This window comes from Ictalurus punctatus, chromosome 1 (assembly GCF_001660625.3).
Source record: "Ictalurus punctatus breed USDA103 chromosome 1, Coco_2.0, whole genome shotgun sequence".
Classification (NCBI taxonomy): Eukaryota; Metazoa; Chordata; class Actinopteri; order Siluriformes; family Ictaluridae; genus Ictalurus; species Ictalurus punctatus.
In genome coordinates, this window is record NC_030416.2 from 11,228,746 (window position 1) to 11,364,301 (window position 135,556).

Below are 135,556 nucleotides of genomic sequence, written 5' to 3' on the forward strand. Positions count from 1 at the left end.
GTCTCAGAAGTCAAAAGCCCCTACTTAGACCTAGACTCAGTGGCTATCATGGTTAGATATTACACAGTTAGAACAAACGCAAAACAGAGCAATACCCAAAGTCTCCTCTTGTGAAGCTACACAGCTGTCATATCATGTGAATTCTGTTTTCTCCTTAATTTTGTCATCAGTGCAAGCCCAAATGCCTGAATTGTGATTTAGCTGGTGACTAATGACCAATTTACAGTAAAGCCGACACACCTTGCAGTCCCAAACTGTCTGTGTGTGTGTGTGTGTGTGTGCATGTGCGCACGTTTATGTACAAGCGTGTGTGTGTGCATGTGGGGGGGCATAAGGTATTGCAGTTCCTTTGTAACAAATATATAAATATTTGCTGATGTACTGTCCGTATACACACAGGTAGCAGTTAATTTTAATACCACAAAAACCCTGAACACATTCTTCTTATGGACTGTAAGGAAGCTTTTCTAAATCAGAGTTCCACAATGGAGTCTAAATGTTTCTGTTGCTTCTCCATTATCAAAACTATCTACATAACAGGTATTTCTAACATTAATATTCTAATGTGTATTAGTTCTATTCTAGTCATTGTGTATTATTTCAAAATTGTTGTTGCTTATATATTGGGGCTATTTTATCATGTCCCTTCAGACCCATTTTTTTTTTTTTTTACTTACTTTATCTTTATTATTCTTAAACTCTTAACAAATAAGACTAAAAACAAATGTTTATGTAAAACGTTATGTTTTTTTGTTTGTTTGTTTTGCTTTAACAGAATTATAATGCTCTTTGTATCACAGGAAGTTAAATCTTTAAGTTGTTTCTTAGTCTATTAGTAGTTTTGAAATAATTTTGTGCAGGTACAAATCTCATATATGTGGAAGGAAAGGAAGAATATGAGTTTTTTGTGTGCATCTTGTAAACTTTTAAACTTTTTTTTTTTTTCATCCACCAAACCTAATGTGGCATATCAGTGACCTTATTAAACTGTAATTCTGGTAAAGGCCTACTTTCCCTACCTTGTTTTATCAGTGGCTGTTCTTCATCAGGTTTCAGAAGGTGGCTTGGGCTTGGGCTTCCTCTTTAACTTTTTTAATCACAGAAAGTAGGCACTAAATGTAGGCACTAAATGTAAATGTAATAGGATAATTCTTTCTCTTTTTTAAATATTGGATGTTGTATTTGCCTATAGTTCTATAGTGCCATTTTTTAGTCCTGACAAGATATCACCCTCATTACAAGGCAACAATTAGAAACAATACAGGGAACAAAAGAAAAAAAAACAACTGAACATAATAGGAAACGCAAATAATGTGAATTCATCACTTTCTGCACACCATTACAGAAAGATTTGTCATTACACAGCTGCTATAGTTAGTTTTTTGAAGATGGGGCAACAGCATGAAAATCCATGTAGAAAGTATTTTTTTATATTCTGCAAGCAACAAATCACACTGAAAAGTAGAATTATGCTCTGAAAATGATCTGAAATAAATACAGATTTTCAGTTAAATGCCGTGTTTAGTTTTATTTATATGCCAAATGTCGTGATGTCCACAGTGATGTATGCTTACTTATTTTTCATTTGTTTTTACAAGATGTATTTTGTATTTTTAAATATACTGTGCATGTGTTGAAATATATGTGAATTTCGAAATAAATACAAAATAGTGGGTATGAAACCACAGATTCTACACAAATCTGTAGCCCTAATATTCTAATTACAATGCATTCTAAACTTATCTATTATACGTAGATTATCCAAAATCTACATTTGTCATTTGAATGAGGAATACTGAATCAAATATGTTAAAATCAGTGAAAGTTTACAATCACTGTTTAACAAAGATGCTGTAGACTGAATGGTGACAGTTTTATGTTCTAGTCTAGTAATCTATTGTTGTAGACAGATAGCACAGCTATCCAATACTTTTATGATGGGGGGATAACAATTTTTGCAGTACTTCTGTCATGCCAGCCAAGTGTAGTCATTATTTAATATAGTGTGTAGGATTTTTTTGTTAAAGAAATCATTTAATTTAATCATTTATGCATATAACACATTTACATTGTGAGCAAAACTCTATGCCATACATTGAAAATGCAGTAACATCCTTTATTTACATTGCTATCTCCAAAATACCTTATCCTTTTAGTCACTGCTTTAATCAAGACAGTCAAAACTTAACAAATTTTGTGAAAGACACGGAAGTCTAAATTTGTGTCTTTATTTAATTATTTTTCCTCTCAATCCTTTAGAAGTACCCAATACAATAAGGTCCAATATAATCTGTAGACAACTGAGCGGAATTTGTTTTAAAAATCACCAAATCGTACTATAACAGAGTATTTTTTCAACAGTTTTCTTCAATACATTTACCTCTGGCTGTACTGCACATTTTCCACATTACATGCATGTGAGATACAGCATCTATAGTATAATGTAGTACAAAAATACCACAATAAAATGAAGCTCAGAATATCGTTATTGTTAGGAAAGCTTCTGGACAAAAAAGAAGAAAAACCCCAAAGATTTGGATTTGATTCCACACACCAAATATGATTCGCCTCACACAAGAGAAATTAATTTTGCAATGGAGTTTTTCAGTTAGTGAGACAGGGTTCAGCTATTTATTTTACCTTTAGTTTGAATTTCTTTGGTCAGAATTGAACTTTGAAATTAGAGCCTGAAATGCATGTAAAACATGTAGTTGGGGGAAAAAAGTCATTAAAAAATACTAGAATACCTTCCCTCTTTGTGAGTTTGGATGCCACATTTGGTTGACAATACTTTCATGCTTTGAAGAATTACCTGTAAGATGTCAGTAAGTCAATAAGTGAAGAGTTCTGTACTAGTTTTAATTGATTTGAAATGCTATCAAGATTTCAATATTTATCTTTTTTTAGTAATCAATAGACTAATCAATTATCGACTGATGTGGTTCATGCTGTTAAAGTGGTAATCAACATATCCTACTGTAAACTTATAATAATTATTTTTTTTAAAGCACTAATGTTGTTTGGGTTTTCTGGTCTTTGGCTTCCTCTTTGCCGGAGACACATGAGGACTTTCTAACAATTTGGTACTATTTATTTATGTCCTAATTGCTTAATGTTATTTTAATTGTTTATGTTCACTTTTAAGTGTATTTATGTGTAGAGGCATTAAGGTGTGCAAGCTTCTGTATCTTAGTGACCTTTGGTCTTCTCTACTTTCTTGTCAGTCATGTTTACGGTCTTTTCAGAAAAGGCCGCTTCCTCCTGCATTAGCATTCAGCTCTTCTAGTCTAGGCTGCATGCCTGTGTGTGTTTTGTGGACACAGATTGAATTCTGTATATCAGAACACCTAACTTCTTCAGCTAACTTCATATAAAAGTTGTAGCTAAGCAGCACTGACTATACACTCCATAACCATTATGTGGTTATGTTTATATAAACCCAGTTTAGGAACAAAGAAATGTCTGTGTGAATAATCAGTGGACTCACTATATTGCCGCTTTATCTGTCACTTCATAGGAATTAAAGTTTTCCAGAGGACGGACGTCACCCGCTCTGAGAAGAGGACGAGGAAGTGAATATTTACTTAAACATGGACTGAAGTGCAATGATTAGGGCACATGATAAGAAGAGTGTGCACAATTCCACATTTCTGACTGACAGCTGTGAAGAAGAGAAAGATATTTTCTCTATATATTTCTTTAAATATTTCTGCATGAATGATTAAAACATGAATAGGAGGTGTCAAAATCTGTGGATCAGAATGCAATAGTTATATAATTTTCCCTGTACATATCAGATACCGGGGCTCATATCAGATACCTGGGCTCATCCGGGATACAATGGAATTTGACCTTTAAAAATGAGGGAGCCAGGAATAACAACATAACAAAGTCAACCCCCAGGCAAGAGTCAAAAACCCAGAACAGCTGTCAGAATATCGAGGTGTGGATATCGAATATAGAATAGTGAATATAGAATATATCTTCTTCCTCTTCAGATATGGCCGCCGCTCAGTGATGTCATCCTGGGAGGTGGGAGCAAGGCAGGCTAGGGCAGGCTGGAAACTCCGGTTCACTTATGTAGTGATTTGTGGGAACAATAATTAATTAATTTCATGTAAAATGACTGATTTTTACTTTTCACCTCAAGTTTAGTCTTGCAAGTTATTCTATACTCTATATAGTGTTGTTGAGCTGAAAGGAGCTTCATATTTCTATTCACACTGATGAGCAATGTCCATTAGTCTGAAGAATATTGTTTGAAAGGCCACTGATCCGCTTTCACCTGCTTTCTGACAGATCTGATGCATCTGCATTTAATGCTTTGATTATTTTCCCTGTACTTCATATGAGATACAGATCAATAAAAATACAAAATAAAAGTTTTTTAAAAATTGTATATATATATATATATATATATATATATATATATATATATATATATATATATATATATTATATATACACACATGCAATATATATATATATATATATATATATATATATATATATATATATATATATATATATATATATATATATATATATATATATGTATGTAGTGTTTTGTGTAAATGTGGAAATAATTATAAAAATAGTTATTAATCTGCCAGGCTGTTCTATACTCTGTATAGTGATATTGAACTGAAAGTGCATACATGGCCAGATAATGGGCAGTATCCATTAATGTGACTAATATTATTTAAAAAGATCACTTCCTCTGCTTTCTGCGGACCCTTGCTGATGACATGCCCACTTAAAAAAAAATCCATACTCACGACTTATTAATGTGTGGGAGCAAGATCCTAATGAGTGAGAATGAGAGCATTACTTTGAGGGAGTGATCAAATTAAGTGCAGCCACATATTAATAAGGTGTGATCATTGTGTTGTGCCTAATAAATGTATACATGAGTGAACAACATGGCACATTTGCCTCCCATTGTGTGTTTTTTTTTTACACCATCTTTGAATTTGTACAGTAGGTGAAAATTGAAGCCAGAGTCTGTGCAGTAGCTACAGCTTGCACACATTGGTTGTGGACACTCCAGTTCTTCATGTTGGAAGTGCACACAGTAACAGGGATATTCCAAGTGCCAAAATGTCATGTGAACCATGCTAGCTCGTAGTTATAACATTATATCATACATTATATGAAATGATAGTTATATCATTATTAAATCATATGTAGAACATTTTGCTAAATTGTAGTTGTATAAATTCTTAAGTATAAATATTTTACTGTTGACAGTAAAAGATTTTAGAGCATTAATAGCTGCTAGCTACTGTAGTGTACCAACTAAATATATACTGGTAAGCAGCAGGCATAATTTACACTCAATACAATAGGCTATATTTTTTTAGGGGGAAAAAATCTGCTCTCAGTGTTTCATCTAGATCTGACACTTGAAGTGCACTCTTTTATGCTCCACTTATTCTGTTGGTGGTGTATGTTTAAAAATGAGTGACTGGATAACCTAAATGAACAGGATGTTCACGTAATTTTTCAATGTGACATGACTTGGGCAATTTTGATATCCAAACCTCATCTAACTAGTAAGCTAATTTTATTCTCTTCCCTTTAAGGTGCTTCAGTTCGCCAGTGTTATCTAGCAGCTACAGTGGGGCCCAAAAGTCACATTGAAAATTCAGGATTTGCTTTTATTTCAAATTGGAAATAAAAAGAAGGTTTTAGATTTTTTAAACATTTAAAACAACATTTAATATTCAGGATTCTGCACTGTTTCTAGGTCCCTATTTAAATGTAAGCAAATTTGTGATATTGACCATGCTTTGTACAAAAGGTCAGATTTTCCTCATGTCCAATCTCTTCTATTGAATCACTTGTTCAGATGACACTCTGATGGATTTGATCGAAAATGGATCATTAGATTGTGGAGTCTGTGCCAGCGCGAGTTCACACTGTGATTAAAGCAAAAAGGAACATACCAAATATTAAGAAACTCTGAAATTCATGTCAATATTTCAAAGATTCTATTTTTCACTCAGGTTGTTGTCAGTAATATAATTTTGATGAAAATGGTTGTATTAAATTAGAACAGATTGCAAGATAGAAGCATTTTCACTAGTGCTCTCAGACTTTAGTACCCCACTGGATCTAACTAGTTTACAAGCTAGTCTAGTCATCAAAATGAGCCACACACACCAAAAATCTACAAAACCTCACTGCCCAGCATCCCACATGTACCCATGATTGATAATACTGGGCTCTTATATCTCTTATCTGATTAGGAAAATATGTGTCTTCTCATCCTCTGTGTCTTGCTCTTCCTCTTTCTCTCTGTAGTCATGCTCCATTGTCTTTTGTTTCCCTGAGGAAATGAGTTACTCTATATAACTGACACAATACAAAGAACTGGTTGGATAATTCCTCGGATGTGTTTTTTTATTATTATTATTACCACGCCGAGTGTGGACTCAAACATTCATGATATGTCGGTTTACAGTGAAAACTCTCTTTCTCTCTCTCTGTGTGTGTATGTGTGTGTGTGTGTGTGTGTGTGTGTGTGTGTGTGTGTGTGTGTGTGTGTGTGTGTGTGTGTGTGTGTGTGTGTGTGTAAGAGGCCGCGCTTCACCTCCAGGAACCAACAGAGGGAAGCAGCAGCAGACAGTGAGATCAGTGAAGCAGACAGTGAGACAATGAAACCTCAACTGCCCAGAATCTTCCAGGTTGGTTAAACTGTTACTTAAGGCCAGTCCATGACTCAGCCCTTCGTCACAAGTATAGTAGTGCGTCCCAAATGGCACACTTGTGTACTATTCTATGCCATTTTGTAATATAAATAGTGTGATTAGTGTGTTCACACAGAAAAATCCGCAAAAACAAAGTCCACTTTAAGTTCCCGGATTTAACCGAAAAAATCAAAGTGTGGAATGATGGACACTTCATGCACTAAACGGTTACAGCTTTCCGTAGGTAGCGGATGGGGAGGGGTTATATCAAGCTCAGATGCTTAACGAAAAAAAAAAATGCTTACATTGCCAGCAGCCATAGCCACAACCACAACTTACTAAGTTGATTTTAAATTGTGCAAGCAAAATTCACCTTCAGAGACTATTACACCTCCATCTGATGGTGATGACCAGTCAATCTATCAAAAGCAAGCAGTGATTTTCATTTGGTTTGCAGCTGGGTCCATACTGATCTGTCCCATAACAGTGTGTTGACAGATGTGTAGGTCTCTTCTCTCAAAGGTCAAAGGTTGATGAATTATCCTGTGTTTGTATCCTCAGACTGGCTACTGTATATGATTTCAATTGAGCTGTCAACTGTAGTGCTACCATACAAGATCCATTAACTGAGTTCCAGAAGAAGCAAAGTGCACAGAATAGAGGTGTAAGTGCAATTTTTATTTATTTATTTTATTTATTTATTTATTTTTATTTTATTTTTTCTGAGTTGGTTAGGTGTTCACGGAAGAGGTGGGTCTTTAGCTGTTTTTTGAAGATGGTGAGAGATTCTGCAGTCCAGATTGAGATTGGATGTTCATTCCACCACTGAGGAACAGTTAGCGTGAAGGTTCTGGAAAGGGACCTTGCTTACATTGAATATTCTCCATATATTATTATACGTGATAATAACGTGATATTGTGATTGGGTAAAACTGTCTTTGACCAGTAAAAAACACTGTCTGATCAGTGACTGTAACTGGCAAATACACAATTTTGAGCAAAAGTATTCTACATATTGTTTCTAGATGAGCAATGCAGTTAATTTCACAACTATAAAAAACCACAAATAAATTAAAATTCCAAGATGTTAATTAAATGTGAGTGTATTCTTCAACAATCCAACATGTATAGTGACAATCAGAAGCCTCTAGACCTGATCTGAGAGACTTGTATGACATCTATGAGTATAATGTTGTCTTATTGTATACGATGTTGAATACAATTAGAATGAGCGATTTTTTTAGTTGAATGAATGAATGAAACTCATCATCTGACAACTGAATGTGACAATGTGGGACACACCAGTGCAGGATTACTGTACTCTGATAGTTTTCCCTGTAGCAGCGCCGGTCCTAGCCCATTTGGTGCTCTAACACACATTTCTCGTGCTCAATAATATTTTATCTACTTCAATAATAAAGATAATAAAGTAAAACAAAATAAAAAAAATAAGTAGTCATCATGGATAGGCACTGTCACAATTTCCCCTCGCGCTAAGCATGCAGCACGCTCTGAAGAGCAAGCATGCGCTTCCAGGTTTTCAGTGACACTGACTTTGTTTACTTTCTACATGTGCATTTGTTGTGATTTTTGTCCTGTCTCTGCCCCTGTATTGTCATTGGTTGTTTCCCTTATGTGTCATCCTTAGTCTCAGCTGTTTTGTGTTCACCCTTGATTACGTTTGTCATTTAAAACCCTCCTGTCTCTGTGTACTTCGCAAAGTATTCATGAGTTTTCAGTATACCAAGCGTTTGTTCCTTGTTTCATGTGTTATAGTTATGATCTTGTTCTCGCCCTCGTTCTTTGATTCTGTTTTGCCTTGTTTATGCCCTTTTGCCATTCGCCTGACCCATTGCCTGTTTTTGACCACGCTATTGTCTCAGGTTTTGGATTTGTCTGCTACTCTAATAAAGCTCTTATTTGCGTGAAAGACAAAACCACAAAAAATTATATGAACACAAATTATTATCCCTTATTATATGTTCAATACAAAGCAAGTGCTAAGATTTTTAAATGACAAAAAAGAACCTTTATAATAAACATAAATAACAATACAAAAACAATAAATATTAGTAATAATCATTTTTATTATCTAAATATATTAGGGGATATAATTGTACGCCTGGGGTGGGGTTTGTTGTTGGCATAAATTATCAGGGTGTGTGACTTCATCAACTGAACAGGTTTGAACTTTTTAGTAACGCAAGTCAAACATTCAGATACTGCACATCTATAACAGCATCTTATTATTAAAGCAAAAATCAGTCCGTGGTGTGCTTAACCATTAGTTTTTTTTAAGAGTTTGACAAAAGTCAACTAATCCCGGTCTTCATCGTAAATCCATTACCTAAATAATTTAACACCAAAAAAATGGCAAATGATATAGAAATTGTAAAAATCGTATTTTTTTCACGCTTTGCCCCTTCTTCTTTTTTTCGTTTTTTCGAAAATGATCTCCTAATGGTTTTTGTTGCTTCATTTTGCATCTCAACTAACAATCTTGATTGCTACTGCCGGTAATAAATCAGCAGCATTGGCCTAAAATTTACGCCACGATCGATACTGTCCATAATGCCATAAATCACTGACACTCATACACAGTTCACAATCACACAGACACACCAGCGGTGGTGATGTACTTTTTAATTTTGTTAAAAGATTTTTTTTTTTTTTTAACATCAGTGACGAGTGTCCTGTTGCACTTAATAGAGTGGTACAGGGATGATGGCATTTTTTTTTACCGGAACCTGAATGTTAGCATCGTACTGGTTCCCTCAACATAGGCATTTGGACTGTCGCAAAAAATAAGCTTACAATAGCCTACTAACACATTTTTTCCATCAAGATAATTTTCACAAATGAACACAACTTTTATGAAGTTTGAAGCCTACAGTATTTATTTTGCAAACTGATTTTTAAGTATGTATATTTACATTTTGGCATGCATACTTAAAATTCTAGTATGCATACTTATTTTTCAAGTATGCATATAAACTTTGTGCGCTTAGTGGTTAGCACGTTCGCCTCACACCTCCGGGGTTCGAGTCCCACCGGGGCCATGTGTGTGCGGAGTTTGCATGTTCTCCCCGTGCTGCGGGGGTTTCCCCCAGTCCAAAGACATGCATGGTAGGCTGATTGGTGTGTCTAAAGTGTCCGTAGTGTATGAATGGGTGTGTGAGTGTGTATGTGATTGTGCCCTGTGATGGATTGGCACCCTGTCCAGAGTGACACTTTTGGCCCAATTTGGACATTTTCACTTAGGGGTGTACTCACTTTTGTTGCCAGAAGTTTAGACATTAATGGCTGTGTGTTGAGTTATTTTGAGGGGACAGCAAATTTACAGTTACACAAGCTGTACACTCACTACTTTACATTATAGCACAGTGTCATTTCTTCAATGTTGTCACATGAAAAGTTATAATCAAATATTTACAAAAACGTGAGGGGGTGTACTCATTTTTGTGAGATACTGTAGATAATCATTATACCTGGTCTCCTCCAATAAGGTGGGGTTGGAGTTGGGGAGCGTGCCACATGATAGGGGAGGCTTGGGGGGCTTTAGTTAGAAAAGGTTGAGAACCGCTGTGTTAATCGGATTCAGTGGGCGGCGGCGCCCCAAATATGCTGATTAAAGGCGGAACTTGAATGTGACGATCTGAGATAAACCGGTGCAGGATTACTCTGATAGTTTCCCCTGTAGGCTGTTCACTCCTGCATGTGTGCTTTAATGACGCTGTTTACAGACCTGCTGTCTCGTCTGCTTACTTAGTTATCTTCTCCAGTCGTTTGCTTTCTAGCTCGACTCTAATCGGCACTATTCGGTTTCACATCGGGTGATTAATCAGCACAGATCTTTCTGTAGAGACGCTTATTGAGAAGCAGTGGTGGAGCTCCGGATCTCTCCTGATGGATTTACACGCTGTGTGCTGCTCTCTGCTTCTGCTGTCATGTACAGGTGAACACTATATTCTTCCTATATCTGTGAAGATGAATACAGTGAGTAACTGCAGCGTGGCTTCCTGCAGCATAATAGAAGAAATAAACATTACAGCGCAGTGCAGTTTACACAGTTTCCCTTCCTATAGCCACAAAGGGACTTGGTCTGAAACGTCCTGTATCTCTGGAAACTTTGCGTTTTTTATGCGCTCTCTCTCTCTCTCTCTCTCTCTCTCTCTCTCTCTCTCTCTCTCTCTCTCTCTCTCTCTCTCTCTCATGTATATACATGCTTTCTTACTTTATTATTATTATTATTATTATTATTATTATTATTATTATTATTATTATTATTATTAAAGTGTTTTTATTACAGAGTGTTTTGTTTTATTTTTGTTTTTGTGTTTGTCTTATTTATTTATTCACACAGGAGTATGTTTTGGCCAAGAGGTGTTATTACCCGAGAGAATAAATAGAGCAGTTGGGGAGAATGTGGTGATTACTCCAATCCGTATTCCGGATCCCCCACATCACATCATCAGATGGAGGTTTAATGAGATCTCCATTCTTTCTGGACCTCCAAGTGGAATTATAATACAGCCACCGTACACTGACAGAGTCATTCTGGATCCCACCACTTTAGCTCTGGAGCTCAGGAGCCTGACTGAGAATGATACTGGACTATATTTTCTGACTATAGACACTCCTACAAATCCTTTCACAGGTGTAACCTCACTGCAGGTGTTTGGTGAGTAAACAAACCTTTTCTTTTTAACACAACTGCAGGAAGGTTTTTTTTCTTTAATCTAGTACAGTCCTCATTTTTTAAATGCAAAGAAGAGTCTTTAATACTTATAGGTAACTATAATCAGTTTTTATATAGGTGTGTAAGGATTAAAAGTACACAGATTTGTTCTGCATTACATCTTCACAGCTGAATCTGAATAGGCATCTTTCAAATTTCAAACATTTTCTTTAATTCATATTATTCTTGTATTAGATGACTATGAACATGCATTGGATGTTCTCGCTGAGGCAAAAACAGCAACAACAAAAAAAATTAGTCCAGTTGATTAATTTGATAGACCATGCAATTGAATTAGAAACCAAATATTGTCAAGTCTGACTCTAATGTCTCAAATTCAGAACATAATTTTATAGTAAAATATTGAACTATAAAAAATACAGGAACTATAGAGTTTAGAACCATTTTTGGTAACAGATTTCTGTAATGATCATCCTATAAATAATATTCTACACTACCACTGGGGTAGAACAGTTGTGCCATTTTGACTTCTGCTGCCTTTTTGCAATAAAATTTCGTCTTTTGAAAGCTCCATGACTGGTGACTGAAGATCGGTGACTGGCGTCCACATCAAAGATCTGTAGTTCTATAATAGCAGATTTATTAGACGAAAAATAAGTTGGCAAGGAGTACTTTATTCATTTTTACTCATAAGTTAAGTCTTTAAGTTATTTGGCTGAATGGCAGGTCTGAGGTAAGAGCAGGGGAGCGAGTTCAGCTAACAGACAACAACCGCAGTCTGACCATTACTAGTGTGATCAGATATGACACAGGCCCATACCAATGTGAAGCATCCAACATCATCAGCAAAGCAAGGAGTCCTCCATATATGCATGATATACCTGGTTTTCACAAGACCATGATGGCTCTAAAGCTGACAAAATATGGACTGTTACATTGGAGATGGTCCAGAAAATGTTGCTGTTGAAGCAGATCCAGTGGGACCCTACTAAATCTCTGGGTCTAATCTCATACTGACCTGCTCGGCTGAGTCTAACCCTGCTGCTGAGTTTCAGTGGGCTGTGAATGGAACAGAGCTTGGTGAAATGGCCCAAGAGCTCCGACTGAGCAACATTCAGAGTAGTCAGAATGGCAATTGCACCTGCATCGCCTATAACAAGCAGAACCTGAACTACTCCATGTTTGAACTCATCTGCATCACTGTACTACGTGGATTATAGTTAGTTATTGAATTCATGTGCAACAACAACAACAACGAAAAAAGCAAGCCACTAAATTAAGCCAAAGCAGCTCTCCCAGAAATGTAAAGATTTTTCACTGTTTGATTTTTTGCCTTTCGCAAAACCTTAGCCAACTGTAAAAGATGGCCACAAAAAAGTGGACAAAGGCATATTGAGACATTTTAATTAAACACTGTAAAACATGTTAGCCCAATTAAGTTATGTGAACTAATTTCTTCTCTTTAACTCTAATTGTCATAACAAGTTTTGGATATTGAATTCAAGTTTATAAAAAACATAAAGCAATCCACTGTCTTGACTTGCAACAATTGTAAAACAAAACTTGAAGTTAACCTTTATTTCAACTCAAAAAGTTGAGTTTACTTACATTTCTAAGGCAGCAGGTGACCCTTTGTTTCTAAGTTTAACCACCTGAAATGTCTTACAGTGAAATAAAATTATATAACTCACAGATAAATTGAGGAAATCGTTTGTTGGTGTTTAAAAACCTGCTATATTTTGGACTCATAAAATAGCAGAACTGCTGTATTTAACTAGCAGTTGAATAATTTGTGTACATACTCTGTAAGGAATACAACACAGATAAAACAGGGCATGCTGTTAAAGGGAAATAGTCAGTTATGTACTACAACGTGAAGCCGAGTGTCCTGTGGTGACTGCTACACAAAGCACTAACACCTGAGAATCCTTTCATCAATGTTAAATAAATGTCACCTTTCAGAAGATTTAAAAGATTTCAAGACATTTTTCATCATCAAATATCATCTTTTGTTTATTATTAGGCTTAGATTATGTTGAGTGTCCACCATACACGTCCCTGTGAATGAGATGTTACTATAGAAACGCTAACGTTTTAGAATGAGAGCTCAGATGTAAACCTGCTATTTGATTTGTATTCGGCACCACTGTCAGAGCTGTTGTTATAAAAAATTAATCAACATCTAATGACAAATCAGATTTCAGAATTCAACAGTGCTGTGGTATTAATATAATTTATATACAAGAGGTCTGAAAATAGGTAATTGGTTAGGAAATCAAGCTATATCTGGGAAATTCAAAACAGAAAAGGTTATTAGGATTTCTAAAATAGTAAGTGAAAGTGCTGTTATAGACCAAAAGCTAAAAGTCATAGATATACAGAATCAAAATGCTGTTTGGTTCGATTAAAAATTAATTTGGTATGTGACAAATTGGAAGTAAGTTCTTAAATAAATGATTTGGCAAATATGATACAATAAGCAGATTATGTTTAATGTTGTTATAGCTTTAACAGTCCCAGGCCCTATAACTAATTCAAATTCCATATCAAACCACATTGTTATATGAATGTTTTTGACTGTTTATTTGTTTCCTGTGTGGACTTTACAGAAAAAATATCTGGAGTAGCACTTACTGGACCAACAAATGATCTAATAGAAGGTGTTTCCTCTGCTACATTATCCTGTAACGCGAATGGAACCATATACAGTGCTGAATGGATGAAAGATAATCAGAAACTGTCAGCTAGCGACAGCATCACATTCTCGAATGATAACAGATCAGTGATGATCAGTCCGGTGAGGAGAACAGACAGTGGTGAATATAAATGTACACTCAGCAACCCCATCAGCTCTGACACTGCAACATACAGAATGATTGTTAATTGTAAGTACAAATATATTCCTGGTGCTGATTTGTTTGAAACTGAATAAACATCTAAGTTTAATTTGACAGGCAATGACTCTGTGCTGTGTGTTACAGTTGGACCAGATAATGTGATAATTGATGGACCAGTTGAAATGGAGGAAGGAAATAAATTGACACTGTCTTGCCGTTCTGAATCTACACCAAATGCCTCGTACAAATGGATGTTTAATGGGACTTTACCTGAAGTGAATACAGCTGTATTTACTGTGGAGCAGACTACCTTTATGGACACTGGGAATTACACCTGCATGGCCTCCAATCATGTAACAAGACGTGATGCATCTGGATCCCATGTTTTGGTAGTTAAAGGTGAGATTTTATGCTGTATAAAAGAAATAAAATAGCCTTTACTTCTGTTTAAATAAATCAGACGTAAGATATAAGATGTTTTGAAGTAACATGTAAATAGACCAAGAAAATAATTATATCTCTATAATTCGTACATCACTCTAATTTACACAAAAATATAATTTATACAAAATATTTCGTCAGCTGGGAGAAGGTGTCACACTAAAGATCTATTTAGGATTTTAATATGTTGAGTCACAAAGATGTTATCTGTACCAATCGTGCTGGCTCTTAACCTATATTAATCACAGGATTTTTACAGTATGGATGTTTAATGTAAAGTACAAAGTAAAATAGAAATGGTGTAATGAGAAATTAATATTTCATATGATATATTTACATTTACATTTATTCATTTAGCAGACACTTTTATCCAAAGCGACTTACAAATGAGGAAATACAAACATATATCAAGTGGAGAACAATACAAGTAGTGCTACCATACAATATTTTTTATTGAGTTTGAGTATAAGTGCTGAACGTTTTTTTTTTATAGTGGTGGTGTGGGGCAAGGTAGCAGTTAATTAAGTGTTCGTGGAAAAGATGGGTCTTTAGCCATTTTTTTGAAGAAAGTGACAGATTCTCAAGGCTCTATGGTAACAATTTTTTTTTTACAATTACATAAATTTAGGAGCACGGTTGAAGTTCCATTTTTTTTTTTTTTAGAGATGGTAACGTTAATGTGCCACAATAAAATGCAGAAGTAGACATAAGGAAACCTGAACTTGTCAATTATGACAGAATTTAGGAACATAATGTGAGCCCTGACAAATTAATTTACCTTTTGATAAACTAAATTCAATATTTTCAGTTAATTTTACAGACTGTATGGAAAAAAAACCATTAACCTGTTCCACCTTGTAAACAAATGCAAAAAAGTCAATGTTCAGTCTTTGAAGTCCTCTTAAATATATTTAAAGCTATACTATTCGACATTTTCCACTGTCATGGTTCTGGCCTGGAGTCAGTTTTCGAACCGCTCTGTGTATATTGTGTATATGTCTGAATAATCTCATAGTATGTGTTTAGGTGAGTTCATTTACCCATCAGATGCAAAGTGCTTTAGTTTAATGGTGTTCATTAGGGATTCTCTGATCAGGATTTTTACAGCTGATACCGATTTCTTGTCATCCTGATAGACGGATACCGATCCAGATGCTTGGTCACTGTTAATTGAATTAAAATAATAGCAATGAAATAGGCCTACTGTTGGTTAATTGATAAAAAAAAAAAAAACAAGCATAAAATATTTATTTTTAAATATCTTAAACAGTAAAAAGTCTTAATTAAAAGTAGACTAACACAAAATAATTATCCATATTAGGAAAAAGAAGGCTAATAGCCTTCTAAGGAAATAGCCTACTAAGCTATTAATAGGCCTATTAATGTCAAAATAATATAAAATCCAACCCATAGTAATTAAAAATTATTTCATTTGTCACTTTATTTATATTTTATGAATTTATTATAATATCTATTTGTTATATTCACTTTTTTATTTATAACTAAGCACATTTTCTGTCTTTACATTTTATTATTATTTTTTGTTTGTTTATCAGTTGTTCCTTTTAGATCGTTTCCCCCAGTACAGTGTTGCCATGTGATAATATTGTATTTTGGGGGGGATTAACTCAAAACATGAAAACTGGAGTTGACTTTTCTAGTGATATCTGGTGACCGTGAGATTAAATGAAGTGAATGCGCTGTCTATTAGAGTTGGTGAAGAGAGTGAAGGGAGAGCAGCAGCGTACTGTATGCTTGCAGACGGAAGAGTTGCTACACTTGATTATGATTGGCGAGGAATTACTTAATAAAGAAGTTTGAATTAAACCTACCTTGTAGCGTTAGCATTTTAATTAATTAACTCCACCCGAAGATGCTGTGGCTACACGAGCATGTCACAGTCACATGTTCAGGTCATTTTGCGCAATCAATTAAAGATGCTGGTTTGTGAGATCGGCAAGATTAGAGATGAAGCGGATGATGTACAGTGTTACTCCTGTCATCATAATGGCTTCTTTGCAGTATTTACACACTTGTTCGGTTGACTGAGATGATGAAAAGCAGTGTGAAAGTAACTGTTGCGTGGTGTAGATGCATTTTATAGATGTAGTTTTTATTCTGGTTGTATTATACAACTTCGAACAAGTGACTCGCACCAGTGCACCTAAATATTTTTTCAGAGTCGCACAAAATACTTTTCAGTCGCAAGTTCGACTGAAATGGTTGCACTCTAGAGCCCTGATTCTGCTGTCTGGATTGAGGTTGGAAGTTCATTCCACCATTGAGGGACAGTAAGTTTAAAGGTTCTGGAAAGGGATCATGCCTCGCTGAGTAGTCAGATTGCAGGTTGCGTGATTGAACGTAAACCTCAAGGAGAGTGTTGAGGTAGAGAGGTGTTGTTCCAGACAAGGTCTTGTAGGTGACCATCAAGGCCTTGAATTTGATGCGGGAAGCTACAGGAAGTCAGTGGAGGGAGATGAAGAGGGGTGTGACATGGGTTCTTTTGGGCTGGTTGAAAACAAGGCATGCTGCTGCATTCTGAATATTTATTTACAGCATTTTAGGTTATTGATATTTATCTTGTTTTTCATCTTCACATAAAAGCCTGCAATCACCAACTTGTCTACAAAAAACAAACAGACAAACAAAAAACCACCACAATTATGTCTCCCTTTCTGTTCACTTATATTACACTTATATATACATATATTCACTTATATATACATATATTCTCTCCATAAAAAATATTTATTTAGACCTCTTTTCTGACAGTGGTGGGCTAAAGAAAATCGTGTGTTCTTAAGAGTCCAAACATGTCATTTGTCTTTACTTAAAATGCACAAGTCAAGTCAAGTGGCTTTATTGTCATTTATTGTCACACCATATAAAGCTAGTACAGTACACTAAACTAAATAACTAAATAAGACCTACACATTTTGACATAAAGTGCACGTGCAAATGTGTGTAAACAACACAAGACAGTACAGTAACTACTAAAACAGGACAATAGGCACAGTAAGAGACAGTGTAGCACAGACCAGTACACAGTTCTAACATAAGTAATATAGAAGTTCATTCTGTCAAAACTAATTATAACTGCCTTGAAAATTGTAGCTACCTCTAGTTAAGGTAGTACAGTAATCCAACTGATGTCTCACACAAATAAGGAAGTACAACGTCCAGATCAATTCTACATTGTTAAATAAGTTGGATGGGTTGTGTATAGCCCTATTGCTGAGGTTTCATTTCATTTCCAGTTGTGTGTCAGAATAAAATATGGATTTCTCGTGTAATCTCCCAAAGCTCCAGTTTTTCTGATTAGTAGAAAATTTAAAAACAGTTTTCAATTCATTCCTGAGATGAGACGAACATGAGATGCCAAGCAGGCGGGTAAACATTACCTTTAAAATTATTATTTTGAGAGATACTTTTACCAACCTACAAGTTTCTTATAGAGCAACCTACATGTGAGGTCAATCCAGTTGAGTCCAATCCAGCAACAGAGATGAGGGATCAGGGCCCTGCTTTTTTGTCATGCAGGACAAAACTATGAATAATTAAATTAATCAAATAGTTAATGTTTAATTATGCATAACCATCATTTGCCCTATCATCAAGATATTGAGAGTTCAAATCTGATAATGATAATTATATTACAGTAATCCATGAAGAGATTAAAACTCACTGGGTAGGAGGGATATATATAAGTTCTCCCCTGTCAGTCACGGCGACAATAGCCAATCACAGATATTTGAAAGCTCATGTATGCAGAAGAGGGAAATTACCCCTGTTCTCTGAGTGTGTTCAGTGTGTTCAACTGTGTGTTCAGTAATTTAGCACAAACAGCAGTGGCAGGTTATTTATATAAATGTTAATGATATGTACTGATATTTATTTTTAAATTTTGCACACAGTGCAAGCAGTAGAATAGTTTAAATGCTATGTTTTGTAGATTTTTTTTCCCCCTTGAGAATTGTGTTTTTCCTCAACAACCAATTTAATCAACAATGTAATCTTAAGGGAAGTGGCTTTAAGACTACGGCAGAATCTGAGTGATGTTACAAAGTACAGTGGAGCACTTTCATAAAAAGTGACATCAAGCAGTTTTTTGTACTTCCAGACCAATCAGGTCTCAAGTTGGGGGGCATTCTCTTGATTTTCTGCCTCTAAAGCCTCAGTGAAGACAAACAACCAGTCAATTAACAATTGTTATTTTAAAATATTATATATATATATATATATATATATATATATATATATATATATATATATATATATATATATATATATATATATATAATTATTAACAATGATAAATCTCTGCTATATAACAGTGGGGAGTTAGGTGATTCTAGTTAGGACTAAGTGCGTTGTTATAGTTATATTGTGCATGTTGCATAAGACACTCCGGCCAGCACTGCTTCTGTGGAAAAACTGCCAATTGTGAAAGCACCCTTAGGAATGATTTGATTTGTTTCCCACAAACCTAATATCAGTCATTTCTTGCTGAAAATAATCGGGAGGCCCCTGTGTACTTCCTTGAACTTTCAACCCCTTAAATCCAAAACGGGACCTTCACTCCTCAGATTCTGGTTTGTTAACTGTTCCCACTTCTCGCCTACACTCTATGGGTGACAGGACCCTCACTTCTTTTGCACCAAAACTATGGAAGTCTCTTCCCTCTGAGGTTAGGCATGCTGAATCTTTGAGTATTTTTAAATTTTTAATTTTCTGGTTATTATGTGATTTTTATTGTATTTTTCTTAATTGTTCTCATTGCATGTTTTCTCTTCCTTTATATTTTATTGTATTTTATTTCTTCTCTTGTAGAGCACTTTGAATGCAATTTTTAAAGGCGCTATAGAAAATAAAGTTTTATTATAATTATTATTGTGTAAGAATGTGCAGAGACCCTATGTTAAATGTATATACAACTTTCTCTAAATTGTTCTCTAAATGATTTCTTTGGTTTCTCATAGAAAAAGGCTCTATGGGTGGAGGTGGGGAGTCACTGTCTGCAGGAGCCATAGCTGGGATTGTTATTGGAGTTTTATTGGGTGTTGCTGGAATTGCTGGTTTGATTTTCTACTTTGTTAAAGGCAGAAAATGTAAGTACATTAGCTCAATAGCTTTGTAATTTTCCTTGTAATTTACTTTTTTCATAATTTCTGAAATGGATCTGGGTCACATTTGGGCACAAAATAACTTCAACTTAGGGCCAGATGTAACAAAATTCTTTATTAACCTGAGCTGTCTAAAATTTGGTGCAGAACTGTAAATGGATTTAAATTATGTTAATCTACTATGTAAATCTGGAGCAGATTTTAGTGTGCATTTGTTGTCTGGTTATTTTAATCGTCTAGCATTTACTGGTTTGTTTACAGCTTAATAAAGCAGCGCAAACAGTTATTTTCTTAACAAAATGTTAGACTTTTGTTTAAAAAAATTATGTTTCACTTTGCGTTGTTAGAGGTAATACAAGCTCCTGAAAGTGTGACCAGAAATTGTAAGGGTACCAATACATTTCAACATAACTGTTTTCTATTTTATTGTTGTTCAAATATTACCAGCAGGCCTGTTTATTGGGGAATCATCATATAATAATTTTAAAAAATGTCATTAATATTCTGCCAGCGGTTTTACATAGACAAGTTTTAGTTTCAGTTGTATCTATAACCAAATTTCAGATCATGATTGGAGTAAAATTATTATTATTATTATTATTATTATTATTATTATTAGTAGTAGTAGTAGTAGTAGTAGTAGTAGTAGTAGTGTTAGCAGTTTTAGTTATTTATTTAATTGTTATTTATTTATTTTAAAACATAATTGTTTCAATGATGTTTTAAACACTTGTCGCATGTGACTGCTAACTATTTTGTAAACAATTACTCTTAAATCTGATTTATTGTAATAAATTTTCTGTGCAGGATAGAAAGCTCCAGAGGAAACAACAAAATTGAGGTATGTGTAAAGAACTTCAGTCATTTATATATATATATATATATATATATATATATATATATATATATATATATATATATATATATATATATATATATATATATATATATACAGCATCTCACAAAAGTGAGTACACCCCTCACATTTTTGTAAATATTTGATTATATCTTTTCATGTGACAACACTGAAGATATGACACTTTGCTACAATGTAAAGTAGTGAGTGTACAGCTTGTATAACAGTGTAAATTTGCTGTCCCCTCAAAATAACTCAACACACAGCCATTAATGTCTAAAGCGCTGGCAACAAAGTGAGTACACCCCTAAGTGAAAATGTCCAAATTGGGCCCAATTAGCCATTTTCACTCCACAGTGTTATGTGACTTGTTAGTGTTACAAGGTCTCAGGTGTGAATGGGGAGCAGGTGTGTTAAATTTGGTGTAATCGCTCTCACACTCCCTCATACTGGACACTGGATGTTCAACATGGCACCTCATGGCAAAGAACTCACTGAGGATCTGAAAAAAAGAATTGTTGCTCTACATGAAATGGCCTAGGCTATTAGAAGATTGCCAAGACCCAGAAACTGAGCTGCAGCACAGTGGCCAAGACCATACAGCGGTTTAACAGGACAGGTTCCAATCAGAACAGGCCTCCCCATGGTCGACCAAAGAAGTTGCGTGCACGTGCTCAGCGTCATATCCAGAGGTTGTCTTTGGGAAATAGACGTATGACTGCTGCCAGCATTGCTACAGAGGTTGAAGGGGTGGGGGTCAGCCTGTCAGTGCTCAGACCATACGCCGCACACTGCATCAAATTGGTCTGCATGGCCGTCGTCCCAGAAGGAAGCCTCTTCTAAAGATGATGCTCAAGAAAGCTCGCAAACAGTTTGCTGAAGACAAGCAGACTAAGGACATGGATTACTGGAACCATGTCCTGTGGTCTGATGAGACCAAGATAAACTTAATTGGTTCAGATGGTGTCAAGCGTGTGTGGCAGCAACCAGGTGAGGAGTACAAAGACAAGTGTGTCTTGCCTACAGTCAAGCATGGTGGTGGGAGTGTCATGGTCTGGGGCTGCATGAGTGCTGCCGGCACTGGGGAGCTACAATTCATTGAGGGAACCATGAATGCCAACATGTACTGTGACATACTGAAGCAGAGCATGGCCTCAGGGCAGTATTCCAGCATGATAATGACCCCAAACACACCTCCAAGATGACCACTGCCTTGCTAAAGAAGCTGAGGGTGAAGGTGATGGACTGGCCAAGCATGTCTCCAGACCTAAACCCTATTGAGCATCTGTGGCGCATCCTCAAACGGAAGGTGGAGGAGCACAAGGTCTCTAACATCCACCAGCTCCATGATGTCGTCATGGAGGAGTGGAAGAGGAATCCAGGGGCAACCTGTGAAGCTCTAGTGAACTCCATGCCCAAGAGGGTTAAGGCAGTGCTGGAAAATAATGGTGGGCACACAAAATATTGACACTTTGGGCCCAATTTCTACATTTTCACTTAGGGGTGTACTCACTTTTGTTGCCAGCAGTTTAGACATTAATGGCTGTGTGTTGAGTTAATTTGAGGGGACTGCAAATTTACGCTGTTACACAAGCTGTACACAAGCTGTACACTCACTACTTTATATTGTAGAAAAGTGTCATATCACAGCTTGCCACTTATGGGACTGTTCACACGTCGCTCACTTGGGAAGTGATGTCACCAGGATGCACTATGGGAAGAATGCAAGCTGGCAGAGGCAGTGTGGGCAATGTTATGCTGGGGTCCTGGCATTTATGTGGAAGTTACTTTGACACATACCACCTACCTAAACACTGTTGCCAACCAAATACAGCTCATCATGGCAACAGTACTCCCTAATGGCAGTGGCCTCTTGCACCAGGATAATGTGACCTGCCACACTGCAAAAATTGTTCAGGAATGATTTGAAGAACATGACAAAAAGTTCAAGGTGTTGACTTGGCCTCTGATTGTGCATCTGTTTAATGTGCTGGACAAACCAGTCCGATCCATGGAGGCCACACCTCGGAACTTACAGGACTTAAAGGATCTGCTGCTAACGTCTTGGCACCAGACACCACAGCACACCTTCAGAGGTCTTGAGTAGTCTATTCCTCAATGGGTCAAAGTTGTTTTGGTGGCACAAGTGTTTTACTGTTATGACTGAGAGGTCACAAATACAAAGTAATTCACTTTATTAGTGGCCTATGATAACCTAAACACCTAAACCTTATATTCTATTGCATAATGATAATGAAGCTTCTTTCCCACAGCAACACCAAGTGAAGGACAACATGTGAGCCTCTTTCTTAAATTTCCAGTTTTGCAGTCCATACACCATGCAACGAGTTTATTCAGATCATGTAGCTGACAGTTTCTTTGCTTTTATTACTTTACCATCAAATGATTCTTGATAGTGTTTATAATACAGAAGTAATTAAAGTGGCAAAGACTCTTCCAGATACTGTAGATAGATATCTCTTATTGTAAGCCACTGAGGACGCCACTGAGGACTTCGACCTCATACACCACGTAGGCAGAGCAATTTCACTTCTCACTCTGGTAGTTATTGACACAGTAATATTTTCTAGCAAATAATATAATGAAATAAGCTAAGGACTGTTTCTTCAGATACAAACTGCATTTTCATGAGCAGAAATCCATACAGAGCCTTCAGTGCTCTGATGCAGTGCCATAGTTCTTTAACCAAACTATAACACCTTTATGTGATTTCAGTTACTTTATCGACTGAACCAAAGCAATAAGAGAAGAGTGGCTGTTACTTAATCTCATATAGTTTATGACTTAAAACTTTTAATATGCCTATATTTATACAGTTATGTTTATTTTCCAGTGCCACATACCATAAAATAGGAGCAAAAAATTCAGCGGGGAAAAAAAAAGTTTGCCAGTTGCAGTAGTACATTTTTTAACGTGCGTATATTCAGTGTGAGTAGTACATGTTTTAAGATGACTGAAAAGGGCACAACAGTAATCAACCATGCACAGCATACAATGTTATTGCATTATTTATTTATCATAAGTGCCATGGCATTAGACATATCTAAAAAGTAACAGCATGCAATATTTTGACTTATAATTTGTGTAAAAAATATTGAATTAATAACCTATTTCCACCACTAATGTTGGGTTGTTTATATAACTGGGATGATGCCACTGCTAGTCATTATCACGCTGGCCCACATCGCTCTGATCCAGAAGAATACTGCTGTTTTAATAAACTGTAATTAAACTGTGGCTAGGCATATACAGTAGTTAGTTAATTTTAGCAAGTTAGCTAACATCTACTGGCTTTGCTTAGGCCAGCATAGTGAATCATTTGACTTAAGTAGGGCCAGAAGCACTCGTCCTCAACTTCCGCACTGTAGTCCAGATAAATATAACGCTAACAAATGTATAGCATGAGAAGCTCATGACCAGTGATGAGTTGTCATGACTCTTGAGAGGTTTTTTTTTTCCACTTGACTGGATATTAAACTGAAATTATTGTCTTGCTAAACTGAGCCTATTCCACTAATATACTGTACAACATACAGACATTGGCTGAATGAGAAAAGAAGAGACCTTTGAAATTTGAAAAAGTACTTTGAATAATATCTGTAATAATTAATAAGTAATAATGTACAATTACTCAAGTATTTTGCACCCATGTGCAACAGCTTGTGTTTAAGATAAGATAAGAAAAGATGCACCTTTATTGATCCAAATAGGAGAAATTCAAATTGACACAGCAGCACAAGTAGGATGAGTAACGTCAAAGAAAGAAAGAAGGAAAATAATTTCCATAAATACATATACAATAGAAATAATAGAAACAATAAAACAGATCTGTGTGTATGTATACATGCTACAGTTCTATTTGTATATGTACATGTGCAATATCCTCAGTTTTTATATACATGTGTAAGATCTGTGAAATGGCAATTAACTGAATGTGTGTTTCTGTGGGACTCAATCAGTGGGGTAGGAGGTACTGGGTATTGTTGTATTGTGGAGTCTGATCGCTGATGGCACGAAAGAGCCCCCCAGACGTTTTGAGGCACATGGCTGGATGAATCTGTGGCTGTATGTGCTCCTAAGCCCCCTCAGCTCAGTGTAGAGAGGATGTGAAGAATTGTGATGATAGCTTCCCTCTCATCATATTTTCAGTCACTTCCTCCACCCTGTCCAGTTCCATCCCTATACCACAGAGCTGGCCTTCCTCACCAACTTGTTCATTTTGTTGGTACCACAAGTCCCAATGCCACTTCCCCAGCACACTACAGCAAAGATGATAACATTGGCCAATACAGACTGTTAAAACATCCGTAGCAGCCTAGTGCGCACATTCAAGGACCTGAGCCTCCTCAGAAAGAACATCCTACTCTGTCCTTTCTTATAGAGGGCCTCAGTGTTTTCTGACCAGTCCAGTTTCTTATTGAGTTGCACACCTAGGAACTTGTAGGTGTCCACTATTTCCACTCCCTCCCCCTTTATGGGACAGGGGTGGGGGGCCACTTGCTGCGCCAGAAGTCCACCACCAGCTCCTTGGTTTTCCTGATGTTGAGCTGGAGGTGGTTGTTGTCACAATATCTTTATTGTCACAATACTCCTCCTCCTTTTTATCTCAGATACAGCTAACGATGGAGGAGTCATCCGAAAACGTCTGCTGGTGGCACGTTCCCGAAGTGAAGCAGAAGTTAGAGGTGTAGAGGGTGAACAAGAATGGAGACAGTACAGTTCCCTGGAGGTGCTCCAGTGTTGCTAGTCACCACATCTAACACCATGGCTTTTATGCTGCTAGTGTGAACTGAAAAATTAAATTTAAAAAATGAAAGTGTAACTGTCATTGAGAAAACGGCTTTCAAAACAGAATTGGCCTGATGGCACATTAAATCAGAACTTATATTTTACTTTCACACTATCCGTTGTTACCCAGATGAGGATGGGTTCTCTTCTGAGTCTGGTTCCACTCAAGGTTTCTTCCTCAGTTCATCTTAGGGAGTTTTTCCTTGCCATCGTTGCCAACTTGCTCAATAGGGATAAATTCACACACTTAAAATCTGTATCCTGTGTTTATATGTTTCTGTAAAGCTGCCTTGAGACAATGCCCTGTTAAAAGCACTATACAAATAAAATTGTATATTTTATACATTTTAGATAAGGCAGGCGAGCGAGCGGATAGACGGATGGACAAACTTGATATATCTTGAGCTATTTTCCGCGAGTGAATTGTCTTTGTTTTTAAAAAATAATTAAAGTAGTAAAGTAACTCCAGCTTGTCCTGACCAGCCACCAGTTGCAACAAACCGGTAGACCATCTTTGCAAGTGCTGCTAGAAAGGAAATATGTTCTGAATTACTGAAGCCTTAAGAAATAACACGACAGTAAGGCAATAAGAAAATCATAAACATTTATTGATCAGCTTAGTCAAGTAATAATGAAGCTGGAAAATAATTAACCAGCTGGCAGCAATGGTAGCTTGGTAAAACACGCTGAATTTTTCAGCAGGGAGAATGTTTCAAAGACTGTAATTATTAACTGAAGAGCTTCAAACTCTTTAATGGTTTTCTAAATCCAGTGATATTAATACATGCCAAAAACAAGAGTCCATGCACTTTTCACTTTCAGCACTGGCATTGGGAATACCCAAAAGCAGTTTGTCTTCAGCTAGATCACTAACATATTAGGAATGACATTTAAATGATTACAATGATGAAAGTAAAGATGGTATATATTGGAAAAGATATCTTTTGTAAACCATATTAAGGAACAAGCAAATGATTTGTGTGAAGATTAGTGTGGGATGATAACCTGCAGCATAACTGTTACTTCATCTTTTCCAAACAGCTACAGCTAATCCTGCCACACAAATCATTTATTCTGATGTGTGGACCACACTGACCAAGCCTGCCAGTCACCTTCTAAAAAGTAAGCACACAATTCAGCAATTCTGCAAGAGACATTTGTGGACCTGCCATTGTTGTGGAAGAAAAAATTACGAGTCCAAGCTCTTGAAGTAACTGAATGGTTTTGCTGCAGATTCTGCTTGAATAGAAGTGGGTATTGTTGGCTATTTCAATGGAACCCTCAGTGTTTAAGGAATTTAGTAATTAGATTTTCTTGCTTTTAATATTAGATGCAAATGTATTAAAATGTACAATATCACTTCCGAATACAAATTACAACAAAGTACAATGAGATTCAGCATGCATTTACCCCATCAAGCAACGAAGTATGAAGAAAATTTTATGAATATACACAGTACAAATGTAATAGTAGTAGTGCAATATTGGATGCAATAATATAAATAATATACATTCTGTTCACATTTTGTTGAGAAATCAAATTCTCCAGGCTGTAATAAATTAAATGTAATACATGAATTGAAATGGCATGTGTGGCCCCCAGATAACCTTTGATTAGAAATTTATGTTCAATATAACAAAGGGCATGTTTAAAAAGTGCCATAAAACATGCTTGCTGTTTAGCCATCTTGTAAACTATTAGATATAGACCCTGACTGTGTTTTTTCACCTTTGGACCTGCTTAACTCTGTTACTCAGGGAACTAAAATGAGGAAGTAATAAAAGTTAGAAATTTACTGGATGTTCAAATAAAATAAGTGCAGTGGTTCCCAGCATGTAACAAAACAAACAAACAAAAAAAACAACAACAATAATCTGAATACTGTACTGTAACTTTCTTTACTAATAAAAAATGCTAATATTTTTGTTAACCTATTTTTGTGTTTCATCTAGGCCTATGTAATTTTATCCAATATGGGTGTATATAATTGTTTTATTTAAATTTTGACAATGCTTGGTAGGAAATCACATAAATCAGATTGTATGAATGGCAAAGTTTAGGGTCGCAGCTTTCTTTCAACATTTGTTTGAACTCCACGGAATCTCATGATAATTTTTATTTATTATTCTTTTTTTTTTAAATAAACTCATACTCCCAGATCTCTAATTAGGGTTTAAGATTACACTTTGGTATACTTTCATCTATGACCTCTAGAATGACAAATGTATACAGTTTACATTTTTTTTTTATGATTTATTTAGACATTTCTGCTTTCTTGTCTTAAAATAACATAACATTGTTGTCATTCATAATCTTTTGTTTGCAGTCATGCTGTCATATTATGTTTAATGTTCATCCTTTCTGTCACTGGGTGGCTCTCTTTGGCTCTGGTCTGATTATTAAATTTTCGAGGAAAAAAATTGTATTTGTTGGTGTATTAGAGTCATGTGTCATTTTCAGTCCTGCAGAGTGAAGAGCACAATGTATTATTTTGATCTTGCCCTAAAATATTTCTCCATCTGTTGTGTAAATCCTTGGAGAAACTTTGATTGTAAGTTTTAGTGTTCATCTTTGTAATTTTAAATGCTGTGTGCATGTATTTATTTAATTTTGCTATTTTTAAGTTTATCACACAGCATATACCCAGTCTCAGAGATCAGTTATGTCTTCTGTAATAATTTAATTTATTTTCGTTACACTTTCATTTCAGTTTCACAAAAAATATAAGGAGATTAAGAGAAATTGCATAATCCCACTTAAGAAACTAAAGTAAGATATCTATCTTATAAGAAAGATATCTTTCTATGCGCACTCAAGGACACGTAGACAGAGGACAGAGTGCATACATTTTTGAAAATATTTCATATGAATTCAAAATTACACTTATTTGAAAATATATTTAAGTAACTTGCCAAGGTGCTGTTCTAATTGCAGGTCATGCTTTTTTAAGGTCCTATCATGTTGGAGGTCTTAGCATGATATGGTACTGATGATTGATACATTTCCTTATGTTTATGAAATGCATAAAATAATATTTAGTATTTTATAATCTGCCATAGAAGATTATTCCATATATTCCAGAAGAAATGCTGGTACGTACATTGCCAATTCTAAATTGCCCCTAGGGTGTGTGTGTGTATGCGTGCGTGGTCAATGTTTTCTGGCATAGGCTCCAGATCCACCTTGACCAGGATAAAGTGAAGATGAATAAATTAATCTCCTGAATAAGGGTTACTTAAGAACTGGTTATTTGTTCCTGCTTATTTGTTGCATAGTTACCTATGAGAATATGGTCATGTATAAAGTCTTAGCAATATAGTTTTTTTTCTGAGTGAACAAATGGATTCTAAGTGATCAAATGGCAAGTCTGATAGCTTTACATAATATTTATTAATTATGCCTCAACTCATTTAAAGAATCCTCTGTCCTGTGTGCGTGGCGTTTCCATGTTCTCCCTGAGCTTCTGGGGTTTCCTCTGGGTACTCCGGTTTCCGCCCCAGACCAAAGACATGCGTTGTAGGCTGATTGATATGCCCTGCAATGGGTTGGCCTGTGATGTGTCCCAAGTCCCCTGTGACCCTATGTAGGATAAGCAGTATAGAAAATGGATGGATGGATGGATGGGTGGATGTTTAGCATTCACTAAAACTTCAACTCTCTTTTATTTGTTTCATCTCAGTACTCAAAATTGAAACTTTTAGCAAACTCCATGACACAGAGCTGAGACAGTTTCAGGAAACCATTTCAGTATTTCTATGTTGAAGTATTTTATTTTTCCTGTTGTTTTTTTTTCGGTTTTTTTTTTTTTCCTGTGGACTGGACTGTAAATGGGTTTTGTGGCAGTTTCATCTTAACAGGAATACTCTGATAAATTAATAGTTTCCACATGTGGTGATGTTGGTGCAAACAGTGAATACATGGGGGTGAGTGATAATGGATATCTCATATAGTTGGCGGTGGCACTCAAACCCAAACAAACTCCTAAACTTGCATGAACAACACTCATAAGGTACTGTAACTGGGGTAACTATGGTTACCTAGTTACAGTGGTACTACTCTTTTTGCACAAGATATGTGTTATTTTGCTGATAATAAGAGCTAATGGTTTTGCGATATGATTTTAACATATCATTTTCTTTTTAGGGTTTGTCACACATATTAGCTGTAATGTTTTAGCTACCAGAAAAGTTCCATACTTGCAATGAGATTTACAACATCATTGCAACATAATGCGTTCACAAAAAAACACTGTGTACTGTTTTAACTTGCAAGGACCTGTTGCTAAAGTGTTGGTTTTGTAATCCCTTGTGCAAAAGGAAACCTTTCTCCTTGGAGATAGTCTTTGCAACTCACAGCTACAGTGACGAAAATAACAGAACATTTAATTGTGCAAAATTTAAAATCTCTCCACTTTCCCTCTACACTAAGGTATGATTTAAAAAAGATTTTAGACTTAGCCAAGGAAGACTTTATATTTACAATGCAGACGCAATTATTAAAAATAATTTACAAGTGAGGCAGTAATATAAAATAGCTGAGCAGCTGAGGGTTAAGAAGGTCAAACAGTGACTCTGGAATTTGATTAGATAGATAGATGGATAGATAGACCGATAGATTGATGGATGCGCCTTCTGTGAAAGACTGAATAAAGTGTGATGAAGGTTTAAGCTGAGTGATGCCTGATGAATTTAGGGCAGACTAGTAAAGATAAACTTTCCACTTCGGATTTCCAGAATGTGCTTATGTGGCCATCACCATGTATTAATACTACCAAGTATTAATCTCAATTTTTCCAAATATATAAATAAAAAATTAACCAGGCCCAAAGTCCTAATATATTATGTCAGAACATATTGTGTAATCTGGGAATCTACTAACTTCCTGTTAATTTGTATACTTATAATCCTGAAGATATATTAAGTTGCATTTTGAGACTCAGAGAGAAGACATAAAGATGCAGCTGTATATGTATATAAATCTGCTACTGACAGTTACAGGTAAGCTTACTCTATCCCATGCCTTTACATACAGTTGTCTCTATATTACAATAAATACATCCTTTATTTATTTACTTTGTTTATTTTGTTATTTTTACATCTGTGAACATATTGAAATGTTCAGTAGCAAGGTCCAGGTCATTTAAATTAATGATTACCTTTTCTTTTTTTTAATGAACTGTATTACATTTTTTATTTTGAAATCATTAAATAAAAGCATGATTGAACTTGTTTTGATATCATTATACATATTGTATATAGTGAAAATATCTTCAAATACCATGATATAATATTGTGCCACATTGCCCATGCCTACTAATAGTTAAAAGTCAAAATGACTGGACTGGTGTAATCTAGTAGCTGTTTGACCACTTACTGTATTTGTGGAGGTTCAGCAGAAATTATATAAGGTCTCAGTTGATGTCTTTGTTACTACAACTTGACATCTTTTAAGTAAGGACTTCTATAAGGGTTTACCAAGTATCAATAACCATGTCTATATTTTAAACAATTTCATTTACTAATATATACACTTACTTGTATTATTGTTGGTGTTTTTTTTTAAGTATATCTTGTTCAGTCATTAATTCTGGAAAATCTAAGAAAGTAATTGTGTTTTATTTCAGGGCTTGTGCAAGTGGTTACTGCAAGTGAGTTGATCTGTCTGTGTCTTCCATTCTGTCTGTCTACTTACAAACCTGTGTGTCTGTCTACCTACTTATCTGTCTGCCTGCATGCCTTATGGTTATCTTTCTCTTCTGTAAAATAAAATTGTAATAGACTGTATACACATTTCCATATGAGACAATGATAAATCCATTCAGGCTTTCAGTTTTAGCATTAAAGGACATTTCAGCAAGAAGCAGAGGTGTTGCTGAGTGTATATTCTTTGTTTATTAGGTTCTCAGTTCCAAGACCATTTTTTATTTTTCTAGGTAAGCCACAGTGGGTAAAGATCTCAGGCCCTGATGAGGTAGTAGCTGGAGTGAGTGCCCTCTATGAGTGTTCTGCAGTCTGCAGTCGTACCTGTTATTATACCTGGAACGTGAAAGGCCAGTCATTTCCTGGAAGCAAATTTACTCTGACTGAAAATGGCGTAGACACGTCCATCTCACTAGCATGCACCGTGACAGATGAAGACCATAAGCACTTTGTCAGCGAGATCAGATCAGTCACAGTGATAAGTATGTTCATTCTGCAGCAAAGAGAATTTGAACTTTCTCTGAAAACATTCATGTGTTTTAATTAAATTCAGCTAAATAACACTTGACCAACACATTTCATACACAAGTGACATCATTAAGCTAGTGATTGTCCTTTGAACTCTTACAGATCCAGTTTCTGTGAAGCCATCGACTAATCAATCAGTACTTAACCAGCAGCCTAAAGTGGGTCGGTCATTTCGTTTAACATGTGATGCAGCCTCCCCACCAGTCACTATAACCTGGCTTAAGGATGGTGAACCTCTTACATTAGACTCCAGGATGAGCCTATCCACGGACAATGGGACTCTGTTTTTTCGCCTACTTGAAGAGTCAGATAGTGGCCGATATCAGTGCAAGGTCCTTAATGGAAGTTTCAGTGTAATAAGCAAGGCCTACTGGATTTATCGTGAGTAAGCCGTATTTATTTTATATGTCATATTTCCTTATTGTCCCCATAAAATGCGGAGTTCTCCATGTGTCCTATCATCTATCACATAAATCAGATAATCAGATGAACTTACCTAACCTTTCCAGAATGATGACAGATAAGGTCAAATACTAATATATAACAGATGTTACATATGATCTCCTCCTGCAGTTGGATATGTTTTTGTGAGCATAACTGGGCCAAACCAAGCTGAATTAGGCATACAAAGTGAGTACACTTGTTATGCACAGTGCAGGATGGATTGCACTGTGCAGTGGGCCTTGCATGCAGGCTTTCCAAGGGGAAGACTTATTGCTGAGGGACCAAAGATTCTCTGGACTCCCTCTGACATTGGACAGACGCAGGTCTTCACTTGCATCACTTTGAACCCGGGAGCAGGCAATATTGGGCAGGTCTCCAAAATTGTGACTGTTGTAGGTGAGTACATGCAACAAAATACTGGGGCCAGCTAGAGGTTAAGAGCAGGAATAGTGATCCACACTTTACAAGAGCTACATTATATCTATCTTCTTTTTTTTTTTTTTTAATGGTATGCAATGAATACTCTGTGTGCATCACTACCCCAGTCAGAGATATTAGTTGTTTTAAAAACCTGTGATGGTTAGAGATCATTAAGAAAATGATCATTAATGAAAAACACTGCCATCTTGTGGGGAGATGAAGAACAGCCTTACCAATCTCAAAACACCCTTACTAAGCTTGTCAATCATTATATCTTAAGTTCATTATGATTTCATTTTTCAAAAGTTATGTATAAAGAAATGGCTGGCCTTTTTGTGATTTTGTGATTTGGTAAACAGTGTGATTTGCTCTTTGCAGAGGCGCAGCCACGCCCCATGCCCAGTAATGCTGTGTCAGCCAAACCCAGTATAGCCGTGGTGAGCAGTGTGACTCTGCTGATCCTGGTTTCTGCTTGTGTCTGATTGTCACCACAGAAGAATAAGCTCTACACACAGTCCAAGAATTGCTATTTCTCTACTATAGTACTTCCTCTGTGTAGAGTCCATTGAATTAAGACTGAAGTCTCCTCAACATGTCTGTTTTGTCTTACTTTGTACTGACATATATATTTAAACATAAAACAGGTAACACATATTTTGTGTTGAGCAAGTAGCATCATTGAAACTTTCATTGAAACCTTGCTTCAGTTCAGTTCAATTTTATTTGCATGATGCTTTAAAAAATAGATATTGTCAGAGAACCTGTAACAGTAGAGTTCGATACCTAAGGAGTAAAGACATGACAGTGGAAAAACACTGAGACACTGAGGAAGCACCCTTGAGCAGAACCAAGTTTAAAATGGAACCTGCCATCTTCTGAGAGACAATGGAATGTGGGATTATACTGCAAATCATTATTCTTCTAAAACTGTATAATATAAAGTCAAATGCTACTATGTGGAGTGAAAGTCCTGGGATGAGAACAGGACCGTCTTTATCATCACAGCAGCACTTCTTACGTGCAAGTCTATATTATACCGATGACATTATCATGACATTTAAGCATAAACTTGCTTGTGACCTAACCAATCTTTATGGACTGGTTAGTTCATCATATGTCTCCCATTAATAAAATCAGTCCATACTGAGAAAAAAATTACTCCCACCATCAGTCAAAATAGAAAGACAGTTGTACTGAGAAACTGCCACATTTTGCTAAACAAACTCCATACATCTAAACATAGGGGTAGAGATCCGGTAAATGCACATGAGTGTTACACCCCTATTATTTTTCTGTGTTAAGCATAAGAACCTATTCATTTTGGTGTGTCCATAAATAATCATTCATGTGCAGTGAGCCAAGATGGAAGATGGTTTTAATCTACAGTGTTTTACAAGTAAAGCAGGATCAAATCGAAGCACTAAACTGTTAAAAAGGCTGACAATGATACAAGTGCTGCAAAAGCTAGACATTTCCACCAAAAGAACCAGACACATGTAAGAAATAGTTGTAGGCAGAATAAAGTGAGCCACAACCAAATATACAAACACATATATTAATACACACAAAGCAACACTACAATCATGCAATAGGACAACTAAAATCCACATCCTTTAAACAAAAGGGCCATCAACACACCCAGATAGACAAACCTGTATGCACACCTGACACAGTGAAAGGTTTCAGTATTGATGTGCACTCGGCAGAACTGGGTCTTCCAACACTGTACCTTGATCGTTTTAAAAAATGAAAATAGAAAAAATCAATACAAATCTATCTTAACATAGCCTATCCTAGCATATCTTAACAGCAACAATCTAAATGTAAATAAAAGATCTAGAAAATTCTATACACCTGTACATATTTGGTCAAAAACAATATTAAAGCTGTGCTGATTACATCATACAGATTTTTTCTTTTTTTCTTTTCACAGAACAGGCTTTGACACTGTTTGCTCTGCATTGCAGGATAAGATTGTCTTTCTCTGGGTGCCCTTTATACATCGAGACCCTTTGATCCTCTGTCAGAGATACACAGTCGTAACCCTGCTCACCAAACGTTAGGCTTGCCTATTATTAAATGTGTGCTGCCTAGGAACAAATGCATGTACGCATACTGGTAAATACTGGTTAATAATTGACAGCTTTACTGCAATGTGTAGTTAGTTCCTTTTCAATTATATTATTTTAATATTTCTGCTATGTCAGTTCAGCCTATAACAAAGACAAACTGCAGTACTGTCTCCGCTCAGCAGTGTATCTAATATAAAAAAAAAAATTAAATCATGTTGTTACTCAAGAGTGATTTACATATAATATACCACATTTAATAAACAAAGATAACTGTAAACATGGTAGAGTTTCCCCTTAAGAAACCATTTTGTAATAATGTAAAGGTGTACCATAATATTCTGCATAGAGAATTATTGGAAAGCAGCTTTAGTGTACAACTGTGTGACAGTGTCCCAATTTCTAAAGGAGACTGGGTAAGGTTTACTAGTTTATTACCTCAGAAAAGGCAAGATGTCAGTGATGTCAGTGAGGTTAGGATGAGTTTGATATGCATCAAACATTTGAGTGTCTTGAATGACATCATGAGTCTTTAAAACATCATGTGTCTGGAAAATGATTGCAGTTACTAGGGTAAATTCATTTCTTTTGTCCTAATATGTCACACGATTTGTGTAATGGGGGTTAGGACGAATGCAAATGCAGATCAGAGCTTTTAATACAGAGAGGCAGGCAGACAAATCCAAATCATGAGACAATAGCGTGGTCAAAAACAGGCAATGGGTCAGGCGATCTGCAAAACGAGGCAAAGCAAGATTCGAGAACGAAAAACAAGATCAAAGAATATCTTGAATCAAAACAAGGAACTGGTACGAGGAACTGATATCATCAACTGTGGTTGTGAGTGCTTTAGATTTGATGCAGGTGTGCGTGATTAGAATGAATGTGAGTGTTCTGGGAATTGCGGTCTATGGCGGCCATGTTTGTAGGCCACAGTGCAGGATGGGAAATGTAGTCACTGATTTGCTGTGATATGACATAATTGTAAGTTTAAATCATATGTTTTAATTAAGTGATTGATATATTTATGGTGAACTGTGGGATTGGAGCATGTGTGGCTTTCAAAAGTCTAAACTGCATTACTGCAAACTTTCATTAACATCTTATTAATAAACAAATTTACTTTTTGTGAAATGTGGAAAAGTACATTTAAAATTTAAATGTACAGTATCTCACACAAGTGAGTACACCCCTCACATTTTTGTAAATATTTAATTATATCTTTCCATGTGACAACACTGAAGAAATGACACTTTTCTACAATATAAAGTAGTGAGTGTACAGCTTGTGTAACAGCTTAAATTTGCAGTCCCCTCAAATTAACTCAACACACAGCCATTAATGTCTAAACCACTGGCAACAACAGTGAGTACACCCCTAAGTGAAAATGTCCAAATTGGGCCCAAAGTGACAATATTTTGTGTGGCACCATTATTTTCCAGCACTGCCTTAATCCACTTGTGCATGGAGTTCACCAGAGCTTCACAGGTTGCCACTGGAGTCCTCTTCCACTCTTCCATGACGACATCATGGAGCTGGTGGATGTTAGAGACATTGTGCTCCTCCACCTTCCGTTTGAGGATGCCCCACAGATGTTCAATAGGGTTTAGGTCTGGAGACATGCTTGGACGGTCCATCACCTTCACCCTCAGCTTCTTTAGCAAGGCAGTGGTCATCTTGGAGGTGTGCTTGGGGTTGTTATCATGTTGGAATACTGCATACTGATCATGCTCTGCTTCAGTATGTCACACTACATGTTGTCATTCATTCATTTACAAGTGTAAAATTTATATTAAGAATGTATAGATTTCTGTAAAGCTTTGTAAAAAGGTCCATTATTAAAAGCACTATACAAATAAAATTAAACTTGAAATTATTCTGACATCTTGTAATTTTCAAAATGCTTTCATTTTGCAAGTCATTTGGTCAATATGTTTTTGAGCAAGTGCAAATAGTGTCCATGTTGCATTAAGTACATACAGGTATATTTACACAAGGTAAGAAGAAATGTAAGATTTACTGCCTTTGAATATGTTGGCATCCTTTATAAAATGAGCATTATATTATAAAAATAATAACACAAAATAATAAATGATGGTGTTATATTAAACAAATCGTGATACTGTATAGTTTTCTTTAAAAAAAAATATTTTAAAAGAAAAAAAAATAAGTAAAAGAAGAAAGTTATGAGGTTGTGATTTGATCCCAAAAAGCAATGCTGGTAGGTGTGTGGTGCCCTTTGATGGACTGGCGACTAAGCTGGAGTGTATTTCTACCTTGTCTCAGAAGTCAAAAGTTCCTACTCAAAGGTCCCTACTTAGACCTAGACTCAGTGGCTATCATGGTTAGATATTACACAGTTAGAACAAAAGCAAAACAGAGCATTACCCAAATACCCTCTTATGCAGCTACACAGTTGTTATCATGTAATTTATGTTTTCTCCTTAATTTTGTCATTCAGTGCAAGCGCAAATGCCTGAATTGTGATTGGTGGAGAGTATTGGTGAATAATGATCAAGGACCAATTTACTGTAAAGCCAACACACCTTGCAGTCCCAAACTGTGTGTGTGTGTGTGTGTGTGTGTGTGGGTGTGTGTGTGTGTGTGTGTGTGTGTGTGTGTGTGTGTGTGTGTGTGTGTGTGTGTGTGTGTGAGAGCGTGTGTGTGGGTGCATAAGGTATTGCACAGTTCCTTTGTAACAACTATGCAAATATTTGCTGATGTATTGTCTGTATACACACAGGTAGCAGTCATTTTGAACACCACAAAAACCCTGAACACATTCTTTGTATGGACCGTAAAGAAGCAAGTAAGGAACCTTTCCTAAATCTGAGTTCCACAATGGAGTCTAAATGTTTCTGTTGCTTCGCCACTATCATCACTATCTACATAAGAGGTATTTCTAACATTAATATTCTAATGTGTATTAGTTCTATATTAGTCATTATGTATTATTTCAAAATTATTGTTGCTTATATATTGAGGTTTTATTGAGGGATATTTTATCATATCCCTTCAGATCCATTTTTTTTTACTTACTTTATCTTTTTTATACTTAAACTCTTAACAAATAAGACTAAAAACAAATGTTTACTTAATTTATTTCTTTTATTTCTTTCTTTATTTATTTCTTTCTTTATTTATTTATTTTTATTTATTTATTTTTTTTGCTGTAACAGAATTATAATGCTCTTTGTATCACAGCAAGTTAAATCTTTAAGTTGTTTCTTATCCTATTAGTAATTTTGTGCAGGTACAAATCTGATATATATGTGGACGGAATGGAAGAATATGAGTTTTCTGTGTGCATCTTGTGCACCTTGTAAACTTTTAAACTTTTTTTCCCACCAAACCTAATGTGGCATATCAGTGACCTTATTAAACTGTTATTCTGGTAATGGCCTACTTTCCCTACCTTATTTTATTAGTGGCTATTTTTCATTAGGTTTAAGAAGGTGGCTTGGGCTTCCTCTTTAACTTTTTTTATCCCAGAAAGTAGGCACTAAATGTAAATGTAATAATATTATTCTTTCCCTTTTTTATATTGGATGTTGTATTTGCCTATAGTTCTATAGTGTCATTTCTTAGTCCTGACAAGATATCACCCTCATTACCAGCCAATGATTAGAAACAATACAGGGAATGGAAAAAATAAAAACTGAACATAATTGGAAACACAAATAATATCACTTTAAACTGTTCCAAACAAAAATGTCTAAGCGTTTAACCAGTTATAAACATTATTTTAAATAATTTCAATAAGTATTGAGTTTGTCTAGAATTAGTCCAGAATTAATCACTTTCTGCACACCGCTACAGAAAGATTTGATGTTACATAGCCACTATAGCAAGGTTTTCGAAGATGGGGCAACAGCAGGAAAAGCCATGTAGAAATGATTTTTCCTACTCTTCTGCAAGCAGCCAATCACACTGAAAAGTAGAAGGATGCTCTGAAAATTATATAATTATAAATAAATCTGAAATAAATACAGATTTTCAGTTAAATGCAATGTTTGGTTTTATTTATATCCTAGCCGTCCTTTAAGCAGAATGATATCATATGTAGGCTATCATATGTAAAGACAATTATTAACCATTATTTTATTTCATTCCAACTGGTAAGTAAATGGGGGGCATGGATTGTTGGAGCAGAAAAATAAATCTGCTCCAAACCAATGATTAAGTTCAACTGCACAAAGTTCTAGGCCCACTAAAGCTGTATAAAGTAAATACCAACATTTTCATTTGAACATTTGTGTGTAATATCATAAAACATGTAATACTTGTATGAATACTTTATAATGTAACTCAACATGCTAACATTGTATCTCTAGATATATGTAAACAGTAACTGACATAATTTAAGTTTTGATGTCCACAGTGATGGATGCTTACTTATTTTTCATTTGTTTTTGCATTTATATTTTTTATTTTTAAATATACTGTACATGTGTTGAAATATATGTGTATTTTGAAATAAATGCAAAATAGTGCCTATGAAACCACAGATTCTACACAAATCTGTAGCCCTAATATTCTAATTACAATGCATTCTAAATGAATCTATTATAGATTATCCAAAAGAGAGAAATGTGACAGTATGAGAGTGTAAACAAAGCAAATGGGAGCAAAAGAGTCTGATATTATGCTATAAGAGAAAAAGCAAAGTTACACTCCCACCTTACAAAATCTTCTGTAGCGAGTAGCTTGTGATAGCAACAGTGTGTGAAATTCCAAAATCTTACATTTTGTAGTTTTAACAATCCACTGGAAGACATCATTGCAAACCTGGAAAAACAACCTTGCTAGTGTTATAGCTAATAATATACATAAAATGTCTTTTTTCAGGTGTTTCCTCTCTGAGTCTGACTTCATCTGCGAATCCTCTGGCTGTTGGAGAAAATGTCACTCTTACTCTAAATCCTCAGATGAGTATCTCTGCTGGCACTTGGATGTTAGATGGGAAAGTCCTGGTGTTCTGGTACCCGGATACATTTATAGTCAGTGATAGTTACAAAGGGCAAATATCTTTCAACTTGTCCACAAGTCAGATCTCTGTGTATTCAGTACAAGTGAACAATTCTGGTCTCTATGTACTGCAAGGCATGACCCCACCTGTAAGCGCAGAACTTAAACTTTCTGTTCAGGGTGAGTTTACAAACATACACATCCAAAAACATTTCACTAATAGTTTCTGTATGTTATACTTCGAAAATGTTTCAGAAAAAAAGGGGAAAAGGAAGAAAAATGTGTTGCCTTACTTATCAGACAAAACAACAGCCATGTCCAAGAAAAAGTTAGTCAAAGTTAACAGGGCTATAAAGAAAACTTTAAAAATAACTGGTAGTGAAATCAGTTTTAAAATGTAGGGCCAATCTACCAAATGTATTATAATAATAAATTAGATGGGAAATGTGTGAATATATCAAGTGCCACAAAATCAATATGTAAAAGTTAAATTATGCTGGAATTATTGGTAATATTTTGTTGAAAAATAAAGACAAATTTATTTAGATAAATAAACCTCTCATGCTTCAGAAGATCATACATCATTCTGAAGTGTATCTAATACAAAAAAAGAAAAAGAAAAACTTTGTTAGACTGTCCTGTTACAATGTTGCTCAACTCTGGCTAGAGTTAAGCACAATTTAATGACTCCCCTGGTATAATACATTTAATTTATCTCAAAAATTAATCATCAAGTTAATTGTATTTGAACACTGTTAGCTGATTATATTGCACGTGTTGAACAAACCTGTCAAACAGGGGAATAGTTAAGTGCAGGGTTAGGGTGGGATTCTGGCATAGCTGTTTTTATAGCCTCTCTTACAGGAAATCCAACATAACCCTTAGTCACTTCCTGTGTGCACTTGGTGAGCTCTCTTTGCCCATTCCTGTCTTATTTATTTATCACTAACAGATATATCAGATACCTAAACATGTGTAAATGCATACCTGGGAAAGTGGGGGGAAATAGTATTATTTATTAATAAAAAATATTATTTTATTTATTTATTTTAATTTTAAGGTATTTTGAGGGGCAATTGATGAATAAATTCAGTCGTACTGAGATATTCTCTAAATGTATGTACAGTGTGTTTTAGTTATTTTTTACTCTCCAGCATAGGTTGTAAATTGTAGTTTGAAACTGAAAATGTATTTTCAATAATATATTCTTACTTTCAGAGCCAATCACGAATGTTTCTCTGACAGTAAGTAAAACAAATCTGGTGGAGTTTAATGAGAGTGTCACGTTCACCTGCACTGCCCGTGGCACAGCATTAGTGTTCTCATGGTATAATGGCAGCTATGAGGTCACAACAGCCAAAGTTCAACTCATTAATGATGGAACTGGTCTGATTATTAGCAATACAACCAGATATGACAGTGGGCCTTTCAGGTGTTCCGTGGCGAACGGCATCAGTAATGGAACAAGCGGGTCAATTTCCCTCAATGTCAGCTGTGAGTATAGAATTATTCTAAAATGTTCTGTTCATGTCTATGATAAATCATTATTTAACACTACACGTGGACCTAACATTAGATGCTTTATTCTTTCTATATTCAGTGGATTCACTGTTGAATAGATGTAACTAATATTGTATTCCCTTAGATGGTCCCAGCAACCTGACAATGACATTTCTGCCAAACATGATGGGATACATTTCAGGATCAAACATCACTTTGTCCTGTTCTTGTGAATCCAAACCTGCAGCATTATTCCAATGGTCCTACAATGGCATTTCTTTTAATATAACCAGCCCAACCTTCCAGCTTACCAGTGCCACTCAGAACCAGACAGGAGTTTATGTCTGCACTGCTCAAAACACAGTGACTCTCAGATATGCCACAGTCACCAGAACCATCAGCATCATTGGTGAGATGAAAAATTTGAAACATTAGCCTTTTTTGCTAGCTGATTATCCACATTCCAGCAAGTACAACAGAGGTTAGAGTTAGCCTTGCAGGAAGGATTACACCTTTAATTTATATTACTATATCTCTTTCTTTTCTTTTTTTTTTTAATTAGACCCAATATCCGCTGCTCCAATGGTGTCTGCTGGTGAACCACCAATATTCAATAATTCATTTGCCCTGAATTGTGACATCACGGGACCTGTGGACTCTGTTTATTGGATTAAGGACGGCGTGTACCTATTTCCTGACAGCCGACTTTCTCTCTCCAACCAAAACAAGACGCTCACATTTAATCAGCTCACTCTCTCTGATAATGGAAAATACCAGTGTGTAGCAAGCAACGCTGTGAGCAATGTGACCAGCATGGCCTACTATCTAATAGTTAATTGTGAGTAACACATTTCACATTTCATTCATATTTTCAATCATCACTGAGGGGATGTATGGAAAAAGTCCTGAATTATAATGCATGTCCAGCTACATTAGATCATTAGTAGATTTAGTAGATTTACAGCTACTAGACATACACTCACTGGAAACATCTGTACACCTGCTCATTCATGCAATTATCCAATCAGCCTATCTTGTGGCAGCAGAGCAATGTATACAATCATGTAGATACAGGTCAAGATGTTCACATCAAACATCATAATGAGGGAAAAATGTGATTTAATTTGTTTTGACAGTGGCATGGTTGTTGGTTTTAGATGGGCTGGTTTGAGCATTTCAGAAATGGCTGATCTCCTGGGATTTTCATATACAACAGTCTCAAGAGTTTACTCAGAATGGTGTGGGGGGAAAAACCGAGTCCAACAGGCAGAAGCACCTTTTTGATGAAAGTGTTCAGAGGAGAATGGACAGACTGGTTCAATCTGACAGGAAGGCTAGGGTATCTCAAATAACCACTCTTAACTGTGATGAGCAGAAAAGCATCTCAGATAGCACAACATGTAGAACCTTGGGGCAGATGAGCTACAGCAAAAGATTGAGGAAGTCTGAGGCTAAGTCACAGGCTCACCCAGACAGTTGAAGATTAAAAAACACAAGCTGCTATTTTTCCACCCTTAAAGTGCCCAGTATTTTCCCTATTCTGATGTTTGATGTGAACATCTGCTGCCACATGATTGGCACTTTAGTTAATTGCATGAATAAGCAGGTGTACAGGTGTTCCTAATAAAGTGTATGGTGAGTGTATGAACTTGATGGCTTGTTGTAATGATATATAAAGCTGTGAAAACTCAAATGAGCTAAATTGACTTATTATTATTGCTTATTTATTGACAACAGATTTGCAGGTTTCATAAAACAGTTTAGGTTAAATATGTATTCGGGAAGACAAATATTGCTTAAATGTGACTTGTCTTTCTTCTTAATCATCTAGATGGTCCATGGTTCACTAGGATTTCTGGCCCAGACAATGCTGAAGTAGGTTCTAATGTGACACTAAATTGCTCTGCTTCCTCTCAACCTGCCAGTCAATACAGCTGGTTCTTCCAAGGTTCTAAAGTGGCGGAGGGCTCTGTGTATCAGGATAACTCTCTTTCAATAAACAGCAGTGGGGAATACACTTGCCTAGCCCACAATAACTTCACAGGAATAAACAGCAGTGCTACATGGAATTTAACTGTCATTGGTAGGTCCTGACCTCATTTGGTCTACCTTGGTATTCTATTATAAGTTGTGACATCAGCAGCAGCAGGAAAACTGACACTACACTACTACATTTTTTGTGTGTAAATTGATTGATTTATTTTTTTAATTAATATTTCTATGGTCTTTCTAATGACATTTCTATCAAAACTGTGCTTTTTTGTTTTGTCTTCAGTGGGCATTTCCTCAGTGGTGGTGACTCCCAGCACTCTCATCCCTCTGGCCTCCAAGGATATGCAGCTCTTTTGTAACGTGTCTGGCCTTTTTAAAAGCATCCAGTGGCTAAAAGACAACCAGATATTAAATACAACAGTCACAAACTCCATTTATATGAATGACACCACTGTAGAGTTCCACCCTCTTCAGATCACTGATGATGGATCATATCAGTGTGTTGCCACAAATACTTTTCGACCACATGTTAGCCTGCCTTACCATCTAATAGTTAATTGTAAGTGACTTTTGCCTTTATCATTCCGCATCATATATTATCAAGTTATCATGTTGTAGTATGAAGAAAGTTATTCCTGGACACTGTTCACTATTATTAACCTGGATAATGAATACATTGTACATGTGGCAAACTGTCAAAACCAGTCAAATCTTGCCATGACTAAATTCTGGCAAACAGCCAAAATTGATGAAAAATAAGGTTTGGACCAAATTTTTATCTGCCAGTAATTGTTTTGAAATTTCGTCTTTAAGAAAACGTAGCTATACTGTATTTTACGAAAACTATATGGAATGTTTTCATTTAGGCTACTTTATAACTTTACCTTGGCCATCTGCTTGCAAAGATGACACTGGATACAGAGACAGTTTAACAAACACAGTGGTAAATGCAGTTAGAATGCATAAAAATCTTAAGTAAATAAATAATAATAGTAATAATAATAATAATAATCTTCCAAACTTTTTTTTAATTATCCGTTGTAGCAAAACAGATATAAGCCTAATGAACTGAGTTTGTAATCAGACACGAGACTCAGGTTTAAATACCACAAGTGACTTTTATTTCAGGTAATGAGACAGAGTCTGATCATAGCAATTACCATCAATAATCATAAGCCGTTTCCTATTGTAAACATATAATTAATTATTTAATTTGCCAGTAATGTTGCAAGTGTAGATGTAAGCATGCCATCTCTATGTGCAATTGGCTTGGAATCTTTAAATGCATTTCTCCCTTTTCACTTTTTGAGTTAATCACACTTGGTTTAATTTAACTTCTGGGTGAGAGAACTTAATTCAGTTCAGAAAAGTCTATTTTTTTTTCAGCACTGTATACAGTAGAAAAATGTTAAAATAATTCAAATTTGATGCTGTGACAAATTTAATGTGATACTATTTCAATCTCTATTCATACCTGACTGCATGTTTTTTGTGTTAAACAGATGGGCCAGTAGACGTGACTATAACAGCTGACATCAAGGCCACCATTGTCTTAAAGTGTAATGCAAAGTCTCAGCCACCAAGTGTTTACCACTGGTTCTTTAACAACACTTTCATTAAAGAAGATGCCATGTTAGTTTTATCATTAATGTCTCCTCTCTGTAACAACTACACCTGTGTGGCCATAAACCCCGTGACCAATCAAACATTGTCAACTTCCTATGTTATTTCAGGTGAGCAGAGTATTTCCACAAGTAAAATGGCTGATCTTTAGATTTTAGAGATTCTATGAAAATAGAAAACATTATTACAATATTTTAGTACCCTAATTTATTATGCTATTTTATTGGTAGCAAATTTGTAATTGCTAGTGATTACTTCACCATCATTGTTATGTTTCTTCTTAACAGAACATAATGCAGCACCTCCTCTTCAGACTAGCGTGTTGCTGACTGCCTTGTGTGCTCTTGTTCTTCCTGTATTAATGTTGCTGAAGCCCTTCTGAGCTGCTAATTGAGGCCTGCTAACTGACTTGCGAATCGACTGTATTGTGCATTCCTCTCTGCCTGAAGTCTAGCATATTAATTTTATTATCCACGCTCCTTCTCTGAGGAACAGATTAAAGCCAGATATTTAAATTATTTCTGTTTTCCTGAAGTATCATAATCAATATTAAGAATATTAAACTTTGTTAGACAAGTCATATGTTCTCTATGGATATACAGTGATCTCTGGGGTGTGATGGTTGTTTTGTCAGAGGCATAAATAATGACAGAGGACCGGATGACTTAGAGCTGTTTTCCAGAAAATTCTCTTTTACTCCACATACCTAAATGACATGCAGAGAACTGGGTGACAGCAGGGCAAGTCTTGGCATATTCAAGTCTTAGGATTTTTTTCGCTAAACCAATCAACCATCAAAATGTCCTACAAGTACCTCTATCAATAGTGCACATTAATTTCGCCAGGACAGGGGGAAAAAACTGTCAGACTGATCAATGCTTACACAAATGATAATTTTTCAGCAGGGCATTGTGTTTATTAAACATTTGTACTCGCTGCTATCCTTGCATAAATTATACTGGCTATACTTGCTTTTTTTTCTACTTTTTTCCTTATATTTAATAGACAAAGGATTAAATCACTGCCATATTATTCTTCACGGTTTAAAAACCCTCATTATATAGTCTTTGTATTAATACTTTTTTTATTGTTACTTTTTTTTTTTTTTACAAACATGAACCGTGCACACTTTCATTCAAACTACTTTTATATCATTAGTTAATTGAACATCATAGACAATACACATTGAATGATAGTGATTTATACTTTTTAATGAGATTGGATTAAATTGTGATAAAATACAGCTAAAGAATATTTTTCTAGCAAATATATCATCAGAAGGCACTTTGTGAAAATTGTATCTATATTCTACATGCAATCTGTATACCTGTACTTATGCATAATATTGTAGTGAAATAAATGATTTATGGTATCTCCCACATCTGCCTTTTGGAATACTTGATGAGCTTAATAAAAGATAATACTCTATGTATGAAGCAGCAAATGCTGAATATTTATGCTAGCCTTGCAAAGAAGTTAGAATGTGTATGATTACATTGGGATACTAATTTGTTTGGGATCCTCCTTGGTTCTCACAGTCTTGAGAATCACAGTCTTGCATTTTTTGTAATTTCGAATGCCTTTATTTAAGCACAGGACCCTCTCCTCTGGACTGAGTCCATCTGAGAAAAGATGAAGAACATTAATGATACAGTAATGATAACAGCAACACAATGCAAGAGGGAAAGTTTAAAAGATGGAAATACCCATCACAAAGCTGTGTGTGTGTGTGTGTGTGTGTGTGTGTGTGTGAGAGAGAGAGAGAGAGAGAGAGAGAGAGAGAGAGAGAGAGAGAGAGAGAGAGAGAGAGAGAGAGAGTGACTTACATTTAAAATTATTCATTTTGCACTGACACCCTCTCCGTGCTTTACTTCTTCCTGAAGACACAAAAGAATAGTGGGCTCAGTTTGTGCAGAATTACTGCGTTACAACCATAACTGAAAACAAAAAAAAGCCTTTTAAGGCAAGGGTCCAGCTAAATTAATATCAATAGGTAAAATGTGAAGCGTGAGCATATGTTAGCTTATGTGTTACACTTGGCCACTGATCTCAGTCTCAACATTTTTTCCCCCCAAATGTGTGTTTGAAACCTTTCTAATTATTCAGTTTGCTCTCATTTAAATGTAAAAATGCTGTTCTTGCTGCTGCAAAAACTAGCGCCATCTCAGTTTATACTGACATAGAAGCAATTAATGTAAGCTCATAAAAATAAAAATAATTTACTTTAATTATTTAAGTCATACAAGCTTCATTATAGTATTAATGGTCTTGGACTGAGAATGGTTAACTAGGAGTACTCTTCAAAAGAAAAAAGAAAAAAAAAAGGACAGTCACAGAATGGATTTTGTATTATAAAGAAGGCTTCATTACACAAAATATTATTTATTTGTTTATTTAGTACACAAACAATTTTTTTCCCCCTGAGTCAGGTTTTTGCGGGCACTATATCCCACACTCCTGGTCCCGCTTCTTCTTTTTTTGCTTTGAAACTGTAACACTACTCACCTGCACAGACACAGTTTGCACTTCTCTGCTTGGTGGATCTGGTGTGACTGGTAACATCAGCAGATCCAACTGCATCTCCTGAACTGGCTGTCACTGTATTATTTACAGAGTAAAAGACTCCAGTAAACCCCCTATTTCCTGCAGCTACTGCTGTGAAAGCATGCTAATTGTAAATCAGATCATACATATCAGGTATAAATAAATCAGAAATACTGTTTTCTCCATTAAGGCAGAAAAGGTACTAACAAGCAAAAAAAAAAAAAATGCTACTCTAGCACTAATATTATGTCTACTATATGTCTATTATAAAGGATATATTTAAATATAAAAGAAGTTTCTTTTTCACGTTTTGGTTATTGTCAGAATTTTTCATTTCAACACAACCAGACCTTTAATGCAATGACAGAATACACCTAACTTACCGTTTTTGTCTGATACTTGGGAGTCAATAACTGCTGTGAGGACAACCAAGCAAAAAGCACAATGTGAGCAGGTGAGAGCAAATATGTTCGTGAATTGGTATGATATGGCCGCTTTCCTTCATAGGTTTCATAATAAGTTTCATTACAAGGTTTCATATGTGTGTTATTCTCAACAAAGTATAATATCCGATGTCATTTATAAATTATAGTTATTGTGTATATAGAGTATATAATGTGTGTAATGACAGTTATAAGAAACAGTACAGTACCTTGGCAAAGAGCACTGAAGCCCACCATGGCAGTGAAGACCAGCAGAAGCATCACAAATTTCATCTTCTTTCAAAAAAGTTCACTTTCTTATTTCAACTTGAATGTGTACCTTTGGCTAAGGATTGCAAATTACTGTTTGTTGAAGTTGAGCAGTTCAGCATTTATAAGCAGAAGCTCTTGGTATCTGATTTCATATACCATGCCTGAGCTTGCTGTAACAGAAGCCAAATCAAAGCTGACAAGTGTACAATAGGTCCATATTGCATTTACATGAACATTCCAAGTTCATTTCTCTTCTTCATCTTTTTATTATCATTTTTATTTTTTTATGCTGGCTAGACATGAAAGTGACCATGTTTGTGTCTCTGGCCAAAAACCACAATCATGAGAAGAACTGGAAACACTACACCATTCCAGACGTAGCTTACTCTTCCATAACCTAGAAAGGGCTTTACTTTATGTGTATTATTTACTTTGTTCAACTCCATTAAAAAGAACATGATATCTGTGGAATCACATCTTTATTCACCTCACAGAAACGAAAAACAAAGCGTTGAACATCACTGGCCATGAACATTCTTTAATACTTCAATGATGTACAAGAAAAAAAAGACCACCTGTTCGCAGCTAGACATGCCCAAGAGTTAGTAAAAGTTTATTTATTTATCCATTTATTTAGTTGAAGCTAGAGTGAACTGAGTAACTGAATACATATGCGAATCATTTGCTGGTTGTTTTGACATGTCGAGATGTACAGATATACTAGAATTTCAAGCTGTTCAGGCACATCAGTCTTCTTCCAGATAAGAATAGAATTTCCTGGATGTGATTTTACTATAAAGATGCCTTGTCCTATCATGCTTTTGGCTTAGTCTTTTAGTTTCACTGGGAAGGAATAGTCTAGCTCCTCTCATACTGTATATATCAATTAAGACACCCAGTTGGTTGAGTCCATGGTTTTAATCCAGCATTTTAAAACAGAAGACATTTACATATCGCAGTGTTAAGTCACAGATTTGGCCCTCAGAATTATTGATGGAAGCTCTAAAGAATTTTATTTTATTATTTTTTTACAGGCCAACAGGCTTGAAAAGTGACCAAAGGCCTCTGTATTAACGACACAGGACAGGATGTTGAGAATAAGTAGGATCACACTACATTCTCATCAATTGGAATCACTCATAAAAGAGTTATTTACAGGTCACAGTATAGTGTTTAACATTTTCATTGTTCATATGCATTTGATCGATCTTATCAGCTGAATGTGACTTTTCTATAGTTGTAACAGTTCTGTTTGAGCAAGAAAAACACTAAACAAAGGTAAGGCAGTTATTCTTATAGACAGGATTTGGAAAACTGTACTGTCAGATGCCAAAGGGTTATGTATGCATGCCAAGTTTGTTTTACTTTAATGTTTAAGTTTGCAGTAAAGAAAAGATTATATTTACAGGTTCTAACATACAGTAGACATACAGCCAGGAGACAGATACTACCTAATGCTTTCTATGCATTTAAGACACACCAACATAAACATGGTACAAAAAATAAGAAATCAGAAGTGCTTTCAGGAAAAAAAAAATAAGTTCAATTTATATGCATTTCAACCATTTTGCAAACACTTCACCATGGTCATGTATTTTCTAACCACTGTTATGTGGGAGGAGGCTCACTGTGAGCGCCGAAACAGAAAAGTTGTGTTTATTCATTGAGCTTTGACTTCAATCATGCTCGGCACAACGCACTGTTTCGTTACCTGTGCAGTGTTCATGAACTTTCCATATACTTAAGCTAACATTGTTTCCTGAAAAATTGTTTTGCTTGGGGTCAACAAATATAACATATAAAGTGGCAGTTTTTTGTTATGGTAGATTAAGCATCACTCTAGTGAAATCAATGATCAGATCAGCTGTGTAATGTATTAACTGATCAATAAATGAAATGGCCTGGAGTGGTCTGTGTATGTATAGGTGTTAATAGTGTACTATATCTAGTGTAAATTGTGACATGTTGGTCCGTAACAGTATTAATGTAAGTGCATGTTTTTTTGTTGCTGTTGATAATGTCTGTATGTAGGATACATGTCTACAATAGTGTATGAAGACTTCTTTGTCTTCTCTGCACTCAGGGTGTGTGTGTTTCTAACAGAGCTTTAATGCGTGTGTATATCGGCTGACACACTTTCTGATAGGCCTGTGCAGTGAGGTGGAGATAGTCGTATAGGTCCTGGTGGGAGATTGAGCCATCTGATTGGACGAATCCAGGATCCACGTCCAGAAGTGAGGCATAGGAGAGAGATGCCAACTCAGCCTGCACCAGGGTGTTCACCCGCGCATTGCGCTCTCGCAGTGGGTTCGGACTCTTGCCTCTGGGCAAAACACCCTAACGGAGAAGACAGACAGAAAGAAAAATATATCCATTCAGTTTTCAAATAACAAAACACCAACTTAGTAATGGCCTTTGTACCCCACTAACTGTAACAATCCTATTAAGGGTGCCATTGAGGTGCAGTGGTTAATGTTGGCAGGGTCCCCGGTTCTGTGTGCGCGTGCGTGTGTGTAGCTTCTTCTTCCCGTGTCCATCTCCAGTTCCTTCCCATCTCCCAAAAACAGGAAGATTAGCTACACTACATTGCCCCTTGGTGTGAATGTGTGTGAATAAATGTGTTCGTGCGTGTGTGGTTGTGTGTGGGGTATGTGTAGTGTGTGTGCAATATGAATCAAAAAGGTTTTATTTACTGAAAGCAATAGAGATAATAAATTACACTGAGTACTGCACCAGTCAATAACAAAACATGTTCTAACACACTATCACATGAATGAAATGTATGGCAAATAAAAAAAAAAAAAATAATGACGTAAAGCAAATTATATATATATATATATATATATATATATATATATATATATATATATATATATATATATATATATATATATATATATATATATATACCCTCAGTTTTAAGTATTGTAAAATAAACATCAGCTTAAATGTATTTAGTTATTCAGAAATATCACTCTTTAGTGGACCTTGTTATATAATATATTACTAGAGCTGCAACAACTGATCGATAAAATCAATAATTATCGATTAGTTGGTCTGCGCACGGCACAGGGTGTGTTTACTCATTACATTACTTCTGTTCTGAAAACATGCTTCGGAGAGTAAATACTAAAGTTTTGAAGTATTGTATGCTTACACTATGCACTCTGCACTACCGTCTAGTGTGTGGATTTTAGAAAAGTTAATAACATCTCAAATACATCACTAGCGGGTTTTTTTTTTATATTCCTTCCTAGTCGATGGCGCATGACGTCATACGCATGCTAACATTAGCAGACACCCAGTCACACCTATAATGACTTTCTTCAGTTTACTTTTTATATCAGCGTTACCTTTTATTTCCAATATGACCTCAGTCACCATCAGATGGAGGAGAAATCATCACGTGACTGAGGAAGAAAGTCCTCTAAGGCAGGGGGGCATTTGATATTAAACACTGCTGCATGAGCACAAACTTATGTTTATATCCAATATGCTCCACTGTGTGCAAGGGGCAGGGGAAACTGCTACAAAAATGTTATATCGTATAAGTATTTATTCGTTATTTTTTATGGATGCACAAAAAGCACCAAATTAAACTACAGTCCTAAAGTAATAATATATATTCTGGTGTATGTGTGTGTATGTGTGTGTGTGTGTGTGTGTGTGTGTGTGTGTGTATTGGGTTCTTTTCTGTTTTGGACAAACAGTTGTGTAAAGTTTTAGGCTGAATTTATATTTGTAACACTCAGTTTGTGGATTTTATTTTAAATAAACAAAAGAAAATGGTATTGAAAGTTTACCCCGCCCCCATCCGATTAATCAAAAAAAATAATCGGCCAACTAATCGATTATGAAAATACTCGTCAGTTGTAGCCCTATATATTACAATGAAACAACTTCAGGTTTAGTTGGATTATGTTAAGAGGCAGAATGTGCTGTAGCTATAAAAAGATAAGGAGCAAAAAAACGAACTGACCAGTACAAGAACGTGAGTTTGAGGAAGGTGCTTGTTGATCACGTTTACGATGGCCATGATGCCTCCACAGATCTGCTCAGGGGTGTGGCCATGATTATTAGTGCCCACCCACAACACTACCACCTAGATATAGAAAAGACCATATTTCAATGATATCTGTGACAATTGTATCTAACACTTTAAATATGCATGTAAATATGATAGAGTATATTAATGTTAAACAATTGGGGTAAATAAATTTTGATACATGTAATAAAGATGTATATTATATAAAATTTTACATAAAGACTTGTACATCAGAATTCACTTCTATAGCATAAAACTGCATACTGAATGTTCTGCAGATGTTCACTATGACTCAGTCAAAATTTCTGGCACACACAACGTCAGCAATGTGGCAGCTGGAACATTGTACCTTGGGGCAGATATGGTCCAGTTCTCCATTAGTGAGTCTCCATAGGACATGCTGTGTTGCATCACCACCAATCCCAAAATTCAGAGAATGGAGTGGAGAGAACAGATTTCTCCACACCTGTCACCACCATACACATAGATGCAATTAAAACAATGGAAGTATGATCAAATAATACTGATCATGGCTATATGGAAGCCCTAAGAGACCATGCATTTTTTCTTTCTTTCTTGTTTTCTCATGATTACGACTTAATTTTCCTGTGTATTCAACATAATGTTATTTTTATATTTCTGGAGGCAGCAAAAGCTTAGCACAATCCCATAGCATCATGGATGAACAAATTCGTTTTTTCTTTGATCAGGGACTCACCCAAGCTGAAACAGCTCTGTGTCTGTCAGTGATTGATAACTTCCACATTAGTGTAAGAAACCTGAGAAGGAGGTTATCATGCATGCAACACCAGTCCCAATCACAAGGTGCGAGATTTTCTCATGATAAGACTATGTTGTGAGAAAACTACTTTTGTTACCTCAAGATCACGAGAAAATTAAGTCGAGAAACAAGAACACAAGAATGAAAAAGAAAATAATGCATGGTCTCTTAGGGCTTCCGTATGGCTAGTAAAAAACAAGTTAATAAGTACATTTTAATATGGGAGGAAATAGAAGAGCTCACTAGACACTAACCGGCTATGTATTTGTTTGTTTTCTCAATATTTGGTCCTACAAAGTATAATTTATAACACTATAAGCATTTTAAACTGGTTGCTAGTGTATGGTCTTTCATTAAACTGAACTATAATATGTAAAACAGCAGTCAGCTCATAAAATTATAAGCTACTATAGTTTTCTTCTTCAGGTTAAGTCTCTCAGGACATTTCCATGTGGAAGTGCCCCATTTTAAAGTGAGTCATGAAAAACAGACTGCAGACCAAGCAGCTGGATGCTCTTTGGCCTATTCATCTCCACATTTCTGATAAATTGCTTTAAGAAGCCATTGCCAAATAGACTACCGTGATGGTTTCTGTGTTCATCCTCCTGCATTAATCACTATTCTTATGGGATCCACATCTTCACAAAATCCTCTCATATGGCACCAAGACCATTGTTCCTTCACATCACAGTAACACCAAATCAAGCTTCACATTTAACCATTCCATCTCAAAAAAATGAACAAGCAATGCAATAAGATTAAGAGGTTAATCATCAAAAGAAAAGCCTTAAAAACTGCCTATATTTCAACACTTGTATGAATGCGTTAGAAAAATTATATATTTTTATGTTCAAGTGGCTAGGCAGAAAGAAGTCGGAAAGAAATTGTAACTCATTCATTTAAAAAATAATGACGTTAAATACAAAACAGTTTGCACAAATTTAACACTTTGTTGTTTTTTTATCATAGCATAATGACAAGATGAAGTTCACTTCTCTAAAGGGTTAACTACACAAAATGCATGACTTTATAATAAACACTAAATGTAATAGATTTAATACTAATTATTAAATGCATATCATTGCTTCAGTTTGTGTGTGCATTGTTTTTGTGTATGTTTTGCATTTATTAACCAAATTCTGTTGAATGAAAGTTTTATTTTTGTTTGTATCCTTCATTTCTGCACCAGGACTGCTGTTGGTCTTGCACTTTTTCTTGCAGGTTCTTTTTCTTGCAGGTTTATGCTTGTTTATGACACACTGTATTGAATGTCCAATTTTTCCCATTTACACCTCTTGTTCGCACTCTTTGGTTAATCCTTTTGATTCCACTCTCTGGTTTGAGTCACATATTTGGATTGCTTACTAAAATGATGCTTTGTTGGAACTCCACAACACTGCCTGAGTTCAACCCTTAAAAGCGTAAAATTAGAGTCACCGCATCTTGATTCACCTTTCATACCTCATACTTAGATTAATGCAAGTTTATTTTCACTGGCATGATCGGTCAAACCTTAAATAAGCTGTCAGAGTTATCACACTAATCCCTCTGCAAACACACAATACATCCACACTTCAACAAACACTCTGGCTTCCTGCCTCAACCCAAGTAAAGAACCTCTTTAGAATTACATGCACAGCATGGTCTCAGATCCAATTACCTACACAGATTCCCCCATCTTCTTAAAGCAAGGACATCTGGTTTTTCTATAAAAAAGGCACCATGTATTCTTAAAATATATAATATATTTATTGAGTTATAGACATTTTGATAACTGCAAAGGAAATACTGCAGATGATGTCAAATGGTTTTGCAATCTATTAAAGTATGCACACACTGATAACTTACTTGTTGCTCAGAGACCACAGGACTACTGCTGGCTAAATATTTTTTGGGTGTTTATATATATATATATATATATATATATATATATATATATATATATATATATATACACACACACACACACACACGCACACACACATATATATGTACTATTTCCTAAACCAGCACTGACAGTGAGGTGTTTAAAAACCCCTGCTATACTGCTGTACTAGACCACCAAATAATCATGACCCAGCACAAATATTCCACTAACACCTGATACAAATATTCATGGCAGGATAACAACAACCAAATACCATATTTTTCACATTACACATAATCAAAAAGAACCACTATAGTGTAAACCACTACAGTATAATTTAATGTTAAATTTCAAAGTATGAATTTACTACTTATCATAGTAAACCACCATATCAGCATCACGCCACTATATACACATAAGCAAAAATGAATAAGCAAATTGTGCATGTTCACATTCGTGATTACAAATGTCTGTCTGTGTAATTGAATCAAAAGAATGAATCATACCTCAAACTCATGCATTAGTTGGACAAGAGAGTCTCCAACAAAGAGCACGTCCGGTTCTTTCCCTTTACTGTCTGACACAAAACGATTGTGCTGGACAGAGAAACAGAAGTGCATCATTGATAAAAGTAAACCATCGTTTAATAAAAACATTGGTTAAATGAAGCAGATACTGCTCCAGAACAGAAAGCACATAGTATGCTATTCAGCGAGCATGTATGCTTATATGTGGAACGTATTTTGAGCAAACTCACCAGTGATATCCATCGTCCATCACCGTGTATGTCATCACAGGGGGTGGGGGTGGCTGCAGGATTGCTATCTCCGCTGCTCATTACTGTTATTCTAAAAGCCAATACATTATAAAGGCATGGAATAAATGAGTGCTTTATTTTATGTTATAGGTAGCTGCACAACAGGTTTATTTTTTGTCCATAAGGTCCACTGTACATATACTGGCATGGAGTCTGATAACTTAAAAACCTTCCAAGCCCTCTCAGCAGTTTTCAGCTCTTTTCAGTTGTAACACAGGACAACATTTGGTTTGGGAAACTGCTTAAACATTGTTTAAAGTGGAACTGATTTAGCATTCAGATGTGTATCAAAATGCTGTTCTCTTATTTCTGGAAATTTTTTAAACAGGCTGCTTACTTTAAAAAAAAAAAAAAAAAAAAAAACTCATCACACTTGGAAATCTGTTTTCATGTTATCCCTGCTGGGGAAAAAAAAACAAAACAATAGAAACCCTCATAGAATTTGTAATTGTTTTAATGATTATAATGGAAATTGCATTGGGTTTTAATGGAAACTGTAATTGTCCCTGTGGGTCTCTACTGGTCATTTATTGCCTTCTTCTAGAGGCATGTTATGTCTAGCGGATACCATCCATCCATCTATCTATCTATCTATCTATCTATCTATCTATCTTCTATGCCGCTTATCCATTTCAAGGTCACAGGGAAACCTGGAGCCTATCCCAGGGAACATGGGGCACAAGGCGGGGTAGAACCCTGGACAGGGTTCTAGTGGATACCATTAAGGACCAATAATGGTAATGGTTTTAATGGTTAGCTGATGATTTGTAATAGAATTTCTAATAAAAAAATATATAGAATTTCTGTGATAGTTTCTATTGTTTTGGTTTTTCCCCAGCAGGGATTATTTATACCTCTATAGCATAATGTTTCCGATATAACAGTTACATTTTCCCTTATTGCGATACTTTAACAGCCTTAAATCTTTACCGTGTTCAGTATGAGATTATATCAGTTTGCTAACATATAAAAGAGGACATTCAGCTCTGGTTAGCTTTAGGCCTAATGCACTACTTTGTTAATAGCCCTTGTGTTACCGTATAGCCTAAGCTAAACGTGTTGTGGCTTTTTGCAGGGACATGTTGCCAGTTCGCTGCAGCTGATGGGTTGCTACTTCTAGTTAATTTGGAAGATAAGGATTGCGCTACAAATAATAACAATCCAAATAAGTAGTCTGTAATTAAAACAAATCATGCAATGTGGATGTTCATATAATAAGCCTTTTGGAGATTTCCAGATGTTTGTGGAAATATACAGGCCTTTCATTCAGGAAATGGTATTCCTTTCAGTGCATTTATAATCTCTTTTTAGCAGTTTGAGCAATGACACGACTGCAACACGTTTAGTCAGTATTTAGCATGAAGGAATACAGCAATTAAATAAATAAACAGCAATTGTTCTTACCTATCGCTTGCTTCCGCAAACTAGCGACGCGCCAATAAAGGAAGTGACGTAGCACTAAGTTTATCAAGGCATGGGAAGCAGAGCCCCGAGAGTCTACAGTGAAACATATGTTACAATCTTGTTAGTAATATGAACTGTGTGATTAAACAAGAAAATAAAGGTTGATCCCAATTCTAATATTTCCAAAGTACAAAATAACAAAATTACTTTGCGGTGTCAAGATCAGAACCCGATCCCGGATCAGAGGAAATCTCCCTCACAAGCGCCTCTACCTCACCATATATTTTACATTTACATTTACATTTATTCATTTAGCAGACGCGTTTATCCAAAGCGAGTTACAAATGAGGGAATACAAGCAATTTTAACTGCACTTTTACTTAAACACACTTCGAGTCTAACTTTTCTTATGACATATAACACATATTTATAACCCATATATGTGAAATTAACTATACATGTTCAGTAACTAAATTAGATTGATAGATAGTAAACAAACTCAGCAAATACTGCATTCAGATGTCGTGCAAATGTGCAAGTGTAAAGGTGCCAGTTAAAATGGGCCATGGGGTAGTTATAATAATAGTAATAATAATAATAATAATAATAATAATAATAATAATAATAATAATAATAATAATAAACTACAACAGCAAATAGTAATACCAATATAATAATAATATAATCATGATCATCATCATCTGAAAAGTAGTTCACTGTGCTTTTATGTATATGTGATTAATAAAGATTCCTTATCGTAGTGCAAATAAGCTCTAGTAAATTGCGTAGATTATATATCATTATACAGTATATGTGTGTATGATTTTTTTATTTGACAAAGGCTACCATATACTCCCTTACAAATACCAATTCTCCATACTAAATTTATTTATAAACTACAAGCCTTAAAACTGTTTTAAACACACACACACACACACACACACACACACACACACACACGCACACACACGTGTGTACACACTTTATACACACACGTGTGTGTATAAAGTTTCTCAAAAGAAACTGAAACGCAAAATGTGAAATGGCCTTTATTAAGTTACCACTTTTTATAATTATGCAATAACAGAAAAGATAATAACTAATAATAATAATGACATAGGAGGGTATAAAGGCTAAACGTAAAAAAAAAAATCTTAACTTTTATCTGGCTCTTTTATGGCTCTGCCCGGTGAAAAGGTTCCCGACCTTTGTTCTAAACTGTAAATCTAACAACTTTTTTCTTTTCTTTCATAATGTCAGTTTCTAACTGAAACCTTTCCACATGAAAGCGCTGCTATGGCAATATGTAGCCAAAAGATGGCGTTGTGTGCTAAAAGAAGTAAGTAGTTAATGCAAAGCTTGTGATACATTTGCATTAAAATCACAGCTGTCTAATGGTTTGTTAAATCTGTCAGCAGATTATAGGAATACATTTTCCAGTTCATTTAAACAGCGGCATTATTATTTTTTGTACATAATTCAGACTACTTCTCAGGACTTGGATTTGTTCCTTCGTCTGAATTTAACAAACTGTCCGTTAATCCTCAGAGAAAGTTGTCGAGTAATGGAGGGCGGGGTTTTTCTTCTTTTTGATGGACGTGTTGAATTTAACGAAGGTACCAATAAGAAGTCCTACAGGTTGAGAAAGGGCTAGCATTTCTTTACTAATTACTCCTTTGTCTATTTGAGATATAAATCTTGCGGATAATATATTGTGAGTGTGTATTGCACTTCAGTATGGTTCATTTTCAAATGGTCCTTGGGAATTATATAGAAAAACGGTTTCTCCCATTTTGACTACTGCGTTGCCAGGTAACCCTATGTTCAAGCTAACGACGTGTAGAAGTTAACCCAAGGTAGACAGCAGGTTGGGTGATTACATTAAATGAAGTGTTTGGTACGATTGGTTAGAGAAGAAACTTAACCGCAGGTAAGTCCACAATTACTGACGACGAAAGGCATTATTATCAACAAATCAGTTACACCAATTTAACGTTTAACCATAACCATACGTTATCCAGACTGCAAACTAGCTATATAGCTTAGCTTAATGGCTACTATTGACCGAATATCAACGCTAGACGTTTTCCATGAGAGTTCGGTCACTGATCATTAATATAGACTGATGCTGTGTAAATGAGTACAAATGTTGTTGTTGTTGTTTTTTAATTTGGAAATGCACCTGGCTAACAAAATAGGGGGAAAATACAGTAAATAAAATCATTCTGGTCGAGTACAAGTGAAACAGCTGGGCTCAGAAACACCATAATTGGTCAGAAATTCTTTTTATTAAACAAATAATGAATATATATGAAACATACACAATAAGTATATAGAAATACATGAGAATGTAATTAGTTATATAGAAATAGATGAGGAGTTAACTTTAGTACTAGTAGTGCATACACAAATGTACATTATGGGCAAAAAGTGTTTGATTATGGGATGCATTATTATGCCACTGTGTCAGTCATCGAGTACCTAGCTAATTGTGTTCTCTGTTGGTCAAATAATCTCTTAGTCCAGCTAATTTCCTTTTATTTTTGTGTATTTAACTAGCATGTTCACTATGAGGCATCACAACAGAAGAGCATTGTCTGATAAACAAATTGCCTTGAATATGTTCAACAGCCATAAGAAGGCCAAGGTGAAATCCTGCAATACAGGTATTTCTGCTCCTTGCCACAGTTCAGTTTGTAGTAACAATAAAACTGAGGAGCGTTTCAGCGAGCCTCAAAAGACGAAGCGTCTTAAAACCATAAAACAAAGAAATCAAATTCGAGGGCAGAGCAGTAACCGATCTAACCAGAGCCATCAACACTGTGAAAGGAGAAGCAAAGACAAAGGGCCATGTAGCGAGTGTCAGGATTGCCAATGCAGTCACTCACTAAACTTTTCCAGAAAAGAAAAGCCAGTTGCTAAGCCATTTCCTTCACAGAAGCCAAGCATTATCACTGAAGGTCGTCTTACATCTATCAGAGGCCTCTTCAGCCATGAGGTGAGGTCTGTGGACATTGAAAGACTGGTAAAGGAAAAGAAACATCAAAAGCACATAGAAATGCAGGCCACGGCAAGTCCTTCCCCTTCCTGTTTAATTCCCCATTCAACACCTCCTGCTGTGATTTCCGATAGAAGCGAGGAAGGCATTTCTGCTTGTGCAAATAAAGACCAGAAATCTTTTGAGAAAACAGATAATTTACAGACTAATTTAGAAGACACAGTCCCTGTGACTATATGCAGTGGAGATGGAAAGCACAGTTCTGCACAGACTCATAAAGCTACAGATAATACTACCAGATCTGGAAGCCCATCAGATCAGGCAGGGATACAAGAAGCTGTGATTTTGTCTTCGTCAGAAAGTGAACCTGTTCATAAGTCCTTTCCAACATCTGTCAAAGTCACCTCGAGTGACCATAATGTCATTCCAAAAAAGAAAAATACACAAAACCAAAGGCAAACAAATAAGGCCACTGCTGCCATGGATGTGCGACGTGATTTTGTAAATAATGAAAGACTTGACACCCCTGTGGGATCAGAAGTCTTAAATTCGGATGAACCACAATTTGGCCCCAGTCCTGCAATTTTCATGTTTTCTTCACCCACACTGGACAAAGAAAGAAATGCATTGGGTGATGAATGTCAGCACAGGAAACCTGGATTTTCATCCAAAGAGGAAGAAGTGAGAAGGCTGGCAGCTCGTCTTTGTCACAATCTAGGTTCATTTCCACTACAGCGCTGCTGCCCTCTGTTGACAGAGTGCAGGAATGTGCTACTACACCACCTGCAGGAAAGGCATGGCTCTCAGCTCCAACACAGCCTGCACAGGCTACACTCACACCTCAGTGGTCCACATTCCCCACAAACTGGAGAGCAAGTCTGGTCCAGCACTGTGGACAAATGTTTAGACAACACGCAAAAATATTTCACCTATACAAGGAAGCATGAAGATGATCAACAGAGTGAGACAATGAAATTACATTCAGGTATGTCACCTTAGCAATAAGTGGTCATATTCCATGTACTGCAGAATTGTGAATTGTTTACAAAAATAATAATAATAAAATTTAAAAAAGTGTCATTTATCAAAAAAAAATATCCACAAAAAAATGCAAGGTGTTAATGTGGATTTAGAGGTATGTTGGTGTGGATTTTGATATTTGCTGTCTTCTGATTCTGAACAGTTGTTATTTATTGTCTATGCTAGATAATGGCTTACAGAAACATTGTCAACGAGAGGACTTTTGTGAGAATGTGGAAAGAGGAACAGCCTCTAAGAGGCAGAGGAAGCAAACTTGGGGGATACACTCACCTCAGGATTTTGTCACAAAACTCCAGCGACCATGCCAAGATACGGTATGCCCTCTATGTTACAGACTTGCACAATGTGTACAGAGACAACATCTGCTGTTTTACCACCAACACACAGAAACGAAAGCAGGTGCTACTGGCTAAAAATAAAATGTACACAATTATTCAAATTTTGCATTACTTAGCATTTAAATATCATTTAAGGTAAGTGTGTGCTGAAATTTGCCAGTAAACCTGTAGTTATATTTGTTTGCTACATTATATCCTTAACACAAGAAGCAAACTTTGGACAGCAAACATGTTTTGGCTAATTTACTTTTGGGGTAGGGGAAAAATAATTTTTTGGCCAAACTATTCCTTCAGTAGTTAGTAAATCCTGCTGAAAGATGATTTTTGAGTGAAAGCCAGTGGTGACTAGTCATGATATTAAATGGGAGGGTTAAAATCTAATGTCTAATCTAATCAGTAAGCTTGACAATGACGCATGTAGGGTGGAGAAATGCATCATAACATATAAGCTCTCGATAGCATAATAAGAATTATGTGGGGCACACTGTTAGACACATACATACATACATACATACATTTAAAGGCAGCTGCATTCATGATTTCTAAGTGTTTCATGTCTGTAATTACATACCTATGAATACCAAACATGTTAAACTGAAAAGCTGTAGCCCTTTCATTCAAACCATAAAACTCTAAAATTACAGTTCTGTTGTCTGTCCTTTTGTGTAAGTTATACTTTGATTGGACAGTCACTGCTTAGTATGTCTACTTGAAGTTTAATCTCTAAAAAGCCTTTTTTGCTGGGAAAAAGGAACGATTGAGTAAATAACGTAGCTCATGCGCCTTCTCAGTCGCTGCTTAAGGATGTGTCCTCAAAATTGACCGAAGAATATCAACCCAAATGGAGATCCAGTCTAAGGGTGTTTCAATCTGTGTAATCACCTGACACAAGTGATAGCCTGTGTGAATACTAACCCTGCTAGCACATTTATACCAGCATCTTCTGTTTTTAGCTTTGTAAACGTACACATTTCAAGTATAATAAAAGGGTCTAAAGTAAAATTGGTCTGAAAGGTAAGTACAGTTCTGATTTCTTATTGCAAATTCATTTAATGTTATTGGGATGTGGTGGTTCTTTAGCTTTGTTTCCTCTGTCTATAGTTAAGCCAATGGAGTTTAACAGCACAGACTCAGGAGTCTCCTAGAGCAAAGCAACATTCCAACTCGCAGACATTCTCCCAGACATTCTCCCTGCACCAGGCCTTCACTGGGCCTCAAACTCCAACACCAATGTCTTATAGATGCACAAATCGGACTTTAGACCCCTTTTTCCTGGAGCCACAGAAGCAAGTAAAATTAGACAGTGGTGAAAACAGGAGGAGACACAGCACTTCCCTTCCACTGCTAGAACAGTGGCGAATTGACCCTGATTTAAATTTTCTGTTCCAAGACGAGAATTCACAGAAAACCCATACATCATTAGGTCCTCTGACAGAGTTGAGGACTTGTTCTCCTCAGCACAACATTGAGAGTGTCAGTGAGAGACAGCTCTTTGGTGCTTCCTCTACTGTTTCAGCATTCTTTCCTCCCGAAGGGTTTTGTTATGAGCCTTATTATCGGTTTCCACATCCATCCAACTCCTTTAACAGGTCAGAAAAATCTGGTATGACTGTTTACACTCAGACAGATGTAGAAAAGTGGGGTCTTGATCCACCCTTGCACTTGACCACTCCTTATTTCTAGCATTGGCCATAAGCTGTCCACTACATATAGCTACTTATTTAATGCATAGCTTTTATTGTGATCCAGTGACATTGAGTGTCATCACTAGATCTTAAAAAAGTTAAATATGTGGAATAGTGAAAATAATCCCTTTTCTTTTCAAATGTGTACTTCAACTCTATAATTTCAGCTTTGGCCAAACCAGAATTCTCCAGTATAAAATTGGAGAATTCTGTTCCTAAATAGCAGACTGTAATTTCCTCATACAGAAGTATATTGCAAATTTAATTTGCTCAGATACATATCTATAAACCTGACATATGATTCTTGTTAAGAAGAAAAAAAGTCATTTCAGATTGACTGACATGTCTCTATTATGTATTGTTGTGATTTAGACAGCATAGCAGGATGGATAAACATGCCCAGTAACAGTGATGTAGAGAATGTGTTTTCTGTGGGTTTTCCCGCCAGTAAATCAGCCTTCTGTGTGAGATTTTTGATTGTTGAGACCAAAGTACATGTGCAATAATAATGCATATGTACTTCATATTGAATATGTAGTCAAATTTAAACAAGAATACATATTGGTAATAAAATTGTCATTTTATTTACATCTTCATTTCTTACAAAATATTGTTTTTCTTTCTATTCGTTGTTAATAAGTCTCATGCCAGCACAAGTTAATCATCACTTAAGGAAAATGTAATTAATAAAAAAAATTGGTACCATCTATTTTCAGTCTTATAAGCTTAATTTCTTTCATGATTTGTCAGTAGGAAAGAGAGTAGATATGAAGCATAAATCTGTTGTTAGGGTGTTAGGTAATATGGCCCATCATCCATTTGTCCCTGGTTCATGAAATATTCTCTTTCCTCTACTCTTGCATCATCTATCTGCGGCCCATTCTGAACATTCTCCAACGTTTGTTCTTCGTCTTGGCTTCTACTGTTGCTGCTCCTTAAAGCTCTCTTAAGCTGTGTCCAGAACAGCTCCTGTGCCTTGATGGGATCTGTGCAGTCCAGCCCTGGCCACTGTAGATAAGTCTTTTTCAACATAAACTTTCTCATACGGTGATAGGCAGAGAGCTGTCGCTCATGGATGTCCTCCAAAAAGACAAGTAAGAGCACATCCTGCATCTCATCAAAAAGACGGTAGCTGGCCAGTTGGATCTCCAGGGAGCACCACTCACTGCAGAGGAAGTTTCGGCTGATCACACACACCGTCTTGCGGCTGCTATAAACCGCTGCCACAATGTTGTCGATTATGTTGCGGCCTGGTTCAAAGTCCCGGTGGTGGAGGCAAAGTCGAAACCCACTCCCTTCAAGGTTTGGGAGAAGCTGTTCCATCACCCATTCCTCATCTGCTGAGTTGTAAGAAATGAAAGCGTCGTACGTGCAATTCTCTTCTTCTTCCCGAAGACGACGCCACTGCTCGCCAAACCAAGAGCGGAAGACGTAGTAGCCATATTTAAATTTCCAGTAGAGCTTGACATAAAGTAGTGGAAGTAATGTTACTAACAATGTTACAATATAAGTGGAGGCAAACCAATACACTCCAAAATCCGAACATACATGAGTGTCAAAGTTGTAAAAGTTTGACCCTTTGACATCCGGACAGGTCAGGTTGTAAAGGTATATAAGCTGTACTCTCTGGTTGTTTTTTGTCCAATTCTGGAGCTCACTGTTGGGACAGTTACAACTGAGAGGAGTATTTCTAACATCTAGATACTGTAGATTAGTTAGAGTTTCCAGCAAGTCCACATCCAAGGTCTGCATGGCATTGCGGTTAAGATGCAAAACTTTCAGTCCTGTGAGATTACCAAACACCTCTTTTGAGAATGAACCGATGCCCATGTTCTCAACTGTTAATGTCTCCAGCTTGTGAAGGTTTTTGAAAATTCCTGGCTTGAGTTGGGTCACTCCAACACACGAATCATCTAATGTTAAAAACGTTAAATTTTTTAGGTCGTCAAATGTGTCCGTGCTGAAATAAGAGATATGATTGTTGCTGAGGTAAAGACTTTTAAGGGAAGTGAGACCACGAAAAAATGCATGAGGTAATAAGGTTATACCATATGGCATTTGTCCATCTAACTTTAAGTCAGTCAGCTTACTTAGCGTTATAAATGGGGAGTATACATATTCTGTGATGTAATGGATGAAATTGCCTTGTAAATCTAGCACTTGCAGTGTGCGATGCAGTTTTCCAATCAGGTGACCATCAATTTCTGCTAGATGATTGCGGTCTAAGTAAAGATTATTCAAGCTGTCCAGCCCTTCAAGTGCTAGGGGCATTAAATGTGTTATCTTGTTCCCACCTAGATCTAAAATCCTCAGCATACTGAGAGAGTAGAAGGTGTTGTTGAATATGACAGAAATTTGGTTATTGCGTAGGTTAAGTGTCTGAAGACTGTGAAGGTTCTCAAAGCTCTCCTTATAGATATCAGACAGAAGGTTGTTGTCCAGGCGAAGTGTAACAAGCTGTTTAAGTCCATTCAGTGCTTTTCGATCCAAGTAGGCAATTATGTTTATATTGAGTTGAAGAGTTGTCAGATTTGGTGTATGACTAAAGGCAAAGGAATTCACTTCAAGAATGCGATTGTAGCGGTAGCTCAGTTCTTTCAAGTGGGGAAATTTTGTGTGATTTTTGCAACTTATTAGATGTGTAAGGTGGTTGTGTTCAACTCTGAGTTTCGCAAGATGATTTTGTCTTTCAAGGAATTGCAAACAGCTTATGCTCTTCAGCTGATTGTATGAAAGGTCCAAAACATTAGTGATCGGGGGACAGTGAGATAATGTCTTATCATTCAGACCATTTAGGTCATTGCTCTGAAGGAGCATTTTTTCAATATGTTTATTTGGATAGTATGACAGTTGTTTGCACAATGAAACTAGCATTTGGGGTTCTCTTAATCCCAAACCTGAGAAGTCTACATGCCAAGGCATCACATTAGTATGATTAAGGAACATTATGATTGAAATGTTGGTGGAATGCAGACGCAGGTATTCCAAATTGCTCAGGTTCAGACCAAAGAAAGCCTGGGCTGTCAGAACTTTATTATAAGAGAGATCCAGCACTTGGACACTGCTTAGAAAGTCATTCTGGCATTCCAGTGTGGTCAGCAAGTTGTTACCGAGATAAAGTTGGGAAAGTGACTGTGGCAGGCTGGCTGAGTGTAGCAAAGTGATAAGTCTGTTGAAGGAAATGTCCAGTTTCTTCAGCCCTTTCAGATTTGATATGGAGTGCACCACTGCTGAGAAGTTCATTAACTGGTTCATACGTAGATCCAGAATCTCCAATTTGGACAAATTAGAAAATAAGTCAGAAGATATATTTGTCAATCTATTGTCGGCCAGGATCAAAGTTCTGAGGTTCTGGAGGTCATGGAAAATGGAAGAATTGAGATGAACCATGTCATTGCTGGACAAGTTCAATGTATGAAGATATTGTAGATTAGCAAAGGCATCATTGTCGATGTTCCTCATGTGATTGTTGTTTAGTTGCAGATCACTAAGCTTTGGCAGGTGACTGAAGCTTTGAGGAGGAATTTTGACAAGTTTGCAGTAAGAGATTGAAATGTTTGTTGCAGAATGTGGTATATCACTCACAATGGCAGTAACTGTTTGAGCTTGGCGTTTAGTGCATTTGAAGGTTGTATGGTTTGAGCCAGGACTTTCAATGCAATTCCTGAAACTGTAGCTCATGCTGAATTGAAACATTGAAGCAATTATTGAGACTGAGATCAATGCTTGGTTCCTGTAGGAGGCCATATTTCGTAGAGCTGTGTTTGTCCCAGTATGTTTTCAAAAACAAATCTTCAGGTCTTCATTCTGAGCTGTACCATTTAAAATGTTATAATATAGAAGATCTGGACTCTCTCAGCATTTTGGGTCAGCCACAGAACAAAGAGCAACTTTTCTGTCTGGAAAGAAAGTAGAAAAGAGCAACTGTTAATCAGTTTTTACTTTCAAACATGTCCTTGGCTGTTTCCTAATGGCCATACTTGATTTAAAAAAAAAGGGGGGGGGTGGCGGGTAATTAAAGATACCAATAATTTAAAAAAAAAATTTTAAAAAAGTATAAAAACATTTTATTTCAACAGAGTGGGAGCACTCCTCTGTTATCTCCAGGTATAAGAGAGCAAGATCATCTAAAAGCATTTTTACAATATGTACAGTACTGTGCAAAATTTATAGGCACATGCACAGAAATGCTGTAGGGCAAAGATGCCTTCAAAATAATTAATTCCTATATTTAAAAAAAAAAAATACCATAAAGAGCAGTAAACCGTAGTAAATGAAACAAAGTCAATATTTGGTGTAACACAAAAAAAATAAAACTAAAAATAGTAATCTCCGGTACAATTTAGTGCAGTTTTATAAGGAAATGAGCTGTGAGTTATATTGAGCATCTTGCAGAACCAGCTACGGTTCTTCTGGAAACTGTCGCACTCGCTTCTTAATTTTGCAGCAAAAGCCAACAGCCTGCATTGTGTTTTTTGTCTGAAAAGTGGTCTCTTATGTAATATGCTGCTTTCTTTACTGACATGCAAAATTCTTCTGTAATGTTTAATTATAATTATAAAAGAAAAAATCTATAAGAAAGTTTGTACAAAAATAATAGTGTGCCTAAAACTTGTAAAACTTCTTTTGGAACCATGTGTGCATTCAGAGCATTCTGTGGATCATGACTGCAGCTGATTAGCAGCTTCCTGTTCTTGGCAGAAGTAAAACCTGATGTAGTCTTCTGCTTTTTAGCCTTTCCACTTCAAGGTTTGACATGACATGCATTCGTTGGATGTCACTGGATGTAAAGAGTGGTTAGTTGAGTTATTGCAGCTATCCTGTCAGCTCGAACCTAACCTCTCTTCTGACCTCTCTCACCAACAGAGATGGGTAGAGTAGCCAAAAACAAGTACAAGTAAAACTATTTATAAAAACAACTACTCAAGTAACAGTAAAAATAATAATGTTAATAATTACTTGGGTAAGAATAATAAATAGAGATGCATTGATGTACCGTCCAATAATCGGTATAATTTTTCATGCGTTTATAAAAATCCGATAATCAGGGCTGATTTATCCTGTCGATCAAAAGAGAGCTGCTCGCACTGAATTAAAGCACTAGTACACTGTTGAAAGGTTTAAATGAAGATGAGTATATATTGCACAGAAAAATGTATTTTAGAGTAGTATATTTCATATCCAGTATTTTATTTGCATTTCCTTCAGAATTGTGGAATTAATTATTAATTTAAAAGAAGGCATAAAAGGCTGAACTATCAGTGTTGTTTATTGCTATCGGCCGATATCACTCTGAATAATCGGTTATCGGCATCGGCTGAGAAATTTAGTATCGGTGCATCTCTAGTAATAAAGTATCCAAGTATGAGAAGACTACTCAAGTAGCAAGTTTCTAGTTAGTTCGGATCTGATTAAAATCTTCATTTTCCTGAATCCTGAATCTCAAACTACATGGAGAAGTCTGTCTGTTCTGTTTATGATATTAAACCTGGGTTCGAGATGAAGCAGTATATTCCAGTCCTGTGATGGGCACAATAACACACAACCTGCCATTTTCAACACAAAATCTCACACACACCAAAAAAATCAAATGTTTTCCAAACAGTTGGCTGTCTTTATTTTCACAACACAAACTTGTCAATATCTGCATTTAAACAGGACAACAAAGAACAAAAGATCAAATTATGGAACAGAACAATAGAGAAAGTGTGTGTAGATTGAGAGAGAGAGAGAGTGTTTGTGTGTTAGCATGTTTGTGTGGGGGAAGGGGAAGAAGCACGCTCGCTTTTTTACACTCTTCGGCCATGATCTTCCAGGACTGAGCCGGTAAATAAGTGAGCAGTTGCATTATACCACTGCAGTATATTGCGAGACTCACAACCTCATTATACATGATATAAAATAATTATTAAAACTGCATATATTCATTAACATTTAACAGTAAAGCAATGCCAAATGTAGCGAAGCAGAAGTACACTTCTGTGATTAAAAATGAACTTGAGTAAGAGTATAAGTATGGCCAGTTAAATCTACTCTTAAAAGTTTTTTTTTTTTTTCAAAACGTTACTCAAGTAATGCACGTTACTACCCACCTCTACTCATCAACAAGGCGTTTCTAGGTGCAGAATTACTGTTCACTTTGGGTTTTTGTTTTTCTCACCATTCTGTGTAAACTCTAGAGACTGTTGTGCGTGAAAGTCCCAGATCAACAGTTTCTGAAATACTCAAACTACCTGTCTGGCACCAACAACCATGCCACAGTCAAAGTCACTGACACCATGTGGTTACTCTGCTAGGGGCACCAGTATGAAATTGAAGATAATTGATTACTAGCATCTGTTTGCACAAAGAAGGCCACTCCAGATCAGCAAAAAAAATTCCTTCCTCCACAGTAGTGTAAAAGAGGCCAATGACCTCATGAACGCAGAATTATACAGAGGCATTTTGGATGCAATCTTGCAAGATAATATTCCCAAGCACACCAGGCACCTTTGAAAAGAATACTCTGCCAAAAAAAAAATAATAATTAAGTCTTAGCAGGCCCCTCCCAGATCCCTGACTTAAGAAATAAATTAGCAGAAAAAAGTACTGAAAGTTTTGTTAATTGAAACTTTGAGGAAGCTGGTTGATTTCATGCTCATACACTGGCAAAATAAACATTGTTGAAATTGTGGCTTTAATGAAGCCACTATTAAGTGTCCACTATTGAGCAGCTTCAGCTAATGATCACATCAACCATAAGAATGGAGAAAAAATGTCATCTAAGGGATTTTGATCATGGCATGATTGTTGGTGCTAGATGTGCTGTTTTGAGTATTCCTATAACTGCTGATCTCCTGGGATTTTCATGTACAACAGTCTCTAGAGTTTACACAGAATGATTCAATAAAGAAGCGGCAGTGCTGCAGACGGAAATGCCTTGTTGGTGAGAGAGCTTATTTGAGAATGGACAGATTAAAGGCTACAGTATCTCTGATAATTACTCTATACAATTGTGGTGACAAAAAAGCATCTCAGAATGCACAACACTTTGAACCCTGAGATGGATGAGCTACAATAACAGGAGACCATATTGAGTTCCACTTCTGTCAGCCAAGAACAGAAACCTGACGCTGCAGTGGGCACAGGCTCACCAACACTGGACAGAAAAAAAGAAAAATGTGGCCTGGTCTGATAAATCTGGATTTCTGATGAGGCAAACAGATCGTAGGGCCAGAATTTGGCACCAACAGCATGAATCCATGGACCTAACCTTGTGTCAACAGTCCAGGCTGGTGGAGGTGATGTAATGGTGTGGGAAATGTTTTCTTGGCACACTCATCAATCATTGCTCAGACGCCACAACCTATTTGAGTAATGTTGCTGACCATGTGCATCCCTTCATGGCCGCAAGTTACCTTTTTTCTAAAGACATGAGTATACCTCTAATAGGTTGTTTTTAAAGTTTAATTAAAATTTGTGAACATACAATATTTGTGCATTCTCAACGCTGGATTTTTACTCCAGATACTTAATAACAAACAACATATTTATTTACAGAAAGCTGAAGTTTAAAAAATTGTTTCAGTGTAAAAAGTATCAGGTACTTAAAAGTGAATTATGTTGACATGATTGCAGTGATAAAATGAAAAGCATTTAAAATGTCTCTCACTGCTTGAATACATTTACTGTCGAATTTAGTAAAAATATTCGCATATTATATTTGTACAACTTACCTTTTTCAGATGCTGATGCATAAATCTTTGAGAATTGAAAAGGGCTCTGTCTGTTTGTCTGTTTTAGCCTTACTGACTCTCTCTGTCCCTCACCTTCTCTTTTCTTCAGGAAAAGACCAAAATTCATTTCAGCAGAATAGAAAGAGGAAGTCAAATGAACGTAAAGATGTGAAACGTGGAAACTCAAAGTTTTTGCGCTGTGATTGAAGCACACTCAAAGCACTGACAAAAAGACTCAAAAACAAATATTTTATTGAAATGGCTAGTCACCATTAATCTATAATAATAATAATAATAATAATAATATTATTGCATTGCCTAAAAATAATATTGTACAAGGCAGTCTACAATAAAGCACTTCTATTACTAGGTATTATTTATCCATAAATTAATATGCAGAAGAGGAAATTTTGTAATCAAGAAGCCACCAGGCCCTTTTGGATTCCTCAGCCCCTCATTTTCTGTTCCCGAGCCATCTGGCAGAGACCACATAACGTGCAGCAGGTCATAACCAACCAGTCATCACAGATAGACCCCTGCGTAAACATGTACAGCCATTCACATACTGGATATGCTATTGTACTGCATATACTATTGTATTACTCTGTGTTAGATACCATTCAAAGTTGACTGTACCATAGCAGTCACAAAATACTGTATGTGTGTCATGTTAAGTAAATTATAGAACATATTTAGTCATTTAATTTAATGTGCATAGGATTTAATTCAATATGAATATACAAATATGCGCTTTCAAATATTCTACATCATAACCATTTTATTGTGAATTGAGATTTTTTGTCATTTGATAAAATTGAAGAAATTCTAACCCATTACCTTTTGGATAAATTACGTGTCTTTTTTTATTATTCAATTACTTGTGCATTACTTGCACACAATGAAATATAAAATTATCATAACAATAGGAACAATACTCTAAAGGACAAAATAAAAAACGTATGTATTTTTGGTTTTCTGCACGATAACTTTTATAGTGTTAAAAGAAAGTGAGCCCGTCCTACTATAGACAAACTTACATTGATCTGGAATTTGTCACGAATGCTGGTTCTTAAAGCAATCATTGTTCCAGGCAGAAAGGGTAGGCAGCAGCTCTCACCATGATCCTGTGCCACCTTACAACCCAGGATGCAGGGGATAAATGTGCCACAGAGGCCTGTGGAGAGCCAGACACACAGAGTGGCCATTCTTTTATAAAGAAGGACTATTCACCTTGAAATTCTGGTCTCCTTAAATTTCTGATCATATCCTGTATTACAGTAATATTAAACTCAGCACAGAAGAAGCATACTGAAGAAACACTATGTTCCACTGTATACATTCTATTATATCTGAATTGACCATTGGTTTTGGTTAAACAGAATTTGCTTGCAGCTGAAGGTCAACTCTCCCAAAAAAAAAGCAAAGATTCCTGGTTACATCTGTTTGAAAATTTAAAAGCAGGCAAAAAATAAAACATAATGGTGTAAGAAAGTCTTTTACCAATTACCAATCACACATTCACCAGATATAAGTCAGGACAGAGTTTCCACAATTCCATAAAACAGGATTTGTGTTTAGAGATGTTGCCCAACATTACCCTTAGTACTACTACCACTAACATTCATAATAATTCATCTTCAGTAAGCTCTCTTTCCAAGTCAGGGTTGCGTTGGATCCAAAGTCTATCCAGGGAAAACTGGGTGTGAGGTGGGAATACACCCTGGCTGGGATGCCAGTGTAAAACAGGGCACCATGCACAAACACATTCACTCCTATGGGCAATTTAGAATAGCCAGTCTACCAATTGTCATGTTTTTGGGAGGTGGGAGGAATCCAGACAACCTGGAGGAAACCCACACAGACACAACATGTGAAACTCTGTGCATCCACACAGTAACCTGAGCTGAGAATCAAACCAGGGACTACCCACTGAACCACCATGCTGCCTACTAATAATACTAATATGATTATGAATAAAAACACAGATATACACCCACTTACAGATGCCACAGTCATCACAGCAGTCACAGAGATTGGAGCTCCAGTCAGAGGAACCCGTGGAGACAGTATAACTGGTGACTGTCACCTGAGGCTGTGTGTTGATCACTTCAGTTTGATATGTCATCACTGCCACAAACACACATAACATATAAACATTCTAATGTCTAAAATGGTATGGTACCTACTAGGATTCAATATTTAGACATGATAGTTGTATTTAAGAGAAATACCATATGCATAACACTTAAACCAGTGCCTAAGTATCTGATAAATGTTAAAATCCCCTCTGGTGTACCTCAAACCTTCAAAATATCCTCTAAAATATTTTTGCTATATTAGAAAACTTACTCTTGGTCCGTGGCAGGTTGTAGATCTTGGCGAATGTGGGAGCTCACGGTCAGCAGCACAAATGGGAGGACAAAAGAAATCCTTACCGTTTATACTTATTATGATGTCATAGCCTTCTCCTCAGTGCTAAGGCAACCTGCTGCCCTGATAAGAAGTATAGGGTGGGCAGCTCACCTGCCATGTTATACAAAATGGTGTTTGATTTTGGGGCGAGTTAGGTTTCTGTTTATTTTCCATTACACACCCTTATCTACTATTCATGAATATTGTATGCATGTATAGAACTTTTTTTGTGTGTTTATGTGTGCATATGGAGGTGGTCTTCCCACAAAAGGGTGGAGGAACTCACAATTCTTGATATTTTTTTGATTGATGCAGTTTCTGTAACCTATGCCACACTTTTACAAACAGTATCAATTGCTTTAATGCTTTCTCCAATTCTCTATATGAAATTAAACTGAATCTACATATAATGCTTACTTTTCTGTCCATAAAGACAAATGTTTCATTGTATATTATATATATGAAAACTGAATTTATGCGCTTGTATAATTTTAGGTCATTGTATATGTTTTTTTTTTTATGTTCCCAGGTGTTACTTGTCACTTTCTTTATTCAAACTGTATCATAACAAAATACAGTATTCATACAGTAGTATCACTGGTATCACACTGGTATCACACTCAGTTAATGCTTTAACGTGCTAAGCTGTGTAAGGACTAACTCTTAATTTTTCTTTATCTTTTTGCCATTTTATTATGACAGTCTGCATGTTCACTCCTACATGTTCCAACCTGTTAGACAGAATACACAAGATTTTTGTGGAATGTTTGAAGTATGTTCACTGTCAACCATTATTGCACCAAGTAGATTGGTAATATAGGGTCAGGTTAAGTGCATGCACAATAATGGCTAAACACATTTTCGAAATACCTTAAGGTCTAAAACAGAACATGAAAGGAATGACCCATATTGCGACAATACTAAACAATAGGGCTTTGTTTAAAGTACAAAATTAAAGTCCAATGTGATCCTTTTATGTTGGAGGTGCAAAAAAAGAGCACATGGGCAAAATGAGAATGAGACTAACATTTGTTTAAAAGAGTAATAAGAAAGGCTTATCAGAAAAATGAATCTGTGGATGTGTTTGACTTTACTATTTACTCACCAAGGCATGTCACTGAATGTTCACTCAGGATATCAGGCAGTAATGTTTTCTTTCCTACTGTGAATGCAGTAATGGCCCTGGGAAGTAACGTTCTATAGCATATCTCACCACACCATTTTATAACTATGAAATGCTTTTATTCTTATAAAAGTACTTAAGAGATGTTTAAATAGTACACTGAGAGGAAGGGCTATTTTATTTTCATTGAGACCACACCAAAAACATAATGCTATGTCCAGAGACAAAACACAACAGTTTCTGACTATTATACATAATAACGTCATTACCAGTTTCTGAGGAAATCAGGCTGAGGAATCTGTTCTGCTCTCACATCCCATATGCAGCAGATGCTCATTTCTTGATTTGAAAATACTTTCAACTGTGTTAAAAAAAAAAAAAAAGAGTTATTTTTCGACATGGTAAGCCTTTCCGACACTACTGCTAAATCCCCACACTCTGAATCACAGGTCTTATTATTTAGGTCTGCGTACATACGTATTTTGCTGGGGGTAATATGGTGGCTCAGTGGTAGGCATGGTTGCTTCGCACCTCCAGGGTTGGGGGTTTCGATTCCCAACTCTGCCCTGTGTGCCAGGGTTTACGTGTTCTCTTCATTCTTCACCGGTTTCCTCCCCCAATCCAAGGACATGCATTATAGGCACCTTTAAATTGTCTGTAGTGTGTCAGTGGGTGTGTGATTGTGCCCTGCAATGGGTTGGCACCCCATCCAGCATGTCCACCACCTTGTGACCCGAGTCCCCTGGGATAGGTTCCAGGCTTCCCGCGACCCCGTGTAGGATAAGTGGTACAGAAAATGGATGGATGATCATATTTAGCTTTTTCTTGAACTTCTTTTTTGCCCCTTCCTAAAGTTATAGTTATTAACCTGACAATTATACAACAAAAACTATAATAATTATTTTTTTTAACCACCAGTTAATTTTATATGATATCCCATAATATGATAATATCAACAAAATGGCATGTTTCAGGATTAGCTTGTCCATAACTAATAAACCAACCAGTCACTAGACCACAAATTTTGCATTAAGCACTTGTACAACATGCTACTGGAGCACCATGTGCTAATACAAGTATTACACACTTCTGACTGTACTAAATCTGCATCTAAAGTACATATATTTTATATGAGTAAAGCAACAGTGCCACTCTTTGCTAAATTAGGTCACTACAGAAAAGAAACCTTAAAATTAAGAAATTGCATGGGCACATTACACTTGATTTTAAATAAATTTTTAATGATTTTGAGCATTTAAATTATACAACCATATAGTGATTAGGAAAGACTTGTGAAAAAGTATTTGCCCTGATTTCTTCCGTTTTGTGTACAGTACTGTGCAAAAGTCATAGGAACCCCATTTTTTTAGTACAAAATTTGTTATAGTTTTTTTTTATTTATTTTTTTTTATGACTTCTACATTACCGAGTCAGTGCACAAAATGAAATGTTACTGAAAAATGTGTGTATGTCTGTAAAGAAAGCAGCATATTATGTGGTAAGAAACACTTTTCAGAAGAAAAAAAAACACATGAAGGCTGCTGGATTTTGCTGCAAAAATAAGAAGCAAGTGCGACAGCCAATGTCTCCAGAAGTCTCTGTGGCTGGTTCTGTAATATTTGGTATGACGACCCATTGCTTTAAAAAAAAAAAAAAAAAAAAAAAAGGGAAGAAAAAGAAAGAAAAAAGTAGTCCCAGGTAGAATTAGTGTAGTTTATTGTAACTGGGCCTGTGTGAAAATGCATTTGCCCCCATAGTTACTAATTACATAAATCTATGAAACTGCATTCATAATGGGGTTCAGCTGGACTAGACACAACCAGGCCCGATTACTGCAAACCCTGCTCAATCAAATCAATACTTAAATAGAATGTTTTCAACAGCATGAATTTGATTAAAAGGTCTTAGTCAGTAACGCTCTATGCCAAAATGGAAAGAAATTCCAGAAATGATGAGGAAGACGGTGATTGAAATACATCAGTCTATAGGAAGGGTTACGACATCATGCCTACGGTCAAGCATGGTGGTGGAAGTGTGATGGTGTGGGGATGCTTTTCTGCTTCAGGGCCTGGGCAACTTGCAATAATTAAGAGAAACATTAACTCTGCTCTCTACCAGAAAATACTAAAGGAGAATGTCCGGTCTTCAATCCGTAAATTGAAATTCAAGCGCAACTGGATTATGCAGCAAGACAATGATCCAAAGTACAGGAGTAAGTCCACCTCTGAATGGTTCAATAAATGCAAAATTATAGTTTTGGAGTGACCTAGTCAAAGTCCTGACTTGAACCAAATGAGAGCAGGACCTTAAACAGGCAGTTCATGCTCGAAAACCCTCTAGTGTGGCTGAACTAAAGCAGTTCTGCAAAGAAGAGTGGACCAAAATTCCACCACAGTGCCATGAAAGACTGATCTCCAGCATTAAGTTTAAGGGGGCATTTAGATTTTCACATGGGTGATAGGTGTTGGATAACTTTTTTTGCTTCAGCAAAAAAAAATTATAATAAAAACTGTAATGTGTGTTTACTCAGATTGCCTGTGTTTTATGTTGTATTTAGTTTGAAGATCTTTAGTATGAGATATACACAAAAACAGAAGGATTCAGGATGGGGGCAACTACTTTCCACAGCACTGTGTCAACTGATAAGACATTTGTAATCTCCAAAGCAAATACAAATTAGGAGAAATGACAGTGCTATTACATAACAGCCTGAATATTAAATGGCTTACCAGACATGATGGTTAGACAGTTGTTGTAAACGTGCAGCTACGGTTGAGCAATTTATTAAACCATTCTTTTACTGTCCACATCTTTTTCACTTCCTCTGTCCGTGGTTGTTCCTAGCAATTCTGATGGCAATAGTCAGTGAAAAGGTCTCATACAACTTCTTTTTACAGTTTATAAATGCTTGTAATCATTTTCCCTTTCATTTGATTTAATGACTTTACCATATCAATATATCAGTCATCCATCATTCATTTCTCTGCCACTTTCTAAAAGGTTTTATAAAGTAAAGAAAATCTATCTATCTGTCTTTCTGTCCATCCATTTTAGTCTTATTTTACCCTATTTTCTCACTATTTGGCAATTCAACAAGGTGAGGGAGGGTGAAGGCTGGTAGGTGCTTGAAGCTTGAAGCACATGAAGCTACTTCATCTTTTTTGCCGTACATGCTACATTAAAGGGCATCTGAGCACTGGCTGTCCCTTTCTACGTATATGATCTCACAGATGCCCACAACTGCATAGTGTTGCTGTGATTGATAGGTGAGAGAGAGAGTAATGTCATCCCTCCCACACAGAGCACAGGGCTAATACTGCTGCCCTTCTTTCTTTCTTTCTTTCTTTCTTTCTTTCTTTCTTTCTTTCTTTCTTTCTTTCTATCTGTTGTTGTTGTTGTTTTTGTTGTTTTTGTTGTTTTGCCACAGCATTTCTCTTTGTGTTTTTGTAATTTTTTTCCTTAAAAATGTGTGTGTCAAAACCAGGGGCCACTTCCCTTTGTAATGTTTTTGCATTTCGTAAGGATTCTGCTTCTGTAATTCCGCTTCTAAATTCTGCTTCTGTAATCCGCACTTCCTTTTTCTCTCTCCATCACTCTTCATCTCACTGTGTAGTATGTGCTGAACAGACAGAAAGACAGGAGAGACAGTGAGACCACAATTGGCTCTGTTGAATGTCTAGTCTTCTTGGTGATAATGGCAGTTACTGCAGACTATGTAAGTTCGTTTGAGAAACCCTTACTTGTCAGTACTTGACATAAATGTATGCATTTTCATTAGGTTAAAGTGATAGTTTTCTGTGATGCATGGTGACATTCATTGGTACTTGGATAGTCTACGAATTGTAAAACTCTTAAATCTCAAACACATGATCTTAAGCTATATTATTTTCTTATGTATGTTATGTATTTTGACCATTTCTGCATTGAAACAAAACTAAAGTTGCTTTACTAGAAACTTTACTGGGAGGGGGCACTTATTTCATTCACACAGGCTTATTTCATTCATATGCTGTCAAAACACAACTTGTGTGTCTCTGTTACTCTAGGGACAAAACAACAAATCATCATGCCTAATCAATATACAGTTTTAGAGGCTAGGCAGTGGTGGGAGGTTTGGTGGTATAAATGAGGAACTGGAGAAAACAGTGGCTATTAAATCTTGGGTAAAGGCAACTGATGTATTTGTCTTAAGTTTACAAAACTGATTTTTCTGTCATTGACTGGAGTGTGAGGCTTTTCAGTATGAGTGACTGGTATACTTTTCCAGTATTGAAACCTATTTATTATGAACTTTATTATTATTATAAACCTGAGTTAGGAGTCATTGCTTAAATAACCTTTAATAGCCTGATGAAATCTGACTTAATTTGAATTCAGACTGCTTCATCTGACTTCACACTGTTTGTTTGATTTTAACCTTTGTTTATGGGTTGTCCTATTTATTATTTCTGACCCATATGAAGAATTTGATTAGGTTTAAAGGTGAATTAAATTAGGATAATAAGTAATAGTAATCTCTTTTTTTCTGGAATATATGTATGGAATGATTGCCCTACATTTATATTACAGAATTTATGCAAAGATTATATTTTAATATAATCTTTATATTTAAAAATGTGATTTTCTTCTAAGGTCAAAATATCTGTTGTACTGCTTGTGATAATACAAATGCAGAGCAGTGAAATGAAAGTGAGCTGCATAGAGAACTTATAAACACAGAGAAAGATACAGCTGAATGAGTACATACATGCAAACTGTACATATATAAATACCAACCAAGCATCTGGTGAGAAAGTGATTGGGTAATCAACAAAATTATGCAAGCCATTCCCCTAGTATAAAATATGACAAAGAAAACCATCCCCCTTATACATCTGGAATTCCCTTTACACCCCCTTTGGATTCAGGTTGTTATTGTACTGTATATCATTAAAAATGCATCACAAACACTACATAAAATAGACTGTTCCTAGATTATTGCTTTAGTTGACTGGCTAGTTAGATACGTATCTAAGTAGTTAACAGGGTTTTGGGATTTTATTGTAGCAATGGTTTTAAAGCCTGGTAAGACAAGCATTATTTTTTAGATTTCTTTTTCTTGTGAAATTGGCATCAAAGCATTTCCAGAGTGGTTTGTGGAAAATAATTGGGGTTAAAGCATTTTCAGTTTAGGTTTAGGAGTTTAGGTTATCTCCAGAGAACTTTGTAGGAAAACCCCTTGCCAAGATACTAAGATTTGTCCCGGGCAATAATAATAATAATGATGATAATAATAATAATAATAATAATAATAATAATAATAATAATAATAATAATAATAATAAAATGTAGCTATGCCTGAGTCTAGTTTTGTTTGAATACACTGTCCTGTGTTTTTTAGCACTGTCTGTAAGAAGCATATCTCACTATAAAGCAAATTGTTGTTGTTTTTTTACTGAAGCTACTGTCTTATCTTGTTCGAGTTGCCCTTCATTTAGCAGTGCAATTTAATAAAAGCCACAAAATATTAAATATTTAGGTTACCTGATCATTTAATGTAAACATTTAGTTTACAGTTAACAATGTTATTGTTATGGGGCACATTAATATATGACCTAGGCATTTGAACAGTATGTGGCCTACATTGTCAACTGTACTCTAGTTCATGATTCATCATTCACAAGGTTAACCTTCATGTGTTTGTCCCTTAGAATTACCCGATGAGTTCAGATTATGACTATAATGAAACACATGAATCAGTCTGCGATCTGGCAACGACATGGGAATTCTCTCGTCTGTTTGCCCCTATAGCCTACATTGTGGTCTTCATCCTGGCTGTACTGGGTAATGTGCTAGTGCTGCTTGTAATCCGCCGCTATCGTCAGTCCCACCACAGCCCCTGCGCCTTCTCACTGACTGACACGTTCCTGCTCCACCTGGCCATCTCAGACCTTCTGCTAGCCTTGACGCTGCCCTTCTTTGCAGCCCAGTGGATCAGTGGATGGGTGTTCACCAAAGGCATATGTAAGGTGGCAGGTGCACTCTTTTCACTGAATGTCTACTGCGGTGTGCTCTTCCTTGCCTGCATCAGCTTTGATCGCTACTTGGCCATAGTCCACGCCGTCCACACCAGCTGGAGGCGCAATACATGTCTGGCTCAGTTAGCCTGTGCACTGATCTGGATCTGCTGCACCGGTCTTGCTGTCGTTGACATCCATTACCGAAATGTGGTGGTGCTACCTGGCTTTGGTAAGCTAGTTTGCATTTTAGACTTCAACTTGGCAAGTTCTGAACAATGGCAGCTTAGTCTGCAGCTTGTCAGCCTGCTGCTAGGCTTTGGCCTCCCATTACTGGTAATGCTCTACTGCTACTTACGCATTTTCTATGCATTGTGCCACACAAGCACACGCAGGCAGAAGCGACGCTCCCTCAGGCTCATCATCTCTCTAGTGGTCGTGTTTGTGCTTTGCTGGGCACCATACAACATCTTGAAGATGGTTGACAGCCTGAGGTTAATGGAAATAGTGCACCCCAGCTGCAAGCTGAACTACATGTTGGATATCAGCATCTTGGTGACAGAGAGCGTGGGACTGTCTCATAGTGCCCTCAACCCACTGCTATATGGCTTTGTGGGTGTCAAGTTCCGCCGTGAGCTTCTCCAGATGTTCAAGGCAGCTCTGAGGTTTGCTACATGCTTCAGGATAACCAAATGGGTGCAGGGTCAAGGAATGAGTCGCAGGACAACAGGTTCCTTCAGCTCTGTGGACAGCGAGAATACCTCCTACTTCTCAGTTGTGGCATAAGTAAAGTGATTACTGGGGATTTTCTGTTTGTTTGTTTGTTTGTTTGTTTTCATTTTATTTGAGAGAATTTTTTTTACATGTTGTTTGTAACACAAAAAATATTTTTGTAATCCAAATATTATATTGTTATATAAACAAGTTTTGATTTGCCACATTTTTTTTATTAACTTTTCTTCCTTCTTTATCATTTTAATAAAGGAGATATAGTTCATGTTTTATTGATAGTTCAATTTGCATAAATGCAACTGCTAAAAGAAAATGACTGTCTTAAGAAGAAAGGGAAACTATTTTTAGACTCTCGTTTTGATTTACTCTCTTCCACACCATATTAACATTTTGTTTTGGATGATAGAATCCCAAATAACTTTAACTTTATTAATGCACCAGTTGAAATGAGTTTGAAATATGGGTGCTAATGGTATTTTCCTCTCAACTTTTTTGAAATTTGTAAAAACAGTCTAGTGTTCATTTCTTGTCATGATATACAGTAGTATACATCATAAACTATACTCTACTAATTATGTTTCTGTGGCTTTCCTTCATATATATATATTTTTTTCTGCATTGAAATAGATGTATTTTAGAACTGTTGTCAACAATTTTCACTACAGGAAGTCAAGACATGTTGACCTGCAGATCTTAGATAATGTTTATTCAGAAGAACAAGTTAGATGTATTACTTTTGCAGGTAAAGCACAGCAATAAGCTTTAGGGTGTAGATATCTTTTTTATTTTGCATAAAATTAAAAAAACTTTTTTTAAAATGAAAAAAAAAAAACATTCTTAGCTCACATTTAATTAATCATGATTACATTCTAATTGGTTATTAGAGAAAGCTTTGTGATTTTATTAGCTCAGAAACCAGTTATTCTGCCCAATAAAGCAAATAAATCATCTTTATTTGGGTTGCAAGTTATGTAGTGGAATGGCTGGGCACTGCTTGTGTGGAGTGTCTGTGCATGTTCTCCCCATCTCTCCCCGGGTTTTTTCTAGGTTCTCTGGTTTCCTCCAGCTGCCCAAAAACAGGTCGGTAGATGGATCAGCTATGCCCCTAAGTGCTGCCTCACATTCAGTGTTCCCAGGATAATCTCTGGATCCACTGCAACCCTGAACAGGATAAAGTGGTTACTGGAAACGAATTAATCAATGAATGGACAGGACAACAATCTGAAGCATATACTTCTAAGCTATGCAACAACTATTTGGCAAATAAACAATGAGCCAGAGTGCTGTCACTGATAGATTGGTTGGTACAACTGCCAGATCTCAACCCTACTGAGCCCTTGTGGGATGAGCTTCACTGCAAAGTCAGAGGTAAACGGCTCTACAAGCCAGTCGACGTTCTTCGAAGATCAACAGAAGGCATGGGTTGAAATTTCTTGAATGCCTAATGTCTGCTTTAACTGTGAAAAATGTAGGATTATTTGATCGATGTAAAGTTTGATGATTTGAAGAGTTATATAAAATAAAAATAATTAGTCATGACATAATGTCTAATGTATTGACTATAATTATGATCAATTTATTGCTGAATTTGAAAAATTGTATTGAATCTTTCACACAAAAAACTTTCAAAACTTTTGCACAATGCACCCTAGTATATGTATATATGTATGTATGTATATATATATATATATATATATATATATATATATATATATATATATATATATATATATATAGAGAGAGAGAGAGAGAGAGAGAGAGAGAGAGAGAGAGAGAGAGCGCACTATACCAGTGCAAAAGAACCTAAAATACTCCAAACTCAAATCAATCATATGTGCAAAAACATACAAAGTCAATCAGTAGATCACTGTTACCAAACAGACAGTACCCTTTAAAACTTTGCGTAGACCTCACCTTTTGGATGTTCTTTTTAAAAGGAATCCTATATTGTTGCCTTAGAGGCACACAGGAAATATTCTGAAAGACAGCAACAATCTAAAAAATTTAATGCATCATTACTCCTCTCTATGTTGACTATCGACTCAGTTAACTAAGTGCAGCTGCACATTATGACTCTATAGTATACAGTTATTAAGAGGAAATTATTCATATTATTTGTTACCCAGATGAGGGTCAAGTTCAAGGCTTCTTCCCCATGCCGTCTCAGGGAGTTTCCCATTGCCACTGTTGCCTCTGGCTTGCCCATTAGGGACTTTATAGACTAAATTTTAAATGTAAATCTGGAATTTATATATTTTTGTGAAGCTGCTTTGTCCATTGTTAAAAGCACTATACAAATGAAACTGAATTGAATTGAATAATCTGTTTATGGCAATGACCATATTTAACTGTGGGCATGAGGTACATTTCAATATTGCTACCTCTCTGTGTGCGCCAAAACCACCTCCGGAGTTTATTGCCAAAAAGTTCTATTTTGGTTTCATCTGACCATAGAACCCGATCCCCTTTGAAGTTCCAATAGTGTCTGGCAAACTGAAGATGCTTGAGTTTGTTTTTGGATGAGAGTAGAGGCTTTTTTTCTTGAAACCCTTCCAAACAACTTGTGGTGATGTAGGTCACTTCGGATTGTAGTTTTGGAGACTGTCTGATTCCAGGACCCAACTAACTTCTGCAATTCTCCAGCTGGGTTCATTGTTGATTTTTAGACACTCGATCCATCCTCTTCACAGTGTGTTGAGACAATATAGACACACGTCCTCTTCCAGGTTGATTCATAACATTTCCAGTTGGCTGGAACTTCGTAATTATTGCCCTGATGGTGGAAATGGGCATTTTCAATGCTTGTGTTATTTTCTCATAGCCACTTCCCATTTTGTGAAGCTCAACAACCTTTTGCGTGACATCACAGCAATATTCCTTGGTCTTACCCATTGCTATGAATGACTAATGGAATTTGGCACATGTGTTACTTTTATATTTATACCCCTGTGAAACAGGAAGTCATGTTGAACAATTTCCTGTTCCTAGTCATCCAGGTCTACTAAAAAAATGTAAAATATCAAATGGTAATATACTTCAAATATATTTTTCTCATATGAATCCATGAGTGGTAATAATTGTGGCACACCTACATTTAACAAAGATTTTTTTTGTTATTAACCTGTGTTTTGTTTGCAATTGTTTGATATCCATGAGAGCAGAATATTTTTGTGAATTTTTTTAACAAAAGATCACAAGATTGAACAATAAAGACAGTTTTTCACAGCCTTCTTTGCTCATATTTACCATGGGTACCAATATTAGTGGAGGACACTGTAAGTTAATTATCTTAGAAAATAATTTACTAAAAATCAACAAAATCTTATTTTCATTTTCTAAACATTGTTGTAGGCTCAGTAGGCTGGCTGACTTACTACAGGTTTCAAGTTTTTATCAGTATGTTGTATTATATGGATATGTAAGTTAATTATTTCATAAAATATTTCACTAAACAGCAACTACATGACATTTTCATATTCTAAATGTTGTAGTAGACTCCTAGTAGGATGACTGACTTACTACAGGTGAGTTTTTGTCAGTATGTTGTATTATATGGATACGTTAATTATTATTGATAATAATTCACTAAAAATCAACTATATGACATAAATTTTGTAAATTAGGTTTGTAACAGTTGTGACAGCTGATTGTACCATGTGTTGTTTTTGTTTAGTTAATAGCTCTTTATGTTTTATGATGATGTGTATCTTTTTATTGATCACTGTTCACCTGAACTGATAAGTCCAACAGTCCTGAAAACAGGGCGAAAGCAGGAATCGGCATCCGACTAATGATTGAGAAACAAAACCTCTGACAACAAAACATTCTATACTTCAAAGCATGTCTTTAATTCTAAACTATTAAGTAAGTAATGTGAAATTTACCTTTCACTGATGACCAAAAAACAATACTATAACGATTCCATACTATAACTCATCAATTCTATTTTACAGATGTTATTAAATTTCCCCCAATCTGCTTTCTCAAATTTCCATCTTTGTTGTTTTGTTACTACACTCATTTGATCTAGTATTTCCCATTGACATTTGACAGTTATTGTTGCTGAAACTATTGTTAGATCTATGCAAGACTTAGAGCTCTGATATTAAACCTTGTTCCATTGCCATCGTTTAAGACTACCAGTAAATTCTCCTCCATACACTCTCCTACCACTGTGCCATTTTTGTTTGTGCTTGAGCTTTCCCATGTAACACTATGTGAATTAAAATCACCACACCACATTACCACACCTTCTTCTTTACTCCAATTGTTTAATTCTATCAAGGATAATTGTTCACACGGATTGTAATAGTTTATTATTGTTACTTTCCCTATTGATGTCCACACCTTCACTTTAGTGCCTTTATATCCTGTTTCTATATTCACTTCCCTATATGCCACCCCATTCTTTATAAGCACTGCACACACCCCACCAGTTTTTTCTGTTCTATGTCATCTCACAGATTGACCCTGGAATAACAAAATTTATCCTGAATGTCATGTTATTTTTTAACCTTTGTTTGTCTGGCATTTCCTGAGAAAATGCGTTATTCTCAGATTGACCTAAGAGTATCTGAATTTTCTCAACTGATATTTCTGTTATACCCAGATAACATGTAACTGCAGATATGATGATTTTCACTTTTTCCATCTGTTTGTTTGTTTGTGTTGTTCGGTTAATGGGTTCTGTGATTAATGCATAAGCATACTTGCATCAACATTTGTTTTACTGTTTGATATTTCATTTGCATTTCTGAGTATTCCCATAACTCATCTTATTTTCTTACTCATTTTGAATCTTCTTCACTGCTTTTGCATATGATACATTATGAACTGTAGAGTACTTCATCAATTCCATTGCTTGTTTTTGTGCTGTACATTCTACATTCTCTCCAGCCTGGGCATCACTGGAACGGTTCTGCACTGGGTGGAATCCTATCTCTCAGACATATCCTTCAAGGTATCATGGAGGGGAGGTATTTCTGAAAAACAGCAACTCACAACTGGCGTTCCACAGGGGTCAGTTCTATGTCCACTGCTCTTTTCTATCTACACTACATCTCTGGGGCAAATAATTGGGTCTCATTGCTTCTCATATCACTGCTATGCTGATGACACCCAGCTCTATTTGTCCTTCCAGCCTGACGATCCAGCCGTCTCTGCTTGCATGTCGGACATCTCGGTCTGGATGAGGGAACACCACCTTAAGCTCAACCTGGCAAAATCTGAGCTTCTCGTCATCCCAGCCTGTCCCTCACAAGAACCTTGGGGTGATTCTCGATGACAGCTTGACCTTTACAGACAGCATCTCAACAACTGCACGGTCCTGTAGGTTCATCCTGTACAACATCAAGAAAATCAGACCCTACCTCACCGAACAGGCTGCACAAAAACTAGTCCAGGCTCTTATTATCTCAAAACTGGACTACTGCAACTCACTACTCTCGGGCCTCCAGGCCAGCTCCATCAAACCCCTCCAAATAATTCAGAATGCAGAAGCACGCCTCATCTTCAACCAGCCCAAGAGAACCCATGTCACACCCCTCTTCATCTCCCTCCATTGGCTTCCTGTAGCCACCCGCATCAAATTCAAGGCCTTGATGCTTACCTACAAGACCTTGTCTGGAACAGCACCCTCCTACCTCAACTCTCTCCTGAAGGTTTACATTCCCTCACGCAATCTGCGATCAATCAACGACTGACGCTTAGTACTACCTACTCAGCGTGGTTCAAGGTCCCTTTCACGAACCTTCAAACTAACTGTTCCTCAGTGGTAGAATGAACTTCCAACCTCAATCTGGACCACAGAATCTTCGAAAAACAGCTAAAGACCTACCTCTTCCATGAACACCTAACCAACCCATAAAAAATTTTTAAAAATTAAAAATAAATTACTCTGGCACTTACACCTCTACTCTGCGCACTTTGCTTCTTCTGGAACGCAATTAATGGATCTTGTATGGTAGCACTATTTGTATTGTTCTCTGTTTGATATATCGCTTTGCTTGTATTTTCTCATTTGTAAGTCGCTTTGGATAAAAGCATCTGATAAATGAATAAATGTAAATGTAAATGTAATGTAACTGTAAATATGTTGCACTATGTGGACCTCCACAATTGCCACACTTGGGTCCAATTAATTCTCCACATTCCCCATAATCATGTTCTCCTCCACATCTGCAGCACCTTTTCTTTCCTTTACATACTACTCCCACATGGCCTAATCTTTCGCAATTGAAACATCTCAATGCAGGATTTATGTAAGGAAGTACAGTAGTAGCACACATATCCAATTTTTACATTTTCTGGTAGAACATTACCATTCACTACTATCATCGCTGTTGTACTCACTTCTCTTTTCCCATTTCTATTTGATGCCAACCTTTTCAGAGCTATTACCGTTTCACTTGTTATCTGATTTCAGTTTGTGTTACTGGAATCCCAGAAATCACCCCTTTAATACCATTCATCTCACCAGGCACTTGGCATTTCACTCCTATTCCACCTAATTGCTACATTTTAATAGCCATCTCTTGTTGTTTTTTGTTTTGTAAAAAAAAAACAAAAAAAACACACACAATATTAGTTAAATATCTTCCTGATTTAATGGTTCTTAATGCTTTCTGAGAATTTTGGTTAGTCGCATAGGATTACTTATTTCACCCTTTGTTGTGAATGTTACAATAACTTTGTAGTCATCCACCCATCGTTTTACTCCTTCCTCCTTATAGCGACTCCACAGCGAAAGGTATGTTTACATCTTAATGGAAGTTACCACTGAAATAGAAATACAATGGAATGGCCAATCATAGCACAACTAGTAATAACGAAGCGAGATCGCAGGCCGCCATCTTGCTCAGTCCTACATGGAGTCCATAGTTACTGGCAGCATGGTATCAGATCACATATACCCAAGGAAAAAGCCCAAACTGAGCCAAGGGGTACAGTGTTTTTCCATGAATTGCTATAATTATCACAATCAGCACGCCAAAGGACATGGCATTACATTTCATACGTGAGTATTGTGTCATATCAGCTCGTAAATCCTGTCCAAAAGGCAAAACAGTACCACAGACACAGTGTATCTGTATGGACATCAGGCATATCACATTGACATAGGCAGTTTCTATGATCTTCACTTTCTTTGGTTCAGTTTTTACTAAAGTACACAAATCTTTGATATTTTCAATGAAATTAGTTCTTAACTAAAGTAGTTTCCATTTTTTCAGTTTCCCAAACAAAGACAAGGAGCGAATAGCGAATAGATCACCTCCAAAAAGACCTGAAAAACACAACAGCAAGGGAAAAACAAGCAAAGTCCTGCATCAGCAAACTTAAAGAGAGTAACCTGCTGACAGCTGAGCTGGAAGCAAAACTGGAAGCTTTTAAGGGTATGTCTTATTGTTATTTTAATGGCCATCTCATTATTTATTTATTTATTTATTAAAATGACATTTAATTTTCATTATTATAGGTGTTTTATGAACCTATTAAATTATAGAATGGTACACTATTATGTTAATCTTGAGATCAAAAGCCAAAGGCCATTGTAAAATGTCTGTGATTTGCTAAATTCCTTACAACGAAAGAGAATATATATTCTCTTTATTATATTTTCCACATATGTGATCTCTCACGTGACATTCACATACAATGTTACAATAGTCATGTAACTGTAGTTTATTAAATGTTTCAAATGTGTACGATTATGAAGATATTGCTAACAATTTAAACTAAGTGATACAATATCGATTAATACTGGTTGGCTTTTAAGAGTATGTCTTATTATGGTCTGTAACTGTTTATGAAGAGCAGATTACAAAAATAGTCCCTTGATCAATTTTCGATGTATCTGCCACTTGACCAATACAAAAAAACATAGTGCATGGAAAATCTCGGGATACATGGTCAACAACAGAGTCAACTAATCCTTTTCTATAAGTATGGTAACTGATGGCACATGCGGCATTATTCCGCTTGCATAGCCTGTAAAAAATGTGTGTCTTCCATATGTAAACAACAGACACAGCTGTCTCCATTAAGCACTGAGCAAGATGGCGGCCAGGAAACAAGCTTTGTGACCCCTACCGCTATTCCAGTGTACTTCTATTTCAGTGGAAATTACTACCATAATTCGTTATTGAGGCGTAAGAAAAATGTATACATGTATGGAGCCCCCACGAAGTGACGTGCTAAAAAAAAAAAAAAAAAAAAAAAAAAAAGGAGAGAGAGACAGACTTTTGCGTGCGCACGCGTTATAGTTTCCGGTGGGTGTATCACTCTCTTTCGGTCGGGAAGCAAGAACAGAAGTAATGTCTTGAGGGCCAAGTTTAAAATATATCTCTATAAATTCATGCGCATCCATGCTCTCGGTTTCTTTATGTGTAAATGAACGGTGGCAATGACGCAAACAGAAGAGAGCTATGCGCACACCGGAAACTGTAGCGTGTGCCCACACGAAAAGTTTCAGGTGCTCTCGTGAAAGGTACCTCCTGCGCCCGCAAAAGTCTTTGATTTTTTTCTGTTAGCTAAATATCACATTTGTAAATGTAAATTTTCTAAAAGCAAACCACTTTATTGAGATTCAAATCTGAACTGAAAATGTATATAGAATTTATTGAATTCTCTAAAAACATGAACGCAATAAGAACAATGGCTTTGTTTGAGGACTTGGCACTCAATCTGGTCTGAAGGACCCTGGCTTGTTGTATTGTTATTGCATGACTATGGTTGTTATTGTTTTCTAAGCATTTAATAATAATTGTAATAAATAAATAAATAATACGCCATGATTTCGCGCATGCGCACTGACGCGACACTGAATTCTGCTATCAGTGGACAACAGAGAAACGCGTTGGATGATCATTTCGTTTCCTTGGCGAATATTTGAAGCGAAAGCGAAGCCGACTGGATGTAGGAACATGGATGGTGCGGTAAGTTCCTCTGCTTCCATGTACACTTGGTCAGACTTGTAGCTGTTCCTGTTTCTTTAGAGACGCGGTTGAGACCACAAGGCGACACTTTAATTATACAGTATGGGAAAAGTATAATAAAAAGTGCCAAACATAAACGGGAAGGTGTGAAAAGTTGGAAGCTAAGCGGAACACAGTATTGACATAGCAGCACAGATCTAATGGAAATAATAAATGACACATTACCAGAACAGCAATAGCAGCAGATGAATGCAAGTAATAAGGCAAAAAGGTGATAGCAGGGATGTTTCGGTATCTTGTGTAGTAAGCAAGACATTTTGTAAATATGTACAAATGTTTGCATCTAGGTTGGGCTCTTCCGAAAGTGTTTTCCCACTTTAAATGTAACGATTTAAAAGGGGAAAATTCACCCTGAACGACGTGCATACTAATATTTATACTTAATACGTCATATTCAGGTGTGTCCAGTAGTTGTTAATTCTGAGTTTCAATTCCTGAATTCTACTTTCGCTTTGAATTAAACATCTTGTTGACACTTTGGTTAATGATTGTGTTAACAGTAATGTCATCTGACTGCCTGCTGATGGTGCTAGTGGGAATTAGTCATCTCTACATGAAGAGAGTGATGCAGCAGCGTTTTAGTTCTGTAGTCTGTCCAGCTCTCTCACCTCCTCATCTGTATTCTCTGCTCAGATAGATAAAAGTTCCAGAGTTCCAATTTTGATGTTAATACTGCTGTCATTTTTTATTTTTATTTTTTGTCATCTTGAAATTCAGTAAGCTCTGTCGTAACTCTGCCACGTAGCTACACTGCATTCTGAAACTCACTCTAAACATTTGCTGTCTCAGTTTTTGGATGATTAAAATACTTCAGCTTCACCAGAAGTAAGATGTTTGGAGAATCAGGAGACCAAAAACCAGGGTATAGTCAAAGAGATGGTTTATTTTGCACACCCTGGGCACTACAGCATTTCGTAGTCTCAATCTTAGTCTAAACAATAGTTGGATACAGTTGGCTTTTATACTCTGCTGTACATGCAAGCAACGAACCCGAGGCTAGTTAAGGAAAAATGAGAGAGAAAAAAAAGACAAAACACCTTTACAAAAACATACTGAAGGATAGAAACACAAAAATGTCATGAGACTATGAGTAAGCATAAATCACATTGAACTGATCTTAAATGATTGAATCATAATCATGGAAAATAAGGGAAAATATTTCACAATCCCCCCTTTGGATGACCCTAAAATCATCCATTAAAGCAGGCTTAAACATTTTATACTTTTCTATGTACTATAATCACTGGCCTGGTGACTATCCTAAAAGAAGGATAGGTCACACCCATTTATCCACCTACCAAGCATATTAGATTAAACGTAAAATCAGATTAAATGTAGGCATTAGGCCTATCCGCGGGAGTTAGGAACATTGTGGCTTCTGCTACTTGGGCCTGGGTCATGCTCTTAGCGACACACAGGCAGCAACAGCGAAACATGACATAAATTAACATTAGGGTGACAAAGAACATCCGGAAAGCCAGTAGAATTTCCCAGCCAAACTCTACGTATGTATTTGGCATTGGACATCAAATAAAAATAGTGAATGAGGAAAGATCATGATCGAAAAATTTTCTCCTATTGAACAGTTTTGTAACAGTTCAGCAACCAACAGTTCAGCAATGACTAAGCACAACACACATATTTCACTACAAACATATTTAATGTGTTTCATGGTGGGGATTTCCTTGAATGTGCCTGTTTATTCAACAGTTCAAGGTCACCAGTCACTGTTTGAATAGGATTGGCATTCTTAAGTCTCCTCAGAAAGTATTTCAGATGTGTGTTTCTTAGAGGTGAAGTAGTGCCAGCAGCTGCGAGTGACCCTGTGACGTGGACGCTTCTCAGCTGTCAGTCTGGTGCACAAAACGTGAAGGCTATATAAGGACACTTGTGTTCGTGCATGTGTGTGTATCACCCCCTGTAGATAGGAAGCTCTCTTTCATACTGTTGACTCAGAGTGGGAAACCCAACCATGTGACATGTGACTGGTCTCTTAAAAAAGCATGAATACTCTCTCACGAATCCACTCACATCACGTTCACTTTTCAATCAGGGCACTTGTCTGAATAAATATTTTTGTCCTTTTTCTTGTTAAATATGCAGCTCGATCTACACGGGCTGTTTGAACACAACAGCACCTTCGACTATGGCGACTATGAATATAAAGGGGACTGCAACACGGGGAGATCCTTTGAGCCCATAATATTTGTCACCATTCTGTACCTTGTGGCACTCTTGCTGGGGCTGGTCGGTAACAGCTTGGTGCTGTTTGTGCTGTGGCAGAAAAGGCACAGCTGGTGCGTGACACATGTCTTCGTGCTTCACCTGAGCATAGCCGACATACTGCTTCTCCTCACCATGCCACTATGGGCAATGGATGCTGTGAAAGGGTGGAACTTCAGCACTGGATTTTGCAAGCTGGCTGGAGCACTGTATAAGGTAGGGAAGTAATCTAGTTTGCAGGAGTTGAAATTGTGGTTTAGAATGCTGCCCACTTCTTTTCTCTTTTTTTTTTTCTTTGTCTTTTTTTTTTTTTTTTGGACGGGATTTGTGTTTGGCAATTGCTAAGAAGTCATTTTGCAATTTCACCACTTTTCTTTTCAGTCCAAGACACTGACAACAATACTAATAATCCTTTTGTGAATAAAAATTTGCAATCATAGATATCTAATATTAAGCCTCTGAAATAAATAATTCAATACTGTTTTAAATTGGGCCATGTTTAGTTCCAGAAATATGCCATGTGTAGTATATCACTCACAATACATGTTCTCGCTGCCCCCCCCCCCCCCCCCCCCCGGGTGTGGCAGAAAAGCACGAGCAGTGAGATGGTAGAAGGAGCACATAAATTTTACGACTTATGCCATTTTATATTTCACATTACATATTAACTCAGTATTGCTACGCTTATATTAGGAGTGATGTTTGAAATTAAACATCCGGATCGAACAGTATCAATCCACCCATCTCTAGTAAATGTAGTATGTCATGTATGTCTCTTTGGTGCAAGAAAAGTACTATTAGGAAGCAAGTTATATTTTAATTTAAGCTGAGAGGCTACTAAGAATTTTAAGCAATGTCTTGTCAACATAACCACTGACAAATTGTTGTTGACTACACTTCTAACACTTTTAATTTTCGTTACTGAAGATGATATGGCAAAATATATGCACCATTTTAGAATTTCATTTCAATCCATGAGTGGTTAAAATCTGAAGAGTTAATATGTAAGCTGTGTTCGCATAACAAGGAGATACATAGTTGATCATTAATTTTATATGGGCTTGTGAAGTCTTGTACTGTTCTCACTTATGAGCAATAATAAATTTAATTCTGCTAAGAAATGATAGTAGCCAAATTGTAAGTTGCTATAGAATTTATACGTATTACAATGTTATTTTCTGAAAATATACTTTTTCCAGTTCTGTTACTTTAAAAAGTATTACTGCACAAAAATCATGAACATGTCTATCCAATCATTAAATCTGGTTATTGCTGTGTTTTATCTTTGCTCAACCAGGATTATAAGATTTTTTTTGCCACATTTTACATGAAACAGCATGGCTGCTTATATACAGTACTGTGCAAAAGTTCTAGGCACATGCAAAGAAATGTTATGAGCAAAGATGCCTTCAAAATAATGAAATTAGATGTTCTATAGTGGCTGTGGCTCAGGTAATAGAGCAGATTGTTCACTAATCGTAGGGTTGGCGGTTCAATTCCCGGTCCACATGACTCCACATGCCGAAGTGTCCTTGGGCAAGACACTGAACCCCAAGCTGCTCCCGAAGGCAAGGTAGCACCTTGCGTGGCAGCTCTGTGTGTGTGTGTGTGTGTGTGTGTGTGTGAGTGTGAGAGAGAGTGTGAGTAAATGGGAACCAGTGTGAAGCGCTTTTTAACCACTAAGGTTACCATTCAAAATAATTAAATTAAATATTTCTATATTTTAAAATTACTGTAAAGAGCAGTAAACAGTAGTAAAATGAAACAAAGTCAATATTTGGTGTGACAATTTTTTTTAAATTAAAATAGTATTCTCAGGTACAATTAGTGCAGTTTTATAAGGAAATGAGCTGTAAGTGTTACTGAGCATCTTGCAGAACCAGACACGGTTCTTCTGATCACTTTGACTGTCGCACTCACGTCTTATTTTTGTAGCAAACCCAGCAGCCTTCATTATGTTTTTTGTCTAAAAAGTGGTCTCTTACGTAATATACTGCTTTCTTTACTGACATACAAACATTTTTCGTAACATTTAATTTTGTGCTATAAAAGTAATGTTTGGGAATCTAAAATGTTTTTCGATAATGTAGAAGTCATAAAATAAAAAATCTATAACCAAGTTTGAACAAAAAAAATATATAGGCTGCCTAAGATTTTTTCATAGTACTGTATCTGGCACAAAAAAACCCACAGAGAAAACATCTTTGTTTTCTTTTGGCATACTACTTAAGGCTAAGAGCAGCCTTTTTTCTAGTCAGATATTCTAATCAGATATTTGCACCACTACTGCAAAATGCCTTAGACTGGTCCTCTGAATCTAAGATTTAAGCAGGTAGCATCATATATTGATAGCCATGTCAAGGTGCATACCCCAGAGGAAATAACTGGTTTGCTGTTATTGTGAACATTTAGACTGAACTTTTTCTCCTCCATAGATCAACTTCTACTGCGGTATCTTCCTGCTGGCCTGCATCAGCCTGGAGCTATACTTTTCTGTAGTTCACACAGTGCATGTGTGTTCATGCTCAAGGCCCTGGTCGGTGCAGCTCATCTGCCTGGCTGTTTGGTTCTTCTGTCTTCTCCTATCCATCCCTGACTGGATGTACCTGAAGGCTGAAAGTAACCCTGAACAAGGGGATAATATTGAGTGTGTGTATAAGTATCCATCTGAAGCATCACGTCTTGCTTCACGTTGGCTCTACCATGTATTAGGCTTTTTGCTTCCCGTCATAGTGCTGTTCTACTGTTACGCTCGTGTCCTGCTACGGTGCAGATCTGACCAGCATGTGCAGAAGCAGAGAGCCGTGCAAATAATTCTCGCCCTCGTGTTGGTCTTTTGCGTCAGCTGGACACCCTACAACATTGCCCTGCTAGTGGACACTTCCGATTTTTCTTCCAGCAAATCCACGGAACATTGTGTTGATCACAGGTGGACTGCAGTGAAAAGCACAGCTGTTCTAGGTTTCCTTCACTCCTGCTTCAACCCTCTGATTTATTTAGGTTTTTCAGAAAAATTCAGACACTGGGTGTTAACTATTGTGAGGTGTGGTAGTTGTGCAGTGGGCAATGGTGAGTTTTTCCCATGGGATTGTTGGGCTACTCCTGTCCCACAGGCGGAGAACGGATCACCACACCCAGAGAACGATATTACACGGCAGAGGAATGGTGAAATACTTTGATCATGATGCAGACTGAAGAGTTTTGCCACTTAAAATTATGCAATTTTTTTATCCTAATATTTTAATAATTAAGAAAATAATGGACTTAGGGTGGATGTCAGAAACCGAAATGCTGTTTTGTAGAAGGAGATAACTTTCACAGAACCATATGACCTGACTAACCACCTTGGTGGGCAAGTCTTCAATAGCCGGTTATAATCACCTGGGGTCTCATTTATCAAAGCGTGTATAGAAAGATTTAAATTTGTGTGTAAGATCCTCCAGTGCACACATTGATATTCATAGCATGTGCGTACACACAGTTGAACCAAGTGGATGTAAATAAGTCCAACGCGTCTAAATTTCTCTGCTCGTGCACAGCCACACGCATTTGCATAAAGAAACACCATAGATGATTAAAAATGTTGTTTTAAAAAGCATAGCAGCCTGCTTGTGGTACTGCTTGTTGCAGTATGACATAAATATACTGTTACACTAAGTAGAGTGAAGCCAAAATGGCTTAGTTTGCACTTTTGTGAGTAGTTTTTCAAAGAATATTTCATGGGTACATGTGTACATTCTTTTGCCCCAATTACATTTAGAAAACCTGCCATGGTATGAAAAGACCTTATTGTATCCACTGCAATAAAAAATGATATTGTAATGTATTGTAACATGAGGTATATGGGTCATTATTTGGTTTAGAAATGTCAGACCTGTCTGTAGATTCCTTTTTAAAATTTGCCCATGGCTACAAAACCTAGTGTAGAAATCAACTAAAGTTTCACTGGACAAATGAAATCTTCATTCTCAGCAATGAGTTTCCTGCACTTTCCTCCTGCTCTAAAATATATTCCTTCCTTCTGTAAAGCTGTGTGCCCAGTCTTACAGCAAGTCTTCATCCTATTCAATAATTAGATGTACTTTTTTACGATTTTACCTTACATGTCATCCGTGTCGCCTGTCTGCACCATGTGAGCACCAAAATCAATAAATACTCCATCAGGTATACTGATATAATTGACAATAAGTGGGACTGAACATACTCCTTTCACCAGCTATTACACCTTTCTAACACTAAAGTTCTCTACATATACATGGTCAGGAGTGTGCATTAATATAGGCATATCCACATGCACAAGAAAAACTTGATAAATCACATTCAGTACATAGAAACACACATATGACATATGTACAGAGTTTGCACAAAACTATGCGTATGCAGGGTTGATAAATGAGACCTCTGATGTGTATATGTGTAACAAATTAAAAGCTTTTAAAATATGTACATTTTTTAATTAAGTCCAGACACAGTTTCAGTGTTGTGGCATGTCCTGTATAAGGTTTGCTTTTTGATTGCTAGAAAAGGGCTGTGGTGAAAACTAAAATGTTTTTGTAAACACAGTTCTGATATCCCACAGCATGCTATTATTTTTCCAACGCAAGGCAATTAAATGTATTTTATTTTTTTTAAAAGAGATGATCCGTTTATTTTCATTACCATTTGATGCATCTTTCATCAGAATGGAGCATAATGAAAGAGTCTATAAAGAGTCAGAAATAAAGAGTCTATAATGTGTAGCATTGCCATATTTTGTAAATACCGTATTTTTGTTTTGTAGTTGTGTAAGGTGTGTGTGTGTGTGTGTGTATGTATGTATGTATGTATATATATATATATATATATATATATATATATATATATATATATATATATATATATATATATATATGAGAATTTAATTTAGATTTAATGCAATATTTAATTATATTTAAGGAGCACTGGGTCACTTCAGCCAAAAAAGACTGGATTAGTCTGGTCTAACAAGACTACACCTGTGACTAATATGTTATCAGATACAGTAGCATATTCCTATTATGAAAGGAATAAAGTTTTTTTTCTGGGGTTTGGGTCATATGTAAACCGTTTTACTTTACTATAATATATATGTTTTAATATATGGCTAAATATGTATTTATCAGTTTTGTAAACTTTGTAGCTATTTCTCTGATTTTGTTTTGACCGTTGGTGTGTGCATAGAACAGAAGAGCACTGTGTCACATTAATGAATTCATGTTCTTACACTTACTTACAAGAACAGCAGAATTATAATGATTTCTCTCACTGACATCCTGAGATGACTTCCTTTTGTTGCAGCATTGCTTTGTGATTGAGAGTCATGTGCTTTCTCCTTTACAGTCAGTGTTGTTTCCAGAATTGCATAAGGCATATCAGTTGTTCTAGAAGAAGTGCTTTCTTGATATTTCACATAGAATAGGGTTGTGCAACATGTGAACTATTTTTAATGGAGTGCTTTTGGACAGAGAAGCACGTGTCACATATTACAGTGAAGAAGAAGAAACAAATGTGAAGACATCATGGTGAATCATATACAAATACAAAAGCGCACTTTACTGTATACTATTGAGATAACCATTGTGGGAAAGATGGATTTGTTGAAAAGAAAAGTAAAGGGTACTTATGAAGCAATGTTGGTTTGGCTTAGCTTCTCTGGCATTTCTTGGTAATGAAGAAAAAAACTGTTTCCACACAACAGTTCCTGTTTGCTCTAAGTGAACTTTTGCACTTAGTCACACAGGATGACAAATGGGTTGTGAATGTTACATGATGATTTTAAGAGATCTGAGTAGTCATGTGTATGAGCGAGCACGAGCGAGTGAGTGAGCGAGAAAGACCTTAAAAAAAAAAGGTAATCTGCTTTACAAAAACTGCAGGTTTTATTTACAAAGAAATTATATATATATATATATATATATATATATATATATATATATATATATATATATATATATATATATATATATAAATATATATATATATATATATATATATATAAATATATATATATATATATAAATATATATATATAAATATATATATATATATAAATATATATATATATTTATATTTATATATATATATATATTTATATTTATATATATATATATAAATATATATATATATATATATATAAATATAAATATATATATATATATAAATATATATATATAAATATATATATATAAATATATATATATAAATATATATATAAATATATATATAAACATATATATATATATATATATATATATATATATATAAATATATATATATATATATATATATATTTATATTTATATTTATATATATATAAATATATATATATAAATATATATATAAATATATATATATAAATATATATATATATATATATATATATATATATATATATATATATATTTATATATATATATATATACCCTAAAAATGTATAACAATCATTAATTAGCTGCATTAGTAATTATGTCAGTGGAAGGTTATCCCAGGGAAAGTATGACAACCTGTGTGTGTGTGTGTGTGTGTGTAATATAATTATATATGTAGGTGCAGGCCCAGGTTTGTGTTGTCCTTCTGGACAATTAGGTTATTTTTGTTTTCTTGTCTCCATAAGCACAAACCAGAATGACTGTCATGCATCTGTATATACCAGCAATAAAGTCTTTATTGATCTTTGGTTTATTGACAATATCTGAAACCATTAAAAAAATAAAAAATAACTATAAAATACAATTGCAGTTCATATTCTAAAAAATACCAGACACATCAGAGTTACAGACCTAGTCTATTTAATTCTAAGAAAATAGCAATCTCTTCTCTTGTATAGAAATTATCTTGTAGAAACAGTCAGTGTGATTTTGGGGCTATTTATACTAAATATTGATATAGTTATTCTGCGCTATATATATATAGTCATAGTTATTGATATAGCTATACTGCCCTCTACAGCTTTCTTAAAAAGTACAGTGACTACATTTACATGCACCTAAAATTCTGTTTAATGTCTATATTCAGGTTGCAATCATATTCAGAAAACAATGTTTACATGCGTACAGGCATTGGAATATTCCTGTATGCATGGTTGTTGTAAGTATGCCTGAGTTGCCATTCCTAAATACGTAACCTACAGCTAAGCATTTGTTAGCACCACAATTTCTTGCAGACTGAGCAACTTTCACTGGATTTTGTGAATAATGTTTATATGACTCAATACTAATTTGAATATTGCCGAACACTGATGTGCATGTAAACATAGTTTGATGCAGCAAGGACAGAGAATTGAAATTCAGTAGCATTGTACAACATCAACTAACTAATCAGGTCTATTTTGAAAAGATGAACTATTGTCAGTAAATGTGGTTTATTAATAGTGAGATGTGTGATAGAAAATATACACATATACACAAATAAAGGAAATAGACTTAGTTGTACTACTTTAAAAAAAAAAAAAAAAAAAAAAAAAAGCTATTTACATGACGTTCTGATGCATTTAGCATCTAATTCTTGTCAAATCAGGTGCTCATGAGCTTATGCAAATAATAATAATAATAATAATAATAATAATAATAATAATAATAATAATAATAATAAACATATTGGGATGCATTTCCATGCAGAAATATTGCATTACAAAATGAGGTACTTCCTGATCTAGCATGTGTCCAGTATGCACTTTAAGCAGAATTGTATTGACTCAATCTTTTATCATGTTTCTGATAATATTAAAGATGTTCGATTCCTCCTTAGAGCAATGATGCATCAATGTACAACCTTTTTTTTTTTTTCTTCTGCAGTGTCACCATTCAGTCTGCTATTTCTTCAAGGGCTGCAGCCAGTTCATTTTTGAATTTCCTGTTGTAATTAAATTAGTCATGCCCATGAAAAAGACTGTTAGCTTCCGAAATACTTCCCTTTTACCAAACTGTCTTTTTGACTAATTTGAAAGTAATCTGTCTACTTTCTTAGCAAACACAATACTGACACAAGAAATAAATGAAGAGAAAAAGAAAAGAAACCATGGTATATTTCGACTAATCTACAAATATTTAGTTGTCTAAGGAGCCTTTCAGTTTTCGCAGTTAAACAGAACCATCCAAAATAATTTAATCAAGCTTAAACACTATAAACCTTTCTACACTGGCACTGAGCCAGAGTTCACTGGCTATTTAAATGGATTAACCATGTACTTCCCTGAGGTTTCTATATTTCATCCATGAATAAAACTTTAATAAGACCAGTAACATATGATCAGAAGTTGATCAAAAACTCTGCTTTCATCCATTCTAAAAATAACTAATTACAAACTTTTATTGTTTTCTACTTATTTTTCTTGAATACATTATTTAAAACATTTGGGCTTTTTTTCTGAGAGAATGTCTAGTAAAAAGAGATCTGTTCACGCATATGTTTCAGTTATTCACTTTCTCGTGTCCTTCATTCAAATGGTAACATGTACACTTCACACTCTGTTGATTGTTTCTTACAACTCAATTAGTATATGTGTTCAGTTATTTTTGTTATTGTTAGTTTTTAGTTAACTCTTTGAGGAAAATGATTTGACAACAAAGTGTTATGTTTGGAATGGTAATAATGTAGACTCGATAGGGTATCAGACTCGACTTTTGGACCCTGTTTTCCTGAGAATAATCAGCTAATAGATCTTCTCAATATTTTGTGGTTTTCAAACCTCTAGATGAATCCAAATTCACTTCAGGACAGTGTGTATTGCTCCATCAGAAAGCTGAGGTTTGTGATGTGTCTGCTGACCACACAGAGCTCTTACGAGACACTGTATCCACGCGGGTTTGCAGTCTATATCTGAACGGCTTTATCAAGTCCAACAGATGGCGCCGAAACTTCACTCCAACAAACGCATAGAGTACCGGGTTCACACAGCAATGCAGGTAGCCCAAAACAGAGGTGGCAGTTAAGGCAATGTCCAGCGCTGTTGTGGCTTCACAGGTTGTGTTATTGCTGCTTTGGTTGGTGTACAGAGTGTCCACCAGCAGGGTGATGTTGTAGGGTGTCCAGGAGATGAAAAATGCCATCACTAAGGCAAGGACAACTCGTACAGCCCTTTGCTTCTGCACACCCTGAGATCCGGACTGTAGCCGCAGCAGAACACGAGAGTAACAGTAGAGTAGAACAATGGCGGGAAGCAAAAAGCCCAACACATGGTAGAGCACCCGTGACAGCAGACGCAATGTGGAAGATGTGTAAATGTGAGTACACTCAGATTTACCTCGTCTAGAGTCATGTTGAGCTTCCAGGTAGATCCAGTCAGGAATGGATAGAAGAAGACAGAAGAACCAAACAGCCAGGCAGCTGAGCTGTACCTGCTTTGGTCTTGTGCGTGAGTACATCTGCACTGCATGAACTACAGAAAAATATCGATCAAGGCTGATGCAGGCCAGCAGGAAGATACTGCAGTAGAAGTTGACCTAGAAAAACAAATGAGCCTCATTTGATTGTGATGTCAGATGTTCATTTTTAATGCAAATACAGTGATTATGTATGTTCTAGACACCTGCATAGTTTCTCTCTGTGACTTGAGGAGTTTTCCTGTGTGCTTATTTCCACACCGAGTACTAATAGCAAATTTATCACCAGAAGTGGATTCAAGACGTTTGAAGAGTGTTGCTGTAATTTTTTATTTTTTTTTTATTTATTTTTTTTTTTACCATAAATTATCTTCTATGGTAAAATCAGCAGTGGTCATTGAGAGTGTGTTGATGTGCGCCTTCAGTGATGATAACTTTAGTATTGATTTATTGATATTCACCAATGAGAGAAGACACTTGTTGTTCGTGATGGCATGAAGCAGTGTGTTGCTGCAATCACAAAGTAATTAATATAATACATTTATTAAATATCACCAATTCTCCTGGAGAAGAGTGCTGATAGCCCATCAGTAAAGCTTTTGGAAAGTCAGAGTATAACCCTGGAAAATGCACAACAGCGGTTAATGTGCAGCAAACAGGCATCAAGGCCACCTTGGCAAACTTAAGCCTGATCCTACACGTATTACAACAAATTGATTATTTGAATTTTTTGTGGTTTATCAGCCCTAGGATATTCCACAGCGTACCAGTTACATAAACGAGCTCATATGCAATCAAGAGTGCATCACTGCAGTTGCAGATAGGGAAACCACAGGCCTGAAGTCAATACATGCACATACTTGCCCTATAAGCCAATAGAAGGCACAGATATAAAGTGACCTACATCTGAGACAGCTTTTTTACCTGGTCATCTCTATGGCTGCTTTGAAAACCAGAATTCATGCGTCGCACTGTGCATGAACCCGGAATTACTGGCAAAGATACTGGTGCTGTGGTATACTGTATTAATACAGTCATGGGAAAAAGAAACCCTCCTTCAATTTTATGGTTTTCTTTATCTGGGCCTAAATAACAATTGTGTGGTCCTCACCAACTTCTATAAACAAACAAAGATCCTCAGGTGATGACAAAAAACTAACCACAGAAGATTTATGGTAATATGTAGTAATTTTTTCCAAAAAGTACACCAACATTCAGAAACCAAGTGGAAAACAATAAGTACACCTTTCCTTTTCCACAATTATTAAGAGAGTAATGAGCAGGCAGGTGTTACTAATGAAATGCACAAGATTAGTAAATCATAAGGAAGTGTGCTTACCTCTATAAAAGCAGAATTTTTGGCAGATTGGTGTTCTGGAGCTCTCAGGTATGTGTCTACATCAAGGGTTACTAAGGCTATCTCCAAACAATTTGAAATTCAATATTCTATAGTGAGAAGAACTGTTTTCCAAATGAAGAGCCATCAAGCCGGCAGCCAATCTTCCCGGCAAAATTCAGTCCAAGGTAGGACCATTTAATGCTCAGAGATATAAAGAAAGAGTGACCTCATGTGACCTACAGGCCTCTGTAAGCAGATTAAACATTTATGTTTATGACATCACAATAAAAAAAAAAATTGAACAAGTATGGCTTTCATGGAAGAGTGATTAGGAAAAATCCCCTTCTCTCCAAAAAGAATATGGCAGCATGACTTAGGTTTGCAAAATTTCATCTCAGCAAACTACAAATGTCCTGCGTGATGATTTAGCCTTGTTTTGCAGCCACAGTACCTGGGGAAACTTGCGACAATAATGAACATTGAGCATTGAATTTCACCAGAATATTCTTCAGACAAATATGAGGCCATCTGTCCAGCAACCTAGGTCAAAATTGTGTCATGCAATAGGACAAAGATCCTAAGCGCACCAGACATTTGAATGGATAAAGAAGAAAAATATAAAGGTGTTGGAATGGGCAAGTCAAAGTCCAGATCTCAACCCCATTGAGATGCTGTGGCAAGAGCTAAGAGAGCTGTGCATAAACGGATGCCTTTAAACATCAATGAACTGAAGCAATGTTGTAAAGAAGACTTGGGCAAAATTTTTCCAGAGGCTGATAAACTCCTACCAAAACGTATACTTCAGTCATGGTTGTTAAAGGTGGTTCTACATGTTACTGAATTATAAGGCATACTTATTTTCTCCCACCTGGTTTCTAAATGTTGGTTTACTTTTTGGAAAAAATTACTACATATTGAAATCGGTTGTGTTTTTTTTTGTCACCTGAGGTTATTTGTTCATAGACATTGGTGTGGACAACAAAATTGTTATTTAGTTCCTGATAAATAAACACATAGAATTGAAAGAGGGTGTACTTTCTTCTCCCATATACCTATCAACCTATCTGCTCTTAGAAATGAGATTGTACCCAGTCCAGCCCTATATCCAGGGGGGATTCTCAATCACTTTGTGGAATTGACTTCCAGGTTAGAGGAACAGTGACCATAGGACAATAAAATGATCTTATCGATTAGCCTGTTGGTTAAAGTAGTTATTATGCAGGCATGCTTGAATGAAGACCAAGAGATGACTTCTTTAATTAATTTGAAGTAATTTGGCATCTATGGCTAGTTCCTCCTCACCAGATTCTGCAGACTAAATGTTGTGTCATGTGGCACTCTATGTGTTCTGTGGTAAATTCTCATAATCTATAGAGTACAGTGTTAACAGACAGTACAGTGTTAATAATGATCATCCTCAGTAGAGAGCAGTATCAGTACTTGCGGGACTTTTATCATCAGTAGGATCAGTATCATAATTCAAGTGATTTCTATTCTCATCAGTTTAAGCAGTTGCCTTGATCTCACTTCCAAAAAGGATCAGCGTCACACTTGAGTGACTATTATGCTCTGGAAGTGCAATATCAACACTTTCTGAGCAGTCATTTTTCCATATAAAATGGTATCAGTGCACATGCGCTTTTCCAAGTAATGGACATGACTATGCTTCAGGAAGTGTTACAAATTCTGATGATGTCTATGATATCTGGCCTCCACTCATTCCAGAAGGAAACTGTCCTGGCAGTCCAGAACATAATGAAGTATAACAGTAGATTCTGTATATAACTGTAGTTCTTCAACTAAATGGAGGACAGCCAGTCCTCCAATGGAGGACAATCTGAGTCAATCTAGATGTCAAGAATGGCCAGAGGAAGAACGTCATGTAACTGGGACCTTTAATACACTACACATGTACACAGGTTACGGTCATAGTCACAAGGTGACAACTTTGCTATTAGTGCACAGCTAGGACACAAGCACACTACTGGAAAACCCCACTAGTTCCAGAAGAAAACCACGCTGGTCATGGAAACATAGTTTCATCTGTAATTTATGGGTTTTACCTAAAAAAAATCTTAAACAGCGTTAACGTCATCTTGCAACAAATGAAACTTATAACTGTTGTTTCAGTTCTCATAGCAATAGCCATGAGTTAAGTTTTGTTTTTGCTCACTAAGAGGAAGTCAAATATAAAACAGCATAATGGAATAATCAAAGATTAATTGTTATTATTTGTCTAAGGATTCTGTTAAGATAACATAAAGAAAAATAACATTCCGATATATATTAAAGAAACGTTTGGCCATACATATATATGTATAAAGTAATTTAAAAAGTATAACAAAATGTGTTTTAGCTAGCCTTAGGTGTAAACATATACCAAATATTAGTGCAATTAGGTACATTATGTGAGTAACAGAATTAGACAGGACACTGAACACAGTACACTAGTGTTAATTTCATTAATGAAAACTATGGCAAAACAAGTTTTCCATGACTACGTTTTCCATGACTAAGACGAGACAAAATTATTTTCGTCGACAAAAGGAGGACCTTTTTTTTCTCTCCTAAAACGAGTTCCGCAAATAAGCACACCAGGGATATTCTGCATCTGGTTGCTCACTGTTGACTTTCCTGGCCATAATACCTACAGGCAGCAACCAATGGAAACACTTCTGCATGTGACTGCACAATGTTGACTTTCCTGATTGTCCATAATACCTACAGGCTGCAGCCAATGGGAATGCTTCTCTATGAGCACGCATCCTCACAGGACCGATCAGACCACCTTAGTTAAGTTAACGGAGTCTTAACAGAGACAAAAATCTTAACAGAAACCTTAACAGTTACTTTAAATGATGTAATAGTAGAAAGTTTGATATTGATAAAGCTGCATGCACGTACCTGAAATGATACAGGGTTATTCTATTTTGAATGCCTTTATTCATCTTAATTTATTTTCACTATCACAGTTTGCTAAGTATTATATCCACAGTTATGTTAATAGTTACACAGAGAGATATGTAATGTTTGTAAAGTGTTTTAGCTGTTATTTATGCAGATTCTCAAGCCACTATGGGCTTTTACTGTGCTACTTTCTTTTTTTGTATTGCGCTGACACAGGATGTCACTTATTTTCGTTGATTGTCAAAAAAAGGCAAGGAAGACCGAGAAGAGTTTGAAGGGGAGAAAGGCAGTCAGTTGGGCAGGATGAATCAAATTATATTAAATTACTTTGGACCACCTGGTATAAAAGCTTGTAGTGAGAGGACAGAGGGTCGTGATATGGAAGATAAGAATGAATGAACAGTGTTTGTTTTGTGGCACACATAATTCATGAATGTTATTCATTGACCTTTCATGTGCTTGTTTTCATGTTCAAGAAAGCATATTGTTTGGAGGAGACATGAAATAAGTGTAATGTTGTTATATATTATATAAGTATTTATATTTATATTATATTTACAATCTGGTCATCTCAAAGTGCCCGTCAACGCCACCCCACACACACACACACACCGCACCCCAGCCCCACACCCCAAAAAAAAACCTCCCCAACTAGAGTCGCCGCAGTGTATCTCCGCCATTTCCACCACTCCCTAGACCAGATTGACTGAAATATTAAGCAATAACAATCTTATGGCTAAAAATGTCTATAGTTTTCAGTGACTAAAATGCCAAAAGGTTTTTTGACTAGATAAGACTAAAATGCCCAGATTTTAAGTCAACTAAAACTTGACTAAAAACAGCAGGATAAAGTTGACTAAATAAGATAAAAACTATCAAGGACATTTACAGAAGATTAAGACCTAATAAAATAACAATTGACAAAATTATCACTACAGTACATAGAATTATAATGACCCACAAACTCCAACTCCCTACCCTAAACACCACTCCAGAGAATTTGCAGAAACCGGTATTAAAAATCCCTCCAGTCGCTGCATCCGCTGCCCAGAGTGGCAGAGTGAGGAGTAACAGCATGTCGGCCACGCTCAGGTGTAGAACGAAGACATCTGTCACATTCCATGTACGCCTCTTCTGGCACAGCACAACCAGCACCAGGCCGTTACCCATCAGCCCCAGCACAAATGCAACAGAGTACAGAATGGGGATGAAGATGGCTTCAAAATGCATACTTGTGTTCTGATCACACACCACTCCACAGCAATTTGTGTTGTTATAATCATAGTCATAATAGCTGTCATTAATGGTCATGTTGGTTAGTTCAGAACCTTGAATAACCTCCATTTTCTGCAAGATAAAAAAGAAAATCCTTATCAACATGATGAGAAATACTGTCGGACATCACAAGTAGGCTGTTTGCATAGCCACATGGATTCCATTACTCATACCTGCTGTACAATATACAGTGGGGGGAAATAAGTATTGGAAAATATATATTGAAATATATTTCCGTTGAGGTTGTTCACATGAAATTTTCGCCAGACATTAGTAGATTTAAAGAATTCACAACATTAAAGTCCATAAAATAAGTTATGTGTAATAAAGTAAAATGACACAGGAAAAAAGTATTGAAGACGCTAAGAAAAAGCAACTCTCCTAGGTAAGGTAAGGCAAGGAACCAGCTGAAATCTGTAAGTAGTTAAAAAGTAGTTATACCTCCTATCTGTGCAAATTAATATCAGCTGGGTTAGTAAATTGATGGTCTATAAAAAGGCTTTTCGTTACCAAGGTGACACACAAGAAACATCTCACGATGGGTAAAAGCAAAGAGCTCTCCCAAGACCTTCCCAACCTTATTGTTGCGAAACATACTGATGGAATCAGATACAGACATATTTCAAAACTTCTGACTCTTCCAGTAAGCACCATTGCGGACGTTATCCGCAAGTGGAAACATCACTCCGTTATCAACCGGCAATGCACAGGAGCTCCTCGCAAGATTTCTGACCAGGGAGTCAGAATAATAGTCAGAAGAGTAGCCCAAGATGCAAGGACCACTCAGAAAGAGCTCCAGAAACACTTGGAGGCGGCAGGTGCCATCGTCACAGAGAAAACAATAGGCAATGCACTCCACTGCTCACGCTCACCCCACAAGACTCCATTACTAAAGTAAAGGCATGTCAAAGATCGTTTAAAGTTTGCTACAATTCATTTGGACAAGCCTATGAAATACTGAGAGAGTGTAATCTGGTCAGACGAGAGCAAAATGTAACTTTTTGGGTGTCATACTACACACAATGTGCAGTGCCATTTCTTCTCCAAACATCACCCAAAAATATTATAACAGTGAAGTTTGGAGGTGGAAGCATGATGGTGTGAGGCTGCTTTTCATTGCATGTTACTGGCAGACTTCATATAATTGAAGGAACGAAGAATGGAGCCCTTTACCGGGAGATTCTTGAGAAGAATCTGCTGATATCCACCAGGATGATGAAGATGAGACATGAGTGGGGCTTCCAGCAGGACAACGCTCCAAAGCATACAGCAAAGGAAACTCTCAATTGGTTTCAGAGAAAAAAGTCAAGGTATTAGAATGGCCCAGTCAATCACCTGACTCAAATCCAATTGAACAAGATTTAAAGACAATATGTTTAGAAGAATGGGCCAAAATCACACCTGAATATTGTGGCCAATTAATTTCTTCATACAGGAATTGCCTTGAAGCTGTTATTACAAACAAAGGCTTCTCCAGTAAGTATTAAATAAATTTCAGTTAGCGCATTGAATACTTTTACCTGTGTCATTCCTCTTTATTACATATAACTTCATTTATGGACTGTTGTCTGGATTTCTTTACATGTGTGGATTTCTCGGGTTAATACAGATGTCTGGTGAAAATTTCATGTGAATAGCCTCATTGGAAGTATATTTACTGAAAAAAGTGTTGACACATTCAATTCTTATTTCCCCCACTGTATGATTTTTTTGATATATGTTATTTCAATTCCTTTGTAAAGAAGCTGTATGGTAACAGAAGTACTTCCTCATTGCCAGTGACCTGGCAAATGTCTGTTAGCTACTGGGAGTGAGGAGATGCTAAAATAAATGTTCTAATTGCTTTATTTTCCTTTATACTCCAATTATATTCATCAGATGTTAATTAGCAAATTGAGAATCGTACACCCTGAAAGCCGCATATAGTTCAATGCATATAACAGCAAATAATTCAATGCATTGGTACATGATTGATGTCATGTGATGGTACTGTACATATTTTCTAAAGTTTCTAAATAAAACATCATCTTCACAGAACCAGGCTAATTTATAGTAAATGAAAACTGAAATTGTTGAGGGTGTTATATGACTGAATGCGGTACTTCCCCATGGTTGTATTATATGCTGGTCTTTTTGCTTCATCATCAGGTTGAAAAACATCCAAAATTTGTACATGGGGTAAGTAATCATGTATATGCTTAGCTTTTCTTTCTTTTCTAGTCTTTCCAACTACATGTGTGCCAGCAAAACTGTATACTTGATAATGCTAATAGTGATATGGCAATCCGACTGATTAGTTATTTTTCAGCAACGAGAAAAATTTTTGAAAAAATTTAGAGTGTTTGTATAGACAATTACAGGCAGTCAGAGATAAAATGTAATCACATTGAATGCAAAATTATAACTAACAGTGCAAGTATAAATATCACCCACGTAAATATTTTCATTCCATTGAATTCAATTTAAAAATCATTATAACAATTTATTTGAACACTTACATTATACATTATATAAACCACATATATAAGCTGGGTTTTTAAAAAAAAAAAAAGTCACTGGCACAATTATCTGTTTCTACTTTCCAGCGGAAGAAGCGATAATATAAAGAAAGCAATTAAAACTATTAATACAAGCCTTGAAGCACACTGACAGTCAAACTGAGTCATTGCTGAGATCAATAAAAACAATAAATTCTAACTTACATATCGGCGTGTAATCTGCTCAAAGACAGCTCATGAATGTACACACACAACACAAATTGACTCTCTCTAGTTAGTATACCACAGAAATATGCTGAGAGATAGACAGACAGAAAGAGAGAGTGAGAGAGAGAGAGAGAGAGAGAGAGAGAGAGAGAGAGAGAGAGAGAGAGAGAGAGAGGGAGGAACTGGGTTACCACAGATTTACGATAAGATCTTTAGCTCCTCTAGTCATTCACAATATTAAATTCCATGATTTAGAGAAATTTATGAATTAATAGATTTCCACATGCCTCCTGTGGAGAATTACAGCTTTAAGGACACTGAAATAAAGGTTCTGGCACAGTTCACAATATTATACCAATAATACACAGTACCCTAAATGAAAATTCAGAAAGAATAGTCCATTTTACTAACCATATTTTTCCATTTTAGTTAACTTATTTCTTATCCTGACCCCCAGGCTTCCAAACCAAATTATTAATTAGATAAAACAGTGAGAATTGTATATGCCAATGTGATTCTAATCAAAATATATGGCGTTTTTCTACTATATATTTTTGTCTGGTTGAAAACAAAATGTTCTACTATTTGAAAATAATAATCATCCTCAGACTGAAACCTTTCCCTGCATACTAACATATGCTGTACTTTACTGGAACATTAAAGATGCTTGTGATTATCTTGCTTTTTGTTGTTGTTGTGTTTAAAAACATTTTTGGACATTGTCATCCATGGTCCTTCCACATACTGGCCCGGTTTACATCTGGTCATTTCATGCGTCTTGTATTTGAATTGTATTCTTATCAAATTTTAACCACAAAGTCAAATCTAGTTGTGGCACTGTGCATGGTATGCAAATGAGCACACCACACTTAACACCCAATTTTGCATTTTTGCTTGTTTTCAGTTGTTCTATGCAAATTTGGGTTCTTGATTTTAAAAAAAAAGTTTAGAAATTATTTAAAATTCCTCAAACTCAGAAGCAGATGCCAGCTCAAGCAGTTCATCTTTATGGAAGATGTCTGTTTACAGCATTAATCACAAAAAAACCTACTATGTGCACAAGATTGTCATGAAAACTAGGTGCCATGTTAAATCATATAGTGCATGTGACTATAACTACATCATGAAGTACTTTATGGATAGTTCTTTTGGTTCTAATGTGACATTAAGATATATTTACATTTATTGCATTTGACAGGCTCCCTTATCCAGAGTGACTTATATATATCCCATTTATACAACTGAGCAGTTGATGGTTTAGGGCCTTGCTCAAGGGCCCAACAGCGGTAGCTTTGTAGTTCTGGGATTTGAACTCATGACCTTTTGGTTAGAAGTCCAATGTCTTAACCAATGTCTGCTACCACAGCCATTAGTGGCACTTAGCTAAAATGTGGCTCAGACTAATTTGAGTTTTAAAGTTTCTTCTTTTTTTTCTTTTCTTTTTGTTTTTTCAACTTAAGTAAAAGTATACATAATGTGTCACAATCGTTCTTATTCAGCCAAAAATGTACTCAATTGGAAGTCAAAAAGTTGCTAGTTTTAAATTTATTAATGTATTAAAGAGTAAATGTTTTAACTAAATTAAGTTAATGTCATGTTTTCCTTTAAAAAGTTACATATTGCTTATCTTAAAGATTTTTGTTTTAAAGCATCTAGCATCTTGTTCGCAAATTAGCAAAATGTACCTCAACGTGCTTTTTCAAATTAGTTGGAGTTCATGTTAGGGAGTCAAACAGGACACCTCATTTTATGAGTCATTCTCATAATGTGGTGACAAGCATGCCCCGTATCTTATTGGTCATAAAATACATTACTATATAACTTTATACGTTTCTAAGCAATAAACATAGTATGAATCTTTATTATTGTGTACTTTTTTTTTTTTTTCAAATTGACTTTAAAACTGCCAAGTGCTAGAGAAATAGCTTGTTTTTGAAGCCAGTTGTACTGCTTTGGAGGATTTTGTCAAGTTTGGTAATAGAATTTTTCCATTTTCATTTCAATGTCACAGGCTGAACATATGTATGAGGTCTATCAAATATGTAAATTAGCAGATAAAAATAATTTTAAATAATCAAAATAATAGCAGAATTGACCCTGAATTTCATGTTAATGGAGTTAGCTATTTTAAAAATCACCAAAAATTGTGGATAAGCTCTTCCAGGGTGGAGGTTTAAAAGAACTTTCAACCAACAACTGTAGAGTTTCTTGTCAAATCTATTTTTTCTTTGGATAATTTAGCTGTGCCATTGGAATTACACCTTTCAGTCTTCTTGATTTATTTTTTTTAACCAAAAAAATTATGTAATAGAATAATTTATTTATGCTGGCATGTTTAATGATGTGTGCTTTGAGATGCTGATACAATCTTGGAAAATACATCTTTAATAGAAATTTGTCACTGGTGTTACTGTAACTGGTGTAATTTTCTATGCTTGTGCCCCCAGTGACAATTAATAACTCCAGTGCCAGCCACCATATTAAGGATCAAGAATATTGGTTTATTTATTTTTTTAAAAATAATAATAATTATTACAGTCACAATTTCCAAATTGAATATAAAAACATAATTTTAGCATTTTGCTGTTCAGAAAGTTAGCATACTTTGAGAATGACCCTTATATACAGTCCCCTCTGAAAGTATTGGAACAACAAGGCTAATTCTATTGTTTTCGTTATACATTGAAGAGATTTGGGTTTGAGATCAAAAGATGAATATGAAAATATTCAGAATTTCAGCTTGCATTCCTTAATTTTTACAGCTATAAATAACTCAAAGCATGGCACCTTTGGTGGCAAACCACCCAATTTTTAGGTGAGCAAAAGTATGGAATTTTTTGTATCATACAGTTTGGTTCTCATCCTCAAATACGTCACTGCAGTCCAGTGAATTATCCATATTCAGATGCACATGCCTCACACCTCTTGGGTCGGGGGGTTTGATTCCCACCGTGGCCCTGTGTGTGCGGAGTTTGCATGTTCTCCCCGTGCTGCGGGGGTTTCCTCCGGGTACTCCGGTTTCCTCCCCCAGTCCAAAGACATGCATGGTATGATTGGTATGTCCAAAGTGTCCGTAGTGTATGAATGGGTGTGTGAATGTGTATGTGGTTGTGCCCTGTGATGGATTGGCACCCTGTCCAGGGTGTACCCCGCCTTGTGCCCAATGTTCCCTGGGATAGGCTCCAGGTTTCCCCGTGACCCTGAAGGAAGGATAAGCGGTATAGAAGATGGATGGATGGATGGATGGATGATGAACTTGATTGGATGCTTTAAATGGAAATGAAAATAAAATATTTAATTTATATATTGTGTACATTGTGCCTCATTTTTTCTAGATGAGAGAAAAAAATATTTTTGTTATGTAATTGAGTAAAAGTGCATGTATTAAATTTCAAAAACATTCAAGTAATATATAAATACCCAAAAATCATACTTTTATTATAATGTTATTAATGAAGCACAATTACAGTATTAAATGGTCAGACCTTGCACTGAAATTGCTGGGAAAAGTATTTTCCACCTTTTATTATTATCCAAATGCTCAAGGCACATAAAATGACCAGGTGTAAAAAGCATCCTATATACAGAAGGCACTGCATTTAATATGGATCTTCCCAAAGGATGGCAAACGTCAGCCACAATGTTTTTTGGCTTTCTTTTCTAGAGCTATGGAACAAGTTACAGCCAACAGAGGAAGGAAATGAAGCCTTATGATTGCGAAGTGTTTGTTTGGGGACAGGATGTTGGGGCTGGTGCAAGAAAAGATGAGAACTTCTGACTATGTACTCACCTTCTGTTCCCTGGTCACTCAGCAATGGATGGAACGAGTGTGTCCTAAGGATTGTGTTTGCTATGGCATACAAAAAAAGATATAGAACTGAACAGATCCAGTGAAGCAAATGACAGGATAGCAAACTAAGGACTGCATACCATTCAAAAGCCATCTTATTTAACTGCTGTGCTGGATCATCTGCTCAGATTTACCAGCAAAAGTGGCAAAAATGTGTACTTTGCTAAATAAAATACACAGGTAGAGTTCGTTTGGATGCCCATCTCTAATGGAGGTTTAAATAGTAAATAAAATTGGGGTGTATGCTACTGATATGGAAATATGTAAAGCTGTCATAATAACCTTGTAATTTTCTTAAGTGAAAATCTCAGAAATAAGCTTGTATGAGCATAAGCGTGAGCTATATACATTTTAAAGACAATATGGAGAAATACATTTAATGGACAATTTATTAAGTTTAAAAAAAAAAAAAAAAAAAGATTAAGTTTTCTCCTGCTCATTCATGCAATTATCCAATCAGCCAATCATGTGTCAGCAGCACATTGCATAATATCATGCAGATACAGGTGAAGATCTTTAGTTAATGTTTAACTCAAACATCAGAATGAGGGGGCAATGTGATGTCAGTCACGTTGAGCATAGTATGGTTGTTGGTACCAGACAGGCTGGTTTGAGTAATTCAGAAACCACTAATCTCCTGGGATTTTCACACGTTAGTCTTTAGAGTTCACCACTGAATGATGCAAAACAGCAGAAGACCCTGCCACAGCATCTCAGTGAGGTTGAGGTCTGAGCTTTGACTTGGCCATTCCAAGCTTAAACTGCTGGGCAGATGGCCTTATATTTGTTTAAAAAATATTCTGGTTTAAAGTGGAGTTCATTGTTGTCTCAATCACTGCAAGTTTTCCCAAATCATCACTCCTTCACCACCATGGTTCACAGTTGGTATGAAGTATTTGTGGTGATACACTGTGTTTGGAGGTGTTTGTGCATGGTGACCAAAAGTCTCTACCTTGGTTTCATCAGTCCAAAAGATATTGTTCCAGAACATTTGTGGGCGTTTTCAGATGCAAGTTTGCAAACCAAAGTCATGCTGCCAAATTCTTTTTGGAGAGAAGGGACATTTTCCTAGCCACTCTTCCAGGAAATGCAAACTTGTTGAGTCTTTTTTTGATTGTGCTGTCATGAACATACTATAAACATTTAATGTGCTTACAGAGGCCTGTAGGTCACATGATGTAGCTGTTTATTTATATCGCTGATCATTAAACAGTCTGTCCTCAGACTGAATTTGCTGGGATGCACACTGCATTTGTAAATAATCCTTCTGACTGTAGAATGGTAAGTTTCAAATTGTTTAGAGATGGCCTTATAACCCTTCCCAGATTGATGACCAGCAACAATTGCTTTTCTGATGTCCTTTCTTCTTGGCATGATATGGACACATACCTGAGTGCTCCAGAACACCAAACTGCCAAAAGTGCTGTCTTTATAGAGGTAGTCACACAGTGGAAGTAGGAAGGGTGTACTTTTTTCCCACCTGGTTGATGAGGGGGGGTTGATGGGGTTGGGTGCGGGTGGTAGTGGGGAGGGTGAACAATTGCATATTGAATTATGTTTCTTTTCTCTTCTTTGGTGTCATCTGAGGTTATTTGTTTGTTTATAGAAGTTGGTGAGGACCTAACTGTTGTTATTTAGTTATTTAGGCCCTGATAAACAAACATTTTCAGTACTTTCTTTTTCCCATGACTGTATATGAAAGAGGGTAGTTAGCACTTTCAAGTGTCTTTGGCCACCCTGATACATTGCATGAGCAGTTCATTAATGTGATCAATTTGGGTATAATGGTAAATCAGTTTCCTTCACCCTGAACTTTGTGACTGTGTGCTCACACAACGGGATGTTTTGTTCACACCTTTACACCACGTCCTGTTCATCATTGAAGCATGCATGCATATTTGTTCATGTACCTGATCTTGCATGGAAATAACCCTACATGTGCTCGTGTGTGGTTGTGAGTGTGTTTTATCTCTTTGTGGGGACCAAATAATGACATTTGGCTGGCCCCCATGAGGGAAATTGCTGGGGTGTTTTTACATCCTGTGCATCCGGAAAGTATTCACAGCGCTTCACTTTTTCCACATTTTATTATGTTACAGCCTTCTTCCAAAATGGATTAAATTCATTATTTTCCTCAAGATTCTACAAATGATACCCCATAATGACAATGTAAAAGAAGTTTGTTTGAAATCTTTACAAATTTATTAAAAATAAAAAATAAAAAACCACATGTACATAAGTATTCACAGCCTTTGCCATGACACTCAAAATTGAGCTCAGGTGCATCCTGTTTCCACTGATCATCCTTGAGATGTTTCTACAACTCGACTGGAGTCCACCTGTAGTAAATTCGGTTGATTGGACATGATTTGGAAAGGCACACACCTGTCTATATAAGGTCCCACAGTTAACAATGCATGTCAGAGCACAAACCAAGCCATGAAGTCCAAAGAATTGTCTGTAGACCTCCAAGACAGGATTGTATCGAGGCACAGATCTGGAGAAGGGTACAGAAACATTTCTGCAGCATTGAAGGTCCCACTGAGAACAGTGGCCTCCATCATCCGTAAATGGAAGAAATTTGGAACCACCTCTTCCTAGAGCTGGCTGCCCGGCCAAACTGAGCAATCGGGGGAGAAGGGCCTTAGTCAGGGAGGTGACCAAAAACCCAATGGTCACTTTGATAGAGCTTCAGCATGTCTCTGTGGACAGAGGAGAACCTTCCAGAAGAACAATCATCTCTGCAGCACTCCACTAATCAGGCCTGTATGGTAGAGTGGCCAGACGGAAGCCACTCCTCAGTGAGAGGCACATGACAGCCCACCTGGAGTTTGCCAAAAGGCACCTGAAAGACTCTCAGACCAAGACCAAGACAAAGATTGAACTCTTTGGCCTGAATGGCAAGCGGCATGTCTGGAGGAAATCAGGCCCCAGTCATCACCTGGATAATACCATCCCTACAGTGAAGCATGGTGGTGGAAGCATCATGCTGTGGGGATGTTTTTCAGAGGCAGGAACTGGGAGACTAGTCAGGATCGAGGGAAAGATGAATACAGCAATGTACAGAAACATCCTTGATGAAAACCTGCTCCAGAGCTCTTTGGACCTCAGACTGGGGTGAAGGTTCATCTTCCAACAGGACAACAACCCTAAACACACAGCCAAGATAACAAAGGAGTGGCTACAGGACAACTCTGTGAATGTCCTTGAGTGGCCCAGCCAGAGCCCTTTCCAGATGCACTTTCCAGATGCCCTGTAAACTGCATAATGTGCCAAAAGATTTCTTTTAAGTTCTGAGAACATTAAATAAATCAAAAGTGAAAAAAAAATCTTGAAATAACTTCGGATATCACAAGAAGAAAACGTCGTTTTAAAAATAAGAACAAGGTTATAGGTTAATTAAAACATTAGCATTATCAAGCTGCTAAATTTGAAAATGTCCCAATTAAAAAAAAAGTGTTTTTATAAGCTTTATTTCTATGCACTCGCTGGCTTACTGTCAAATGATGTCTTTATATAGAGACAGAAGCTGAGCATGTGTGCTGCGGTGCATGAGAAGTTCAGAGATAAGGAGTCTCTTTCTACAGTCAAGAATAGGACAGTGACACTGCTTTCCTTCCAGCTGCAAGCTCATGGGATTTAAAGCAGTGTTTCTGTAAACATACCATGTAATTCAGCAGGTTAACACTGCCAGGTGTTTGTGGTTGTCATGTAAACTTTTTTTTTATTATTATTTCACATATCCTTAATGAGGAACCGAAAAACAGGAACACTTCTGTTTCATTGTGGGTTTTCCAATACAACTAAAGCAAAAATGACAAAAGTTAAAATATCATGATATATTATCTCAGCTTGATGGATGTCATAGTTACATAACAATTCTGATATTTTAATTATTTTACACACTGCCATGGCATCATTTCTGAAGTGGTAAGACTATTGGTCCAAAAAAGGAAATGATAACCACTCACTTCCTTGATGCTTAAGATAAATATACCACTGAATGGAAACTGATACTCTGATATTTTTTTTTGTGTGTGTGTGTGTGTGTGTGTGTGTGTGTGTGTTTTGATTTTGTTGTGTTACTTCTGTTGCTCTGTATGTCTCTCAATGTCAGTCACTTTGCATTGTAGTAGCAAGGGTGGTTCCATCAAAGGGACATGGATTGTACCTTTAGTATCATTTACCTGGAAACCTTTAAAAAATAAAATTGGACTTCTCTAAAAGCTAATACAAGGAACACCACATGCATTTTCCAAGGTTAAAAAAGTTACATACTAAAGGTACAAACATGTCCCCTTGATGGTACCACCCCACCAACAAACGAAATTACAATTTGTACAGGTATGTATTTCTGAGAGTGCATAAGTGCTAAGTGCAGAGTTTATGATTCAGTGTAAGTCTGCTGTGGTTCACACCTGTATAAGCAGTGATGTGCAAGTTTCTCTGAAGTTTTACAGATGGGCCTATAAATGAATGCCTTTTGAACCGTTGTGGTTTTCTTGTGCATAGGCAGGAAAGTCACTGCAGACAGGCAAAGGTTTCACGCACCCATTAAACTACACCTGGCCCCTCTCTGAGAGGAATTGTGGATGGTTTCACTTTAACACTTCTCTTAAGAGGCCCATTTAGGGACAGACTTCATGTTAAAACCTCAGGAAGTAAAGTAACAGAATCTGACATAGAGACATTTCAAGGTTGCTAGAAGAGATTCACTGAAGTCCAGATGGATATACTCTATTTATTTCTAATTACTTCAAGAGGTCTAGAGACTTGCTTAGAAAGCTAACAACCATTTGATAGTACAGACCACTTCCCTATTAGTTTAACATGCTGCAAAACCTCACTCATGTAAGGTGAGACTTTGCAAAGCAACACTCATGAAGTCACATGTTGCACAGCATAATCATCAGTGTTAAACTACCTTCAGTTTCCAAAAAGTGTCACAGTGTGAAGATCATGTTTAAAGAAACACTTCATCACAATGAATTTTGTGTTTTTATGCTTTTACAAAATTCATAACTGGTCTTTTCTATTTACATCTATAGTGTTCACTCTGTGCTAGCTTAGGAACGGGTAACTTTGTATGCTTAAAGGTGAAATGAAAACAAGAGTTTCAGTTGACTAATTTTTTCTTTCCGTGGTAAGACAGTTCTGTCCTCATAACCCATATTGGTTACGAATTTTTACATGACATCAGTGGCATGCAGGGGGAGTTGTGGGGGGAGGGGGGGGGGCATTTGGGTAAATGTGCCCCTCTGGAACATATTTTAACAAATATGTATTATTATTATTATTATGATTATTATTATTATTATTATTATTATTATTATTATTATTATAAATAACAATATGTTTCTAACATTGCCACTAACAATAATAATAAATATAAAATATTATTAACAAACTTCTTGTAGTGGGTTGTGTGTCGTGGTTAAAGCGTCACCCTTATTAACTGTGACGTTGGGCTACTGAGACTGTGTGCATGGGTGGTGCGCTGTTCATATTCAGTGCGGTGTGCCGTCAAGCCTCCCATCTGTGTAGCATGGCAGTTTAATGTAGCCCCGGGCCAGCCTAGAGATGGTGATGGAGCTGTGCGAAAAATGAGACGAGCCACAGCAGGAAAACATTCTAATGTCCACCATCTTCTACGAGCAGTGGAGAATGTAACAGACTAATGCCAGTACTTTGTGATCCATCGTCAGGGCGACGATACAAAAGTAGGGGGTAGAATGTAGTGGGGTTTGTGTCGTGGTTAAAACGTCACCCTTATTAACTACGTGGCCAATGGGCTCTCTCCCTACCACAGTATATATGTGGTTGTTTAGGCCTCCCAGAAGGCGTCATGGTCAAAAACCCGCCCCTTCCTTTCGTTGCTATGGACTACAGAGGTATGTGTTTTTAGCTTTGTTGCTTAGCTGTTTGATGCTAGCATTGTCCATTTGCCATGCGATTTACTTGTTTAGTGTGACGTTGGGCTACCGAGACTGTGTGCAGGTGTGATGTGCTGCTCACAATCAGTGTGGTGTGCCATCAGGGCTCCCAGCTGTGTAGCATGGTAGTTTAATGTAGCTCCAGTCGGAGCACCAGCTGTTGCCGTCACAACTATTGAAGACGCTATCGTGATTTTTGTATGTGCCATCGTGAGTATGATGTCATCGGATCACGGTAGGTAAATCGTTTAGTTCTATTACTCGAGCTAAACTATCTTGCATGTTTTCCAAATTGAGGTTGTTACACCTGTTTGTTCTTAGGGTCCTCAACTGTGCATGTGTTAAGACGAGCTGAGTGAGATGTGGTTATTTCGGTATAGCGCCTCCCCCACACTCGGAGCCACGTTGCTGCTTTGGGGCTGCTTTGGGGCTGCTTTGTTCTTGCTGCTTGATGTTTTGACTTGGTTTTTATTGTTTTATGTTTTGTTCTTTTGCTTCGTGTTGGTTACTGTCACTGAGATCAGCTTTCTTTAATTCAACTGTGTTGTAACAGTCTTTATCAACTATGTTGATACTGCTATGTGGTAGTAGTGGCTTTGGTAAACTTGCTACTTGTTTTCAGTTTAAGTGTGGGTTATCTGTGTTTTTGTGACAGTAAGTTTGTCTTGTTTTGTGTTTATTTTGTTTGTCTGCTTTGAGCAGATTGTAATTGTCTGTGTTTTTTGTTTTCTCCTTGTAGGAGCTGAGTGCTTCCTGAGGCTGGGGGGGAGTTCTTTGCTGCACCTTAAGCTTTACTTAATTGATGGTCGTTATTATTGCTGTGTTTATTTGATGTGAATTTTTGTGGGTCTGATTCTGACTAGTGGGGTGCTTTTTCCCTTTTGTATAGCTGGTGCTGTCGTACTAGCCTGCCCTTCATACAGGAAGCCTCAGTCCTACTATGATTATTGTAAACTTCCTCTTGTGACTGTTTTATCTGACCAATGCCTGACTGTGTTGGTTGCTTCTTTTAAAATAATTCTTGGACAGTCTTTTTAACTTCAAAATAAAATTTATTTTTGTATGGAAACCCATGCCTCTTGCTTGTTCTAAGTGGAACGTACTTGCATGTCTTTTATTTGGGTTATTTTCCCTGTTTTCTCGAGGTAGTGTAGTTGGTACAAAACGAAACAAATGAACCGCATAGCTGCACGTGCCGTAGTTGTTGCTACGAAACGGGCCACATTGCTACCCGTGGTGTAGTCGGCAGGATCTCCATAGTATATTTACGAAAAGAGAGCCACATTGCTACACGTGGTGTAGTTGGCAGGATTTACGAGGATACGTGCCACATTGCTAAATTTGTAATGAATTGTACAAAGGTAATACCGAAAATTTACATGTATTCTATCATGCTATTTTAAATGTAAAGAATGTGGCAGCAAGAGAATTATACTTAATCAGTTGTAATAAAAGAATAACTCGATTGCTACTGCATTCCTGACAATTACATTCAGTTTGTTTTTATCCAAAACCGTTCAATGACAGTAGCACAGTTTGGCACATCCTCGGGTGCTTATAAGTATTAATTCATTTTTCCTCTCTTTCTCAACTCCTAAAAGTGTATGCCACATTACCTGTCTCCACATCAACAGCTGAACAGTAATTTTCTGGAATGGCCATTAAAACTTGTGAAACCAGACTTCAAAGTCAATGTAATGAAGGAAGGCTCTCTGACCTACTGTTACCCTCAGTGGACTGTGACATTCCAGTTAACCTTGAGGAAGTCATTAAAATATTTAAAAACACAACAAACAGATGAGTACTGCTTTAAATACAGATAAATTATTTAATAAATAATTACATGTTCAAATACTGTAACATAAATACATTCAAAAACGTTTGGTTATGTACATTAAAGTAATAATTATTTTTTTATTTTAGTTTTTTTGTGCCCTTTTTAGTCCTTCCGCCCCAAATGCAGTAGTTATAATTAACAAATGCAGTAGTTATAAGAAACATCCCCACAAATAACAACATTGGTATCACTGAGTTGTGCCTTGTATCTGATTGTACCAGCTCACTTAATTTGCATGCCATTAGGACAAACGTATAATGTCAAGAGTAGTAAAATTTGTTGCATTTTCTATATTGAAATGTTAAAAGTAAGAAAAAATCTAACGTTTACACCATTATTTCTGAATTTACTGTAGATATTCTCCAGTCACTAGCACTTCCACCCTATCCATAGAGAAAATTTTGGACTTAATATGGCAACGAGGAGGCTGCTTATCTTACATTTTGCTTCGGAAATTGAAAATAAAGGGAGTTTCCACAACTGGATAGCATTTAGGCTTCAGTTAACATTCACAATTAAAACTGAGCAGTGATGCCAGACATCTAGTTCAGCCATGAAACTCTACCCTCATGCTGATTGGCTCCCTCAATGCCCATGCATCAGCCTATCAGCCATGCTTCTTTGCCTATGTAACCCTTTATGATCCCGACTAACTCGCTGGCTACTGCCTGCACACACTACAAAATTTCTGCATCCTAGGCCAGTAAAACACTGACAATTGTAATCAATTGTCATTTTTTTCCAAGAAAAAAACATAAATTCCACATGATTCAGCTAATTAAAGATTTTCCAGGTGGTGCTGGGTTTTATTAGGAGTGTACCCTTTTTTCACATTTGCCCAAGCAGCATGGAGCCCTATCGCCTTATAGCGATCCTGTAGTCACCAACTGAGTATCCGTTCTACCACCTTTCACAAAAAAAAAATTAAAAACTTGGCACACACTCACCCCAATATGCACTCACCCTATGAGCCGTACACTTATATAGTCTAAATTGATGACACCCGGGGTACATATAGACCCTATGTCACAGTTAAATAAGTCTTTCGATAGTGGAGTCATCAACCTTTATTGATGCAAGAGAGGCCTGTAGGTCATTTAACTTTGTCCTTGGCTCTTTTGAGACTTGGTAGATGAGGCATTGCTGTGCTCTTGGAGGAATTGTGGATGGTCGGCCATTTCTAGGAAGGTTCCCTACTGTGCCAATTTTTTCCATTTGGAGATAATGACTCACATTGTGGTCCTTTGGGGTCCCAGAGCCTATGAAATAGCTTTGTAGCCCTTCCCAGACTGATATATTTCCATCACTTTCTTCCTCAATATTTCAGGAATTTCTTAAAATTTTGGCATAGTATGTTACTGTGCAAGACCTTTTAACCAAATCCATGCTGTTGAAATAGTTCTATTTAAGTGTTGATTTCTGCACAGCCCGTCCTCTTGGTTTGGCGGGGGGTTTCTTTTTCTGTACCCTTTGCAGCAGCAGCATGCTTCTCTTCTTTTCTATGTCTGTGCATGTCTATCAGAGCTAGTATTCATACTCGCTCCTCAGCAGCAGCATAGCAGATCTAGTCCTCCAAGACCAAACTTATTTACAATCTCACAATGTAATTTTGAAAGTTCTTGTGACTGAAATAGGGTTAGGATAGACTGGGGCATGTTGTCACATGTTTTGCTCTTTCTTTCTTTGGAATGCTATATTGCAGTGGAATACATGTCATACCAAATGAAAGAATGAAGTCTCAGGCACATATTTTGTATTATTATATCTTTATATATTTTCAGTATGGCATTATAGACAGTTAAATACAGAATTTGCATCAGATCTCCATCAGTGGGTAAGTTGTCAAGTTATTATTTTGAACACAGATTTTTATTCAATTTCAAATTCCAAACCAAATACATGTTAATTAGAAAAAAGACAATGGAAGAGCGACAATGTTGATTTAAGTATAGGAGGCATATGATCAACAGTGGTTTGCTCCAGTAGCCCAACCTAAACACTGTCTTATTTATTGCTAAAATAAAACCACATTTCTACAAATAAAGAAATATACTTTTATTTACTACACAGCAAACATGCATCCCATATTGGCTCATCATGGGCAGCCCATACAGTGAGGGGAAAAAAGTATTTGATCCCCTGCTGATTTTGTACGTTTGTCCACTGACAAAGAAATGATCAGTCTATAATTTTAACGGTAGTTGTATTTGAACAGTGAGAGACAGAATAACAACAAAAAAATCCAGAAAAACGCATGTCAAAAATGTTATAAATTAATTTGCATTTTAATTAGGGAAATAAGTATCTCAGAAAGATTTCTGGCTCCCAGGTGTCTTTTATACAGGTAACGAGCTGAGATTAGGAGCACACTCTTAAAGGGAGTGCTCCTAATATCAGTTTGTTACATGTATCAAAGACACCTGTCCACAGAAGCAATCAATCAATCAGATTCCAAACTCTCCACCATGGCCAAGACCAAAGAGCTCTCCAAGGATGTCAGGGACAAGATTGTAGACCTACACAAGTCTGGAATGGGCTACAAGACCATTGCCAAGCAGCTTGGTGAGAAGGGGACAACAGTTGGTGCGATTATTCGCAAATGGAAGAAGCACAAAAGAACTGTCAGTCTCCCTCGGCCTGGGGCTCCATGCAAGATCTCACCTCGTGGAGTTGCATTGATCATGAGAACAGTGAGGAATCAGCCCAGAACTACACGGGAGGATCTTGTCAATGATCTCAAGGCAGCTGGGACCATAGTCACCAAGAAAACAATTGGTAACACACTACGCCGTGAAGGACTGAAATCCTGCAGCGCGCGCAAGGTCCGCTGCTCAAGAAAGCACATATACATGCCCGTCTGAAGTTTGCCAATGAACATCTGAATGATTCAGAGGACAACTGGGTGAAAGAGTTGAGGTCAGATGAGACCAAAATGGAGCTCTTTGGCATCAACTCAACTCGCCGTGTTTGGAGGAGGAGGAATGCTGCCTATGACCCCTGGAACACCATCCCCACCATCAAACATGGAGGTGGAAACATTATGCTTTGGGGTTTTTTTCTGCTAAGGGGACAGGACAACTTCACCGCATCAAAGGGACGATGGACGGGGCCATGTACCGTCAAATCTTGCGTGAGAACCTCCTTCCCTCAGACAGGGCATTGAAAATGGGTCGTGGATGGATATTCCAGCATGACAATGACCCAAAACACACGGCCAAGACAACAAAGGAGTGGCTCAAGAAGAAGCACATTAAGGTCCTGGAGTGACCTAGGCAGTCTCCAGACCTAAATCACATAGAAAATCTGTGGAGAGAGCTGAAGGTTCGAGTTGCCAAACGTCAGCCTCGAAACCTTAATGATTTGGAGAAGATCTGCAAAGAGGAGTGGGACAAAATCCCTCCTGAGATGTGTGCAAACCTGATGGTCAACTACAAGAAACGTCTGACCTCTGTGATTGCCAACAAGGGTTTTTAAACCAAGTACTAAGTCATGTTTTGCAGAGGGGTCAAATACTTATTTCCCTCATTAAAATGCAAATCAATTTATAACATTTTTGACGTGCGTTTTTCTGGATTTTTTTTGTTGTTATTCTGTCTCTCACTGTTCAAATAAATCTACCATTAAAATTATAGACTGATCATTTCTTTGTCAGTGGGCAAACGTACAAAATCAGCAGGGGATCAAATACTTTTTTCCCTCAATGTATCAGGCCACTGGGGATTTGTACATTGACGTGACATTGGTCCCACAGCATTGGCCCAATGTAGGTGTTACGAAGCGCAGACGGAGACAAGCGCGGGCGAGTGGAGAGATGGCGTGTGACTGAACACAGGACGAGAATCGACTCGGGACAGAGCAGGTAAGCTGTATATCAGGGACGTAGGCAAAAGCATAGTGAGGGACGAGCGTGAAGTCGAGCACCAGGGAAAACGCTCATAATGAAACCGGCTTGGTAATCAAACAGAGACGAGGCTGCTGAGCGGTTACTTTGCAAGCGGCTCATGCTAGGGAGGCCCTTATATAAACTTAGGTGTGTACAGGTGTTCGTAATTAGAACTCCGGCGAACTCGAGCACGGGTATGACTGGGAAGTGTAGTCCTCCTCCGCCACGTCCCTGGGCGGCACTACACTTTGTGAGCTGCCGTGCTGATTTCGCCGTGTCGTAACAGTATGCAGCCCACATTATTCCAGTCAGGGTGTGCACTTTGGTGGGCTGCCCACATTGGGCCAGTGCTGTGGGGCCAATGTTGCACCTATTTGCTGTTTCTAAAATATATAGAAAAACATAAGAGAAAATGTGTGGTCCAAAAAATTTCACACTGATTATAAAATTGATTATAGTACCTAAGCGAATTTTTGGTATTCTATGATCGGCCACGCCTACTTCGACCAAAAGATGCAAGCTATTTGTTGGTACCTGGAATAGTGAAGGCTACAGCAGGGGGAAGAGCTTTCTCTTACACAGTTATGAAACTGCATTCTCTGGGGGTTTAACCAAAACATCTGAGGCTGGACACACACATGCACAACCATTTTGCTCATTAATTTATTTGCCTTGCCACTGGCTGGACTGGTTGTGTTTCTCTGGAAAACAACAACAACAAATGGATCTAACTATATATGGCTGTATGCTCTGCCTGTTTAAAATTCATATTTTGGGCATTACAGTAATTATAATGTCGTTCATTTACTCAAACCATGATAATTATTTTATACTGTCAAGTATTGTTGTCAATGTCAATAATCTTAATAAGATTTAACTGCATCATTACACAAGTAAATATTAACAGCAACTAACACACACCAGGACACAAAAAAGCCAAACTCAAGCACTTGTGCAGTAAAGGCACTGTTAGAGTATTTTATAATTAGTTATAGTTTTAAAATAATCCTAATTCATAATAATTTCTCTCATAACAAATTTGTATAGTGTATTTAGTGGTAAATTCAATCATTCTCAAATTTTAGCACTTTTATGTGTAATTTTAAGCTTTTCAAAGTGCATCAATCTGACAAAAAAAAAGCCGGAAGCAGGGCTTTTTAAAACTTGACACATTCTGCCTAGCATGCAGCAACTTCCTCCATGAGACTGCGTGTGAATGTGTGCCAGTGGTTAAGGAGCAAACGTCTAATGTGACCACAGCCTACCAACAAATTTGATGTAGCTGAAAGGTTCCTGTGTCTCTTTAATCTCAAAGGATTAGCATTATGTTACAGAAGACAGTCACCATGACGCTGGTAGCCTAATATTTATCATTTATTATATTACATTTATTATCATTTATGTACATTACTGTACATTAAAAATTCAGATGCATCAATGTCACATCATCTTAATTCAAGCAAAGCTCTTACCTGCAGATATTGTATTGCTGTTACAGGCACAGCTGTTTCCCCTACTGAACAATGCTGACACCTATTGGACAAAATGGAAAGCTGCACATCAGAATATCATTCAGAATTAACAACCGGAAATTGTTTTTAGAAGGGTTACACGATGTCGCTGTCATGCAAAGGCTTAATACTTAATATTTAATACTTAATGAGATGGAGATCAATTCACTCAACTGACCAAAGCCTGTATCGAAACTGACACAATCGATAAATTTTGCTTGCTCAATATATATCTTAAATATACTATTGGTACATAGTGTAGGTACCAATATACTATGTATTCCTTGTTAGTAACAAAAAACACTTTATTAGGAATAACGGTACACTTACTCATTCATGCAATTATCTAATCAGACAACTGTGTGGCAGCAGTCCAATGCATAAAATTATGCACATACCCGTCAGCAGCTTTAGGTAATGTTCATATCAACCATCAGAATGTGGGGAAAAAAATAAATCTCAGTGATTTTGACCATAGCATGATTGTTGGTTCCAGGCAGGCTGGTTTTATTTCTATAACTGCTGATCTCTGGGATTTTCATGCACAGTAGTCTCTAGAGTTTATTCAGAATGGTGCAATAAAGAAAAAAACCTGCAGTGAGCAGCAGTTCTGAGGACAGAAATGCTGTGTTGATGAGAGAGGTCAACTGAGAATGGCCAAAACTGAGCAGTTGAAGACTGGAAAAATGTAGCCTGCTCTGATGAATCTGGATTTCTGCTGAGGCACACTGATGGTAGGGTCAGAATTTGGCACCAACAGCATGAATTCGTGAACCCATCCTGCCTTGTGTCAACAGTTCAGGTAGGTGGAGGTGGTATGTTGTGATGTGCAGAATGTTTAATTGGCACAGTTGGGCCCCGTTAATACCAATCAGTCACAGCTTGAATACCACAGCCTATACCACAGCCTATTTAAGTATTGTTGCTGACTATGTGCATCACCTCATGGCCACAATTTACCCATCTTCTAATGGCTACTTCCAGCATGATAATGCGTCATGTGTTGTGGATAAAAAATGTCATAAAATAAACATAAGGGAGGTCCAGATCCAGATCCAGGTACTGACGACGGGCACCGGCACCTAGACATACAGAAGCGGTTTTAGTCAGAAGTGGATAAATTGGTAAAACACTTTAAAGATCTTTATGGGTTATTAGTCGAAATAGTCGAAAGAAGTGTACGAGCTGAGGAGTGCTAAAACACACACACACACACACACACACACACATGCTCGTACAGTCAAGGGCGGGCAAGTAGACACAACATACGCACACACTCTCTCTTTCTCATACACACACATGAATAACTTTAATAGAATCTTATAGTAATAGAGAAACTCTATGAAAAACAGAATTGTAGGATATGCAGGACAGTAGAACTGTAATGATATTAAGAAGTTGGAAGTACAGTAAACCGCTTTTCAAGTAGTATAAATATATATAAACTAAGAAATATAGTGCAAATATGAAAATAAATTATAAATGAGAAGTACGGGGAAAAAAGGAAAATATAACTTACTCATGATTCAGATGGTGAAGATTCTCGTCTCGCAAGGAAAGCCTTAATTTTTAGAGAACCATGAAGAAAGCCAGTTATAAGGGTGGCTGCCCCCCCCCCCCCCCCCCCTCGAGATAACGATAAGACCAAGGTCCCTCCCGGTTGTTTAGTCGTCTTGCTTACGTCATTTTTATTACCTAGGGAAATGGGAATCATGGTTTCTGAAGACCTAGGTAAGGGAGAACCCTGGTTTTTGAAGACCTAGGTAAAAGAGAACCCTGGTTTTTGAAAACCTAGGTAAATAGAAACACTGGGTTTTTGTTTCCTGGGTTGTTGGAAATGCCTGAGTTCTGATTTTATGTGTAAAGTAAAACCCCGGGTTTCAATTCTATGGGTAAGTGAAATAGGCCTTTTCTGGAAACCTATGGGTTATCTAGTGTGTAAATACAGTATAAATACTGGAACTTAAGCTCAGGGTAGGGGGGATCACTTTTGAGAATTCTCATCGGTGTGGATCTCCTGTGGTGGAATGGAACAATAAAGCTGGACCCTTGCTTCTTCTCACTCACGGCTGGTGTATTTTTTCTATCTCCAACTGGGCTCAGAGGTAGATGTGAGTATTGGCTTCTAAGTTGAGTTTTAAATGTTTTTGGGTAATAGGCTAAATTCGAGCCAACACATGTCACAAAGCAAAAGTTGTCTCAACCTGGTTTCATGAACTGGTTTCATCATAGTACAGAAACAGCACTGGTTAAAGTAGGAAACGACCTATTGGCCTCTGCTCAAGGTTGTGTCTCCTTGCTTGTGTTACTTGACCTTAGTGCAGCTTTTGATATTATAGATCATACTATTCTTCTTGATAGACTAGAAAATGTTGTCATTAAGGGAACAGCCCTCTCCTGGCTCAGGTCTAATTTGTCCGGTCGCTATCAGTTCATAGATGTAAATGGGGACTTCTTCATGCATACCGAGGTAAGGTGTGGTGTTCTGCAAGGTTCTGTTTTAGGCCCATTGCTTTTTACTTTATATATGCTACCTCTGAAATTATTTGTAAACATGGAATTAGCTTCCACTGTTATGCTGATGATACACAGTTATATGTTTCAGCAAAGCCAGATGACAGACTGCAACTGCATAACATTGAGGAATGTGTAAAAGACATTAGACAGTGGATGCTTATTAACTTCCTTTTACTCAATTCTGACAAGACTGAAGTACTTCTACTAGCACCGCATGTAGCTAGAATTACACAGTATGTAGCTGATTACACAGTAGCTTTGGGTGGCCGTTGTTTCATCATGTGCCTTGGTGTGATGATTGACTCCAGTCTTTCATTTGACACTCATATAGATAGTATTACTAGGATAGCCTTCTTTTATCTCAGAAATATTGCTAAGATAAGAAATATATTGTCACTACATGATGCAGAAAAATTAGTTCATGCTTCCGTCACCTTTAGGCTAGATTATTATAATGCCTTACTGTGTGGATGTTCCAGTAGGTGCATGAACAAACTCCAGTTAGTCCAGAATGCAGCTGCGACAGACCTTACCAGAACCATACAATATGACCACATCACCCCTATCTTATCCACACTGCATTGGCTCCCAGTAAAAGTTTGCATTGATTATAAAATACTACTACTGACCTATAAAGCACTGAATGGTCGCACCACAGTACCTAAGCAAATTTTTGGTCTTCTATAATCCACCGCACCTACTTAGAGCGAAAGGTGCAGGTTATCTGTTGGTACCTTGAATAGCAAAGGCTACAGCAGAGGGAAGAGCTTTCTCTTACAAAGCCCTACAGTTATGGAATAGCCTTCCAATTAGTGTCTGGGACTCAAGCACAGTCTCAGTGTTTAAGGCCAGGCTGAAATCATATTTGTTTACACAGCCTTACCATGAATAGACTTTCATTTATGCAAAGTACACAGTCTTACCTAATAATCTCTCCCTCTCTTTACCTCCCTCTCCCTTTCTGTTGAGCCACACATGATTTTATGGAGATGACAGTGATCCTGACCCTTTCTGCTCTCTAGACCTGCCTGATCCATCCTGATGCCCTACATCTGGATGGAGCTCTCATCAACTGGAGGCTACAGCCTGGAGAATGCTGAGATAGCTGAGGATGGTACCACTTGAAGTACCATGGAAATGGTTTTGGACCTCAATTCCACATGAACATTCTTGCTGTGGTTGCTGGGACTATGGTTCACTACTATGGCCTTGGGACTGCAATTACCACATGCAGTTTTGCACTCAGGTCTCCTTTGGTGAACAGTGGACTAGTTCAACAAAGACTTCATGTAAAAACCATAATGAACTTTCTTTTACTTTCACACTGTCTGTTGTTTCCCAGATGAGGACGGGTTCAATTCTGAGTCTGGTTCCTCTCAAGGTTTCTTCCTCATTACATCTTAGGGGGTTTTTCCTTGCCACCTTCACCACCGGCTTGCTCAATAGGGATAAATTCACACACTTAAAATCTGTATCCTGTGTTTATATATTTCTGTAAAGCTGCTTTGAGACAATGTCCATTGTTAAAAGCACTATACAAATATAATTGAATTGAATGAACGTGTCGATAAGTTCTTCAGTAGCGTTCTCAGTCACCGGATCTGAATCCAATCGAACATTTTTGCAATGTGGTAGAACAGAGATTCACAGTATGAAAGTGCACCTGAAAAATCTGCAGGAATTTCATGCTACAATCATGTCAACATGGACCAGAATCTCAAAGGAGTGTTTCCAACATCTTGAAGAATTGAGGCTGTTTCATAGTATTCCTAAAAAAGCGTTCAGTGAGTATACTGTCATTGATCTGACCCAGCAGACCTACTTGATTAATCAAAACACTAAAAATGTCACAATCTATTGGTCAAGTGCGTTTGAATGCTACTTTTTACAAAACAACTTATTAAAATCAGATTGTTGTAGTAGTAGTAGTAGTAGTAGTAGTAGTAGTAGTAGTAGTACCAATATGTCTTATTAACAGGGTTGAAATAAGGGTAACAGGATTGATAATCGTATAACAATAATACAATAGATTTGAATAATACAGTAGATTTTTAAAGATTTTAAATGTAGACTACCAGTGGTAAGCTGCTGTTTTGTCTGACTGGCATCAATCTTTCTGCTTGGCATGTCTAAAAACAACAAGAAAATAGAAAGACAAATAAGTACATGTTTTCCAAAGTAAGGAAAGTTTATTTCATTTATATAGCATGGAAAATATACTTTTGATTTAGTTGTTTCATTTAATTATTTTACAAATTAATATCGGACACTTAGAAGATTTCAGAAGAGGATTTTGTGCACTAATATTTAGAAATATTACTGGGGTCACATTCAGAAAAGATGTAAATGGTGCAACTTATATAGCACTTTTATCCAAAGCACTTTACACTGTTCTCATTCACCCACTCACACACACACCAATGGTAGCAGAGCTGCCATGCAAGGTGCTAACTTGCCATCGGGAGCAACTTGGGGTTCAGTGTATTGCCCAAGGACACTTTGGCATGTGGAGTCATGTGGGCCAGGAATCGAACCACCAACCCTACGATTAGTGGATAACCCACTCTACCACCTGAGCCACAGCCACCCATTTATTAATTTAAACCCAAGATGTGTTTAAATTAATAAAGCAATGTTCTGCATTGTACTTCTGCACCTGAAAATACAAGTGGAATAAGCAATTACTACTGTTTAAAAAAAAGTTCAGAAACTTAAAGTTGGAGTTTCTGCAGGCCTTCTAACCCTATCTTTCACATAAAATGCTATTATTTCAATACAATAATTTCAGTGCATCGCATTTCACAGTGGCTAACACAGCTAATTATAATGAATGTAAGCTGCAGAACAGAAATGATACGCTTTAATAATAAAATAAACAAACAGTTGTGGTTGCTTATTCCACTTGTAATTTCAGATGTAATTTGCGGTTGTAGTTTTCATGAAGAAGTCAGCCAGCAACAGTCAGGAGGAGACTGTGGGTAATGGAGGTGTGATATGAGCAGCGTAAGAGACAAACAGAAGGCTTATCTTACAGAAACTTCAGCAATGTTAAAATAAAATAATTGAAATAATCTTTTTTTGAGATGTGTTGCTGCCATCAAATTGAAAATTATCTGATTTTTCCCTTAAAATTGTACATTTCCTCAGTTTAAAGATGTGATATGATTTCTACATTCTATTGTGAATAAAATGTGGGTTTATGAGATTTGAAAATCATTGCATTGTTTTTATTTACATTTCATACATGTTTTATATGTTGATGCTGACAGTTGTTGTGTCTTCCTCATTTTTTTAAGCTGGAAACCCCCACAGATGCCTTTTCTTTCAGCTGGGGGAATGTTTGAAATTATGGCCCTGTGCCATACATGGGGTTTATTCATGTAAAAAAAATCGGGTCGCTGGTGCTGCCATCCTTATGGAGGTCTGCAAATAGAGTCTCTGAATTTTCTGTCAGTCTCTTGTTTTTGTAAATTTTCATGCAGTTTCATTTGAAATATCTTTTGGGGTAGTTCAGTGGAATGGCCTCTACACTTTGGGTTTGTGTGGGCCTAGGGTTATGGGCCATTTGCACCTGTAATTGGAGTTGGTTGTGGATCATTCCTGCTATTGTTTTGGCCAAGAAGTTTTTACACCTTTCTTTTCACACCTCCAATATGTAGGTCGGCTGGTCAGGTAGAACTGAACCCTCATAGAGCAGCTGTTCAGTGGAGATAAAGGCACATTGATAGAAAGTAAATGTAATAATAATAATAACTTCTGTAAGAGTAATAAAGTATTCTATGAGAAGACTATTCAAGTTACTAGTTACTTCAGATCTGAATTTGATTAAAGTAAAAAAAAATATATCTAAATTTCACACTATGTGTGTGTGTGTGTCCAGCCCCAGATGTTTTGGTTAAAGCCCCATAGATGCACCTGAGTAAAAGACACCTTATATAAAAATATTATGTTATAAAATTGTTCGTTGTTACACATTTCCTCTTTTGTTCAAGGAAAATCCTAAATTTCACACTGTGTTTTTTTGTGTGTGTGTGTGTGTGTGTGTGTGTGTGTGTGTGCGTGTTGATACCCTCACTTCTGACCTCTCTCCAGGACACTAAAAACGTGAGCGGTTGTTGTGTCAGATCACTGCAGCGCATCGCAGGGCACAACACATTTGATCTACGTCTGCAAGACTCAGGGGTAAAAGTAATATTTAGGACATGGGGACGCTCTACTTCTTTCATGGCTGCCAAGAACCTGGGAAACAGTACTATTAACTGCATGTTTAATAAATGCATATTTTCACACTGATATCATGGAAATGTGATTAAAACTATTTCATTGCAGATGTTTCTGTTCCAAGGGTTTCATCAAAAAACTAGCTATTGGTTTGGTTCAGTGGTCAAACCTTAGATGTTTACTGTTCCTTATATGTCAGTTTGAGCATCAGAATCATGCTCAAACAAATCATTCAATCATCTACATATTTGGCCAGGTCAGAGTCACAAGTCAGACTTTTAGATAAACGATTTTGTGGAATGTTTTCAAGAGGTGGGAGAAAACTGGAGAACCTGTAGGAAACCCACACAGGCCCAGGAGGAACCATGAAACACTGCAAATGTGACCACAATTCAGCATTGAACCAACAACTCTTGAAACATGAAGTAATAACACTACCCATTATGCCTACTCACCACTGCAGCTGGAACAAGCTGAAGTTTAACTAGCTTACCACATGGATTCATTAACTAAGCAAAGTTTACCTAATTTACTAATACATAAAAGTCTTTAAGGAAAGAAATGTGAAAGTACAAATCAGTATAAATATGTACAAATACTAAATAAGTATGCTAAATAATTAAGCTTTTTTAAAAAAAGGTTAAACACAAACTAAGTGTAGACACTAAGTTTAAATAAGTTTATATAACTGCAGGAACCTGTAGGAAATCCACGCAGACCCAGGAGGAATCATGAAACACTACAGAAGTGACCACAATTCAGCATTGAACCTTCAACCCTTGGAACATGAAGTAATAACACTACCCATTATTCCAAATTATCACTGCAGTTATTCATCAAGCCTTAAGTTTTCACTATTCCAAATATGTCAGTTTGAGCATCTGAATCGTGTTGAAACTGTTACGCCATGGCGAACTTGCAGCCGCAGAGCGGACGAGAACTACACGTCCCAGCCTGCACTCAAGATCGCCGGAGTATTGAGTGCCAAACCTGTGTTTCATCTAAGGTTATATGGAAGACCTTGTTAACGACAGCGTGGCGCGAAGTAAACGCTCAGTATCCCAAACGCTGACGTTCTACCAAGCTATTGTCTACGTGTTGGACTTTTCTGGTTTACGGATATACGCGTCGTCTCTGATTCACGATTTCCCAAATACCCCTTTGGATTATCTCGTTGCATTGCTTGTTCATCGTCTGTTACTTCAGACCGTGTTCTCCGCTGTGTTCCTCGTTTTCCTGCTGCTGGCTTGCCCGTGCTTAACGTTACAGATTACTTCGCCTTACTATGGAGGCCCCAGAATGGCCACCCGCCTATTATGAACAGAACCGAGTGATAAATGTGCAGCAGGAACAGATATCACGCCTGAAAGAAACAATTGGAGCATCTAAGCGCTTCCAAGGGGCAAACCGTGGCTCCTCCCACTGCTGCCTTCCCGCATCCATCGTCTCCCCCTCGCGTATGCTCCATCAGCGCACGCGGCGCCTGCTCCAGCCACACCGGCTGTGCACTATCCGCGCTTACCCACACCAGAGTGCTATGCCGGCAAGCCTGAAAGATGCAAGGGCTTCATGCTTCAGTGCACACTGTATTTTGAGAGCCACCTGGACATGCTGGAAGTAAGCAAGCTGACGCATTTCATGGAGCTACTCACCGGACGTTCCCTGGAGTGGGCCACGGCAGAGTGGGCGTGAGGAGGTGGGGTAAGACCCTCGCTAGCAGATCTCCTCTCCCGCTTCCAACGTACTTGCGATCATTCCCGTGACGGCTGGGGGACCGATCAAGAGCTCCTTGCGATTATGCAGGGCTCCTGTGACGTTGTGGACTATGCTCTGGAGTTCCGCACATTCGCTGCAAGGAGCGGGTGGAATGAGCCGGGACTGAAGACCGCGTTCCGTCAGGGGCTCAATCCCCAGCTGGTTCGAGAGTTGGCCTGCCGGGGCGAACAGTTAACCCTCGATGATCTCATCGACCTGGCAGTACGGTTGGACCGCCTTCACCGTACGAACCATAATGCACTGTGGAGCCCCTTGCCACCAGAGCCACTACCTCCAGCAGAACCCATGCAGCTCGGCCGGGCCCGGATCCGCAAGGAGGAGAGAGAGAGACGACACAGAGAGTCATTGTGCTTCT

At 36.8% G+C, this 135,556-nt stretch overlaps 10 protein-coding genes across 19 annotated transcripts; 5 read left to right on the forward strand and 5 right to left on the reverse strand.

Moving 5' to 3' along the window:
- Positions 1–10,273: 10,273 nt before the first annotated feature.
- Positions 10,274–34,448, forward strand: LOC108262935 (carcinoembryonic antigen-related cell adhesion molecule 20). The gene is made up of 12 exons (XM_047155330.2): positions 10,274–10,647; positions 11,056–11,373; positions 14,001–14,276; positions 14,373–14,627; positions 19,649–19,777; positions 20,600–20,633; positions 26,499–30,454; positions 31,081–31,104; positions 31,390–31,638; positions 31,787–32,065; positions 32,258–32,524; positions 32,927–34,448. Coding segments are annotated over exons 1-6 (1,029 nt in total). The 5' UTR covers positions 10,274–10,598; the 3' UTR covers positions 20,602–20,633; positions 26,499–30,454; positions 31,081–31,104; positions 31,390–31,638; positions 31,787–32,065; positions 32,258–32,524; positions 32,927–34,448.
- A 2,911-nt stretch (positions 34,449–37,359) lies between these two features.
- On the forward strand, positions 37,360–45,365 carry ceacam1 (CEA cell adhesion molecule 1). Its single transcript, XM_017469816.3, has 9 exons — positions 37,360–37,513; positions 39,466–39,765; positions 40,804–41,079; positions 41,231–41,494; positions 41,648–41,923; positions 42,917–43,168; positions 43,361–43,636; positions 44,580–44,810; positions 44,988–45,365. Exons 1-9 carry the CDS (start codon positions 37,408–37,410, stop codon positions 45,080–45,082), a joined length of 2,076 nt encoding a protein of 691 aa, XP_017325305.1. The 5' UTR covers positions 37,360–37,407; the 3' UTR covers positions 45,083–45,365.
- A 126-nt stretch (positions 45,366–45,491) lies between these two features.
- On the reverse strand, positions 45,492–48,054 carry zgc:158701 (uncharacterized protein LOC100151367 homolog). 2 transcript variants are annotated; one of them, XM_017470026.3, is made up of 5 exons: positions 47,897–48,054; positions 47,628–47,657; positions 47,206–47,298; positions 46,527–46,577; positions 45,492–46,322 (listed from the first exon to the last, which is right to left on the reverse strand). In XM_017470026.3, the coding sequence occupies exons 1-5, from the start codon at positions 47,958–47,960 to the stop codon at positions 46,192–46,194; spliced, it is 369 nt and encodes a 122-aa protein (XP_017325515.1). In that variant the 5' UTR covers positions 47,961–48,054; the 3' UTR covers positions 45,492–46,191. The 2 variants fall into 2 exon arrangements, with proteins under 2 accessions (XP_017325515.1, XP_017325506.1); XM_017470017.3 differs by having other exon boundaries at positions 47,628–47,660; positions 47,897–48,051.
- A 347-nt stretch (positions 48,055–48,401) lies between these two features.
- Positions 48,402–56,957, reverse strand: pafah1b3 (platelet-activating factor acetylhydrolase, isoform Ib, gamma subunit). The gene is made up of 6 exons (XM_017470003.3): positions 56,854–56,957; positions 55,390–55,480; positions 55,139–55,228; positions 52,334–52,450; positions 51,919–52,041; positions 48,402–50,276 (listed from the first exon to the last, which is right to left on the reverse strand). Exons 2-6 carry the CDS (start codon positions 55,468–55,470, stop codon positions 50,019–50,021), a joined length of 669 nt encoding a protein of 222 aa, XP_017325492.2. The 5' UTR covers positions 55,471–55,480; positions 56,854–56,957; the 3' UTR covers positions 48,402–50,018.
- Positions 56,958–58,220: 1,263 nt separating this feature from the next.
- On the forward strand, positions 58,221–63,504 carry LOC108266442 (uncharacterized). 4 transcript variants are annotated; one of them, XM_017469776.3, is made up of 5 exons: positions 58,477–58,567; positions 58,666–58,783; positions 59,413–60,836; positions 61,058–61,206; positions 62,332–63,504. In XM_017469776.3, exons 3-5 carry the CDS (start codon positions 59,414–59,416, stop codon positions 62,911–62,913), a joined length of 2,154 nt encoding a protein of 717 aa, XP_017325265.1. In that variant the 5' UTR covers positions 58,477–58,567; positions 58,666–58,783; position 59,413; the 3' UTR covers positions 62,914–63,504. The 4 variants fall into 4 exon arrangements, with proteins under 4 accessions (XP_017325291.1, XP_017325265.1, XP_017325255.1 ...); XM_017469802.3 differs by lacking the exons at positions 58,477–58,567; positions 58,666–58,783 and adding an exon at positions 58,221–58,469; XM_017469766.3 differs by having other exon boundaries at positions 58,477–58,783.
- Positions 63,477–70,703, reverse strand: tlr21 (toll-like receptor 21). The gene is given in 2 exon segments (NM_001200065.1): positions 63,477–66,814; positions 70,631–70,703. A coding segment is annotated over 1 exon segment (2,961 nt). The 5' UTR covers positions 66,663–66,814; positions 70,631–70,703; the 3' UTR covers positions 63,477–63,701.
- Positions 70,704–70,865: 162 nt separating this feature from the next.
- On the reverse strand, positions 70,866–73,138 carry cnfn (cornifelin). The gene is made up of 4 exons (XM_017470038.3): positions 72,980–73,138; positions 72,632–72,757; positions 71,668–71,804; positions 70,866–71,166 (listed from the first exon to the last, which is right to left on the reverse strand). Coding segments are annotated over exons 1-4 (354 nt in total). The 5' UTR covers positions 72,981–73,138; the 3' UTR covers positions 70,866–71,076.
- A 4,597-nt stretch (positions 73,139–77,735) lies between these two features.
- On the forward strand, positions 77,736–81,465 carry cxcr3.2 (chemokine (C-X-C motif) receptor 3, tandem duplicate 2). The gene is made up of 2 exons (XM_017469942.3): positions 77,736–77,880; positions 79,856–81,465. The coding sequence occupies exons 1-2, from the start codon at positions 77,860–77,862 to the stop codon at positions 80,945–80,947; spliced, it is 1,113 nt and encodes a 370-aa protein (XP_017325431.1). The 5' UTR covers positions 77,736–77,859; the 3' UTR covers positions 80,948–81,465.
- A 7,660-nt stretch (positions 81,466–89,125) lies between these two features.
- LOC108266504 (C-X-C chemokine receptor type 3) lies at positions 89,126–132,417 on the forward strand. Of its 4 annotated transcripts, XM_017469929.3 has the most exons (4): positions 89,140–89,378; positions 89,729–89,826; positions 91,990–92,325; positions 94,545–96,857. In XM_017469929.3, the coding sequence occupies exons 2-4, from the start codon at positions 89,752–89,754 to the stop codon at positions 95,286–95,288; spliced, it is 1,155 nt and encodes a 384-aa protein (XP_017325418.1). In that variant the 5' UTR covers positions 89,140–89,378; positions 89,729–89,751; the 3' UTR covers positions 95,289–96,857. The 4 variants fall into 4 exon arrangements, with proteins under 4 accessions (XP_053536714.1, XP_047011318.1, XP_017325418.1 ...); XM_053680739.1 differs by lacking the exon at positions 94,545–96,857 and adding an exon at positions 130,227–132,417 and having other exon boundaries at positions 89,126–89,826; XM_047155362.2 differs by lacking the exon at positions 94,545–96,857 and adding an exon at positions 120,196–120,525 and having other exon boundaries at positions 89,130–89,826.
- cxcr3.1 (chemokine (C-X-C motif) receptor 3, tandem duplicate 1) lies at positions 99,562–109,776 on the reverse strand. Of its 3 annotated transcripts, XM_053680732.1 has the most exons (4): positions 108,142–108,354; positions 106,672–107,040; positions 101,369–101,567; positions 99,562–101,231 (listed from the first exon to the last, which is right to left on the reverse strand). In XM_053680732.1, the coding sequence occupies exons 1-4, from the start codon at positions 108,232–108,234 to the stop codon at positions 101,095–101,097; spliced, it is 798 nt and encodes a 265-aa protein (XP_053536707.1). In that variant the 5' UTR covers positions 108,235–108,354; the 3' UTR covers positions 99,562–101,094. The 3 variants fall into 3 exon arrangements, with proteins under 3 accessions (XP_053536707.1, XP_017325443.1, XP_053536703.1); XM_017469954.3 differs by lacking the exon at positions 108,142–108,354 and adding an exon at positions 109,671–109,776 and having other exon boundaries at positions 99,562–101,567; XM_053680728.1 differs by having other exon boundaries at positions 99,562–101,567; positions 108,142–108,346.
- Positions 132,418–135,556: the final 3,139 nt, after the last annotated feature.

Coding starts and splice junctions, on each gene's coding strand:
- LOC108262935 (XM_047155330.2), top strand. CDS start 10,599: ATGGATTTACACGCTGTGTGCTGCTCTCTGCTTCTGCTGTCATGTACA. Junction 14,277..14,372: donor ATACAGAATGATTGTTAATT/GTAAGTACAAAT, acceptor TGTGTGTTACAG/TTGGACCAGATAATGTGATA. Junction 14,628..19,648: donor CCATGTTTTGGTAGTTAAAG/GTGAGATTTTAT, acceptor GGTTTCTCATAG/AAAAAGGCTCTATGGGTGGA.
- ceacam1 (XM_017469816.3), top strand. CDS start 37,408: ATGGACCGTAAAGAAGCAAGTAAGGAACCTTTCCTAAATCTGAGTTCC. Junction 39,766..40,803: donor ACTTAAACTTTCTGTTCAGG/GTGAGTTTACAA, acceptor TCTTACTTTCAG/AGCCAATCACGAATGTTTCT. Junction 41,495..41,647: donor CAGAACCATCAGCATCATTG/GTGAGATGAAAA, acceptor TTTTTTAATTAG/ACCCAATATCCGCTGCTCCA.
- zgc:158701 (XM_017470017.3), bottom strand. CDS start 47,960: ATGAAATTTGTGATGCTTCTGCTGGTCTTCACTGCCATGGTGGGCTTC. Junction 47,661..47,896: donor CTTCAGTGCTCTTTGCCAAG/GTACTGTACTGT, acceptor TTGTCCTCACAG/CAGTTATTGACTCCCAAGTA. Junction 46,578..47,205: donor TGCAAACTGTGTCTGTGCAG/GTGAGTAGTGTT, acceptor TTGTGTCTTCAG/GAAGAAGTAAAGCACGGAGA.
- pafah1b3 (XM_017470003.3), bottom strand. CDS start 55,470: ATGAGCAGCGGAGATAGCAATCCTGCAGCCACCCCCACCCCCTGTGAT. Junction 52,451..55,138: donor AACTAATGCATGAGTTTGAG/GTATGATTCATT, acceptor TGGTGGTGACAG/GTGTGGAGAAATCTGTTCTC. Junction 52,042..52,333: donor TGGACCATATCTGCCCCAAG/GTACAATGTTCC, acceptor TTCTATATCTAG/GTGGTAGTGTTGTGGGTGGG.
- LOC108266442 (XM_017469802.3), top strand. CDS start 59,414: ATGTTCACTATGAGGCATCACAACAGAAGAGCATTGTCTGATAAACAA. Junction 60,837..61,057: donor GACAATGAAATTACATTCAG/GTATGTCACCTT, acceptor TGTCTATGCTAG/ATAATGGCTTACAGAAACAT. Junction 61,207..62,331: donor AGCGACCATGCCAAGATACG/GTATGCCCTCTA, acceptor CTCTGTCTATAG/TTAAGCCAATGGAGTTTAAC.
- cnfn (XM_017470038.3), bottom strand. Junction 71,805..72,631: donor CTGTGATGACTGTGGCATCT/GTAAGTGGGTGT, acceptor GGCTCTCCACAG/GCCTCTGTGGCACATTTATC. Junction 71,167..71,667: donor GTGACAAATTCCAGATCAAT/GTAAGTTTGTCT, acceptor ATGTTTACGCAG/GGGTCTATCTGTGATGACTG.
- cxcr3.2 (XM_017469942.3), top strand. CDS start 77,860: ATGGCAGTTACTGCAGACTAT. Junction 77,881..79,855: donor TGGCAGTTACTGCAGACTAT/GTAAGTTCGTTT, acceptor TTTGTCCCTTAG/AATTACCCGATGAGTTCAGA.
- LOC108266504 (XM_017469923.3), top strand. CDS start 89,752: ATGATCATTTCGTTTCCTTGGCGAATATTTGAAGCGAAAGCGAAGCCG. Junction 89,827..91,989: donor GTAGGAACATGGATGGTGCG/GTAAGTTCCTCT, acceptor TTAAATATGCAG/CTCGATCTACACGGGCTGTT. Junction 92,326..94,544: donor TGGCTGGAGCACTGTATAAG/GTAGGGAAGTAA, acceptor TCTCCTCCATAG/ATCAACTTCTACTGCGGTAT.
- cxcr3.1 (XM_053680728.1), bottom strand. CDS start 108,234: ATGCTTTGGAGCGTTGTCCTGCTGGAAGCCCCACTCATGTCTCATCTT. Junction 107,041..108,141: donor TTCTTCTCAAGAATCTCCCG/GTAAAGGGCTCC, acceptor TTTATCTTGCAG/AAAATGGAGGTTATTCAAGG. Junction 101,568..106,671: donor TCTCTGGAGTGGTGTTTAGG/GTAGGGAGTTGG, acceptor TTGTTTTTCTAG/GTCAACTTCTACTGCAGTAT.